This window comes from Urocitellus parryii, chromosome 1, assembly GCF_045843805.1.
Source record: "Urocitellus parryii isolate mUroPar1 chromosome 1, mUroPar1.hap1, whole genome shotgun sequence".
NCBI lineage: Eukaryota > Metazoa > Chordata > Mammalia > Rodentia > Sciuridae > Urocitellus > Urocitellus parryii.
In genome coordinates this window covers 146415613-146559791 of record NC_135531.1, presented here as the reverse complement: position 1 = coordinate 146559791, position 144179 = coordinate 146415613, and the positions used below count along the sequence as shown (strand labels likewise).

At 39.5% G+C, this 144179-nt stretch overlaps 2 protein-coding genes across 2 annotated transcripts; one reads left to right on the top strand and one right to left on the bottom strand.

Moving 5' to 3' along the window:
• Positions 1-51143: 51143 nt before the first annotated feature.
• Positions 51144-89974, top strand: Rnf145 (ring finger protein 145). The gene is made up of 11 exons (XM_026395377.2): positions 51144-51336; positions 57648-57865; positions 62064-62172; positions 69460-69551; positions 74348-74583; positions 77039-77214; positions 80453-80593; positions 82976-83158; positions 84760-84907; positions 85848-86204; positions 88387-89974. Exons 2-11 carry the CDS (start codon positions 57682-57684, stop codon positions 88750-88752), a joined length of 1992 nt encoding a protein of 663 aa, XP_026251162.1. The 5' UTR covers positions 51144-51336; positions 57648-57681; the 3' UTR covers positions 88753-89974.
• Positions 89975-98895: 8921 nt separating this feature from the next.
• On the bottom strand, positions 98896-113107 carry LOC144255349 (proton-coupled amino acid transporter 3-like). Its single transcript, XM_077799851.1, has 8 exons — positions 113024-113107; positions 111002-111083; positions 108842-108937; positions 106216-106300; positions 104962-105180; positions 102566-102664; positions 101822-101988; positions 98896-99073 (listed from the first exon to the last, which is right to left on the bottom strand). The coding sequence occupies exons 1-8, from the start codon at positions 113082-113084 to the stop codon at positions 98896-98898; spliced, it is 987 nt and encodes a 328-aa protein (XP_077655977.1). The 5' UTR covers positions 113085-113107.
• Between the last annotated feature and the right edge of the window lie 31072 nt (positions 113108-144179).

The following is a 144179-nucleotide window of genomic DNA, read 5'->3' as shown; positions in this document are numbered from 1 at the left end:
ACCTCACCCAAGCCCAAAATGGGCTGGAGGATAGACTGATCCATGCCTCAACCTCCCCCTAGGCACATGAACTAAGACACTTGAAGCAAGGGGTGTAACACAACTCAGGTGGGTTTATAGGCAAAGTGGAGAGAGACCTGATTAGCCCCCCTTGAGTTCCTTTCACTCCAACCCCCAGACATAGGAACAAAGCCAGGTAGAATGTAAAGTCTGCTTTGAAGTAGACAATGCTCACCCCTCAGATGACCAGGTGAGGCGGGGATGGAGCTCAGCTTACAAACTACCCTAATATGTTGAGTCAGTTTGGGTCAGAGGTGAGAATACATAAGTAGCTTGTTATCTGTGTCTCACAACATTTGTCATAGACAGGAGAATGTAATTTGATACCATTGAAAGTAAAGCCTCTATTTAAAAATCCGCAGCAAGAAGAACACTGAATCTACATGTGATAGATGCTGCATTAATTGCTAGATATTAACAAATTGATAGTGTTTCTTGCATTTTGCGTTTTGTCAGAGTTCTATCTAATTTTTTGTATTTGGTCAATTAATAGGATCCTCTTTCAATACCTCTTTTCTCCTCTTCCATCTCCATTCCCTTTCTATCCTTCATCCCTTTTTTAAAATCCTCATTTTAACTTCCGTGTCTCTTCCTTTTTCTGCCTATTTTTCTTTCTATTTTCTTTATGTTTTATCCCTTCCTCTAATTTAATTGAGTATACTATCATTCACATATAAACCTCCCAGCCTACTCTTATATTACATCTCATCCATGGATCTCTTTGTTAGTAGAGTGCAGAGGTTATTGCCAATAACTATTACGGCTTATATTGATATATAATTTGCCCTTAAATTACCACTATTACTGGCAGTTACTCTCTCCTTTCAAAGTGGTACCAGTGGTTGAAATTAACTTCTGGATTTGCTGATTGGAGGTGTTGAAGCTAAGATATACTCCCAGCTTGGGATTTATTATAAAGAGAGGAGTGCTCACTAAAGGACCTCCTCACAAAAGAAGAAGATGAACCCATGTGAACAGATGCATAAATCTAGAACCTTTGAAGACATGAGAAAATTGGCCAACAGGATACCTCCAAAAATTTAGGCAAACATTTTAAAAGTTGGTAGTTGAAATGATCAGTGAATTATCAAAGCTAAAGAATGGACAAAGACAGAAAATTCAGGAAGTGAAAGCACACTTCAATAAAGAGATTCTGAAAAAAAAAAAAAGAACCAAACAGAAATCCTGGAAATGAATGATTCAATAGATCAAATTTAAAATTAGCTTAAATTAGATCATATAAGAGATAGAATTTCAGGTTTTGAAGACAAGATATATGAATTTTAACTCTTAGCAATAACTACAATAAAATAAGGAACCATGTAATAAAATACAAGAACTCTGGAACAATAGTAAGAAATCAAACATTAAGAATTATTGGTATTGAAGAGAAATCTGAGATATGACTAATGGCATGTATAAACGTTTCAGGGAAAAAAATACAAACTTTGGGAATGAGCTATACATACAGGAAGTATTCAGAATTCCAAATAGATAAGATGAAAAAAGAACTGCTGCATGACACATTATAATTAAGATTCCTAACATACAGAACAAGGATAGAATTTTTAAAGCCTTATGAGAAAATGTCAGTTCACATTTAGAGGTAAGCCAATCAGAATTACTTCAGCAGAAATTCTCAACAGAATTTATCAGCAAGATGGGGGTGGGGTTATGGCTCAGTGGTAGAGTGCTCCCTTAGCATACACAAGGCACTGGGTTCGATCCTCAGCACCACGTAAAAATAAAATAAAGATATTGTGTCCACCTAAAACTAAAAAAATAAATATTAAAAAAAGAATTTATCAGCAAGAATTCTAAAGATCACAAGGGCTTGGAAAGGGCTCTAAATCCTGAAAGAAAATACCAGGCAAAATTACTATATCCAACAAAGTTATCCTCCACAATTGAAGGAGATAGTAAAACCTTCCAGGGCTGAAGTAGTGGCTCAGTGATAAAGCACATGCCTGGAATGTGAGAATCCCTGGTTTCACTCCTCAGCACCACATATTAATTAATTAATTAATTAATTAATTAATAAAAGATCCATTGACAACTAAAATATTTTTTAAAATGTTAAAAAAAATCCTTCCGAGATAAGCTTTAAGTGAAAGAATTAATGACTACTAAATCGGCATTACAGAAAATACCCAAAGAAATATTACATAGAGAAGAAATTAAAAGTGACCCTCCAGAGCATGAGTGAATGAATCTCATTAGAAGAATAGCTGAGTAAATGAGAAATAGGGCCACATTAAAAATAAAACAAAATGGCAGGAATTAATAAGCATCTTTCTATATTAACACTGAATGTAAATGGCTTCATCTCTCCAATTAAAATATATAGTCTGGAAGAATGAAAAAAAACAACAACATAAAGACCTAACTACATGTTGTTTGCAAGAGTCTCATCTTACAGGCCAAGATAGCCATGGGCACAAATTGAAAGGTTGGAAAATAATATTCCATGCAAGTGAAGCCCCAAAACAAGCAAAAGTAGTGACTTTCATATCTAAAACAATACAAAACCAGACTTCAATCCAAAATTAATCAGAGGAGACTAGGGTCTTATACTAGTAAAGGGACTAATACAACAAGAAGATATGAGAGTAAATATTTATACTCCAAATGTCAGTGCAACTAATTACATTTTAAAAACTATTCAACATAAAGAGTCAAATGGACCCGAAATAATAATACGAGGTGATTTTAACACATTCCCTCATCAATAGATAGGTCACCTAGATAAAATAAGTAAAGACTCGTCAGACCTAAAAAAATATTGTAAATCAAATGAACCTAAAATATATCTATAGAATACTTCATCCAACAACAACCAAATTTATTTCTCAGATGCTCTTTGAAGATTTTCCAAAATGTCCCACATTTTAGGTCACAAAGCAAGTCTTAGCAAATATGAAAAATCAATACAATCCCATGTATCTTATCAGATCATAATGGAATAAATTAGAAATCAACAGCAAGAAAAACTATAGAAACTTCATAAACACATGGAGAATGAACAATGTATTTTTGATAAATGAATGGTTTGTAGATTAAATGATGGTAGAAATTTAAAAGCTCCTGGAAACAAAGAAGAATTGAGATACAATCTACCAGAATCTCTGGGACACTAGAAAGGTAGTTATAATAGAAAATTTTACAGCTTTGAAGGCCTACATTAAAAAATTAGAAAGATCCCAAGTAAGCAACCTAATGATACATCCAGAAGTCCTAGAAGAATGATAACAAACCAATTCTAAACCTGCAGAAGGAAGGAAATAATTAACATTAGAGCTAAAATCAAAGAGATGAAGAATAAAAAATTACAGAAAATCAATAAAAAAAGACTGGATTCTTTGAAAGGTAAATAAGATTGATAAATCCTTAGTCAAATTTAAGGAGAGAGAGAGAGACAAAGAGAAAGAAGACCCAAATTAGTGAAAAAAGTGATATCATCACAGATATTTCTGAAAACAATGTGATTCTTAGGGACAACTTTGAAACTTTTATGTAAGAGGGAAAATACAAAAAAAATGGGCAAATTTCTAGATACAAAATGACCTACCAACTTTGATCTCAGAGAATATAGAAAATCTAAACAGACTAATACTAAGAAATGATATTGAAGCAATAGTAAAAAGCCTTCCAAAAACAACAAAAAATCCTAGAACTCAATGGGTTCCCAGCTGAATTCTACCAGACTTTCAAAGAAGAACTAATGCTAATACTCTTCAAGTTACTCAATGGAACAGAAAGATAGGAGACACCTCCAAATTCATTCTATGAATTCATACTGCTACCAAAACTCCAAGAAAGAAATACCAATATTCATCAAGTACCAATATCCATGATGAATAAAGATACTCAAAATCCTAAATAAATAATTGTTGAATAAAATTTTAGCAATTCATATTAAAAACACATTAAGAAGCTGTACATCATGACCAAGTTGATTTCATTCCACAGATGCAAGGATAGTTTAATATATGCAAATCAATAAAAGTAATTCATCACATAAATAGAATAAAGGACAAAAAATCACATGATCATCTCATTAGATGCAGAAAATCTGGCTAAATCCAGCACCAATTCTTATTTAAAATTATAGAAGAAATTAGAATAAATGTACATCAATATCATAAGTATTGTATATGTCAGAAACAAGACAAGGATGCCCACTCTCACCACATCTGTTCATTATAGTACTTGATATTTTAGCCAAAGAAATTAAGTAAGAGAAGGAAATGAAAAGGAGTCAAATGTGAAAGGAAGAAGTCAAATTGTCACTGTTTATATGATTTGATTCTATACTTAAAGACACCCTCCCCCCAAAAAAATCACCAGAAAACTCTGTAACTAATAAATTCATCAAAGTAGCAATATACAAAATCAATACACAAAATGAATTACTTTTCTATATACCAATAATGAACCTGCTGAAAAGGAAATTAGGAAAACATTTTATTCTCAGTATTTGAAAAAAAAAAAAACCTAAAACCTGGAAATAAATCTCACCATAGAGGTGAATGACTTTTGCAATGAAAATTATAGAACACTGTAGAAAGAAATTGAAGAAGACTTTAGAAGATGGAAAGACCCACCATGTTCTTAAATAGGCAGAGTAAATACCAATGATTCTCTTCACAGAACTAGAAAAAAAAATCTTAAAATTCATATGACTTTTTAAAAAAGACTATCCAAAGCAACTCTAAGCAAGAAGAACAATGCTGGACTTCAAATCACAATATCTGATTTCAAACAATACTATAGAGTTATAGTAACTAATATGGTGCCAGCATAAAAACAGATAGGTGGACTAGTGGGACGGAATAGAAGACACAGAAACAATCCCACCCAGATTTTATCCCTGACAAAGTCACCAAAAACATACATTGGAGAAAAGACAGGATTTTTAACAGAAGGTGCTGGGAAAACTGAATTCTCACATGTAGAAGAATGAGACTAGATTACTATCTCTCAACCTACACAAAAGTCAATTCAAAATGACTCAAATACCTAGAAATTACATCAGGAACTTGGCAACTGTGAGAGGAAAATGTGCTCCAACGTGTAGGTTCAGGAAATGATCTCCTTAATAAGATTCCTAAAGCTCAGGAAATAATACTAAGAATTAATAAATGGAATGACAACAAATTTAAAAGCTTCTGCGTGTCAAACGAAACAATGAGGAGCATAGAGAGCCTGCAGCATGGGAGAAAAATCTTTTCCAGCTACTCTTTTGACAGAAAATGAACATCCAGAATAGATAAAGAACTCAAAAAACTTAACACCAAAATAAATAAATAAATAACCCAATGAATAAATGGACGAATGAGCTCAACAGTTATTTCCCAAAAGACAAAATACAAGTAGCCAATAAATATGTGAAAAAAGTGTTCAACATCTTTAGCAATTGGGAAAGTGTCAATCAGAGCTACACTGAGATTTCTTCTCACTCCAGTTAGAGTGGTAGTCATCAAAAATATACAGAGTTATGAAAAATTGTGCTGTGAATGGATAATTATGATTGTAATGCATTCCACTATTGTCCTGTATGTAAGAAATAAAAATAAATAAAAAATTAAATTTCAAAAAATATAAATAATAAGATATGCTGGTGAGAGTGTGGGGAAAAAGGAACACTCACACATTGTTGGTGGGATAGTGCATTAGGACAACCTCTGTGGAAATCAGTATGGAGTTTCCTCAAAAGACTAGAAGGGAACCACAATATGATCCAGCTGCACCACTCCTCATATTTATCCTGAAGAATTAATAATGTCAGCATACTATAGAATACATGCAAATTCATGTTTACAGCAGCACAATTCACAATAGTCAAACTATGGAACCCACCCTAGGTATTCATCAACAGACTAATAGATAAAGAAAATAGGGAATATATACCCAATGATATTTTATTCAGCCATAAAGAAAAATGAAATTATGATAGCTGTAGGAAAATGGATGGAAACTGAGACTATTATGTTAAGCGAAATAAGCCCAACTCAAAAGGTCAAGGGTCAGAAAAAAGAAAGGAATGGTGGAAATTGATCTCATGAAAAACAAAGGAGATCAGTAGAATAGAGGAATGGGAAGGGATGGAGGGAGGGGAAGTGCTGGGGAGGGTTGGTGGCAAAATCATATTGTTATATATGTGTGTATGTGCTAATACGTAACAACCCATCCCACCATTATGTACAGCTATAACACACCAATTAAAAATGTGGAGGAAAAAAAAGGAAGCATAGAACTTCCATATAATTCAGGAATTGCACTTCAAATATGCAGTTACCCCCAAACAACTGAAAGAAGGAACAAAAACAAGTATTTGTACACCTATGTTCCAGTAGCATTAATCACAGTAGGTGAAAAATAGAAATGATGCAACATCTGTAAAGATGAGTGGATATAGAAATATGGTACATACATATAGTGGAATCCTTAAAATGGATTAAAAATATGATACATGCTCCAAGATGAATTTTGAAAATTATAGTAATTTAAATACACTCAACATAGAAGGGTAAACATTGTATAATTCTACTTGCATGAGTGTACCCAGAAAAGACAGATTCAAAGAGATAGGGAGTAGAATGATGGTTACCAGGAGCTGGAGGAATGGGGAGGTATTGTTTGAGAGGTAGAGAATTCTCATTTGGGGTAACATAAAGTTTCCAGAAATAGACTGTAGTAATGGTTGTAAAACAATAAGAATATACAAAACGTCACTGAGTTGTACACTTAAAAACAGTTAAAATGATACATTTTATGTTACACATATTTCATCACAATAAAATACTATTTTTTAAAAAAAGACAAGATGGGAACCAACATATGACCCAGTTATCCCACTCCTTAGCATTTATCCAAAAATTAGCACACTTATAGTGATATTTACTTTCTATGTTCACAGAAGTGTAATTCACAATAGCTAAGTTATGGAACCAGCCTGGGTGTCTATCAACAGATGAATGAATAAAGAAAATGTGATATATACACACAATGGAGTTTTACTCTGTCATAAATCAGAACAAAATTATGCATTTGCAGGAAAGTGAGTGGAACTAGAGAACATCATGCTGACTGAAATCAACCAGACTCAGGAAGTGTTGAGTTGCATGTTTTCTCTCAAATGTGGAAGCTAGAGAGAAAAGGGGATCTTGTGAAAATAGAGGAGGAAGAGCATTGGGGGAGAGAGAAAGAAAGTGACAGGGGATCTACACAGGAATGAATTAGACCAAATTATGCCATGTTCAGGTCTGAATATATCACAATGAAGCCTACTATTTATAATTCTAATTCATCTATTACAAAATAAACATAACACATCAATATTGCTGTTGCAGTATTTCATTCAATTCCTAAAACAACATTATGGATATCAAATCAAAATTTGGGAATGGGGACTGAGGTTGTATTAGATCTTTTTTAAGTACTGGGAATTGAACCCAGAGGTGGTCTAGCACTGTGCTACATTTATTTTAAAATAAGGTTTTGCTAAGTTTCCCAGGCTGGCCTCGAACATATGATCCTCCTGTCTCAGCCTCCTGAGACACTGGAATTACATGCATGGATCACCTTGCCTGGCTTATTAGTCAGCTTTTCATTACTATGACAAAATACCTGAGACAGGTTAATTTTGAAAGGAAAGGGACTTATTTAGGTCACAGTTTTTGGGTTCAAGGGAAAGGTGCTTTTGTTAGTTTACAGTTCTAGTGAGGACCCTCCAACCTGGATCCCATGGGGGTGGGTGCCAATACTGGGAGCATGTTCAAGAGAAAATGATCACATCATCAGACAGGAAATCAGATAGAGACTTGGTCCCACAGTTCCATTCAATGCCATTCCTACTGAGCTAAGGCTTTTGGGATTGAGGATTTTTACTTGAGGATTTTTACTCAAGCCCCTGCTGGGCTCTGCTTCTTGTTTTGTGGCACTAGGGATTGAAGCCAGGGGCATTGTATCAGTGAGCTACATCTTAACCCTTTTATATTTAATTTTTGAGCAGAGTCTTGCTAATTTGCTGAGACTGATAGTCAACTTGAGATCCTCCTGCCTCAGCCTCCTGAATCTCTGGGATTATAGGCATTTACCATCAAGCCTGTTTAGGATCCATTTCTTAAAGATCCAACACCTCAACACCACACTTGAGGACCAATCCTCTAACACATCAGTTGTTGGGGGACAAACCAAGTCAAAACTATAATAGATGCGTTGGTTTTTCACCTCCAATCAATGATCTGCATATCTGACATCTCATACTCCTCTCTCCAGATTTTCTCTCTTACTAACATCTAGGGACATTGATGTATGAATGACCATGAGAAATGGAACTACAAACATTAAACTGCATTCTTTTTACTGTGTGTGTGTGTGTGTGTGTGTGTGTGTGTGTGTGTGTTAGCAGACAGCTGCAGTGGTCCTTGCATTTTTCAGCCATATCCTATTTCCAATTCTCTTTCTCTGAATGGGCTCCCTCTTTGATATTTCTACCAGTTATCCTGTTATTAAGCTAGTAACCTCTGGCACACAGCAAGATCAATGTGTCTAAGAAATCCTCTTCACCCAGGATAAGTATTATCACTGCACCCACTGTGCAGATAAGGAAACTGAGGTGTGGTGATATTAAGTGTGTAAGGTCATACTCAGGTGAGTGGAGGATTTTTACTCAAGTAGTTTGATTCTAGAGCATAAAGTCATTCTTCTTTATGGCTGAGTAATATTTCATTATATATATCACAATGTCTTTATCCAACTGGGTCATATCCCACTCCCAGGTTTTTGAGGAATCACCATACTGCTTTCCAGAGTGGTTGGACCAATTTGCAGTTCCACCAACTACGTATTATCTTTCCCTTTTCCCCACATCCTTGCCAACATTTGTAGTAACTTGTATTCCTAATAATTGCCATTCTGACTGGAGTGAGATGAAATCTCAGTGTAGTTTTAATTTGCATTTCCCTAATTGCTACAGATGTTGAAACTTTTTTCATATTTGTTGACCATTTATATTTCTTCTGTGAAGTGCCAGTTTAGTTATTTATTGATTGGGTTATTTGGGTTTTGGGTATTAAGTTTTTTGAGTTCTTGTGTATCCTGAAGTTTAATGCTATATCTGATATGCAGGTGGCAAAGATTTTCTCCCTTCTGTAGGCCATCCCTTCATATTCTTGATTGTTTCCTTTGCTGAGAAGAAGCTTTTTAGTTTTATACCATCCCATTTATTGATTCTTGATTTTACTTCTTGCACTTTAGAGGTCTTGTTGAGGAAGTTGGTTCCTAAGTTGACAGGATGAAGATTTGAGCCCACATGTTCTTGTAGTAAGCACACAGTCTCTGGTCTAATGCCTAGGTCTTTGACTCACTTTGAGCTGAGTTTTGTGGAGGGTGAGAGATAGGGGTTAAATTTTATTCTCCTACATATGGATTTCCAGTTTTCCCAGCACCATTTGTTAAAGAGGCCATCTTTTCTCCAATATGTTTATGGTGTGTTGTAGTCAGCTTTTTTGCTGCTGTGACTAAAGGACCCAACCAGAACAATTATAGAGGAGGAAGAGTTTATTTGAGGGCTCATGATTTCGGAGGTCTTAGTCCATAGAGGGCTGGCTCTATTCTTCAGGGCTTGAGGTGAAGCTGAACACCTGGTGAGGGAGAGTGGTGAAGTCAAAATTAGACAGTCAGAACAGATAAATAAATCGGGTCACTCTCCTCAGACTATACCCAAAGGATTTAAAAACAGCATACTACAGGGACACAGCCACATCAATGTTTATAGCAGTACAATTCACAATAGCTAAACTGTGGAACCAACCTAGATGCCCTTCAGTGGATGAATGGATAAAGAAATGTGGTGTATATACATAATGGAATTTTACTCAGATAAAAGAGAACAAAATCATGGCATTTGCAGGAAAATGGATGGTGTTGGAGAAGATAATGCTAAGTGAAGTTAGCCAATCCCAAAAAAACAAATGCCGAATGTTTTCTCTGATATAAGGAGTCTGACTCAGAGTGGGGAAGGGAAGGGGAACATGGGAGGAAGAGTTGAACTCTAATTAGGAAAGAGGGGAGGGAAGAAAGGGAGGAGGCTTGGGATTAGCAAGAATGGTAGAATGTGATGGACATCATTATCCAATGTACATGTATGAAGACATAAATTGAGTGTCAACCTTCCTTGTATACAAACAGATATAAAAAACTGTGGTATATATGTGTAATAAGAATTGTAATGCATTCCACTGTCATATAATTAAAAAAAATAAAATCAATTAAAAAATAAAATAACATAATAAATAATAAATAATTAAATAAATCGGGTCAGATCAAAGAAATGGAGGCCAAATTGGGTCCAAAAAGTTGGAGACTCCCTCCTGAGGGATTGAAATGTTAATGCCTTCAGAGCCCTTCCTCCACTCTTATCAAGATAACTTGCCCCTGTTCTAAATTGTTGCTAAGGTAAATTTTCCCAGGGATTGTCTCTCCCTACAAAGAGTTCTAAACGTTGTTAATGCTCTCTGGGTCCTCTTCCTGCCCAGATAACTCTGAGCTTTAGCCCTTGGTTTAATCCCCAGAACCACCAAACAAACAAACAAACAAACAAACAACAACAACAAAACAGTCTTCTTCTCAGTCCCTGACCTCGGACACCACCACTTCTCACCTGGAGCGTCTTCTGGGACTACTCAAGTATTCAGGAAGGAGAGAGAGAGGGAAGAGACAAGGAGATCAAAGAAAATCTGGGATGTATAAAAGAGGCAGAACACCCTCACTTCTTGGGATACCAGGATTCCAGCTGTGGCCCCCTTCTCCCTCCCAGGAGATATTTGTATTATCTCTTTTTAAATACCTCCCCCTTTTTTAAAAAAAGAGAGAGAGAGAATTTTTTAATATTTATTTTTCAGTTTTCGGTGAACATAACATCTTTATTTTATTTTTATGTGGTGCTGAGGATCAAACCAAGCGCCCCGAACATGCCAGGCCAGTGCATTACTGCTTGAGCCACATCCCCAGCCCAAAAATAGACCCTTTTTGATATGCTTGCCTCTGCGTGTTTCTCTAATGTTGTACTTCCACATGTAAGGAAGCAGGACTCATCACTGATAACCTGCAGTATCCATGGCAGAGGAGGCGGCTCACATCATAGTGATCAGGAAGCAAAGAGAGACTCCACTCTTCAGATACAAATATTTATGCCAAAGCCACGCCCTAATTCCACCTCCTCCAGCCACATCTTCACTTCAGTTTACCACTCGGTTAATCCCTATCAGGGGATTAATTCACTGATTGGGTTAGGACTTGCAAAACTCATCATTTTCCCTCTGAACCATCTGGTATTGTCTCACACGTGAGCTTTGTGGGGACACCTCACATCCAAACCATAACACAGTGCTTTTATCTGTTATGAAATATCTGTATTTGTGTGAGTTTGTCTCTGTGTCTTCCATTCTGTGCCATTAGTCTTCATGTCTGTTTGGGGGCCAATACCATGCCATTTTTGTTACTGTAGCTCTATGGTATCATTTAAGGTCGGTATTGTGATGCCTTTGGCTTCATATTTATCACTAAGGATTGCTTTAGCTATTCTTAGCCTCTTATTTTTCCAAATGAATTTCATGATAGGTTTTTCTATTTCTACAAAGAACATAATTGGAATGGGAATTGCATTGAGTCAATATAGCACTTCTGGTAGTATGGCCATTTGACAGTATTGATTCTGCCTATCCGAAAACATGGGAGTTTTTTCCATCTTCAAAGGTCTTCCTCAATTTATTTTTTTAGTGTTCTGTAATTTTCATTGTAGAGATCATTCACCTCTTTTGTTAGACTGATTCCTAAGTACTTTATTTTTTTTAGGGTATTGTGTGTGAATGGAATAGTTTTCCTAATTTCTCTTTCAGCTGACTCATCACTGGAGTATAGGAATGCAATTGATTTATGGGTGTTAATTTTGTATCCTGATACTTTGCTGAATTCACTTAAGTTTACTGGTTGATTTTGGGGAGTTCTTTAAATATAGAATGATGTCATCAGCAACAGAGATAGTTTGAGCTCTTCTTTGCCTATTTGTATCCCTTTAATATTTTTCTTTTGCCTAATTGCGATGTCTAGAGTTTCAAGGACTATGTTGAATAGAAGTGGTGAAAGTGGGTTACCCTTGTCTTGTTCCTGTTTTTAGGGGAAATGCTTTCAGCTTTTCTCAATTTAGAATGACGTTGGCCTTGGGTTTTTCATATATAGCTTTTGCAATGCTGAGGTATGTTCCTTCTACCCCTAGTTTTTCCAGTGTTCTAAACATGAATGGATGTTGTATTTTGTTAAATGCTTTTCCTGCATCTATTGAGATAATCATGTGGTTCTTGAATTTATATTTTATTCAACCCAATATATCTCAAATATAATTTCAATATCTGATTAATATAAAAAGTTATGAAATTCTTACAAAGATAAACATTCTTACCAAATGACCTAGCAATCACACTGGCATTTACCCAAAGAAGTTGAAAATGTATGTGCACTCAAGAACCTGCATATATTTATAGTAGTTTCATCATAAGTGCTAAAGCTTGGAAGCAACCAAGATATCCTCTAGCAGGCAAATGGATAAACAAACTAGCGCATACAATGAAAAACTATTTAATGCTAAAAAATTAAGCTATTAACTCTGAAGAGACATGAAAAAACTTAAATGCATATTACTTTTTTATATTTTGCTTTTTAGTTGTAGTTGGACACAATACCTTTATTTTATTTTTATGTGGTACTGAGGATGGAACCCAGGGCCTCGAACATACTAGGCAAGCACTCTACCACTGAGCCACACAACTCCAGCCCCTTAAATGCATATTACTAAATGAAAAAAGTCAATCCAAAAGGACTACCTACTATATGATCCCAATATGTAATATTCTGGAAACGGCAAAACTAATGAGATAGTTAAAAAAAAAAATCAGTGGATGCTAGGTTAGTGGGAAGAGGAGAATAAATAGAGGATTTCTTTTTTGGCCAGTGAAAATACTCCATGTGGTGTAATGGTGAATATATATATATATATATATATATATATATATATATATATATATATATCATTATACATTTATCCAAACCCAAAGAATGTACAACATCCAGAGTGAACCCTATGTAAACTATTGTCCAGGTTGTTTAGACAATAATGACGGGCCACATGGGTTCATCAATTGTGCCATGCTGGTAGAGAATGTGGGTAATGGTGGGGGGGTGGGCTATTCACAGAGTGAAGGGGGATGGCATCATATGGGATATCTGTGCCTTCTTTTCAATTTTGCTGTGAACCTAAAACTGAAATCGTTCATCAAAATGCTCTCTCAATCTTTGTTTCTAAAATTCCTAGGACTAGACAATGCTTGAGAACATCCCTTCATTATACTCTCGGTGTTTTTTCTTACCTGAGGCTAACAGTTGACCAGATGATCTGTTTTAACAGCCAATTCCTTCCCTACTTTGCCCATCCCACCACACTTCATCTGCAGTTTCCTGTATCTGCCATTGCTCTTTTGCCCTGATGATATGTATACAGAGAGTGTGATGGGGAGAATGAGAAGAGAACCCTCACAACCACTCTGTGGGAATTATTTTTGGTGGTGTGCAGGCTATATAAGCATTCTGAATCATCAGAGTCTTTTTCAGATATCAAAAACTTAACCATTGATTCTGTTTTCCAATTATTGACTGGATTGAACATGTTGGGTTGGGGGTACAAAAGGGCTCTCCAATTGATGTAGTTTGGCCAATGGGTCCTGTTTAGTTTTCGCATGATAGATAAAGAATAAAGTCAGGACATAGGTATGTATTGGAAATTATCTTTCAAAGGCTAAAGAATGGAGAAGGAATTAAGTAAGAATCATTAGTGGGTAGGAGGTCACAGCTCCTCTACTTTGTAGGTGTACTTTGGACAATTATTATCGAACCTCTTTCGGCTTCAGTTGTCACATCAGTAAAATTGATATTCATGGTATTTGTCACCCAAAGTCATTGCCTGGCATGTGGTAAGTGCTTGGAAAAGGTTGTCTTTTAAAAGGTTCTATTTTACATTAGTGGTTTACAGAAGAGCCCCATGGGCCTACTCCAAATTGAATAAAATACCATAGATTATTATTTTTTGAAAAACTAATGCTCTCCAAGGGAAGGAATTAAGTTTGATCAAATGTAACAATCCATCTGGTTTTTGTGGTGTACACCTGTAATCCCAGTGGGAGGCTGGGGTGGGAAGAATGCAAGTTCAAATCCCGCCTCAGCAGTTTAATGAGGGGCTAAGCAACCCAGTGAGACCCTATCTCTAAATAAAATACAAAATAGGGCTGGGGGTGTGGCTCAGTGATCGAGTGCCCCTGAGTTCAATCCCTAGTACAAAAAAAAAAAAAGTTCAATTTTTTAAAAATCTTTTTTTTTAAAGGAAATAATTTCCAATGATCATATGACATTATACTGATCCAGCATAACCTCACAGTCATGGAAAAGTCATAAAATCTGGAGATACTCAAGATGCAGTCTTCAATTCATTGTACCGGGATACTTTCTCTTTCTTCCTACTTCCTACTTCCTACTTCTCCTGCAAAACAAAAGGCTAATGTTCTTGTCAATCATTTTGACTCTTAGCTCTGGTTAATGTCCTCCTGTAATGTTTGTGTTAGGTTCTTACCTCTGAGACAGCTGTCAGGGTGCGGATGCTCAAAACATGACACGTGCTCTACAAATTAGACCAGCATTCTCATGAATAGAGAAAGATTCCAAATGCTTTTCTTTACACTAAGCCATAACAAGCCCATTGGGCACTTCTCACTCAAAGCACATCTCAGTGCACTCGGGGTCATCTTTCAAATGCTCAGAAACCACAGTGGCTGATGGCTGCTGTGCTGGACACCATAGCTCTAGGGTTTGTGCTGTAGCACTTTCTTCTTGTGCTGCATTCTTCTACTGCATTCCTTCATTATGATTTTTAAAATGTCTTCCATTTCTCCAAATTGTGTCATTTTGGAGACAATGCATATTTTTTGCATATTTTGAAATAATATATAACATGGCCACAAGAATTTCAAAAAAAAAAATTAAGCCGCTCCAAAGGATAGTTTTTAAGCATCCACTTTCAGAAAATCATTATTGAATTCATACTTTATTTGCAGAGGAACATGTAGTTGTTTGCACTGCTGAGTCCTTAAAACAGCCTTTAACAATGAGTTTAATTAGTGTCTATGGGTTTATACTTAATTTTAATTCACTCAACATTTTTTTTGATCACCTACATGACACAAACTGTACTAATTTCCAGAACCGTTTCCCAGAAGGAGAGCCTGTACAGACAATCCTCAACTTAATGATTCTTTGAAATAATTCTTCAGCCTTATAATGATGCTAAGGTAATCTGCCTTCAGTAGAAACCATACATCAAATTTGAATTTTGATCTTTTCTCAGACCAGTGATGTGTGACACAGTATTCTCTCAGGATTCAGGAAAGCAATAGCAAGACAGCTCCTGGTGAGCCATAGGATCCCAGGAGCAGACAGTTGGCATATTGCCCTGTGCTGGTTGCTAAGCTCTGGTGGTCTGCAGTATATTAAATGCATTTCTTCCAATGGATATATTGATATGCAACCTCATCATCAATCAAGGACCATCTGTGTATGTGAGATGAGACCTCAGTGTGAGCAAATTTGTGAACTTTCCCCAGTTGCCTTCTACAGTGATACCCCCGTTGTATCTGTCAGTGTGCCTCTTTACCCCACAGAAGACGTAACATAGATTACAGACAGGTTCCTTCATCCTTCTATTTGAAAGGTGTATTTTGCCTTTAATAGGCATAAGATTGTGCTATCTAAAAGAAAGTCCAGATTCCAGAGGATCTATAGCATGTTTAATAGGAGAAACCAATGTCTTTTATAAGCCATTCAGAAGAGAAAATTATTTTAAGGTAACTTTTTTTAAAAAATTAGAATTTGTTTACATGAATTCATTCTTAGGATTGAACGCAGCAGTGCTTTACCACTGAGCCACACCCCCAGACTTATTTTATGTTTTATTTAGAGACAGGGTTTCACTGAGTTGCCTAGCATCTCACTTTTGCTGAGGCTGGCTTTGAACTACCCCAGCCTCCTGCTAGGATTTGTGTGCCACCGTGCCAGGCCTCTACAGCTCTTTTTATGGTTTTGTTTTGTTTTCATTTTGAGACAGGGTCTTGCTAAATTACTCAGGGCCTCACTAAGTTGCGGAGGCAGGCTTTCAACTTGCAATCCTCCTGCCTCAGCCTCTGAAGCCCTGGGATTACAGGAATGCGTCACCATGTCTGGCTAATACATTAGTGTTTAACTCAATTACTTTCACTCCTAGTATACAGAAATGGACTTTGAGTTTCAAATTGCTCCATATTATATCTGCTCACATGATACCCTACTACAACCACAGTTCATGTTATGTCAGTTCACCTTGTTAAATACCAACAACTGGACTCCTATCTTCCTGCTATCCAGAGATCAAAGAAAATGAAATTCACTTTCAAATAAGTTTACAAACACTATCCTATCAGTGCTAGTTCTATTGAACTTCCACTTGAGCAATCATGTGATCAAATAAATAATGTGGAAAGACTAAAGATGAGAAATCGAAAAACACTTTAGGAGACAAAATTGTTGCTATTTTTCTGGATCAATATAAGAGATTTGTTAAATAGCAGCATCAAAAATAATATACTTTAGGTAAAAATGGAATCAATATACTAATAAAACTCCCCCTTATAAAATGTATGTTTGTAAAACACTATCCTGAGGTTTATAATTACAATTCTATCACTTCTATTTGAGTGCTTATATAATCACTTAGCTGGCTAGCAATAAAATGAAAAGAAAATATTCAAAATTATTTTAGAAAGCCAAATCCTTTCCTTATTTCTGGATCATATCAGTGGATTTTTTTCAAGCTGTTTTGTTGTCATTGACCACAATAAAAACACTGCAATTATCTTACCTACAAATGGAATAAAATGGAAAAGATTTACCTTAAAAATCCACATTTAGATAATCTACAATTTAAATATCTTAAGAACTTTAATTCCCTCTAGCTTTCATTTGAGGCATGGAATGGTCACTTAATAGCAATGAAACTAAAAGGAAAATATCAGAATTGCTTTGGAAGATAACAAAAATGCGTTTTCTTATTTTGACCTTCAGAAACAAGCTCCTTGGAAGGCTGGATCAACTGGGAAAGTGCATCACTTCTGTTTTGAGTAGTGTGAACAAAAGGCAAGATCCGGCACTAGGGAAGAGAGATATGGGGCCGTGGACATGCCTCTGTGAAAGCATTCTTGGGGGGTCCCAGAGCATGACAAGAGGCCCGCTTCTCAGGAACTTGGCCCTGAAGACCAATCTGTGGCATCTGACTCTAGCAGGAGGATAAAACAGAAGAACTGCCTCCTGTCCAGACAGCAGGATTGAATCTTTCCTAACTCAATGACCAAGATCACCCAACACATCATTCCTGTTGACCTCCAGTCTGAAGATGTGTGTCTTGTCATCAAAAGAAGGTCCTGATCATTTGCCAGCCCAGGGAGCCCAAGAGAAGCTCTGTCTTGCTGTCCTGGAGGAACTGCTGTGTCAGGAAGGACATGGCCTGATGGAGGAATCTGCTTTATTACCAGGCATAGATCCAAAAATCCCTGGGCCGTCCCAATCTCATGCTCCTCTGGGTTCCTAGAAATTCTGGTGCCTTTCCAGCCTTTGCTAACTGCCTCTTTTGGAATATCAAGAACATGAATATATCTTTTGAAAAGTTGAATTTTTTCTCCCTAAATCATCGTTTCTCTGAATTGTGAACTTTATTTCTTTAAGTAAGCAAAGATTTTCTCAGCCAGTAAAGCTCTCAACCAAATATCAACTTTTTTTCCCCTCTCATGCCAATGGATAAGACCCAAAGTTTCTTTTGTTTTGTTTAGAATTTTGGCTTGCATTCTGAAGATGTCTAGCTCTTCATATGTATGAATGATCTCTTCATCTACTTTGGAGAGATTCTTTATTAACTTTCCATTGTAAATTGAGTATTGTGTAATGATTTTATTTTACTGATGAAGCTTACTAACAATTTGAAGTTTTTTTTGGGGGGGCTGGGGTGTATCAGGGATTGAACACAGGGGCACTCAACCACTGACCCACATCTCCAGCCCTATTTTGTATTTTTCTTTAGAGACAGGGTCTCACTGAATTGCTTAGTGCCTCACTTTTGCTGAGGCTGTCTCTGAACTCACGATCCTCCTGCTTCAGACTTCAGTGCTGCTAGGAATACAGGCATGTGCCATTGCACCCAACTGATTTTAAGTTTCTTTTGAAGCTCTGAGATCTCACAAATTGGATTTTTCTGATTGCAATGAAGCCGATACATTTTGGAGAACTTTAATGTTATTCATAAATTCATTTGTTATAATTTAGCGTACACCTGATTGCTTTTTCCTTTGAGAATATATTACAGACACATTTGCCTTAGCCACATTGATCCAATTTCTTTAATACATTTTAATAACAAAGATGTAAACCTTCATGACCTCAGATTAGGCAATGGTTTCTTAAATATGAGCCAGAGAACTTAAGTAACAAAAGAAAACTTTCTATGTTGAATTTCATCACAGTAAGACCATTTGTTCATTGAAGAACACAATCAAAAAAGTGAAAAGACAACCAAAAAATGGAAGAAAATATTTACAAATCATAGATTTACTAATGGTCAAGAATCCAAAATACACAAATAACTCTTACATACCAACGACATAATGACAATCCAAATAAAAAATGGGCAAAGGAGATGAAAGGACACTTCTACAAAGAAGATATACAAATGACCAATAAGCACATGAAAAAGATGATCAACATCGATAGTTATTAGGAAAACCATAGTGAGACACGACCTCAAACAGAAATTTACTCGAAGTGGAAAATAACGAGTTTGGGGAAGGATGTGGAAAAATTGAACCTTCATAGTCCACTGGTAGGAATATAAAATAGCACAGTCACTGTGGAAAACAGTTTCCTCAAAATGTGAAAGAGTTACCACGGGATTCAGCAATTACACTCCCAGGAATGTACCTAAGAGTATTAAAAACATCTGTTCCAACAAAAGTTCCCAATGAATGTTTCATACTAGTCTTATTTATGATAGGCAAAAAGTGGAAGCAAGCCAAATATCTGAGTGGACGAATGGGAGTGAACAAAACGTGGTAGAACTGTACGATGTGACATTATTTGACCATAAAAAGGAAAGAAGTGCTGAAACGAGCTTTAATGCAGCTGAACTTTGAAAACATTATGCTAAGTGAAAGAAGCCGCAGGAAAAGCCACATGATGTATGATTCCAATCTAGGAAATGCCTAGAATAGACAAGTCCATGGAGACAAAACAAAGCTAGTTGTTAGGTGCTGGGGGGAGGTAGGAGTGGGGAATGGCTGCTTAATGGGTTTGGAGTGTCTTCTGGGATGGCAAAAATAATCGGAAATCAGATAATGGTGATACAATTGTTCTACAACCTTGAGAATGCACTAAAAGCCACGGACGTGTATGTTTTAAAAATGATTAAAATGACAAGTTGGTGTTATTTTAATTTTGCCTCCATAAGAAAAACACCATTTTATTAACCATAGACACAATTGCTCTTGTCTGCTGTATTAATCACATCCAACTCCCAGATTCTCTTTGTGTTCTCTTAGCCAAGAACAGCAGCCTAATTTCTCCTTTCCTGCAAGATTTTTGGGTTTATTCATTTTACTCACTCTTTTTATCCTTTAGCTTCCTCATGAAAGCAGATTTGTGCTTTTATGAAAGTTTGCTTTCATTCAAACCATCTTTTATTACCACCTTGAGTTTTTCTTCACATTTTTTATTGGTGCATTATAGTTGTACATAATAATGGGATTTGCTATTAATCTAATAATATAATTTGGCCCATATTTTTTTTCTTTTAATGATTTTTTTAGTTGTCAATGGACCTTTATTTTATTTATTTATATGTGGTGCTGAGAATCAAACCTAGGGCCTCAACATGTGTAGGCAAGTGCTCTACCACTGAGCTACAACCCCAGCCATCCATATATATATATATATATATATATATATATATATATATATATATATATATATATATTTTAAGACTGTTTTAGTTCAACTACTTGTATTGGAATGTCTGGCACATTTTCTAAAGGCCAAATCTCTCTTATACTAGCAGACGTCAGCTTAACTTTTTCCAAATGCTTGTATTTCTATTCAAAATCTTTTTTAAACCTCAAGCGAAATTGTATATTTCTGGGGTTTTGTGAATGGTCACTAGTTTTCATGTTTATGATCATTTGTTCTCAAGTTTAGCTTACAACAAAGAAATCTTCCAAATTCTCTTTAGATGAGGCTGAGCTTGTAAAACTATTGTTGTTTTTCCTTCAGGAAAGCAGAAGATCCAAGGTCCTTTGTGTACATTTGCAGAAAGTTTGATTTTAGTAATCAAACACTTTACAATGACTGAAAATCCCCCAGAGAGCTGCAGGGCGATCCACACTGAGGTTTGAGAAGCACGGCCCTCATGATCTCCTTCTTATGCTTCAGATATCGACTGAAGCATTTTCTCTTAAGGAGACAGTGGTCTCTCCTCATTCCAGGTCAGGCCCTTAATTATGAGCTCATTTCTACCAACAGGTAGCCATTACCTCGAATTTGGGGTGAAGGCTATCCTTGTTCTCTTTGGAGCTCACCACAGATGCAGGTAGACAGCTCTAAACATTTTTATTCAGTTTTGTCTCTTTTTAAAATTATATCAATCAAATCATATCATACGTGGTTTTCACTCCATGTTTTAGAATTTATTCATTTGTTGTGGGTACTTGTAGTGTATTCATTTTCCTTCCTGAGTAAAATTATATTCTTTTTAAATGTCAATAGAAATTTCAATTGTGTCAATTCTTTTTTTAAATTTTTTTATTGCTGAAAACATTACAATGATCTTGACATATCGTAATTTGATTCAAAGATTCAAATGGGGTACGTAGTCTTAATCTTATTTTTCCATGTGTACAGATTGCAGGATCACATTGGTTATACAGCCACTTTTATACATAGGGCCATACTAGTGTCTATTGTATTGTGCTGCCCTTCCTATCCCCCCTCCCCTCCCCTCCTCTCTTTCTACCCAATCTACTGTGACACGTTTTTCTTTCTCTCTTTTTTCTTCCCCCTCACAACATCTTATATGTAATTTTGCATAATAATGAGGGTCTCCTACCATCTTCCATGCAATACCCCTTCTCTCTTCCATTCCCACACACCTCTCATCCCTATTTAATGGTAATCTTCTTCTCATGCTCTTCCTCCCTGCTCTGTTTTGAGTCGCCCCCCTTATATCAAAGAAGACATTCTGCATTTGTTTTTTAGGGATTGGCTAGCTTCACTTAGCATAATCTGCTCTAATGCCATCCATTTCCCTGCAAATGCCATGATTATGTTGTTTTTTTAGTGCTGAGTAATATTCCATTGTGTATAAATGCCATATTTTTTTTATCCATTCATCTATTGAAGGGCATCTGGGTTGGTTCCACAGTTTAGCTATTGTGAATTGTGCTGCTAAGAACATTGATGTAGCTGTGTCCCTGTTGTATGCTCTTTTTAGGTCTTTTGGGTATAGTCCGAGAAGGGGAATAGCTGGGTCAAATGGTGGTTCCATTCCCAGCTTTCCAAGGAATCTCCATACTGCTTTCCAAATTGGCTGAACCAATTTGCAGTCCCACCAGCAATGTACAAGTGTACCCTTTTCCCCACATCCTCGCCAGCACTTGTTGTTGTTTGACTTCATAATGGCTGCCAATCTTACTGGAGTGAGATGGTATCTTTGAGTGGTTTTAATATGCATTTCTCTGACTGCTAGAGATGGTGAGCATTTTTTCGTGTATTTGTTGATTTAGAACTATCATGGGCCTTTTCCTACTAAGAACTGTTAGGAAGTTTCTTGTAGGTATCTTGGGCATTACATGAACAAATAACTTTCACTTTAATTTCCCTCAGAAGTAGAAGTACTGTGTGTGTTTATTTGGCTTCACTGGATGTCATAGTATATTACCTGCTGCTACAACAAAATGCCACAGACATGTCTCACAGTTCTGGAGGCTGGGAAGTCCAAGAGCATGGTGGCAGGGCGGGGGGACCTGGCAAAGACCTTTGAGCTTCATCATAACATGGCAGAGGCAAACAAGCACGGTGAGACAGGAGGAAGGGGAACAAATCTGTTCTTTTGTCAGGAGCCCATTCTCAAGATGACCCATGTACCTCGGTGATAGCAACCTTACCTGGTTCACAAGGGCAGAGGTCCTCATGACCTAGTCACCTCTTCAAGTCCCACCACTTCATATCATCATGATGGAAATTAAATTTGGAGCTTCACATAGCACTGGATGATGTGAAAATGCTTTCCAAAATCATCCCAAGTTACACCCCCACCAGGAATATGAGTTTACGAGGCTCTGTGTTCTTGTGGAAACCGTGGTCTTATCTTTCTGTTCTGCCTGGCCGGTGAGTTTGAAACAGCCTCTCCTGGTAGTTTTTAATTTGCTCTTGCCTGATTACTGAGGAGATTAAATCTTTCTTCCTGTGTTTTCTAGGGACTTGAATTTCCTCTTCTGTGAGGTATCCTCTTGCCCATTTTCTGCTGAGACGTTTATCTTTATCCTTCCTGGTGTATAGGAGTTACTTATTGACCACAAGTGTGGAAAATTTTGTGTATTATATATGCTGTGACTATCTTCTCCCAGTTACAGTTTTATTTTCACTCTTTCTATCATATCTTTCGAATAGAAGTTCTGAAGTCTAACAATGTTTAATTTATCACTTTTTCTTTAGGGTATGTGTGCATGTGTGTGTGCATGCACACACTAATAAAAAAAAAATCTTTCCCTAACTTAAGGTCTTAAAGATAGTCCGTATTTGCTCCTAAAATTCCTAAGGTTTATCATTCGCACTTTAGTGTTTGACCCATATGAAATTGAAGTTTGAATTTGGTGTGAGGTAGGAACTCATTTTCATATGAGCTTATTTTTCTTTCACATAAAACAAGACTGAAAGTAGGAAATCCAGTGATTCTGCTCTGTTGTATATGTTCTAGAAAGATAGTCCTGAACAGATGAACTGGAAGAAATGTCTGAATAAGTTCATAGGAACATCATTCATAAGAGCAAAAACACTGAAAATGCCCTCAAAATGTCCAAGAGTAATATAGTGGACAAATACATTGGTATATGTGCCTATGATAGAATACTACTCAGCACTAAAAATGAAAGATCTATAGACACATATATTAAAACGAACAAACCCTTTTAAACATCTTACTTTGAGCAAAAAAAAATTGTAGAACTCATAAAGTATGGTGCCATTTACTTAACATTCAAAAATAGATAAAATTGAACAGTCTATTATTTAGATAGGCATGTACATGTGATTAAATTATAAAGATAAGCAAGAGTATGGTTAATAAGAAATTCAGAGTAACAATTTCCATAGGGAGGGAGGGAGGTGCATGAGGTCAGGAAATGACACATAGGGTGCTTGGAGCACTGATAACCTTCTCATTCCTCAGCTGGGTTGTAGAACATGTATCCCCTTCCTTTCCAATTCCAGCTAATCCATAGTATGCTTCCAGGGCTATCTTCCTCAATCCCGGTATTAAATATGTTACATTTGCTTGCTTTTCGCGCTCCAACTAGGTTGCAAGCATTGGAGGTCCTGGGATTCCATCCTTGGCCCTCTTCACATCTCCTGTCATCAGGTGATCTTGATGGGTGATGTCATCCCTCCTCATGACTTCCAACTTCCACTTAATGGGGATGACTCACCAATTTGTGTCTTTCCTAAACTCCAGACCCACATAAATAGCCACTGATTACATATTTCCATTTGCATGTTCCACAGTGCCTCAGACTCGACATGTCTAAATTTTTCTCCTTTAATTTTTTTTTTGTAGTTGTAGATGGACAGAATGCCTTTATTTTATTTGTTTATTTTTATTCAGTGCTAAGGATTAAACCCAGTGCCTCATACATGCTAGGCAAGCCACCGAGCTCCAGCTCCAGCCCAACATGTCTAAATGTTGTTTTTTTTTTTAAATAATTTTTTAGTTGTAGATGGACACAATACCTTTATTTATTTATCTATTTTTATGTGGTGCTGAGGATCGGACTCAGTGACTCACATGTGCTAGGCAAGTGCTCTACCATTGAGCTACAGCCCTGGCAGGTCTAAATCTTAATTCATCTCCTACCCTCCTCCTCCTCCTAGCAGCTTCTCCCATATTCTACTTAGCTTCCCTGGGCCAGCATTTTTTAAATCACCCCCTGCTGTTCCTTTTCTCCAATTCCTTCCCACTTAAAATCAGTCACAGCAAGTCCTGTCAATGCTACTTCACTTAAAGATATATTCTGAACATTTGGGAACACATATTAAAAGTCTTAAAGATATGTATTATCAGCTCAATTGTGTCTCCCCAAAATTCACACGTTGAGCTGGGAGATCCTCAGAATGTGATCTGGTTTGGATACAGGGTCACAGTAGATGTAATTAACTAGGTTAAGATAAGAAATACTGCAGTATGGTGGGCTGTTAATCCAGTATCACTGGCGTCCTTATATAAAGGGGCAATTTGTACACAGGACACATCGTAAAGATGAAGGCAAAGATTGGGACGATGCAGTAGAGGCCAAGGAACACCTTGATGGCTGGCCAACCACCAGGAGCTGGGGAGGGGCATGGAACCACACCTTCCTTCTTCAGAGCCCTGATCCCCAACGCCCAGTGCCAGACCTGTGAGACTGTACATTTCTGCTGTTGAGCCACTCGGTTTGTGGTATTTTGTCCCAGCAGCCCTGAGAAATTATTAAAACCTGCATACTTTGATCAGGATTTCCATGCCTAGCCAGAATTCCTATGAAAATAATCACACAAGTGAACAAAGGAGTCTCTATCAGAGTGTTGCCAACAGTAGGGTTAATAATTGTACAACAGGGAAAACAGCCTCCATGTCTGACAGGAGGAGACGAAGTTCATATATTACGACACAGTCACATCACGAAAAGTCACAGCGCTTTTCCAAAGGAGGACGTCTGCCTAAGACTTGAGAGAAAGACATTCACAATATAGTTCAGTTGCCGGAAAGGAAACACAAAGGAATGTAGAGATGGAATTTCATTCCATTTATACTTACTTTCTCCTTTTTTGCTTATCCATATTTTCTCAAGAGATGTGGTTTCAAAATGATCCTGCTCCCTCCCCAACTCATAAACATTGCCTAATTAAATTCATGATCCCTCCCCATCTTGGGAAGGAGGAAGAAAGAAAGAATACCAAGAGAGAGCATAAGAGGAGGAAAGGAATCTGTGTCAAGGAACTAGAAAAAGATTAAGGAATTTAGAAAGTAAAATACCAGCAGGAGCTCTAAATGAAAAGGTTTGGAGAGGGAGAGTTTTGAATGAGAGTCTCCAAATCAACGAGGGGTGTGGGGTAAATGTGAAAGAGAGAAAAGGGCTTAGGAAGGGTGTTCCTGGGGGTTATACACTTTTAAAACCATTTTTCGAGCAGTGTAACTTGAAGCTTAGAATTTCATTTTTCATTATTTTCAGCTGTTTGGATTATGCTTCTTTGAATGCAAGGTCACATGAAGAAAGACGCAATGAGTCTAGGATTTATAAGGTTTATGTTATTTTTTTTCTACAACAAACATAGATTCCATTTCATACTGAAGTGTGCAAGAAATAGTACTTTCTTATATCTGAATTAAATTTATTTTTTTTAACCCAGTGGTAAAAACAGAGGCAATGAGAGTTTTCTACTTGAGATAATATTTCAAGGATGAATGGAGGCATAGGTCATGCTGAGCACATGTGGGACACATCTGGGCCTCAGGTCTTTGGACAATGGCATCTTTTGAGATGGGCCTCATTCCATCTGGTCTTTGATCATCTGTCCACCCAGATCCTGTGTTACTGGTTTGGTGAGTCTGGGCCTGTGACATCTTTGAAAAGACAGAAACACTGATTGGGCTATTCAATGGATCACGCCCACTTACTCGCCACCACACAGGGCTGTCAGTAAACTCTGGAAATTTGTCAACTCCAGGGCTCAAATATGGACTGGGGTACAAGCCCATAGATCCATCTAAGCCTTCCACTGAGATTCTATCATTCCCATTTTTTTTTTTTTCCAGGATTTCTGCTGTGGTCGCTCTACGCTCCCCAGCTAAATCTCAACACACGTGCCACAGGTTTGACCTCTTGCTCATGGACACTTAGGGCATTTAACTCTTCTGTATTATATCTCCTTGTCCAGGGGAATCTTGCCCCAGCTATGTTTGATTCAGATTCTTAGGCCTCTTAGTTTTCCTTCATTGTCTTTCTTTTGGACATTTTTTCTGTCATCTGTCCACGCAATATTCAACTTTCCATCATTCCATCTTTGGCTCACTGTGTCTCTCAGGATTTCTCCTACTTCAGAGCATTTAACCACCTCTTCTGCGAGAATGACTCCTGAATCTCCAGCTCCAATCCAAAGCCAATGCCTATTTGCCGTGTATCTCTTCTTAATCTCCCACAAACCAGTAAAAACTCAACTTGCCCCAGATTCTACATATCTTCTAAAAACCTGTTCTTTCTCCTTCCTTCTTTTGCTTTCCACAGGGCAGATGATTACAAACTGCTCAGATCATAGAAGTGCTAGGTGCTGAGGATGTTCAGTGGAGTCCCCCTCCACCTCTTTGGTATGGGGGGTGAGGATGCAAGGAAAGATTTCCTCCTGTAAACGTCACTGTAGCAGACATCTGATGAGCATGACCCAGGAGATTGACTGCATCATTTCCTTACTGTATTTTTATCATTCTTTAGAATATCTAGGCATTTTTATTATTTTAAAATATTTCACAGAGAGTGCACTCCTTTTCAGCCTGTTCCTTGGGTGATATACCCTCCTGTTGCCTACTTTCTTGGTACACCACTGAAAACCTGGAGAACACCACTCTCCTGTCTTTATCCATGGCTACTTCTCAGGCTAGAGTCTAAAGCCAAATTACTGCTGTTTCATTTTGGGGTATTTTTAAATGCTATTCTCTCTGCTTAGAGTTCCTCCTACTCCAAACACATACTTTATCTGGTTTACCTCTTTAAGACACAGCTGAAGCATAGCTTTCCCCAGGAAGTTGCCTCTGCTTACCCAAGACTGAGTCATATGCTATACCAACCTTGAGCTTCCACATTGTTTTCTAAATACTGAATTTCTGCTTTGGTCACATGTACTCTAATCTGTTCATGACTGTCTCTCTTTCTCTCTCTCTCTCTCTCTCACTTGCTATGTGCAAAGCAGTCTTATTCATTTCCATGTCTCCAGGTCCTAGGGAAATACAGGTGCTATACAATATGCAATGGGGCCATACCCTCATCAACCCATCATAACTTGAAAATATCATAAGTCAAAATGCATTTAGGGCTGGGTGCAGTGGCGCATGCCTGTAATCCCAGTGGTCCTGGAGGCTGAGGCAGGAGGATTGTAGTTCAAAGCCAGCCTCAGCAAAAGAGAGGCACTAAGCAACTCAGTGAGATCCTGTCTCTAAATAAAATACAAGATAGGGCTGGGGATGTGGCTCAGTGGTTGAATAACCAGAGTTCAATCCCCATAACTCCCCCCAAAATGCATTTAGGGCTGGGGGTATAGCATAGTGGCAGAATGTTTGCCCTGTGTGTGCAAAGCTTTATGTTCAATCCCCAGCACCACACACACACACACACACACACACACACAGCTTTTAGTATATCTAACCTATGGGACACAACAGCTTAGCAACATGGTACACTATAAAGCACCAGGTGTTTCCTCTTCTGATGGAGTGGCTGACTGGGAGCAGCAGTTCGTTGCTGGTGTTGAACATCATGAAAGAGTGTCTTACCACAGATCCCTTGCCCCGGGAAAGATCAAAATTCAAAATATGGAGTATGGTTGCTAATGAATATGTATTACTCCTGCACCATTATCAAATTCAATCTTTGTAAGTCAGAGACCATCTGTACTTGTCACAATAATATAGGCTGGTGACAAAGGTGTTTACACAGTGTTGGGACACATGCTTTAAATTCTAGAGAACACTTATTTTCATGGGAAAAAATGCAGAGAATGCTCTCGGTGTCTCGTTTCTTTTCCTGGTGCCCTTGACAATCCCTCCTGTGAACTTGCCACATATCCTGCAATGCCTGGGTTCAAGATTCCCAAAGTGGAAGACATGTTTGAGTTTTGAATAATGGCTTTCCACAAATCTCTGCAGAGCTTTTGTTTCAGTCTAGTATTGGATTAGTATTCCATTCATTTAACTCCACCAGTAAATAGTGACAGAATTCAGAAATCCGAGCTTTAATAATGTGAAATTTAAAAAAGGCATTTGAGATTCTTGACAGCTGAAGCTAGGACATTTAAAATACATGTGACAGGGAACCAAATTGTGACATGTTCTCTCTCGAATCATCAAAGAGGTGTGCTCTAAAATAATTCCTAGTCCAGGGGAGTGAATACAATCTGCTCCTCTTTTCCTATTGCCGCCATTTACAAACTGTCACCAGTTCTTACAGAGACTTTCTCTGTAAGAGTGTTTCTCATCAACCATATCTTTCTTTTCATTTTAATTTTAACAGTCTTATGAGCGTTCTCCCACACCATACCATGTCTTCTGTAGTGTTTCTTTAAATAGTATTATAGGTATCCAGGAGCAGTGGCCCACACCTGTAATCCCAGCTACTCTGGAGGCTGAGACAGGAGGATTACAAGTTTGAGGGCAGCCTGGGCAACTTAGCAAGACCCTGTTTCAGAATAGAAAATGCTGGGGATGTAGCTTACTGGTAGAGCGCACGCCTAGCATATACTGTGAGGCTCTGGGTTTAATTCTCAGCCCATCAACAAATAACTAAGTAAATAATATTCTAATGTTGAAATTTCTCAAAGAGCTAGAAGTACTGGTGTGCTGGTAAATGTTTCACCAACTCTCTGGGGGAATCCTATATTTGTAGCGCTTGCCAATTTCCATGGTGCTAATACTAGCACATGATGACATTGAGCTAGGGGCTGGAGAAAGGTCAACCCTGTTGGTTCTAGGCAGTGCAAACTGGTTTGTATCACCTTCAACACATCATCACTGCACTTTTCTCAATTGCCACCTAAATCAAGCTACCTTCAGATTCAGAAATCTGCCTGCCTTGGAAATAGGAAAAATAAATAATCAATCTGTCCACTTTTCTCCATCTCCACAGTACTTCATTAGGTCACTTGATTGGAGACTGTGTTGGCCATTTAAATGATCTCTCTGATTCCACTCTTGCCCCCTAGAAATATTCACACAACACCCCAGGTGATTCTTTTTTGTTTGTTATTAGCTTTAGTGATGAGCTATATCCTCACCCCTTTTTATTTTTAATATTTTTACAAAAGGTCTCCCTGAGTTGCCCAGGCTGCCCTCTAACTTGAAATCTTTCCTGCCTCCGTCTCCTGATTAGCTGGGTTTACAGGAGTGCATCACTGTGCCTGGCACAGAATGATTGTTATTATTTTTAAATCCTAATTGATGGTGTCACTTGTAAGGATGCAATGTTGGACCACACCAGTGGCCATGCCAAAGGCGCCCCATGGAGTCATGCAGGGCTGCTCTGAACAACCCATATTCTGCAACACCAGCCTCTGCCTAAAGTCCCCAGGAGTCTTCCATTAGTCTTGAGGATTTGTGTAACAGTTTGCATCTGTATCACACATGGCCTAACAGGTTTTCCAAGCATCTCATTACCTGACCCAGCTCCCTTTTCTGCCCCATCCGTGGGCTCCCTCTGACTTGCTTGGCTCCAGTTCCTCCATCCCTTGTTTGTCATACCAAGCTCTTTTCAAAATCCTGCCTGGAACTTTCTCCTTGCTCTTTCCTCAGGCTAATCCCTTTTTCCAAAGTCTCTGCTCACCAAATACTTTTAGAGAGGTCTCCCTTGTACTGCTAATCTAAATTAAGTCTCTTCAATCACTCTCTTCCAGTTCTTTTTCTGCAAAACATTACAGCATGCACTATCAGTGTGCACCAACGGCAGTTCCTATGCCCCCAAAAGATAACTTATGGTTATATTTTGATTTATTTTAATCCTAATTTGATTGTACCACCTACAGGGATTCAGGTCAAAAAATCTATTAGTCCTTAAAATTTTAAATTCACAATAAATATCATGTTGTTCTATTAAAAAATAGAAAGACTTTTAATAATCACTGTTGGAGAGGCCACTGATTAATGTCTGGGCATATTTAGAAACTTAAGTTCTTAAAGCATTTGAAATTACATTCATAAATTTAGTATAGTTGTTTTTAATTGTCTAACAAAAGAATATAAGTAGCTCTAATGTATTTAACATAAATATGGTGGATATCCGTTTTCTTTAAGTGTTTCAATACTGGCTGTAAATGCAGTAAGATTTTTCTAACACGTTGAACTTAAAGTCAGAAGTTAATATATTACTCAATTTCATAAATTGAAATCATAAGGCAATTCTGCTTGGTTTGCTATCATACTAAATTCCCCCAACAATTATAAGCATTCTAAATAGCAAACATAGATCTATTATTTCTGTACTTACCACAGCTATGAGTACAGTAAGTTTGAATGAATTTCTCATTATTATTTACTCCATTACCTTTATTCTCAATTCCAGATTTTCCTGGAATTAAAAAGAACAGATGAAGTAAACCATTATACCATGGCAAACAATTGTTCTTTTCTTCAGAGGAAGGCACTGAGGAAAAAACTGAACCATGATTTGACCAGGACTTGAAATTTTGTTTTTGCATCATACTGAGGCCTATTTGTGGTCATTTTTACAGGGATTTCATAGTTAAAAAAGAGTCTTGTGTTCACTTCTCTAATTCTAGCCAAATTTGGGTCTGCAATGCCTCTAAGTTTCAAGTTGAGGTTGGAATCCTTTACTCCCTTAATGGCTTTATTCTATTTTTTTTTTTTTTTGGAGGGGAACTGGGGATTGAACTCAGGGGTGCTCAATCACTAATACACATCCCCAGCCCTATTTCATATTCTATTTAGAGACAGGGTCTCACTGAGCTGCTTAGTGCCTTGCCCAGGCTGAAGCTGGCTTTGAACTTGCAATCCGCCCATCTCAGCCTTCAGTGCCGCTGGGATTACAGGCCTGCGACCTGGTTATGGCTTTACTCTATTTTAAATTTACAATTTATTCTTCCTGGCAGGCAGGGCTAAGCCACTATTGATATTTAAATAAATACATTTGGATTCCCCAAAGCCCTTTGTAGTTTTTACACAGCTCTGTTTATATCAATAAGATGAGTCTTAATGATAGAAATGAAATCTCCACTTATACTCAGGTCTGTAAAAACACTTTAAAAATGTTATCTTATCTTAATTTATAATTAGAGCCCCCCAATCAATCAGGAGTTAAAAATAATATTACAGTCAATACCCACATCCCTCCTTTTCTTTCCTTTAGGTTCCAGGGAACTTACTGAGTGCCTTGACATGCAGGGTAAGAGGGACTGGTCCTTCACTGTCCTCCATTCAAGCTGGCCTTGGCCCTGAAGTCTCTTGTCTGGTGATTTCACATGTTAGCCTGAACTGGCCATATGTAGCTTCCTCATTCCATATGTAGGGCCCTCTAGAAAATGATCTGCCTTGCTTCCTTTATATATCCCTTAGCCCAGGGTAATCCATTCTGCTGCTTCCTTGCTATGATGGGCTATAGAAAATGCTTGGAGGCCTTCTGACATCCTATGAGTAGTAATATATATAATAATATATATAATATATTATATATAACAATAATAATCTATATACCAATCATATAGCCTATGAGTAGTATTTATATGTGTACATTTTATATACATACATACATACATATATATGAAAAATATATAGCAGGTTCTAAATCCCTGAGAAAGCAAGACAAGCAGAGACTCAGATTGATTTCTCTTTGAGGATCTGATATTCGGTAGGAGCAGGAAACCTCTCTTGGTGAACAAGAAAGAAGGCCTAGAATATCACTGCAAGGACTGGCCGTTTCATGGTGGAAAGGTGAGGAATTTGATGGGTCACTCCTGTTTCCTAAGCTGGGCACTCAGCTGGAAGTGAATGGAGGAGAGAGAGTCTGTGTGATGTGGAAGGTTTGAGAAAAAAAGCAGCGTGTGTCCGTCACTGATGGGGGGCAACTTATGAACCTGACAATGAAGTGGAGGGTGCTGAGGGCCAAGAATCGCAGGTTGTGGTTGGGGCAGGGGCAGGGGCAGGGGAGATGAAAGGGAAGAGCGTTAGGAAAGTTCACAGAACCCCAGCACCGTAAAAAAGTGTTTACGAGCAACATGTTTAAATAAGAGAAAAGACCCGATGGTGGGTAAAGGGAGACAGAAGGACAGGGCGGAGTATGTCGTTCGGTAGGGCCAGTGGGCTGGAAGCTTGATGCTGAGAGGGACATGTGAGGACAGGGGACCTATCCAGAGCTTTGTAGGAGTGCTCAGAGAGAAAGGTACCTGAAAACGAGGTGCTAGAAAGTTAACCATGACAGTTGGAGAGCCGACTCTGGAAGTAGGTCAGATGGAAGGAAAGATCTTTTAAGAAGGGAGTGAGGAATAGGGAGCAATGTCTTCACAGGCACAGGAATTGTTTGGGGATAATGAGAATGTTCTGGAATGAAGTAGCAGCAGTGGTTGCACAATATTGTGGAAGTACCAAATACCACTCAATCATCCACTTTAAATCATTAAATTTATGTTTTGTAGATGTTTCCATGTTATTTTGTGGGGAGGGTGCACGGATTGAACTCATGGGCACTCAATCACTGAGCCAGCCCTTTTTATTCTTTTCTTTTTTTTTTTTGTATTTTATTTAGAGACAGGGTCTTACTGAGTTGCTGAGGCTGGCTTTGAACTCATGATCCTCCTACCTCAGCCTCCTGAGCCACTGGGATTACAGGTACATGCCACCACACCTGGCTAATGTTTGTTTTTTAAATGAAAGGATGGGGATGTCAGCATGAGGGCAGGGGGTATCAGCAGGCCAGGTGGGACCTAGCACTAGTGTATGGTCCTGTGCATGTGCTCCATGAACATTCAACCCAATTTACTGGAGACTTACTATATATAGTCTATTGAATGCAAGGGAGATGGGGTGAGGGGTTCAAAGAAGAATAAACAGTGGCTCATACCATAAAGAATAATTACTTAAGGGGCTGGGGTTGTGGCTCAGTGGTAGAGCGCTCACCTAGCACGTGCAAGGCCCTGGGTTCGATCCTCAGCACCCCATAAAAATAAATAAGATAGAGGTATTGTGTTCTACTACAACTAAAAAAAAAATTTTTTTAAAGAACAATTAGTTAAAGGAGAAAATACTTGCACAGTAGCTGTAAACAAGGTGTATAAGTAGGTCCATCTGAGTCATGAGAGTCTTGAAGACAGACATTATACTTTGTTGCATTCACATCACAGGAAGTATTTGCAGGAACTATGAGTCCTAATTTACTTATATCACACCTATTTATGTACTCAATAAATATTGTCTGACCCTTAGGACCTTTAGTATCTTTGGATAGTGCCAGTATAAGTATGAGAATCAAAATAACAAAAATAATAAGAGTAACAGTGAATGCTTATCTTAGCTGGTTTGGACTGCTCTGAAAAAATACCTTAGACTGGGTAATTTATAAACAATAGAACCTTGGTGCTCATTATTCAGGAAGCTGGGGAGTCCAAATCTGCACTAGCAGATTTGGTGAGGATCCCTTCATTGTAGAGAGCACCTTTCTATGTGTCCTCTCTTGGCAGGAGGAGTGAGCCAACTCCCTCAACCCTATTTAAAAGAGCACTAATCCCATTCATGAAAACAGAGCCCTTGGGAACTGATCACCTCCCAGAGGCCCTGCCTTTTGCAATGCTATTGCATGGAAGATTCCATTTGAACATGTGAATTTGGAGGTCACAATCATTCAGACCACAGCAATGCTGCTTTCCCTGTGCCAGGGATCTTATGTGTATATTAACTCATCTAATCTTTATAAAATTCCATGAGGCAGGTGTCACTCAGTCAGAAATTAGATAGAGAAAGACTGAGTCACTGGTCAGAGACATAAAAGCAAAAAAGGCAGAACCAGGCTTTGAACCTGGCTAGCATCAGATAACAGATAACGCACCATACATTTCAAAGGCAAGAAGAAAGGATTCTGAGAGTTTTCAACATAAATGATAAATAGGAGATAGAACTATTTACCTTGGTTTAAACATTACATCAAACATATAAAATGTATTAAAACATCACCTGGTACCCCCTTAATATGTACAATTTTTATGTTTTTAAATAAAAAGACATTTTGCTCCACTATACTCTGAAGTTTGTGAATCAGACGAGCAATCTTATTTTGTAGAACCACACAGAGGCATCAAAGAGCGCCAACAGGGAAGATTCCCAAAGTGTTACTGCCCTTTCTGCTTCAACAGTTCTTTCAAGTAAAAATAGTATTTACGCATCACCAGGGAAAGACCAGTGGGGTGTGAGTTCTAGACTCAGACATTTGGTTCTGTGAACTCACAACACTTCTGACGTGGTCACTGTGGCAGGAAGCAGGGTGTTGTGCAATGCTCCTAACTACCTTTGTGACTCATGGTGAGTTACTTGACCCCTCTGTGCCTCAATTCCCTCATGTTTACAATGGAAATCATAATGCTGCCTATTTCATAGATTTTCTTGCTGTGGATTAAAGGTAGTAAATATCAATTCTTGCTGTGGATTAAAGGTAGTAAATATCCACCTCATAGTACAAGACCCAGAGCATGGTAAATGTGTATGAAGTTTCTGCATATACCTATCAGTGCTTCTCCATTTCCCTATTAACGTCCAAACCACTGAAGGAAAGCAAAGGTAAAAGGAACAGGGACAGACCTTGGTGGATCAGTGATGCTTTATTAAGCAGTAGAAGGGCCCATTTTTAGGAGAAAGATGGCAACTGGTTACAACAGGGGTCTAAGTTTGATAGGGTTTAGTTAGACTTAATCACAGCAGACGGTGTCGGTGTCGGTGTCGGTTGGGCAGTCAGGGAAACAGTTGTAGAACAGGAAACTGTGAAAGTCCAGAGCACAGTTGTCTTCCTTCTTTCCCTTGAACCCATTGTTTTCTTTTCTCCCTGGGGGTTGTAGTTTTCCATATCCTCCTTTCCAGACTCTGAACAGAGATAATGAATAAGGGCATCTATATCACATCCGGCTGCATCCTGCTGAGAAGGAGTAGTGTCAGGGACTCTCCGCTTTCAGAGTTTTGGGAGAGAAGACAAGAGACCCCAGTGGTAGAGGCTGAAGAGAGATGTATATGGAAGAAGCCTCAGGTCATCTTAGACAAAGTTCCCCCTTTTTGTGGTTTCAGGGAATCAGATTGTGAGCACAGGAGAACGGCTTTGACGCATTCCTGGGAGGCGGTTTGAGCTAAACAGGTCACCTTACATTGAAACTGTTTCTGTATAAAATCAAGAATACAGAGAAGAAAGCTTATTATGAGAAAGATGAATATTAAGGGGGAATAACCAGGAGGTCCATCATTTTAGATTCCCCCAATAAGGACGACCAAAATCAACTGGATCTCGTCTTTGCTGTTCCAGATGGTCCTGGAGCTGTCTCTTACCACTTCTGATTGGTTTTCATAGAAACTGCATTCTTCCTGAACCGGTTTTGCAGGACGACAGATGGCAGGGAGTTCAGTTGATTTTGTGAAATCAGTACAAAGTCGGCAACCTGTTGGATGTCTTCGATAACCTGTTCTGATGACTTTACATAGTAATGAGTTGAGGCTCCCTATCCCGCTGCTCCGGTGCCTATCCCAGCAGATATCCCTAGGAGTAAGGGAGGAAACGGAAGGGCTCACTTATGTTCACTGTAATTGGGACACTGTAATTGGTTGTTAGGTAAAATGTCAATTTGAGGATTGAGGAAGACCAAGGTACAGAGGCCAGTCCAATTTTTGGTAGGCAGGGGTGAAAGGAAAGTGACCACAACACTAGGAGCAACCAAAAGATCTTCATTGCAGCAGTGCAACAAAGAGAAAAGAAAGAAGGAAAGAGAGAGAGAGAGAGAAAGAAGAGAAGAGATGAACAGGGAGAGAGCAAGAGCAAGAGAGAGACAGAGAGTGCACACAAGAAAGATAAAGAGAGCAAGAGAGAGAGAGAGAGAGAGAGAGAGCAAGAGAGAGGGGGGCCTGGCAGGAGGGAGTTTTTATAGCCCAAATCTAATGGGGCCTCTGGGTCTGCAAGCTGCCTTGTTGGCCCAAGGGGGGTTGAGTGCTCAGCCTTGAGCGGGACTTGACACAAACAGGTGATAAAGGACCAGATAGAGGGGGGTTTGAGTGCGTGGGCTATCTAGCAGCCAACATCTATTCAGCCTGCCCTGCAGACAACACAGTTCAGCCTGCTCTGCACCCAACATTCCTCCGTTTTTGTTTTTCTAAGTGACAAGGGGGACAGCGTGTAAAGTCCTCTGGCTACTTCGTGCTTAATGGTGGACGACGTTAGACCTAGAAGGGGAAGTGGAGGAATATTCAGGGGACAGGTCTGAGAACACCAGGGCAGTCAGAAATAACACTCCGTGGCTACAGACAACTACTGTGGTAGGGGTAAAGTCCATAAAAGTTCCTTGAAGCCACAAGTCCTCGATGGCATCAAACCAGTCCTGGATGGAGGAGATTCTTGGTATCAGCCACTGGTCCTGTAGCAGGGACTCTAGGAAGTATTGGAGGTGGCTTGGTTGAATCCAGTAATGTTAAGGGTGACAGCCTGATTGTAGCCAGTGGAAGGGCAATCGCCTTGACCCATAAACTGAGAGTGGGTGGTGTCATCCTGGTGCCATGTCGCTTGGATGTAGAAGCGGCATCTGTGGTTTGAGATAAAAACTTGAGAAAGAATAATGATTAGTAAAAGAAGAAGAGGGTTGGTGAGAAATTTTGAGTTTGGTGGGCGTGGTGGAAGTCCAGGACTGGACATTTGGAACAAGTGCCTTTTTAAGGTGGGAGACATGGTATCAGGGGGAGTTTAGGTTTGATGCTTCCTTGTGGGGATACTGTAGAGCAGACAGAATAAGCAGAGTGGACGTGCTGGAGAGTAGTTCTCATTCCTAGGAAGTGAAAGAGGGGTTGTGAAAATTGGAAAAAGGGGTTAGAGAGGGTTTTAGATGGGCACAGTGTCTCTGGAGCCAGAGGAGTTGGTCATGAGTCGTAGATCTCCATCTTGGGCACCAGGGCTGGTAGTCTTAAAGAAGTAGTTGATTGACTGACTTGTTGGTGAATTTGTGTATCTGATCTTGCAGGAACTTCTGTAGGCAATTTAATAGACATGGTCCTATTAGGAGAAACATAGAGAGGACTAATAGGGGTCCTGTGAGGGGGAGGAGCCAAGGCCATACTTGACTGGACATTCCCCATGGAGCCTATTGGCCTAGTTTCTGTCTCCTCTTTTCTAGCTGTTCTTGTCCTTCATTAGTCCCAGGAATGACTGTGTTTTGGCTTAACTGGTTTTGGTAGGTGTTTAAGATCAAGTTGGTCAAAATTGACTTTGTTTCTATCTATTGTTAAGAGTCAGCCGAGTTCCCATAGGGGTCACCTGTGGGGGGACTTGAGAGCAGCTTCTTAGTTCTGCTAGTGCCATTTGCGCTAGGATGGGTCCAGGTCTTGCTTGACCATGTGGCTTCCCTTTGGAAGCATCAGAGATGTCTCCTATCTCCAATGACCCTCCTATTCACAGCAAATGCACTGATTGGCTTTCCATTCTCCAGTGGTCTCATTAATCTCCCTGATCAGGAGGTTATGTGGCCCAGAGTTGAAAAGCTCTTTAGAGAAGTTCCCTGTTCCCTGGATTCAGACTGACTCAGAGGGCCAGAGCCAAATATTGGTTTTCTTGGCCATTTTAATTTAACTTTAAATCTTGATCATAAACATCCAGCAAAGTCAGTTTCACCCTAAATTAAGAGTATTGGGCTTTAGCTGAAGTCTGGCCTACTTTGGAGTCATTCTGACATGTAGTAAGATGGGAGGCATAGCCTTATCTCAGGTAAGCCAGGGCTCTTTATAAATCTTAGGTAAAGTGTTCTAGTATTGAAGCTGATCTTTTTTTTACATTATTTTATAAAGTTTACATATGTTGTTGCTTGATGTCACATGAATACTAGGTGATACAGTATATTACATTTAAATTGTACCCAGTGTATAGAACTTTATATTAATCTTATTGATAACAGGTCCAGTTATAGAACATTAAATGATATAAATAAATCTCCGATATGCTATTTTTATAAGCCTAAAATAACCATGCAACCTTTTGGAGAACACTAGCTTGATATAATTTTTTAAAGCTTCTATCTTAATGACTTATATATCTGGAAAATATGAACACATTTAATATACAAAGAAGAGTAATAGTACCACAATTACTATTGATGTTTTTATATTAATCAAGTTTAGCTTTTAAAGAAATAACATATTACAATATTGCAAAATAACAGTTTTTGTTTAACCATAGTTGTATACACAGACCTTCTTTAGTACTTACTTAAACCTATATAGCCAGCGTACACAGACCTTCTTCATCACTTGCTTAAACCCTCTTATTTACTTAATAGACTCTCTTATCCAGAAACACATTTTCCTTCTATTAAATCCATACTTAGAACCTTCTAATTTCTCTTTCCTATCTGTTAACTCTTTTTTTACATCTTTAAATAATCCTTGTAAATTTCTGAATTTAGGCAAGTTATTCCATTTTAATAAGAGATATTTTGTTATTTGCAGCACACAATTAATCACATCTGTTGACTATTTCATGAAAACATGAACAATGTTTAAGTATATAGAATTATACTATTGTAGGGACGGACAAGGCAAGGCACCTAAGATAGCACTGAAGATAGGGAAACAGTTTTATTTGGTTGCAACCAGATTCAGAGGGCATTGCTTCTGTTGTAATCAATTAATCTCCTGAACCCCAAGTTTAGGTTCTTTCAGAATTTTGTACCCAACATGTAAGGGAAGGGGCTCAGAAGTTCACAGTCTGCAGAAGTTCACAAAAAGCAGTTTTTTTTCCCTCTGTTCTGGGCAAGTTAACCCTTCAAGGACACTTGGGAGGGGGAGAGCTTTTTCTTCCCTTTCTCTCCTCTTCCCCTCACCCTCCCCACCTCCTGCCAGCTGTTATCATGGAGCCCAGTTGGTAACTTCCTTATCTTAGACATGTAGCCTTCTCTGTGAAGCACCAGCTCAAAGCCAGATGCCTTGTTTTACATATTTTGTGAAAAACTAGTAATGGGGTGTCCAGTGCCTGGAGTGCTGATTTTTTTTTTTTTCAGCCAGTGGCCAAGTAAAACAGGGCAACAGGAAAATAGGAAGTTTATCTACATTGAACTTTTCGTAGAGATTCTTTTGCTGAAAGTCCTAAAATCAGCCATGGTGAAGATTTCTGGAGAAGGTCAGTTAAGACTTTTCTGTGGGCCTGGGTAAGGAGGGGAAGACAGGAAGGCAGGGCTGAGAGCAGCTCGGTGGATCTGAGAATGAGGAAGGAGTGATGTAAAAGAATAGGATTTTCCCTAGCAAGGAAAACTTGAGCAGTAGAACAGGTAGAGCAGAGGGGAGGATGGGAGTGAATATCCCCAAAAGCCTGTAAGGGACAATTCTTAGTAACCTGTTTTCAGTGTTGACAAAGCAACTTTAAAGGCCATTTTTACCAGATCTCTGATAGGGGTCCAAGGGCTCTCCTCAGCTTGTTTGAGCTTTGGGTTAGCTGGTAAGAGGACCTGGTGGCACCTGGTGTGGGCGCTGACAGGAGAAGAGAGGAGTGAGTGGGTGAAGGGATTCCTTCAGGACCTGCTACCTCAGGAAAGAGGCATGGTTTGAGGAAAGGCGGTTGTTTAGTTTTTGATCTAGTGAGTGGAGAGGAGAAGTCAGGTTGTTCAGGTGGGGGAGACAGTGGAGGGGCTGGGGCAGAAGGTTGAGGGTGAGGACCTATTTGAGCTGGGTGATAGGGTGGAAATTCATCAGTAGGGTCAAAAGTAGTGGATGAGTCTGGAGGAGGAGAAGATTGGGGATCAGTGGTTGTGGGTGTTGGTTTGCAAGCTAGAAAAATTTGCAGAGGTCTGCAAGAGGTGCAGAGAGCACAAGCAAGAAGAAAGCTTTGATGTAGCAGCTTTTTACCCATTTTTTCGAATGCTCACAGTAATTGGAGAGATCCCTTAGAATGGAGGGATCCAGGGACCCAAAAGGAGGGCCATCTGCTTTGGTTGTCTAAGGGATAAGTGGGCCAAGCCTGGGTGCTGTATTTGATCAATTTTGGTTTGATGTCTGGTGTCAAGGAGAGGGTTTTGAAGTTATCCAAGAAGCATTGTAGGGGAGAGTCGACCAGCAGAGAGGACACATTACCCATGTCGCAAACGTAGTATAAGGAGGAGGGAAGGGGACGCAAACTCGGTATAGAGGAGAAGGAAGGAGACTCAACCGTAGTATAAGAGAGAAGGAGGAAACTGATTTATTGGCAAAAGGGGCATCCCCGCTAGAGCCAAAAATCAGGAGTGCCTTAGTGGCAGGTTCGAGCTGCAGAGATTGGTCGTCACCGAATCCTGACAGTCGAAGAGCTCGTCCTGGACGGAGCCGGAGCCGTGGGAGACCTTGGCCAAGGCTTTTCTTTTCGGGACCCCTCCTGGAGAAGCTGGAGACTCCCAGGGCCAGAAAGAGGGGAAAGAGAGAGACAGGAGAAGACAGAGAGAGAGACAGGAGAAGAGAGAGGAAGGGGAGGTTAACGATCTCTCTGGCGGCCGAGCCTTGAAGGTGTGAGGACTAGGATTTTAGGAGAGCCACCAAGACCGTGAAGGTCTGGGTGGGGTGTGATGTTCAGTTCTCTGTTATGTGTTCCTGGAGGTTACACAGTCCTTTGAGGGAGACATACAAAGCCTATGCTGGTAACTACCAGCTGGGAAGGGAAGGGAATAATTTTGAACCCAGGAGTCTATTCTGCCCTAGGAAGGAGTCCCTGAGGGCCACCGTGACCTTGAAGGCTGTGTTGGGGTGTTTTCCTCCCTGCAGGTGGGCAAAGAGGTTTGCCAGACAATCAACGGTCAAATCCTCCTGACACCACCATTGGGTTTAGGACTCCAGGAAGGGGAAACTCACCAATCGAAGGCCGGTGGTGGATGGCGTTCTGGCAGTCGAGAAAATGGGTTCAGGCCTGGGTTCAGGCCATCCGGTGAGTGGCACTCCCGAAGGAAGAGGGACCCAAAAGTGGTTTTTAACCCTCTCCCGGGTTTCGGCACCAATGAAAGGAAAGTGACCACAACACTAGGAGCAACCAAAAGATCTTTGTTGCAGCAGTGCAACAAAGAGAAAAGAAAAAAGGAAAGAGAGAGAGAGAAAGAAGAGAAGAGATGAACAGGGAGAGAGCAAGAGCAAGAGCAAGAGAGAGACAGAGAGCGCGTGCAAGAAAGATAAAGAGAGCAAGAGAGAGAGAGAGAGAAAGAGAGAGAGAGCAAGAGAGAGGGGGGCCTGGCAGGAGGGAGTTTTTATAGCCCAAATCTAATGGGGCCTCTGGGTCTGCAAGCTGCCTTGTTGGCCCAAGGGGGGTTGAGTGCTCAGCCTTGAGCGGGACTTGACACAAACAGGTGATAAAGGACCAGATAGAGGGGGGTTTGAGTGCGTGGGCTATCTAGCAGCCAACATCTGTTCAGCCTGCCCTGGAGACAACACAGTTCAGCCTGCTCTGCACCCAACAAGGGGTAAATATGAGCCTCACAAAGGAAAAATGCCTCAGAATTTGGGGGGTACCAGGGCTATGGGGCTGACACAGTGTATGTATTAAGTTCCATTCAAAGAACTATTGTCTTTTAAATGCCTGGGTCTGGCTGTACTTTGGTCATAACTGTTCTTGCTAGGTGTTCAATGTCAACTTGACCTGCCTTGGTCAAGTTGACCTTGTTCCTATATATTCTTAGATAGTTCCCTCAGGGGGTCACACTTGGGAACTTGTGAGCAGCCGCTTAGCTCCTTTGGTGCCATCCGCCAGGAAGGACAAGGGTCCCCTTGACCATGTAGCTTCCCTCAGAAGCATCAGGGATGTCTCCTTCTGCAATGACCCTCCTCTTTGCAGCATGTACACCGGTGGCTTTCTGTTCTTTTGAGTATCATTCATCTTCTCTGAACAGGAGGTCACATGGCCCAGAGTCACAAACCTATCAGAGAAGTTCCCTTGTTCCCTGGGTTTGAGTTAACTCAGAGGGCAAGAGCCAAATATTGGCCATTTTCTTTCTTGGCTCTTTTATTTCTTTACTTTTTACTCTCCAAGTTTTGATCTTAAATATCCAGCAAGCCAGTTTCACCAGTCTTAAAGTAAGAGTACTGGGTTTTACCTTTAATATCTATTACTTTATAGTTATTTACCCCTTTTATTTAACTGAGGTCAGTAGTAATGCTGGAAGTTAGTCTTACATTTTGGCTGTCCTATAGATCTAAACTTGGCTAAACTTGATTCTTTCTTGGTACACTTTTTTTTTTTTTCTGTTTAATAGCAGTAGATTGGAAAGACTATATGGATATAGAGCAGAAAGCAACAAAGTTGGTGAAAAAGAGCCTACGATGTCACTGATTCTCTTATTGTCCCATGAAACTGCTCCAGTTGTTTCTACATTATAGAATATATAACATATAATAGTTATTTTACAACAATCAATAAAAAAAATTTAAAAAATTAAAAAATAGTTATTTTACAGAATCTGAACAATCTGTACCCACTGCTACTGGTATCTCAGTGGGGGGGGGCTTTTTATAACTCATTGGCTATGGCAAGAAGCTGTGGTCCTCTGTATGTTGTCTAATCATTCTTAATTCTGTTAATCTACAGCATGGGGGGGTGAATCCCTCTTTCTTTTTGTACGTTTTGCCTATAGCAGAACTTGGTTTACTGACCATCTTTTTTTAATTCCTTACTCACTTAGCTCACTTTCATATATTTTTCAACAGTGAGGATGCTCTCCCTTTCCAGCATCCCGAGGACCCCAGAGAATGGGCTATTCCCCTTTCCCTCACACCGCGTATATCCTCATGGTAACTATACTCACCTCAACTGTAACCCACCCATACCACTTTGCACATCTATCACCATCAAATCAAATCATTTATGTGTCTGCCTTTGCACTTCAAGAGACAGGAGTTCTTGGAGTCCAGGGACTCTTGAAAGTTGCTGTTATATATTCTGATAGCCTCACATAAGATAAAAATTTCATCTGGGCATAGCTCTGGAGGCTGAGGCAGGAGGACTGTGAATTCAAAACCAGCCTCAGCAACGTCGAGGTGCTAAGCAACTCAGTGAGACCCTGTCCCTAAATAAAATACAAAATAGGGCTGGGGGTGTGGCTCAGTGGTCGAGAGTGTCCCTGAGTTCAATCCCTGGAACACCTCCCCCCACCACCAAAAAATAAAAATAAAAAAGTTCAGCATTAGCAATAGCATAAAGAAACATCAAGTATCCAGGAATTCATGTAATGATAGATGAATAAGGATCCTCAACAGGATCTTGGGAAACTGGACAAGCTGATTCCAAAATTGATTCAGAAATGTGAACAGCGAGATTCTCTTGAAAATGAAGAAAAAACAAAGTGGGACAGTGTATTCTAACCTAGATCAAGACTTCCTGGGACTGGTGGTGTAACTCAGTGGTAGAGTGTTTTCCTAAAATGCCCAAGGCTCTGGATTCCATACCCAGCATCACATAAAATAGACCCCTTTTTAAGCTAGTGTCATTGAAAGTTTTGTATCAACCTAGGCTAAACACAAACCTGTGGGCTGGAATAAAAAGCTCAAAAGCAGGTCCAGATAGAGAGGCATACTCAACTTTTGACAGAAATGGCATTGAGGAACAAGGGGAAGAGAGGTATAAAACAAGGCTTACACATAAAAAATATTAAATTCATACCAAGAATTTATATTCATCAAAAGATACCATTTTGGGAATGAAAAAGGCAGTTACAGTAAAGAGTTTGCAGTGTCTTTAACTGACCAGAGACTTGCATTCAGAATACACACAAAGAGTTACAAAACATTCAAGAAGCAAAAGACAAATAATCCAAGAGAAAATTGGGTAAGAGCCTTGAGCAACTCACAAAAGAGGATATTTAAAAGGCTGGTAAACATGAAAAAAACTCAACCTTTTTAGCAATTAGTGAAATGCAAGTTAAAAACCCACTAGAATGGCTAACACTAAAAGGATTGTCAATACCAATTACAGGTTACAGAGCAACAAAAACTGCCAAAGATCGCTGTTGGGAGTGTACATTGGTGCAAACACCTTGGAAATCAGCAGAAGACAAGCAGCCCTGTGTACACATAGGCACACAGCAGGAAGACAAGCCTCAAACGTCAGAAGCAATGTAAATTATAATAACTCCAAACTGGAACTTTACTGTTCATGAACCTAGTGTTCATAAATAGTAGAAAGAATAAATAAATAGTGTTGTATTCCTATGAAGGAAATCTATACTGCAACAAACAAGAACATAATTAAATCTCATGATGTTAAGCAGAAAAAGCTCACCACAAAACAGCACATGACACCTAATTCGGTTTTTATAACATCCAAGAACAGGTGAAACTAAATCATGGGGTTCAGGGATTCATATTTAGATGGTCAAAGGAAAGGAAGTAACTGCATCAAAGTCGGGAAAAGAGTTGCCTTAGGGATTAGTGAAATAGTTGTGAATGAGAATGGTGGGTGAGATGTTTCCAAGGTATCCCCAAGCTTCCCTTTTTGGATAGTGGTTAAATGGTTGGGTTTTATAACAGCATTTTAAGCTGTACAATAATGTTTTATGAACTTAGCATTATTATTACTATTAGTTACTATTTTATCTTCAGAGTATATGACATTCGAGGGTAAGTGATGAGCAAATTAAGAGAACCGAATTGCTTGGGACTCTTTAAGCAGCAAACAACAAAGTATAGCCTAAACTGAAATAAGCAAAAAAAAAAAAAAAAAAAAAAAAAAAAAAGTAATGTATTGGCTAATATAATTAAAGGGGGGTGGGTAAACATCTTGGCTTCAGATGAAGATGAGATCAATACTCACACGCTGTGACCAGGTTCTGGTTTCTTTTTATGTCTCCAGATTACAAACAATCCCTATGTTACAAGGATTTTGATGTATGGATTTTTAAAAATGATAGCACGAAAGCAATATGTGTTACATAGGAGCTGTATTTTGAAGTTTGAATTTGAGCTAGTGCTAGGTGGTATGGTCCCGAGCAGCTGCACTGAGCCAAAGCTCCAGCCAGCCATGAGATCATGAGGGTGAACACTCCACAGTGTTCTGTGTAGCTAAGCGAGGATGTTTGGTAGGTAAAGTGCATTCAATGCACTTTTGATTTACAATATTTTTTTACTCAAAAAGGGTTTATCGGGATGTAACCATATTGTAAGATGAGGGGCATCTGTATTGCCCTCCTCTTTCAGGTCTAACAGAAAAGAGAGAATTTGTTCTCCCAACAGTTCAATCTAAAGCTCTGGTGTTTAGTCCCACTCTGATTGTCCTGACATGGGTCACCAGTCCTTCCTTGGACTAATCATTAAGGGAGATAAGATAATCTGGTTGATCTATCCATGGGCAATGGGCAATGGACCACATGACTATCATAATTCAAGGTAGCATTAGAAAAGGGAAAGAAAAATCAAAACAGCAGGGAGAAAGCCAACATGTCTTTGACAGTCAACATCATTCTGTTTAGTTGAATATCATCATGCATGAAAAACAACACAATTTTTTTTAACTACTCTTATCTCAGTCTTCATCAGAACTAAGACAAAGAAAGTAAGAAAGTGGCTGGGTAGGACAGAAATACACCAGCTAAGATTAAATCTGAAAACAACAACAAACATACTTTTTTTTTTTTCCTGCTGATATCAGAGATTCAAGTCACAAGTACTCAGATTGATTAAGAGCAAAGCTGGGGAATAGGGATGTGGCCCAGCTGAACTGAGGCAACAAGTAAAACTTCATTAGACTCTCAGTGGGAGAAAAAGTTGTAAGCAATATGTAGAGGACAACTCAGAAAACTTGAGTATTGGCTGAACAGTAGAAGATTTAGGGAATTACCCTTTATTTCCTTAGGTAATTGATCATTTGGGAGAAAGCTCTTACTTTTAGAAGAGGCAAGCTAGAATACTTAGGGATGGAGTGTGTTGATACCTACAGCTACTCTCAAATAGCTTAGCAACACACACACACACACACACACACACACACGCACACAGAGCAAATATGCAAAATTTAATAATAGTTGTATCCAGATGATGTGTATATGGATGGTCATTATAGATTTTTCTGTATGTAAATGTTGGGGAAATAAAAAATTATTTTCAGGAAAATCTGAAAAATTCAGCCTTCGTCCTCCAAAAAGGAAAAAAAATGCTGATTTATTTCTTTACTGTCTCCTCCTAAGATCTCAGATATTAGTTCTGTACTAGGTGGAAAGAGATAAAATTATTGGGTATTAAAATAATATAAAAGGGGCTCTGGTTGTAGCTCAGCGGTAGCATGCTTGCTCAGCACATGTGAGGTACTGGATTCAATCCTCAGCACTACATAAAAATAAATAAATAAAGGTATTGTGTCCATCTACAACTAAATTTTTTAAAAAAATACTATAAGCTCTATTGCTTTTCCAATTATCCATGAAAAATATTTATTCATCACCAACTATGTGCATGTATCTCTTATTGTTAATAGGGTATTACAGTTTCATTTCTGGCATTATTACAGAATAAAAGTTGTCAACCAAATATAAAAGAAGGAGAACTAATACATTTAGGGAGGGCTTACTTTGTATGAGGAATATTAGCACATCTCATTGCATTTATTTTTCATAAAAACCAAGTGAAGTAGATACTACTATCCTTCTTGTTTTACAGGTGACAAATGGAGGTGTTTGTAAGTTGGCCCACGGTCCCACAGCTAACAGGTAGGAGGTAACTGAATCTAGGAGTGAATGAATCTCTTCTCTTACCGTGCTGGTGGGAATGTAAAATGGAGGAGTTGATTTGGAAAACAGTCTGGCAGTTTTTTAAAAAGTTAAACATAGCTGGGCACAGTGGCACACGCCTGTAATCCCAGCTGCTGAGGATGCTGAGACAGGAGGATTGCAAGTTCAAGATCAGCCTTAGGAATTTAGCAAGGCTCTAAGCAACTTAGTGAGAGCCTCTCTCAGAATAAAAATTAAAAGGACTGAGATGTGGTTCAGTGGTTAAACCTCTGGGTTCAATCCCCAGTGTCAAAGAAAGAAAAAAAAAAGTTAAAAATAAAGTCACCATATGACCCAGTAATTCTGTTAAGTATAGGCTTAAGATACTCAAAAATTTATGCACTAATGTTCATAGCAGCATTATTTGTTAAAGCTCCAGAGATAAAAAAAAAAACTAAATGTTCATCACCTGATGAATGGATAAATACAATGTGGTACATCCATACAATAAAATTGTATTTGGCAAGCAAAAAAAAAAAAAAATCAAGTATTAAGTATTCATAAGACTACACATAGATGGATCTCAAAAATATTACACTAAGTGAAATAAACTGAATACAAGTGAGTACATAGTATATGATTCTACTTAGATGAAAAGTCCAGAACTGGCAAATTTATGAAGACAGAAAGATTAGTGATTGCTTAGAGCCTAAGGGGAAGGGAGAGATAGTGCTGTTAATGGATACATTACCCTCTGAGGGGGAAGTTAGGATGGAATGTTCTAAAAATTTATTATGGTAATGGTTGTACAACTCTGAACATATTAAAAATCACTGAATTGTATACACTTTAGAATAGGTGGATTCTATATTATGTGAGTTAAGCTGTTTTCATATATATATCCATATATTTTCATATATACAATATATATGAAAGAGTAAATTTTCCTTTATCACACTGTGTTGTCTAACAGAACTACAATTTTCTTTATAAACTTGGTTTTTAAAATCAGATCATGAGGGTAGCCAGGTTGAATGGGTCCTTTCAGACTGTTCTAGACAGTTGATTACTGAAATGAATCTTTTTGAATGTCCAGTTATCTGAATTGGAGAAAAACCTCAAAATGCTCAGAAAATATTAGGGATGAAGAAAGCAGGGAATGAATTGATACATGGAAATTCTTTTTGCCCCAATATTCTCAATGAAGGCTATCCACATTTTTTGGATTTTGGTTTCATCCTGTGATTCTGTTTTAGGAGATCTTGTCTCTGGGTCCAGAAGCCAGTGCATACAGAGCTGACCACCAATTACCTGCAGATTTGCATAAAAAAAAAGAGGAGAGAGAGAGAGAGAGAGAGAGAGAGAGAGAGAGAGAGAGACTATTGATTATCTGTAATAGTTGGTTCTGTAAGTATTTCAGGAACTAGTTCTTTGGACTGACTGGAATTGTGGCAAATTCACACTGTGTTAAACTTCCTTTTTTTTTTTTTTTTTTCTTTTTCTTTTTCCTTTTTTTTTGGCTGGGGATTGAATTCAGGGGCACTTTCTCACTGAGCCACATCCCCAGTCGTTTTTTTTTTTTTTTTGAGAGATAGGGTCTTGCTAAGTTGTTTAAGGCCTAATTTGCTGAGGCTGGTCTTGAACTTTTGATCCATCCTGCCTCAGCTTCCCGATTGCTGGGATTACAGTCATGTGCCACCACACCAGGTCTGACTTTTGACTTAATGTTGGACGCATTTATGGAGTCAGACACTAAGCTTGTGTGCCATGAGATCACATGTCACATGCATTTATGAGAAAGGAAGATAACCTTGGGAATCCTGAATGCATAAACTTGGTTTTTAAAATCAGACCTTTTAAAATCACTGCCATTTCCCAGTCTTAACACTTCTTTCCTTCTAGAAACCTGGGCTAGTTCCTTTTATGACCAAGCTGTGGCATTTGGGCAATTCCTTAAGTTTGTTTTAAGTATTTGCAGTAAGTTTAGCTCCTGTGTTTTCCTGACTGGGGTGGGTTTGGGTATCTCCAGGAAGTAGTTCTACTTCTCTCTCTCGGCTTGCTCTCTTCTGTTTGAGTGGCCCACTCTCCACACCCCTGCCCCCCTTCTTCTTTCCTTGTCTTTTCTTTTTCAGTTTGATTTGGTTAATTGCTTCTGCACTGTGGTGCTTTCCCAAAACTGGATTAGCAGCAACATAATAGCAGTAACCCTTTAATTACCAGAGTAATTTTCTTTACACATTGTTTTGAACTTCAGCATTTATAGATAGCTGCTGTAAAATTCAAAGGTAAAATGATAGGTGACTGTTTCCTGCTTTTACAAGGACCTACAGAGAGTGTTTTTAAAGCGGTGAGAACTGAGACAGGCCTCTCCTCCATTTAAATAAATTACAAATCCAATGACAATACTAAAGTAATATTTTCAAGATTCTTCAATCTAACTAAGAATGATAAATAAATCAAATGATGATTTAGTGTTATATATGATTTCTTTGTAATCTGTTTCTGACCTTCTGTCTTCTTGAACTGCAATAGTAAAATTGTTAAAACAGAAGGAATGAAGGTGAAGGCCTTGCTATCTTGGGCAGTTTCCTATTCCAATCATTAGTCATGTAGCCTCTGTAATTTCTTACTAGGCTATATAAAGACTCATAAAACTGCCTCTTTGTGATATGACAGGCTTAATGATTATCTTAAAGTGGTCTAAGGCATCTGGATAAAAAGGTGGTTATAAAGAGTGATGAACACAGTTCTCAAAATATTTAAAACTTGATTTCTAAGAGCTGTCCAGCTGGTAGAAGGCAAGTTACTCTGAATCTGGTTGACTGATTCCTATAGGATCACATTTTCTATTTATGTAGAGCTTGCTTATACAACTTTGGCAAGACATAGGATGTTCAGAATTGAGGGGAAGTGCCATTTATAGTGCAGAGGACAGGTCACACTAGTTTCTAGTGGAAACCTGCTCTCCAAGGACTATCCAAAAAATAGCAACAACAGTGGAGGGATTGTGGAAGATCCTGGTGAGGCTAGGCAATAGATCTAGAAGTCTTGCTAAAGCCCAGCAACTAGTGACATCCTTGATGTGTTCCGTAACACAACACGCTTCAGGCTAGCATTGTGGGCAAGGTTCAGGCCCTAATAGCACTGACATTTATGGTAGGAATGCTCATTATTGTTTGAGCAGAACAAATGGATTTCCTCTATGTTGAGGAGAGTATGTGTACACCAATCAGTTTTTAGACTTGTACCAACAGACAAGACAAACCCACAAACATGATTTCATACTATAGTGAAATTATTTGAACCAAACACAGGAATCAGAGTGTTCAAACAAAAGATACTCAGTGAACAATTGCAACTCATTTATTCAGCTCCATCATTCAAGCTCTTATTTCACAGAGGTTTATTGAGTGCCCCTTCGGTAGTGGGCCCTGCTGAGTGATCACGGACATGGTCCCAAGGGCGTTGATAGTCTAGTCTTATGAGAGAGGGAGTCTAAAAAAAAAAAAAAAAATTCTTGCATGCATCTTTGTTACCGAGATTGCACCGGGAATGGACCAGCCCTTCACATTCTCTCCCACGTGGTCCCGGCAGGTGAGCGTGGGTGTGAGCGCGTGCGGCTCTTGGTGTTTGGGCAGTGTGCGAGAGCACGTGTGTCAGAATGGCGCGTGTCACAGTGCGGTACCGGTGTCGCCGTGGTACGCGTCTCCATAGCTGCCCCAGCCGGCTGTGTAGGTCGGGAGAAGCTTGTGTCTCCCGCCCGGGTACCGCAGGCGGCACGGGAACCACCCAGCGCGCGATTGTGAGTGAGCGTGGGCGCGCGGGGGGCGGGGCGCGGGGCGCGCCGCGCTGGCGGTGCCGCGCGCAGGCGCAGAGCGCGGGAGCCGGGCCAGCCACCGCAGAGCGCCGGGGGCGGGAGGAGCGAGCGCAGGAGGCCATGGCTGCCGCTGCCGCCGCCGGCTGCTAAGGGGCTCAGCCGGTGAGCGCCTGCCGCTACGGACGATGGTGACCGCACGGGCTGGGCCGCTGCCGCCGCCGCTGCCTCCGCCTCCCAAGAAGCCGCAACCAAGGCCCGGCGCCGAAGAGCCGCCGCTGTGAGCCGCGGCGTCCCGGCCCCCTCCGCCACCGCCTGGAGAGGACAGGAGGGCAGGCAAGAGAGCCGGGGAGTTGCGGAGACTGTCAGCCAGCAGCGCCATCCCGCTGGGAGGGAGGCTGCAGCCAGAGGTGACTGTGCCGCCCAGCCCCATCGCATCCCAGCGCCCCCGCCCGCTTCCCTGGTCTCCCCTCCCCTCCCCCATCCGGTCGCCCGCTCCTTCCTCTTCTCCCCCTTCGCTCCTTCCCGGCTCACCTCCCTCCTCCTCTTCCTGGCCTCTGCGGGGTCCACCTCTCCTCTAAACCCGCGCCCCATGCCTCTCATCCTTCAGCCCCTCCCGCGGTCCCAGGGCCCCGACCGGCCCCTTCCGACTCTGCTTCCCTCCCGGAGCCCAGCGCGGGGCCCCCTCCTCCCTCTCCGAGGCCGCGGCCGCAGCCTCCCCACCCTCGCATCTCTTCGCCTCTCCAGCGCCTGGAGATGCCCCTCACATTCCTGAGATGCCCTCACTCTGGGTTCTCTCCGTTAGCCTCTCCAGCAGTCCATTTCAAGGCCTTTTCCAACTCCTTTCCTGAACTACCCGTTCCCAGCTCCTTTTCTGCAGATTCTGTTTCCAACTTTACCTCTCAGCATCTTTGTCCACTTTGCCTCCAGGCTTCCCTCCCTCTCTACCTTCGCCTTTGCCCTTCATTCGTGTACCCAGCCCCAGACTGCACGCGTCCAGGCAGCTTAAGAATTAGGGGTGCAGACAGGCCTGCCAAGAGTGGGGACCCGTCGCTTTGCATCCCGTCTGTCAGTACCCCCCCCCCACCCCTTTTTAACAGTAAGAGAGCTGCTGCTCATGCCTTTCTTTTTGTACCCTCGGTTTCCTCTCGTGCTGGCTGTTCCTCGGGCCTCCCTCTCCATTTCTGCTTTGCACACCCAAGAACCCCGAGATTTAAGCCCTCCCTTGTGGCATGAGTACCCAGTCTGTACGGAAATTATGAACTTTGCTCGCATCTTAGTCGCAGGCCTTTTGTTGTGTGGCGCGGCAGAGCCTGCACCCTTGGCTAGACAGGAGGGGGGCTCCCGGGCCTCTTTCCTGGCAGAGTTTTTGCTGAACGTAATCCCCTAGCCCCGGGGCGGCCGCAGCCGCGTTGTTGCTGCTGCTGCTGCTGCTGCTGCTGCGCTGCCTGCTTGCCGCGAGCTGGCTTGGGGTTACTATAGTTCAAGCGCATCTGAGATCAGCAGGCGTGGGGGGAGGAGGTGCGGGGAGAGGAAGGGGCCTTCGCAATGAGAAAGCATCAAAGATTAATGGATGGCTTTGCATCAGAGTCTGCAGTAAACAGGAAACTAGTCTGAAAGGAAAGGAGGACTGTGTCTTTTTTATTTTTTAAAATACGGAGTGTGCAGTTCTGTTGAATCTTGAATCATGCCCAAAAGGATGAGCTGTCGGTGCTGCAGTCGTGACCCAAGCTGAGCGCCCGATGGCAGAGGTAGCACTTTTTATTTTCTGTCTGATCCTTAAATTAAAAAATGGCCCTTGTATTTCAGGGCGGACTCTTTGACGTACTGGGAGATGATAAGAAATCACAGAATTGCTAGTAGTTTATATGGAATTCAGGTATATATAAAGTTAGCTAGCAACGAGTGGGAGTGGGGAGGACCAGCTATATTTAAAACATGTGCCAATGCTTATGTAAGAAGTGCGTTCTCTTTCTTGATATCTCAGTTCTGGGCTGAGTTTAGGCTTTATCTTTACTCTTACATTTTCAGGTCTTATCATCCTAACAGATGGACAGTCAGAAAAATCTGTTTCTTAAGATCAGTTTGGGGGCCTGGGTTGTGGCTCAATGGCAGAGCGCTTGCCTAGCATGTGTGAGGCAATGGGTTCCATACCTGGCACCACATTAAAATAATAATAATAATAATAAAATAAAATACAGGTATTGTCTATCTATAACTAAAAAAATATTTTAAAAAAAGATCAGTTTGGTTGATGGTAGAATTTTCTTTTTTTAACAGGTTGGGACAAAGCAAGGAGATTAATGATAAATGACTTTTTTTTTTTTTTCCTTTTGGTGTGGGAAAAGGGTGTAGAAACTTCCAGTCTAATTTGCCTATATTATCAATTATCTAATTATCTAAATTGTTAGTAGCCTTACATTGAATCTTGTGTCGGTCTTATTTCTGCTTTGTCTTTTTAAAAGGGAGTTTAGGAGATGTGGGATACTGTTAATTTTTTTGGTAAGATCATATTTTCCATTTCTGTTTCTTATTTAACATGTGTTTTCAGCGGAGACCAACTGTGACTTTAAAAATCTACCTTTTTTAAATTGTTTAGGATGGTTTGTTTGATTTCTTCACATTCAGAAACCAAAATGTGATACTCAGGAAATTATAGAAAGAGGGTCCTTGTGTTTCCTAACCCACAAATCTGAATGGTAAACTGGACATTATACTTATACAAGACATTACTGTGTTTGTAAGTACCATTGCTGTTACCAAGTCTGGGAAAGTAATCTCTTGAAATTGTTAAGGTCTTGTCTGTCTGGGCAGCATTTATTGAACCTTTCCTATGGTTTCTGGAAAGAAATGTTTTTGTTATTTGTTTTGAGCTGTTTTACTGTGTAAAGCATATTTAAGTCACATTTAGTTTATATTACTTGCAGAGACATCATGTTGGAGTATTATTTTATTTTCCCAGTTTTGACAGTTCAAGGAGAAAATTTTAAGATCTTGTGGGGATGGTAAAGCAGTGTAGAAAGTTTATAATTTGGTTTTGGCTGTATCAAACCTTTAAAATTGCTGTAAGCTCTGCTGTTTGTTTTCTAGGGTTATTTGGTATTGTTTTGGTTTTAAGAGAATTTTTGAATTCCCTCCAACTTTAGAAAATGCTCATTAGCCCTGTTTGACACTAAATTTGGTAAAAAACTAAATAAATTAGATTTGAATCAAACATTATAGAGGTATAATCTCTTCAGGAAACAAGATTCCATTTTTACTTCATGTTAATATAATAATAGTGATTTGGCAGGAATGAATGAATTTGTCTCAGGAAACAAGATAACTATTTCAGAGATTTGTGTAGATATCAGTTTGGTGTGTGGTACTAGACTGTAGTGTGCAGTGTTTGTGATGGTCTCCTGTCATGTGTACTTGTACTTAGGTTCAAAATGATGAGGTTTGGAAATGTGTTTTTTTTTACTAAATTATTTGCATTTTCTTACTTAAATACCACTCAGAAATAAATGAAACATTTAGTAATAAATTCATTATTAAATGAGCATACTTATTGCTATACAAGGTCTTTTTGTATATGTGTGAGATTGAACCTCTGGGGTACTCTATCACTAGGCCAACCCCTTCCCTCCCATCCTGCACCCCAAGTCCTTTTTGTTTTTGAGAGGGACTTGCTAAGTTGCCAAGGCTACTCTTGTAGTGCTCCTGCCTCAGCCTTCTAAATTTTGGGGAGTACAGATGTGTGTCACTGCACCCATCTCTAAGGTCCTTAAAGATTTGAGTCTTGTGTAGACTGGGCCATTATGGCATTTGAGGATCTGTCCTCTTGGATATTTTTGTACTGACAGCTTTAGAGATCCAGAGTTTTGTTTTATTTTCTCTTTTTGTTATATTTGTGAGGTAGGAGTTTAGGTAGAAATTAGGAGGGAACATGTACCATTCTGCTAATGGCCTTCTTTCATAAAGATGATCCCCTGTGAGGATTAGGGAAATGCTGTCATCCCCTGCTTGCTTAACTCCAGATTTCTAAAACAGGACTGATTATTTGTTTAGTTTTTTTTTTTCTTGACCCCTTTCAAAGCTCTGTAAATGGAGAAAGCAAGTACATTTTAAAATTATAAAACATTAAAAACAAGAAGACTCCAAATCAGATGAGATAAATATGTACTGCAAGTTATTAACTCATAACAGATTCCCCTTTTTTTGCAAAAATAAAAATAGAGGTTTACATTGGATTCTAGAATATGGAAAAACACATTTCCATTATAGTGTAAAGCCTGTCAGTGATGTTATTTTCTCAATACATGGTGATTTTTCACAAGTGGCTGGTTGATTGTGAAAAAAATCTATTATTCATATACTTTGAAATAAATTCCCAAGAGGGCATTGTGTTATCAGTTTGACCACCAAAGTAAATAGTTGTTTACTGTATATTTTCTGAAGTCATCCAAATGGCTTAAGTGCATTATACTTTCACCATCAATTTCTTTTTTTAATCCTACTCCCATGATAAAACAAAGATACTCTAGAAAACCTAGCAAACCAACAAATAAATAACAACAAAAAAATCACCCAGATCCACTTTTGAAAGGGACATTACAAAGAATATTTTAATATATTTTCCCTAGGATTTTTAAATTTTTATTTTTAATGCGGTGGTCCCTCAGTATTTTCAGAGGATTGGCTTTAGGACCATCATCAAATACCAGAATCTGTGGAAGCTTAAATCTGTCTTCCTTTTTCTTTTCTTTTTCTTTTTTTCTTTTTTTTTGCAGTACTTGGGATTGAACTTTGGGCACTTTACCGCTGAACTATATAGCCCTTCTTAATTTTTCATTTTCACTAGGTTGCCAAGGCTGGCCTCCAATTTGCAGTCCTCCTGCCTTAACCTCCCAAGTGTCTGTACTCCTGGCCTAAAATTCTTATATAAATTACATGCAACCTATGTACCTCTTCCTGTATACTTTAAATCATCTGTAGATTACTTTTAGCACCTAGTACAACATGAGTGCTATGTAAGTAGTTGCTGTGTTGTACCATTTAGGGAATAATGACAAGAAGGAGTCTGTGTGTATTCAATACAGGTATAATTTTTTCCCCCAGTAGTTTTGAGTTAAAATTAGTTGAATCCATGGATGTAGAATGTGGACATGGAGGGTCAACTTTAAGACTGAGCTTTCAGAAATGTAGTTTAGGTTTCTAAATGGTATAGTTTACAGTGAATGTTGGTTAGAGATTTAATTTTTCAGTGTTTTATATCCTCCTTGGGACACAATTGTTTGGTTTTGATTTTCACATTATTCTTTCTTGTGTAGGAAAAAATTTTAAAGTAAGCAAAATTACTGTATTTATCCATAAAAATGTTACTTACAAATTATTGGTACTATATACCTATGTAAAACACTTGGGTTAAGGGAATGATTGATATATGAACTTTAAAAAACTAAGTTCAGATGCTTTTGAGTTTCAACAAAATCTGAGCTAGGAAGTTATGAAAATTGGAGGGTAAGATGGAAATACTGACAAATATTTCACCATAGCATAGCAATCTGTCACTATAATTTTCTTCAGAAATAAATGTTTTCATTTATCCTGTAATGTCTGAAATTACTGCCAAAGCTAGAAATGTGTTTAGCTTTCTTAGCAGAATTCTTAAAAGGATATTGTCAGAGCCAACAATCCAGAAATTATCTTTACTTTTTAAATTGTCCTTTACCCACTTTTATTTGTTCTCTTATAATTCTTGGATTAATTTGTAGTTCTACTACATGAAATAGGATTATACTGAATTGTCCTTTTAAGATCCTAATAACTGCTTTTCATTTTCTCCCCACCCTTTTGCTTTTTTCCTTCTTTCCATTCTCTGAATACTTATCAACCTCTAAGCAGAGAGACCTTGCAGACCCAGTGCCTAGCTTCTTCTATGTGCCTGCATGTCTGTGTATCAAGGGAAGAATTTGATAAGCATTCTTTTCCCATCTTTGAAAAGAGATTATGGGAATCTTGGACTAAAATTTTCCTTTAATGATTTAAGGAAACATTATTGCAAATAATGTTTCTTTTACCTGTATCTTCATATTGAATTTGCTGGAGTTTAAATTTAGTACTTCAGTTTTGATTTTAAGTAAGGAAAAGGATAGACTGTAAGATGAATAGCTTAGGCAAGCTTTCTAATGTTCAAAAGTTTCTCTCTTTTTTAAAAAAAAAATTCAATAATTGCATAGGAGTGATTTTTTTCCCCCCAAATTCATTGGAAAAAAGGTAGAGTATCCTTACAGGGAGTTTTGTTACTAAGTGCCTATATTTGAAGTTAGTGACTTTTTAAAAAAATAGGTTTTGAGGTCTGAACATTTTAATCAGAATTTTAAGTTTGGGCATATCTCAAAATATCACTGTGAAAACACAATACAAGTTTATTTCATGCATAGCTAGGCATGGAGATAGGACTAAGGAGGTGGGGGTGGGCTTTTTGTTTTTTTATTTTTGTGGTGGTATAGGGGATTGAACCCAGGGGTACTTTGCTATAAAACTACATGCCTAGTCTCATTTATTTATTTATTTTTAGTTTTGAGTCAGGAGTCACCCAAATAACTGGGATTACAGGCATGTGCCATGGTGCCTGGCTTAGTTTTTATATAGTATGTGACAGTCCTTAATATTCATAAGAACATGTCTTAAAATTATTTGTGCCAATTTATTTTTATATATGTCTTCTTTATTTTAGTTCTGCTCCAAGAAAAAAACAAAAACAAAAAACCATGGCTGCAAAGGAGAAACTGGAGGCAGTGTTGAATGTAGCCCTGAGGGTACCCAGCATCATGCTGTTGGATGTCCTCTACAGATGGGATGTCAGCTCCTTTTTCCAGCAGATCCAAAGAAGTAGCCTCAATAACAACCCTCTTTTCCAGTATAAGTATTTGGCTCTTAATATGCATTATGTAGGTAAGTGTCTGCATCACATTTTCTGTGACCTCATTGTAAACATTCTGATGTATGTCTTTCTGCGTTGTGAATTTAAGTAAAATGAGGTTCAGTTACATAAAGATGACTGTGATATAGTCATTAAAGAATGTTTATGAATCTTGTTTATAGTTCTTGTCTTACCATTGCATATGAATTACTAGGACTAGAAGAAAGCAAGCAGTGTTGGATTTATTTTATTAGATAAAACCAAAGGCAGAAGAAAAGATTTTAGGTTTTAGTATGATTAAATGTAAAGAATGAAAAAATAGTTTTTCAGGCATTTGGTCCCTTCAAATTTGTCCTTATTTTCGCATTTGGTAGTAATTCAGAAAGTTGTTTAAAATGCAGTATTTCTTATTGTTCCTTGAGACAAATGAAACATTGCATTTAAAGAAAGAGCATTAATTTCAATTAAACGAAACATAGGAAGTTGTGCTATGATAAGATGTGAGGCTAGCCTGGGCAGCATAGCCAGAGCCTGTATCAAAAAGACAAAGCAAAACAAAAAAAAAAACAACAACTTTCTGGAGTTATAATTTATATGCTTTGAGGTTAGTGGTAAGGACAATGATGAGAGATTAAAGGAATTAAAGTAAAGAAACACAGGCATGAAAGTTAAATTGATCTAGAATAAGTCAGTACCCTTAGGTTTTAGTCAATTTTTAGTTTACATGTAATGAGCATTACATTCTTATTAACATTTCTGTTACATAACTCTGTATGTTTTGAATATTATAGCAGTTTGATGTTAATATTTTTATAATTGGAATTACTCATCATGCTACTGCAAGTATACCTTTTATCTGTAGAGGATTTTTTGAGATGAACCTTAGCCCTGAAAATGCCTTACAGAGGGTACCAGCTAAGCTATTGTAGGAAGAAGTATGGTGTTAGTAGAAAAGAGGTTACACTAGAAGTAGAACATTAGGGTTCAGTAAACTCATCCCTTGCAGGTGCACTACCTTGGAAGAATCTGAGAAATGAGAAGGTTCTTTTACTATAATTCTGAGCCCTTTATTAAAGGCTTTTATGTTAGCCAATTTATGGAAAGTAATTCCAGTCAGTAGTAGGAGAACAATTGGATACTTAGATATTTAGCTTACTCAGCAAAGTAATTCACACTTTAGTTTTAAAAATGTGCTTATCATATATGATTTCTGAAAAGATTGAAATATTTATTATAAAAATATCTGACTAAGAACTAGATACACTAATTTTAGAAATTAAATGGGTTGAATGGTAGAGTTGAAATTCATACTTTAGCTTATAACTTTGGGAACTCAACTGAACCTTATTAAGAGACACTTATTACATGTCATGGTAGAGTAAACCCAATCTCTTATCATTACTTTTACCACTAACCTCAGATATGAACAGATATTTTCAGCTTGAACAATTTTTTGGAGTAACCTTTGTTAAAGTATTATCTAATATTTATAAAATGCTTTTGTTAAAGTTCTTAATTTTTAAAATAGTAATGTTTTTGTTTTCAAAAACCAAAACATAAGAAAGTATTTCTTTCCTATCTCTGTTCCTCATCCACTAAGTTCTCAGTATGAGCCCCAACAAGTAGCTATTATTATTTCTTTGTGTATAACTCGAGATATTTTTATGTGTATATAAGTAAATATAAATATGTATTTTCCGTTTTTTGTAACAGATGTTACCTCTATACCTTGATTTTGTTTATGTATCTTGGAGCCAAAACTACTGCTTTTAAATAATCATGAAATAAAGTTTTGTACTGTTTTTGTTTTTGTTTGTTGATACTTTCCATTTTGGCAAATCTGAAGATTCTGAGTGAATGTTTTTTTTCTTTAAGTTTTAGAATTTAATCAATTAGAAAAGCCTTCCTCCTTCTTCAGTTAATAAAGAATTCTCTTATATTTTATCTTATTACTTTTATTGTTTTAATTTTTATGTTTAAATCTCTTGTCCACTTGAAATTTATCTGCATATACCATTGTTTTATAGATATTTTAATTTTTAGAAATAAATTTTAATTTAAATAACTGTTCTGAAGTTCCACCTATTTATTAATTTAGCCCATCTTTTCCCCAATGATTATAATATACTAAATTCTCACATATGTTTTGTTTCATTCCAAACCTTTCCCCTTTTCCTGTAGTATATGTGCCTATTTGTGGACTATTAGCATACTCTTATTTATTAAGGATTTAGATTATATTTTACTGATAGGATTAGTCCCTTTGTTTTTCTTTATTTCCTCTTCAGTGCTTTTATATCTCTACATGAACTTATCAGTCCTGTTACCCTAACAAAAAGTCCTATTGACAATTTTATTGAAATGGCACTATTATTTATAATTTTAAGTTCTGGTGAAGTGATAGTATAGGGGTGTTGTTCTCTGTGCAAGAAAACATAAAGCCTTCCTGTGGTCAAGATCTACTTTGAGTCCTTGAGTGCCTTACAGTTTTTTTCATATAGGTGTTGGACATTTTTGTTGGTGCCTCGGCATTTTGTCTTTTTTATTGCTATTGAATATGAACATTCTCTTGAAAGTGCCATCACTGAAATCATTAGTAACATAAAATGTAAAATTCAGACTTCATTGGCATCCTCATCCTGCGGACTTTTCTTATGTTTTTGAAGCCATTGACCACATTTTTTTTTCTGGAAAGGCCCCCCCCCCCAATCCTCCTCCACCCCCAGATTTTTTTCCTCTTTGGTCTCTTTTGATTCTTTTTTCTTTTTTTTTTTTTTCTCTTTAAACTTCTTTAAGTGTTGAAATTCCCCAGAATTTGTGTTCAGTTTTCATTTTTGGTTGCCAGGGTAATCTCAGTTTCCACTACAGGTCTCTGTCTTCACTTTGCACTGCCTTTTGATCATCCTGGTCTGGTGTTTGTGTTCCTCCATGACCCAAGGCACTCACTTTACACCACTATGGTGCTTATTGTGCTGCATTCTGAGGTCCTTCTGCTTATTTCTAGTCCCAGCTAGATATGAGTTCCTCAGTTGGAAAAGTGTTGTCTTCGTGGGTTCTTTGGCTAATCCTAGAGTGAATAGTGGTGCACATGCTCAGAAGTCAGGTTTTGAGTAGGAGTGAGAGGGATTTTGGGGAGTAAAAAAGATTGAGCTACCTTGTTGAGGGAGAAGAAATGGAGCTTAGTTTGTGCTTGTTGAATATGAGGACATTTAAGTGGGCTATATAAGATGTCCACTTAGAATAAGAAATAAGCATATGATTTTGCATATGCAGTAGGTTTTGGTAGCTATTTATTGGTAATATGTATCTGGAAAGGGATGTCAATACTCAAAGCAACAAAATAAATTCTTTGTGTCAGATCCTTTATAGAGAGAAAAGCAATTATTTGGGGATCAGATTTCCAGTGTTCATTGGAAAGTGTGAAAAGAAAGTGAAGGGGAGGAAAGTTAGAGAATAAAAGGAAATGCATTTCACAGAGCCAGAGAATAATAGAGTATTAAGGGTGTTGCTTTAGATGTGTGACCAACAATAAGCAGGCTATATTAATTTGACAAGAAGACAGTAGTGACTTCAAGTGTGAGAGTAAAGGGAATTTATAGATCGTAGAGGGAGAAATATATGGTCAGAAACTAGAAACCTTGGATACAGCTGGTTTGAAACATCTTTCAGTGGAACGAGAAAGATAGCTAATAGGAAAAGGAGAGAAATCACTGTGAAGGAGAAGTTGTTTCCAAGATGGGGGAGAGCTCTGCACATCCTTTGAAAGAAAGGCGAGGACTGGTGTCAAGCAGAGTAATTTGAAGGAGATGTAGAAGAGCAAGGATCTGGAGTCAGAGTAACGAATGGGATAGCCTTAGAAAAAGACATTGAGACTCCCATTTCTTCCTTGGCGACTAGAGAGATGAGAGAATTGATGTAAAACAAATAAGTAGATATTGAGGAAAGATAGATGATGACAGGAATCAAGTTGCACCTTGGTGTGCAGTATTTGATCATAAAGTAGAAAAATCTACACAGAAAATTACAAATGATGTATATTTTCAACAAGAACAAATCCATTATGATATTAAGGGTACTGAGTGAACTTTGGTAGTAAAATAAAAAAATGTCAGAAGTTCTTGAAACCTAACTGGGAAATACTTTATTTTAAGCTCTTTTCTAGTGTAATTAATTGGGGGATTAAATTAGAATTGTATTTTATTTAAATCTCTCTCTTAATTTCTGCTGCAGGTTATATCTTAAGTGTTGTGTTACTTACCTTACCCAGGCAGCATCTGGTCCAGCTTTATTTATATTTTTTGACTGCCCTGCTCCTCTATGCTGGACATCAAATCTCCAGGTAACAATGTGACACCTTTTTTGAAATGTCTGACTGAATTTATAACTTAATTTAAAGTTTTCTTTTGCCAATAAAATTGCTGATGAAAATGAATACTGTTAAGAAGCTAAGACTTTGGTAAGTATCTAAAAAACAGATCTTTTTGATACTTGTTTTCTAAATATGTATTTTCTAAATAAATATTCAGAATTAATAGCTGGGATTATGTTCAAATTTTATTTCCATTTAAAACCTTGAGTTTATAGGTAAGGATATTCTTGAACTTTTTTGTATTGTCTGAGAAAAACATTTTCTGTGACAGGCTATTGGAGCATGGAGCATCTTAACTCTGTATTTCTGAGCATTTTAGGAAGTCAACTTATTAATGTGTGGAATCCCTCTAAGCTGCAATTATATAGAGTGGGTGATTGATAGAAATAATTTGATAAGACTAATCATTTATCTTAGAATTTCTGCCTCTTCAACAATATTGTCACTTTACCTAGGTCTGCTAGACCTTAATTTTAAGACTCAGGTCAGCCAATGCATATGAGCTTCCTACCTTTGAAACATTGTCAAAATGTAGGTGAACCAAAAGTGACACCATAAATATAAATAAATCTGGACATATGTCTTTTGAAACTTAGGTTTCATGAACTGCGATTGAATTTTACTTACTGTAATAAAATACTCCCAATTCAGAGATGCGTGGCATTTAACTTTGTGTTACTACCTTTAACAGTCACCTGAAATTTTACCACACAGAGATAGATTTATTAATATTCTAGTGTTCTCTTCTAGTTTTTTCATACCTTCGTTTCTCACCATTTCAGTTGGAACAAAAGAGTAAGAATAATTATAATAATTAGTCAACTGGCTTTTGGCCCCTCTTGTAGATGCAGGCCCTCCTTCTTCCTTAATATTTTATATACTTAGCTCTCAAAGTTCTAGAGTAGCTTCCCTGAAACTCAAATCTTCTGCTTTTGTCTCTTCTTTTCCTACCTGGTTGACTTTCTTTGCTCAGTTTGGTCCCAGGAGGGTGATATTTTACTCTTTAATTTATGCCGCTATCCTTGCCCAGGGTATGCCATCTAATGTCAACATTGCAAATCTGGAGCTGCCAGAGTAGTGTTCAAATCAAGCTGTGTTCCACTTAACAACAGGCAGTGACCTTTGTTTTGTGTTATACATTTATGTCCTCAGAATGAAAACAATTTAAGTCGTTTCCAGTAGCATATTCATAGAACTTAACTAGACCAAGGGCCAGTACTGACTCAGACAAAATTTTGTCTTCATCCAGCACTACCAGCACCAGCCAATACACAGTTTGTATGTGATGCATTACTTGGATACCTCTGAACCTAAGCTCAGGTTCAAGGTGGAGACACTTCTCCATCTTTATTTGTTCATTTTTAAACAAAAATTCTATGTGTAGAGTATATGTAAGAGTTAGCATCTGAGCTCTGGATTTACCATCTTAGTGTGCAAATGAGTGCTTGGGCACATAAGAGCTTTTCACATAGTTTGTGGATGGGTGGATGCGTGGTTGGATAGGCTCAAATCCTAGGTTATTTATTTAGTGTTCTATAACCTTGGATATTACGAGAGAGAGAATCCTTATTTTCCTCACCTATAAAATGACACTCTCTTGAAGGACTGTTTTAAAATTCAATTAAGACATAAGTTTCTTAGCACAATTTCTGACATACAGTAAGTACTTAATGAATTTCATTCATATTATGTCTTGTTTTTAATCACACAACAATGTTTTGTGAGCATTTTAGTGCTTTAAAAAATGATTTCTTTAAATGATACAATTCCATGGTATAGTGATAAGTTGATAACTTTTTAGAATGGGTAAGATATTGATGATCAACAAGAAAATCTCAAAGCTGATGGTAGAGGTATTATAATTGTTGCTTTATTAGTTATAATTCTGGTTGAAAAACTATGAACCTGTCCTTTCCTTCATAATTTTTCCGTTTCCGTGTAGTTTAGTGGTATACTGATGACTAAATCTGTGTAGCTATATTTTTGTCTATAGTATCACCAATTCATGGATTTTTCAGAGAGGTCAAAATTGTTCTGTAAGGACACAAAGCAGCTTCTGAAGTTTAATAAAAACACTTTTTCTGACCATTCTTGGCAATTTCAACTTTTTAATTTATGGGAATTTTTTTTTTAATATTTAAAGTTTATTTTCATTGTTAAAACATTAAAATATAACAAGCAGTAAAAAATTTTTTAATAATGTTTGCGTGGGCAAAAATACTTCCTATTCTTATTTCATTTTCATCTTTATTAAAATCCTTTGCTATTTACAGATGAAAAATGAAGTAGGGACATTCCTAGACTTTAACTTAAATATAGGTTTTCTAATTTTTTCTTCAGTCATCTTCAGGAGACAGCATAATTAGTGGAAAGAAAATTAGTTTTAGGGTTAGTTTTACTACAGTAAATATGTTACCTCAGCAAATGACTTGTTTGACACTATAAACAGTGCTTATCTTAGAGTTTTGGTATTAAGTGAGTGAATTTCAAAGTATGGCACATTTTAGTATTTTTCCTCAGTATAATTTATACTGTATGGTGCTTTCTCACAAAATGTTAGAAAAGACATGCTGTCCTTGAATAATTCAAGACATGACTTTTAATAAATATTGAAGTTTGAACTTGCCATATTTATAAGATACTGAGACTATTTAAATTTAGAAGACTTTAGTTTTAAAAATATAATGGTTCAGATTTCATGGGGCAGCTTAATAACTGACTTTCTTTTTTTAAAAAAAAAAAGCTTTATTAAGATAAAATTTACATACCCCTTTATAGTATGTGGCTCATTGGTTTTTAGTGTTTGCAGAGTTGTGCAAACTATCACCAAAATCCATTTTAGATTTTTACTGCCCCATATGGAACTCTATATCCATTAACATTCACATCCTGTTTCCCACCACTCTCCTGTTCCCAGCTGTAGGCAACCATCAGTCTTATTTTCTGTCTCTTTAGTTAGCTTATTTTGAATATTTTATATACATTGGATTGTACCAATAATGGTCCTTTGTACCTGGTCTTTCATTTAGCAAGGTTCATCCATATTGTAACATGTATCAGTACTTTATTTCCTTTTCTGTCCAAGTCATAATCTGTTGTATGGATATGCTGCATTTGGGTTTCTACTTTTTGGCTGTTACAAATAATGTTATAGACATTTTCTCGTGGACATGTGTTTTTATTTTCCTTGGGCATTTACATTGCAATGGAATTGTGGTATTATAGGGTCTCTATATTTACTTTTTGAGAACTGTCAAGACCTATTATTATTATTATTATTATTATTATTATTATTATTATTATTTTGGTACTGAGGATTGAACTTAGCCACTGAACCAAATCATCCCTTTTTTATATTTTACTTAGAGACAGGGTGTCATTTTTTAGGGCCTCTCTAAGTTGCTGAGACTGGCTTTGAACTCACAAACCTCCTGTCTCAGCCTCCTGGCCTGCCAGATTGTTTTTTAAAATGGGAACACTATTTTGCATTTCTTCCAATAGTATTTGCAAGTTCCAATTTTTCCACATCCTTGTCAACATTCATTGGTGTCTTGTGATTATTAGCAGAGTCATCATAGTGGTATGTTCATTGTTCTGTTGATTTTCATTTTACTTTTGGCTAATGATATCTAGCCTCCTTTCATATTTTCATTCACCATTTGGAAATCTTATTTGGAAAATGTTAGTTCATTTTTCATTCATTTTATTCATTACTCATTGTACATTATTTAATTGGGTTGTTTTTATTGTTGAGTTGATGTATTTTAGAAACAAGTCCCTTCTCCTTATAACTGAATAAAATCTTTTTCCTTCTTAAAGTTCATTTTTCATTTGTGCAGTTTGTGGACTACTGACAATCAGTCCTAAGTATTTATAAACTAAACACTTTGAAACTTCTCTAATCCACTGTGATAGCCTCTTCTCTTTTAACTGAAATTGGGAGCATAAAGACTAAGATGTATGAAAAAGGCCTCAAATATAGCTTGCAATTAGAAAGATTCTTGCTGTAAAAAAGCACATGAGTTATAAAAGTTACACAAACAACAGAACCTAGGAGCTCACTATTCCATTAACTGATTAAAGATCTTTATACATCAGTCTGTTAAGCAGTCTAAGTCCCTGAACAACCTAGGAACAATCTGTACATTCTGGCCACCTATGGGAAGCTTTCAAAAGATCTTAATTAAGAAAGCTAATCTTTCCCACAAAACAAAGTGGTAGCCTTCTGAGTTATCTTTTGCAATATGGACAAACAAAGCACCATTCAGTACAAGAGATCTAAGATGCTAAGATGTTTAAATACCTATATTTAAGTATTATATGTGCACAAACATATGCTTACTATGCAACTGAATTGTTCATTTACACAGTGTTTACTTAAATTGTTTTGGCATCTTCTTTTAAATTGTTTTAATTGTTAATATGACATCTTTATTTAAATTGTTTCTCTAGCTTCTTTCAGGCCTTCCAGATATTTAGTCAGTTTTATTTTATTCCAGTTTTATTTTATTTTATTGTAATGGTTCTCAACTAAGGGCAGTTTTGTCCCCCAGGAAGCAAAGTCTAGGGACATGTTTTGGTTGTTAGAACTGCAGTTTTCACTGTGTGACTTAATAATGGTAAGGATAAAGTGTTGCTACTAGTTAGTAAACCTCACTGCAGCAGGGACTGTGTTTTGTCTACTGTAGTATCCACAGGGCCTAACAGAGTGCTAGCAACATATTATGTACAGCAGTTTCTTTACAAGTTAAAAATTGTGCAGAGCATATTAATTTTTATTAGAAGTTTTGCTATATGTTATTAGAGTTTAAGGGAAGAAACTCTAAAGACAAAGAAGCTTTTAAAAAGAAGCTAAACTAAAGAAGACTTTAAAATAATGCAAAATAGTTGACAAATGTCTCAATAAGAATTTCCAGAATATTTTTGAGTTTGCTGAAGTATATTATAGGACATCTGTAATATGATGACAGAATCAAATGGGAGAGAAAACATGACAGGGAACTCCTCTCTGTGGTCTCCTTTGCCCTCCACCAAGAGAGCTACTGGGAAGAGAACCCTTCTAGGGCACCTTTTGGCTTTCCCCTTGAGGATAGGGCTCTTGTGTTGATGCTCTTTAATTGAGATGAAATTAACATACTATAAAATTAACTATTGAGATGGCATATGATACATTTATATAGCTATCACCTTTACCTAACATTTAAAATAAAGCCTTGTGTTCATTTAACAGATGGTTCTACTTCCCCTTCTTCTAGCCCCTGGCAACCACCAGTCTGCTTTCTGTCCCTGTGGGATTTTCCTGTCCCATGATTGAACTGGATCTATTAGATAGGGATATGGTGTGACCAAAAAGAAATTACTTGACTTTAGAGGCCTAGGAAATACTGGGACTCAGAGTTATATCTCTTTTTAAATATAATTCTACTTCTTAAAGAGCATTTCAAACACTTTGTAAACATGGTATTTAATTTTAAACTTCATAATTCTTAATTCTCCTTTCTCACAACTGCAGAAAACCTAGTAACTATATTGGGGGTTACCTGTAATATTCAGGAATGTGTTCTTTGCATATACGTAGGAATTACTCAGCCACTACATGGTTGACATCTGATGTCAGATAATTCTTTGTTCTGGGGAAATGTCATGTGTATTGTAGAAGGCTTAGCATCATCTTTGGCTTTTTCCTACCAGGTACCAGTAGCAGCCTTTTCTTCTCTCCCCCAGTTGTGATAATCAAAAATGTTTCTAGACAGTACAGATGTCCTTTCCAGGGCAGAATTATTCCTGGTTGACAAGTTATTCTTCTTGAGAATCTGGATTTTTCTTTCAGTAGAAAGAGATTGTGAATATAGTACATACTAGAAATAGTCATTAGAGAGTGAAATGGAGAATTGTTAAATCACCTGTGGAGCTTGTCAATCACTGACTTTTATAATCATCCCCCAAACCCCAAACTGCTCCTGTTTAAAAAAAAAATTAGTTTTAAATTTTGAATTTGTCAGTACTCAGCTGCTTGATTATGTAAGGGTCATTCCTTGTTTGGTTATGCTATGCTAAAGGAATTCAACTTGGTTGCCTAACAGGAAGTAATTTCATAGAAAAAAATAATGAATTTGAGTTTGTTCAGAAATACTGAAAACATTCAAATTATTTTAAAGTACAATGAATAATACATTCAACAGTTGAGGAAAAGAGGGAGGAATTTTTTTACATAAATTTTCCTTCTTTGATGCCAAAAGAACTTAAGACAACTATTTTCTGTAATACTACTCAACTTCCTGATAACAAAATAAATTCTCCTTTTTTATGCTTCCTGCTTATGTTTTCTCAGAGTGTAAAAAGGCTTTTATATTATTGCTTAAAGCTTACTACTTCTCAGTTGTCAAATGTTGAATTTTTTGTGATGTAGTATTTGTTTCAAAATAAATATGTAATCTACATATTATAATTCTCTTTGCAAATTCCCATAGATTTTTTTTTAAAGGTCCTTTTTTTGTGGGGGATTCTAGGGCATGAACCAAGGGTGTTACACATGGGTGGCAAGCACTTTACCACTGAGCCACATTCCCAGCCCCAAAATAACAATTTTTAGGCTGTGCTGCTGTGATATAGTTGTGGTTTTATCTGTAGCTAATGAACTATATTGGGGGACACACTTTGGGAGAAATAAGAGAGGTGATGGTTGAAGCACAAAAGGGGAAATGTAGTATACTGTGATTAGGGATTTTCATACTAGGATAGAAGGATGATGTTTCAACTTTTTTTGGGGGGGGGCACAAAATGTTGAATAAGGCCATGGGAAAAAAGGAAATCAACATATTGTGGAACTTTGGCTACCTTCTTTGCATAGTAAAACTCAGTTTCAGTAAATTGAATCTGTTTCCAGTACTTGGAAGATAGAAGTAAAGGCCATCCCTATATAATTTTTTTTTTTTTTTTTTTTTTTTTTGGTGCCAAGGATTGAACCCAGGGACACTTAGTCACTGAGCCACATCCCAACCATTTTTTCGTATATTATGTAGAGACAGGGTCTCTCTTGGGTTGCTGAAGCTGGGTTTGAATTTGTGATCCTCCTGCCTCAGCCTTCCAAGCTGCTGGGATTACAAGCCTACACCACTGTACCCAGCCATTTCTATATAATTCTTTATATCTAAACTTTTTCTTAACTGTAGAAGTTATTAACATGTGCTTGAAAATGCTGTGATAAAGCTGCTTCTCTCCTCCATCCAATACATTCTTACTGTTTTTCTTCTTTAGAGACTATGTTAGGAGTGAATTGGAGTCTGCATATGAGGGACCAATGTATTTAGAACCTCTCTCCATGAATCGGTTTACCACTGCCTTAATAGGTATGTATCATTAAAGACTTAAAAGTATTGGTAGGAACCAATGAGTCTGAGTCCGTACTTTAGTATCTATGATAAAAATTGGTGTGTACTTTTAAAAAAATGCAAAAGCTCCAAGTTATTAATGATGATTCTCTTTAAGTACAATAGTTGTTTAATGTCATATTTTCTTAATCTTTTCCCCACAAATAGGTGTTTCTGTTTTTTATAATCATATTGTTTATACCTCATAGTTTTTTGTTTTTTTGTGTGTGTTTTGAGTATTTGGGAAAATTAATTTTTAAACAGTGCTATTTGAAAGATTAAAATAAAATTTAAATCTACTCATTGTTTAAAGTCATCACTGTTTTGTCAAAAATAAATTGCCAGAAATGTTAAGAATTTTAGATGTGATTGAATCACTGAAATAGCAGAATATTTAAAGTTGAAATGTTGGATAAGGCCTAAAAAAATATCCATACAGTCCAAAGTGGGCTACCAGACTGCACTATGCCAAAGTTCCGAAAAACTGTATTCCAGAAAACGTATTCTGTGAATCTTAAACTAACCTTTGTAGAAGGTATTAAAAAGCTGAATATTGGAGCTTGAAGAATTTCTTTGAAGAGGACTATTTTCTGATATTAGCCCTTGCATTTGAAGAGGCCCCTGTCTTCTGTGGTGTGGGGGAATACTATGAACTGATTCAGACCTGCAAAATCTAAAGCTGCACTGTCCAGAACTTATCACAGGTGGCCACTTAACACTTGAAATGTAACTCTTCCAGATTCAGATGTGCTGTGTGTGCAAAAACACACATTCAGTTTTTTCTTAGTCCAAAAGGGTGTAAAATATCTTTTAATTTTTAATATGAGTTGAATGTATATATGATATTTTAAATGTATTGGTTAAAGTATATTGTTCTGTTATCTGTTTCTGTTAGCTTTTCAAAATGACTTTTAGAAAATATTAAATTATATATGTGGGTTGTGTTGTAATTCTAATGGGATATAAAAGGCTAACAGTGAGCTGGCTGCTTGTAGAGTATTTTTGACTGGGGAGTGAAAATGCCTTGTAGGGTTGTGTTATGGGAATATTTGTTAGGTTAGAAAGCATGTAAAATTTTGTTATGGATGTACCTTAATATGTGTGTAGACATTATTTCCTTGATCAGTGACTTATGGCCACAACCCAACTAAGATTCAGTGAATAAGGAAATAAAATAATTTCTATAAACTACTAAATGGCATTTTTTTCTGACTTTGATTTTAAAGTAACTTCCTACTCCTTTTCTTCCATTTCAACAATAAACTTTTATTGAAAAACAAAATACTTTGAATATGCTGTGACCTTATAGGGTTGAAAATTTCTTGGAGACATTTCTATTAGTAGAATCTTGGAATCCAGAGATTATGATTTTGATTTATTTAGAATTACCATTTGGCACAGGCACATCAAAAAAGCAGTTTACTCTTGTGGAGCTCCAGGGGAGATTCCACTAATAATATGACTCCTTCCTCCTCTCACCTAAATAGGAGGAGTAGTCTTCTCTCAAAGAGAATATGTTGTATGAGTCATATTCTCTGAAAGAAGTCAAGTGAAGCTTGTAATGCCAGAGCTGAGCATTACATGTGCTGCTGACTTAGACTTTTGGGAATTTCAGAGATTAGGAGAAGTTTACATCATGCTGAACAAGAAAATTTATTGTAGCTCTGAGTACAATAAAGTAAGATGCTGGAATCAAAATTTCTTAGCATTCCTAGTATTAAAGCATTACAAGCCTCTCTTTCAGTTTTAACTATTTATTTATTTACTTTTTAAATATTTTATCTTTTAGTTGTTGGGCACAATGCCTTTTATTTATTTATTTATATGTAGTGCTGAGGATCGAACCCAGGGCTCCGCTTGTGCTGGTAGAGCACTCCACCGCTGGGCCACAACCCCACCCCAAATATATGCTTATTCTTAACCAACAAAATATACTATCATTTTATGATGAAAATCGGCTCTCTCCTGCATCCCTCCCCTCCATTCTCTGGACTCCTTCCCCAGAGGTTTCTTCTTTCAATGCTGATAAATTCTTCCCTGCTGTTCTGTCCTGTCTTCCTTTCTAGAAATCCTGTTAATTGGATTTGGACCTCCTAGGTTGGGCCCTTAATTTTCTTACTGTTGTGTTTTCCTCCACTTAATCTGGTTGGCCTTTTCTCTTTTTGGCTGGGGGCAGGTTTATTTTCTGAGATTTCCCAACGTTTATCTTCTAACCCTTTTATTGTTGTATTTTGATTTTTGTTATATAATTTTCATATCTAAGAAAAATATTTTCCTTGAATTCTTTTATCATGGTAGTCTTTATTTCTTAGGTATATAATTTATATTTTTGAAGGTATTATTACTTTGAAACTTCTTTTTGCTACTTGCAGTCTCTTCATTTCCTCTGAGGTCTTATTTCTGTTTGTTTGTTTTGGTCTTTGTCTTTCATGAGAAACCAGTGTTTCTCAAGCCAGGATTAGAATCACCTGGGAAAAAAACAAAGCAATATAAAATGTCTAGGGATCCTCTACCTATCATTGTATTAAAGGGAGTTGCTAAGTTGTTGGAATTTCTTTAGGGCTTGCCAACTGGTGTGTTCCAGTGTGGGTGATCAAGTGGGAGTGGCTGTTAGAGGCAGGTACCCCAAGGTGTTAGTCTTTGTAATCCTTTTACTTGGGCTGGTAAGCTTTCTCAGAGAGCTTAGAGGAGGCAGCTGGCAGTGATTAGAACTGACTGCTGAGAACTGAGTAATAAACTTAACAGCAGTGCTTTGGGATCTAGAGAGAGATCATCTCTTGAGGTGTAGCCTTTTATTTTCATCTGGGCATCTCCCCTCTGTTATGGATTGTGTATAGTGTCCAGGAGCTTCAGTTTCAGCATATTTCAAAAAGCAAACTTCATTCTTACTCCAGGTTAGGGGGAGGAGGTCTAGCTAAAAACACAATGAGTGGTCTCCTCTTTGTTTTCTATCTTCCAAAATGATGTTGACATAATCTCTTTTGGTGACCTCACCTCTTGTTTCTTCTCTTTTCTAAGCCTTTATGAATATTGTTCACATTTGGATACTAGTTGTTTAGAGGGGAAAAACTAATGGTTTGAAGGAGAAAATAACACATTTTATAACATAGTAGATTGTTAAAGATGTTCAGCCTTGTGTAGAATTTGTTGCCATTTTTGTATTTTTCTATGGGTAAAGTACAAACATAACTGCAAATTTGTTTTGCTTTTCATTGGCAAGAAGGAAGAGAATATGAATAAGTGACTTATAAACTAATCTAGAAGATAATATGCTTAAGAGTCTTAAAGAAATTGTGAAAAGAGCCACGGGGGGACTTGTTCAGTCACAGAAATGAAACAGGGTGGCACTGTTAACAGTGTATCACTGGGAAAGAAAAATGGCAAGTTTGTATACAAACCCAAATATGTAAAAGATTTTAGAGTGTACTGAAGTGGCATTTCAAATTAAAAAGAAAATAATGGGTGATTCTAATAACTAGTTCTTAGACAATGGACTGAACATCTGGAAAGAAGACTTAGATCTTTCTTTTTCCCTTATTCCAAAATAAATTCAAAATGTATTAGTTTTTAAATTAAAAATTACTAAAAGAAAATGTAGGTGAATACTTGTATTATGTTGGGTAGGGAGAGCCATTGCACCAAAAATAGAAACATTTCCTTAGGAAGAAAATGATTAGTTTATTTTCAGTGAAACTTGTTAAGAATGAACTTATTTAAAATATTAAGACATGATACAGTAGAACAATTTAATCAGCTTACAGGATTTATATTTTGATCAAACATTGATACTTATTTCAATAGAAAAATGAGTAAAGAATGAGAACGAAATTTCACCAAATAATTGCAAGTGTTTTTATATACTTATTGGTAATGTTCAATTCTATTGATAACCGAAAAATGAAAATTCAGAAACCTTAGAAAATATTTCTTGTTCTTTCCTTCTCTAAATTATACTCACTGTAGGCAAACCAATAAGAAAATGGGCATCTTGTATACTAGATAACTTGTTTCTGGAGGATAGTCTGACAGTATGTGTCTGAGGCCTTAAAAATGATCAGAAATTCCACTTTTAGGAATTTAGCTTAAGAAAATGTTAGGAAATGTGCCCCAAGTAGTAAACGTATGCTAGGATATCATAAATGTATAATGGTGTTTTAAATGCACTAGCTTATTCAAACAAAGCACTTCATAATTATGAAATATCAGGAAAAGGCCAAATGCTAATATTTTATCACATGCATTATTTAGTATTCCACACAAATTTTAAATATAGCCATATGTATTAGCATGGAGAGATGTACAGTGTGTTAAATGAAAAATGTTGATTGTGAAGTAGTTTGTGTACTATCTTTTTAAAAATCTCAAAAGCAGTGTAATCTTGGATAAGTAAGTGTATTTCTTGGATTTTATGTTTTTACCTATAGTCCTGATCAGTTAAATATTGAGTACCTTTTGGAAAGGGTCTAACGATGAATAGTAGAAATGAATTATTATGTTTTAAAGAACTTTCTCCGTGTTGTAAATGTAGTCAGACATTTGATGAAAACAAGTGGAGATTTATGTTGCTTTTTTCTAATCATGCCAAGTGAATTAGTTTTCAACATTCATAATACAGGTGAATATGTAATTATAGTTGATGAAGTGAAAATTTGATTTAAAATTTTATACAGTAGATCTGGACTTCTTTAAAAGCTGTGTTACCATCATTATCAACAGTAAATTTATTTTTTTGATTACCAAGTGCTCAGAATTAAATGCATTCTATCCTGTTTTAGGTCAGTTGGTGGTGTGTACTTTATGCTCCTGTGTCATGAAAACGAAGCAGATTTGGCTCTTTTCAGCTCATATGCTTCCTCTGCTAGCACGACTCTGCCTTGTTCCTCTGGAGACTATTGTTATTATCAACAAATTTGCTATGATTTTTACTGGATTGGAAGTTCTCTATTTTCTTGGCTCTAATCTTTTAGTACCTTATAACCTTGCTAAGTCTGCATACAGAGAATTGGTTCAGGTAAGATCATCACACACAGGTGAATAAAATTTTACATAAACATTAATAGAGCTTGTTCATTTTTATTTCATAGTCATAGTTACAACATTCCTTTCTACAGCTTCAAAACAGTGACTATTTTCAGCTCACTTAGGAGCATCTGAGATTCTTTCTTGGAAGTTCTCTTGAGAAGGTGGTAAAGGGAAGTGATTGTCTAAGAGCAGACTGTTTGGGTTTATATCCCAGAGCTGCTGTTATCAACTGTATAACTTTGGGATAATCACTTATCTTCACTTTCTGTAAAATGGAACTAATAATAACATTGTACTTTCTTCATGGGGTTGCTATGAGATTTAAAAGTCAGTTTAGTGCCAGGCAGATGTATATGTTAGCTGTTGTAATAGAGATAAAAATAATACAGAATCACATATCTAGAAGTCACATCCTAGGTTTTTTTTTTCTGATTATATTCCTGCTGTGACCATAGTTTCTTCCCTTTTTAAATTTAAACTGAAAAGTTAAATAGTTGTGGGTTATATTATGGATGGATTTCATTTGGATGCAGTGCTGGAGCTAACATTGCCAACATAAAATAGTCTTTTTCTTTCTTTCTTTCTTTTTTTTTTTTTTTTTTTTAAACCTTTGCTCTAAGAAAAATTACTCCCAGACACAAACTAGACTTTTGGGAGATAAATTTTTTTGATTTATTTTTCAGTTTCAGTGTATAAAATAGATCTAAACCTGACTGGTATGAAAAAATGTGTTTGCATGGTTATTCTCTTCTGCCTCTTGACTATGTATATGACCAGAAAGTATAGGAAGCTTTTAGATTGACCACACAAATGACGTGCTCTCTTATGCCTCAGGGGCAGATCTTTAAGGAAAAACTGCCTGAGCTCTGGGTCTAAGCCTGATTCTATCTCCTTTCTTTGTCTTACACAGTGATTACCTGGGTGGTTCCCAGAAGTACATATTTCAAAGAAGAGGATATTATTTCCACATTCAGTGTAGAGATGCTTTCTAAGGAGGGGTTGTAGTTATATTCCGAGTGAGAATAACAAGTTTAACAGATGAACTTTTTTTCTTTTTAATTTTATCTTGTGGCACTATTCTAATTTGATAAACAGGAGATACTTAGTAACCCTCTTTTGACTATTAAATATGTAATACCCATAAGACAGAGTCTCCATTTTTTCAATGTTGTTTCAATGCATAAATCTTATGGCAACTCCCTTGGTTGCCATAAGATTTATGCATCACCAGGTGGAGTAGTTGAAAATAAATTATAGGTTATGAAATTTGTGACTTAGGAAAAATGGGTAAGCAAGAAATGTAGAGTTAGACTTTTTAGTGATATGTTCCTTGAATGGAAAATAGAGAATGTACTCTTTACTTCTTAATAATCTGCTTGCTTCTAATGATACTTTTATATCTAATCAAGCAATTCACTTTAACAATATTTTCTAGCTGAGAAAAGTAGAAATTTGTTGTGGGTAGGCTGTAGAAAAAGAATTGCTTTACTGATGAAAAATATAAAATAATCTGCAAGTCATTCTACTTAAAGCTCTTTACACCTTTTTGAAATATACTGGTGTCACACTGAGAGATGCTGGCAAGATCAGTTGGCTGCTGAGGTAGGGTTTTGTAGGCTGCCTGGCAGAACACTACTGGGTTTCCAGGGACTGGTCCCTGGCTTAGTAACTATATAGAAACTTGGTTACAGCTATGATCTTAGATTCAATCAGATTCTGACATTTGATTCTTGCTAATCAGTTCCATTAGAGATTGTTTTATAACTGGAAAATGAGTTTATTGAGTTATAGCAGATTACTAAGCTTTTTAAAGGTGTGCCCTTTTCCTGGTGTTAATGCACTTGGCAAACAAGATTGAGAACTATGGTTGATGAGTGAATACCCAGTAGGATCAAGGGGAATTTATTCATCTGAGGGAAAGGCTTGTTAGCTACCTCGTGTGCAGTAAAATAGATTTCTCCAGTGAGTAAGTAAGCTTTGTCTTTCACTGAACTACTTCTCATCTATGACATTCCTGAGTAAACCCTGAAAAAATTTTTTTCTGATTCTTTTTCCTAACCCCTCAATCATTATTGTATTATTCGTGTTAGTTCTGATTATTTTGATTAAATATAAGTATTTATCAAGCCTCCTCAAATTGCTTCAGGAGTAGTTCTATTCTGAATGTGATTTTACTTTGACCTTACTCTTGAACTGCTAAGGCATTTTGCTGTTGCCATCAGATGGTGTGTGAAGTGTTAATAATATGAAAATGAATAAATTTGTATAAACATAATAGTATTACTATCTAGAGAGCTAACTTTAAAAAAATTTAGCTGAAACAGTCTTGCAAAAAAAATTTTAATTTTTACTTTAAATACTTCAGATTAAACTCAAAAAAGTGTTTAAAAGTGTCTATGGAGGGTGATGAAAAATGTTTCCCTGTCTTATTTTCTTATTTTCAGGTAGTGGAGGTGTATGGCCTTTTAGCCTTGGGAATGTCCTTATGGAATCAGCTGGTAGTCCCTGTTCTTTTTATGGTTTTCTGGCTCGTCTTATTTGCTCTTCAGATTTACTCCTACTTCAGTACTCGAGATCAGCCTGCATCGCGTGAGAGGCTTCTTTTCCTTTTTCTTACAAGGTAATTAATAAGAGCCAATGATACTATATATAACCTTAGGAAGAGAAAACTTCAATCTAGGAATAACAATTTTTGGAAATTACTTTTTGAAGTCATGTTATATGACTTCATATTTCATTATGGTAGGATTTTCATTCAGTGGGTACCAAGGCCTGGCCAGTACAGGGGTATGCTAATGGGAGTCTGAGAATATATTTGGCTGTACTGGGGACTAAAGTATAGCAAATGATTTGTGGAAAGGTACATAGCAAAGTATAAAAGTATTTTTTCAATTTTAAGTTAAATTACTGGTCAGTAAGAGAAAAATGATATTTAAAAAATCACTTATCATTTATTAATATATCTCACTGCCAAACTTGCCCCTCACATTTAATCTTTCTAACAAATAGGAGACATAATTACTTTTATTGTCATTGCCATTTTGTAGCTGAGGAAACTGTATCAAAAGTAACTTGAATGTGACACTGTTACAAGAAATAGAGCTAATATTCAAACCCCATCTGAGTTCAGAACTTGTGACTTTTCTGTACTCTTACTGTGTGACCTCATATTTTTAATGTTTTGCTTCAGAACTGACATAGTGATAAATAATTGATGAAACGGATAAGTCATAGTACTTTACTCTTTAACCCTACAGAATTCTAAGACTTGGTTTTTAAAATTTACAGGATTCTTATAAGTCTTAGGACAGTTGAGTCCTTTCCCTAGCACACTGTCTTTTCTATGAGCTTACACCAGATTCCTGTTTCTCATTTTTTCCACTCTGGGTATGAATCTTCGTTCCTTGTTTCATTGTTACTTTGAAATACAATAATGAAAATAAATAAAGACAGGTAAAAGTTCTGAGTTCCAGTTATTAGAGCCATTGCTATTCATTCAACTATCCAGTATGATGGAGGACCATGTATTAAGTGTTATAGGTAATGAGAAGTTTTAAGACAAATTCGTAGTCCTAAAGGAACATGTTATTGGTTAAGATGGAAATTATTAACACAAATCTAAATATCTATAAAAATGTGATGGGGCGATATCCATTTTAAAATGTAGGATAAACTTACTGATAGAAGTCAGATTTTGTACTTTATGAAAATGAGTCACATTTTTATTTATAAGTAGCTGTATAAGCATGCAATAAGTTGATGTCAAAGTCAGACAAATTTTAATGACCAATTCTGTATTGAATAGTATTTGTTTTTATATAAATATTATGGAGGTTTTATGCAGAAATCATAAATGATTAAAAAAAAAGAAAAAGGTCTACAACTATGGTTAAGATAGTAACTCCAATGTGAGACTGTAATCCTCATGCTTTAAGTCAAATTATTCATTTTGAATTCATTTTCAAATTATATATAGCATAATTATTTTAATAGTTTTAACTAGTTACTAAACTGTGAATGAATTTGGATTTATTTACAAAGCAGAAAAGTAATACTGAGATTTTGGATACCATACCAAAATAATTTTTCCCTCTATTTTCCTATACATAGGCAAGATGGATTATCCTTTCTCAAGATGAGAATATTTTGATTTGGTTTTAGTTGAGATGCTCCCATATTGATTCTTTTTGTTAATTTTTGTCTCTAAGAGTTGTTTTCTGTCCTTGATGTTTTTATGTGCCAGGTTATATTCATGTGTTTCATTGCCAAAAAACAATTTATTTACAAAAATAAGATTAGAAATTTACTAGAATACCCTACTCAAACAGAAAAGCACAAACAACTAAAAAAAAAAAAAAAGATGTTTTGTTTACCTCCAGAAAATAGAAATTGAAATCAATAAAAATGTCTCTTACTGAAGAGAGAAGGGAAGAAAAGTTTTATAAATTTCCAGAACTCTCTCACTTCCTCAAAGTTCAGTTTTAAACCTTTGGATCCTTCAGTATGCTCTGTTTTGAGAAATAAATGCACACTGTTTTCTGAAGTTAGAGAAGAATGTGCTCCTCTTGCATATGAAATTAGATCATATAGTTTTGGTGTAAAAGATTTCTCTAAATATGAAGACAAGAATAGAAGTAGTGATTCTCATATTTGCTTAAATAGTTTGTTTAAACATTATATAATGATTCCTGGGAAGAAAAATGTCACATTTCGGAAATTTAGATTAGTAGGAATGTCATGAAATTATTTGTTATTTTAGCTAACAACCACTATGACTAGTGGATATTTTGGCTGCTAGCAGAAAACCAGACATACTTTTCTATAATATACATAGGTCTATACAACATTAGTTGCTTTCACATAAAAACCAATTTATAAGCAATTGTTTAGGAAAAAAACTATAAAAGTATGGAGCTACATAATAAATGATAGGTGTTGATTTACCTAAATGAATTTTCATGTATACAAATGAAATTCTCTGAAATCTTAAAGCTTAATGTGTTTGTGTTTGTGTATGCATGTGTATAAAATTATATATAGGTGCTGTGTAAATGCTAAATCTAACTCATTACTACATAATAGTTCATATTATTTATAATATATTTTTATACCTAAATTAATATCTAATATGTTAAATGAAAGTATTTCTAAGATCTAGTGGGTCTTCCAGTTGTCTGTTTAAGTGGTTTCACAGCAAACTTTTATGTTAAAAACTGATATACTAAAATTATTTTTAAATTATCCTGGACTTTACTCTTGGATATGCTTTTAAAATCATCCTTTAAAAAATTCATTTAACTAAACCTGAATTAAAATGTGAGACACTGGTAATATGTTTTATACTGTTGTAGATAGAGGGTTGTGGGTTGCCAGGAGGCCCTTACTCTGTAGCCATTTGGTCAAATAAAGAGTTGTAACAAGTGATCCTATTAGCAGTATAGTCTGAACATTTTGAACAGCCAGTATTTTTCAGAAGGAACAATGGGCAAAGGTACAAGTTTCTTTTGAATACTTACCAGCAGCTAATTATATGTTTCATAAGATTTGAACAGAATTTAAGCTTTCTGAATTTCATTGCATTTGAAGGAGATGATAGCTAATTAAGAAAAAATAAAGATCTTGTTTCAGATAGGGTGCCAAGTACTGAATATTTGCCAAAGAGCCAGAAAAGATGTAATTTTGAATAACAATAATATGATTTAAAGTATTTATAGAGTGATCAGGTGATTTCATCTCAGATTTTGTCTTGAGGTGATTAAATGAGGATCTAATGAAACTTGGTGGTTATTTAAAGGCTGAAAATGTTTTTATTCCAAATAGAAAATTCATATCTGTTAATTTCTCTTGCTCTTTTCCAGCATTGCTGAATGCTGCAGCACTCCTTACTCTCTTTTGGGTTTAGTCTTCACGGTTTCTTTTGTTGCTTTGGGTGTTCTGACACTCTGCAAGTTTTACTTGCAGGGTTATCGAGCTTTCATGAATGACCCTGCCATGAATAGGTAAGTTCTTTTATTGAATGTGTCTAGCAACATAAGCCTGTAGATAGCTTTAAGAAGTAATGACGAATTGCTTTGGTTGATGGATTTTAGAGGAAATGGAATTTTGAGGAGGTTTTCTAGAAGTATGGAAACATTGAGATAAAAATACTATGAAAAAATAATTAAATTCCCATGTTAAAACGTATTTTGATTGTATGTATATTACAATGAATAACAATGACACTGTTCCTTTTCTAGATTGCTTTAAGATTTTTCAAAGCTTTTTTCCCTTTGGAAGTTTCAGTGTAGTCCTATTCAAATCTGATTCTATGTTTGATACATCCTTAAAATTTTTGTTGTTGTTGTTAGAACAAACAAAATTTGAATACTACTTTTTGCTGTTAAAAAAGTAAGATCAGGGGCTGGGGATGTGGCTCAAGCGGTAGCGCGCTCGCCTGGTATGCGTGCAACCCGGGTTCGATCCTCAGCACCACATACCAACAAAGATGTTGTGTCCGCCGAGAACTAAAAAATAAATATTAAAAAAAAAAAAAATTCTTTAAAAAAAAAAAAAAAGTAAGATCAGGTTTTGAGAAATCTGTTTGTAGAACTTCTTATGATTTCTGTTACCTTCATATACGAATGTAATGTTTTTCATTTTTATGAGTTTATAGAAACTCTTCTCAAAAGCCTTCATTTATTTATATAGCCTCTTCTTAAAATCTTTAAATATTTATTATCCATAATCCTCCTGCTTGTCCCAGCCAAGAACTTTTAAGATGGAAAAAAGGGGGTGGTTCCCGTAAAGGGAATAAGAAAAGAGAAATAATTCCTGTAAAAGTTTAGAAGATTTATATAATTTACAAGGTTTAAAATGCAAGGTGACTGCTCCTTTCCCCTGTTTGCTGTTTCCTTTCCACAAAGTTAACAGCTCTAGATGGTTATTTTAAAAATTTTTATATGGAAAAAAGTACATTTATATATATATATATATATATATATATATATATATATATATATATATATATATATATATTGTTTTTGGGGTTCATTGTCAACTCTTTTTTGTTGTTTTGCTGTTAGAAAATAATACTGCTTTAAGTATCTGTACATCTTTTCTCATTTAAAATCTTTAATTAGGAAAAATTTAAACTACTTGATAGTAGTAAAATTAACCCCACATGCTCATTGCCCATTTCTGTTCTCCTGCTCCTATCAGCTCCACCCACCCTGCCCCCAACCCCATGATTGTTTGGAGTAGTATCATTTTGTCCCTAAATATTTCAATATGTAAATCTTTTGAAAAGCATAATTGCAACAGAATAATAGCCCTAATAAAACAAATCCTTGCTATCAAATATCTATAGTTGTTCAAATTTTCCTAATTATTTTTTAACCCATTGTTTTACTCAACTCAGGATCCAAATAAGACTCCATATTGCAGTTTGTTTGATTGTCTATTAGGTCCCTGCTATCTCTCAATTCTCTCCCCACTCCACCTCTCATCATATGTTGAGGATACCAGGTGTTTGTCCTGCTGAGTGTTTCAGAGTCTGAATTTTGTTGAGTGCATCCCATGGTGTCATAGAACAAGTTCCCCTATTTACTGGATTTTCATTTATACATACATCTTAATTTTGTAGTATATCCATAGAGTAAAATTATATCAGTAAAATTATGTGTACATTTAAATTCATATAGCAGCTTTGCTCCAGGAAGATTTGGTGTCTGTCTCAACATTAGTGTGCTGAATTCCTCTCACATTTTTTGTTGATCCTTAGTGTCATCATAGTTTGAAATATTTGCTATGTGTAGTTTTAAAAACTGCACCTGTCCTTTAATCATTTCTCATTTATTTTTGAGAGGTCTTTATATATCAAGTCAATAGAATAAAAATTCTTATGACTTTATGTTATATTTTTCTGTATGAAAATTAAATTTCAAAAAGTATTTGTATTTATCTGGTTCTTATGGTCTTTTTAAAGAGATATTTCCCTCTGGAAGATTATGAAGAAATTTACTGATATTTTTTCTTTTATAATCAGGGTATGGTTCATGACAATTCATAGGTCTAATTGATAGTGGATATCGAGAGACAGAAAGAAATGATTTATTAACAAAGTCTGGATAGAAAAATTATTAGTGTTGCAAATTGTTCTTTTCCTTTCATGGTATGCTAAAATGGCAGGTGATCTGCTTTTGCACATGAAGGGGAGTACACACTAACATTTCACTTTCATGTTGTATGATATGAAGTTACTGTACATACCAGAAAGGGTTTTGGTCTGAATTTTCGGAATTTGATTTACAAACTGTGTAACAACACTTTTGAGTCTTTAGATTATTTTCTTTGGACTTAAATGAGATTCACATTATTTACTTCTCAAATGTCTGCTTTTTTAGGGGCATGACAGAAGGAGTGACACTGTTAATTCTGGCAGTGCAGACGGGGTTGATCGAACTCCAGGTGGTTCACCGGGCATTCCTGCTCAGTATTATCCTCTTCATTGTTGTAGCTTCTATCCTACAGTCTATGTTAGAGATTGCAGATCCTATTGTTTTGGCACTGGGAGCATCTAGAGATAAGTAAGTAATTTCCTAATATTCTTTGATTTAACTTAATTCTTATAGTATTCTTTCCATGAATTTGTTATCTACAGCCTTAGGGAATGTTAATGATGGACAGTAAAGATGGAAAACAAGTATGTAACCGGTATTTTAAAATTTATTTTTTTCCCTCAAGATTTCTGTAGTCAAAAAGTCTTACCAGAGACTATGAAATTACAAAAATTCAATACCTTTTATATTTGTCCAATTTTAAAGTTAAAAATAGAACATATTTAGTCCAGTAAATATAGTGATTATTATGTAATTTTGTTCTGTGAAATGTTATTAAAATAGGAAACAAAGCATTGTTTAAAAAAAAGCTGCAAGTGAAAAAGAGAAAAATAAAGGCTGTCAGATAATTGTAAAGATAGGTATTTATGGGATAAGAGCCTTTTAGAGAGTTGTTACTTACTGAGTTATAATGGAGATTCTTGACACCTATGGGACCAAATGAAATTAGTAGTTGGATTCATGTATATCTTGTATTACAAAAATTTTCATAAGGAATAAAACTCAAAACTATTAGTTCCTTAAAGATATAATTTTTGGTAGTTGTAATTTATGAAAGGAAATTATATAAGGAATTGCTTAAAATTCAGTGTCACTATTTTTTTCCCAGCATTCCAGCCACGTTTTAATAATTAGTTGATTATAGAAATATATCTGAAATTATTGCTTGGAGCAGGCAGTCTTTAGGGAGGTAGAGTTGTGACAATGGATTTCTAAAACATTGCAGTTTAGCATTTTAATTATAGTTCATCAGATTTATCTTTGTAGCCCCATAATGCATATTGCCAAATGTTCTGTAAAATTTTCTCAAATGGTAGAATGGCTGAAACAACCCATTTGAAAGCTCAGAGTTCTTGGATATATTTCAAATAATCTTAATCTTCATACTTAATAATATAGTTACTTGATATTTGTTTTTGAAGCTTAAGGTTTCTCCATAAAGCACTTAAGATGTTGAACTCAAGGATGAGCTCAGTTAAATAATCACTTAATAGCTTAATGAGTAGGGTCAGTTGTCATCTCTGGAAAATGAAGCTGATAGAATATTATAGGAAGCTTGGAAAAGAGAAAGGAAAAAATAACAACCCATAATTCCACTACAGTAAGAACCAGCACATCCATCTCTGGTCTTCCTAGGATGCTGAACTAGCCTCCCTGCTGGTAGCCTCTTCTAAAATAAAATGCAGAGGAATTGGGGGGGAAAGGAGCAAATTAAGAGGCTTATGAGAGCCTGGGGATACAAATTTGAGTTGTTTATGTGTTATTACTCAGGGCTGCCAGCATCCTTGGTCTGAGATGAGAGAGGCAGTCCTCTTGACTATGGGAGGGAAATAGGAATCAACAGCTAGGTTCTGTGCTTCTAACTATTGCCTACAGTCATAAGAGCATACAATCAACATCCACATACTAGTACTTTTTAAAACAAGGGAAAAGTTATGAGAAAAATGTAGCAAATGACTCAAGAATAACTAAAAAATAACATGCATAGTTCTGTGATTGCTGAAGAAGCTAAAGCAGTTGGTAAATGTGACCAGTGGCAGGTTCTAAGGAATAATGTTGTCTTTCTCCAGGAGTTTATGGAAGCACTTCCGTGCTGTAAGCCTTTGTTTATTTTTACTGGTATTCCCTGCATATATGGCTTACATGATTTGCCAGTTTTTCCACATGGATTTTTGGCTTCTTATCATCATTTCCAGTAGTATTCTCACGTCTCTTCAGGTAAGCCTAATATTAATTACTATATAATAATTGATTTTCTTATTTTTCCTCTCTGAAAACGAAGTAAACTTTTTCAAGATTAGTGACTTTAAATGGCTTATTCTGTGGTAACTTCCCACTCTCTTTACTACAGTGCATTACAGGTATTGAGCATGGGAGTTAGAAGGCAGTTTGTAACAATGCTAGATAGACCTGTCTATCTTGCTGTAGTTTTTATTAAGATGATTAATCCTTTCAGTTTCTCATTTTGAAAATGTTATGATACAGAGTTGTTACAGAAATCTGAAATAAATAATTATAAAATATTAAACTATTTTCGAGCTTGTTTGGAGTAGATTTTTTGAATTAGATACTTGAAATACCTGTAGTTTCATGACATATATAAATATACATAACACACGTATATATCACACACACAGATGCAATATATAGTTTATACACAAACACGCAAAACACAAACAGTATTGCTCTAGAAATCATAAGCTACTGTAACTTAAAGGTGGATCTTTGCTGCTAGCTCAGTGAGAAACAAAAGAGAATGTAATACTGGTGGTAAAGATTTATTCATTGTTCCTATAGAAGTTAAGGTTTTTTGAGTTTTTAGTAAGAGGAATGACTATAGAATGAGAAATCACTATAGAGGGGTTTTGAAGAGTTAGAGAAAACTGATTATTCATTGTTTTAGGAAAGATATGTATGAAGGTGTGGTTTTTTGTTATCTCATAGGTGGTTTACTAAGCTCATGCACATTTTAATTACACCAGTGCCTCCTTATATTTTTTTATATTATATTTATTTTAAAATATACATTATATTTATTTTTTCCCTGGATATGCCTCTTTAGATTTTAAGTATGGCATCCTAAAAGAACCAAGAATGTGTTAATATTTAAAGCTTATGAAAAAGCTTTAAAAAATATTCATATACATTTTTTTTCCAGGTTCTGGGAACACTTTTTATTTATGTCTTATTTATGGTTGAAGAATTCAGAAAAGAGCCAGTGGAAAACATGGATGATGTCATCTACTATGTGAATGGCACTTACCGCCTGCTGGAGTTTCTCGTGGCCCTCTGTGTGGTGGCCTATGGTGTCTCAGAGACCATCTTTGGAGAGTGGACTGTGATGGGCTCCATGATCATCTTCATCCATTCCTACTATAACGTGTGGCTTCGGGCCCAGCTAGGGTGGAAGAGCTTTCTTCTCCGCCGGGATGCTGTGAATAAGATTAAATCCTTACCCATTGCTACAAAAGAGCAGCTTGAGAAACACAATGATATTTGTGCCATCTGTTATCAGGTAACTCACTCAATAGACATCCACTCAGGTGGATCAGACAGTATACACCTTGGCACTGCAACCACATTAACCAAGTACAAGTTAAGTTTTCAGGTAGCATTAAATCCTGGGTTTTTAAAAAAATGTGCTTCTAAAATTATTAAAGATCTGATAAAATATTTCCATTTTATTTTAAAAGTAAGCTTTTAATTTAGTCCCTCCAGTTCTAATTATCGTTGTTTTCAACATTATTGCTCACCCATAAATAAAGGAAAAACAGGTCAGGTGTATTTTATATTTACTCCTGAATAAACATACACACACACACACATGCACGCACGTACGCATATGTACTACCAGATGTATACTATCCATCAGGAGTCAGCAGCTTCTGAAAAGTGGTGTGTCAAGATTCTGACTCAGTCCTTTACTATTCCTGATATGGGGGAAGAAGTGTTCATGGACTTACCATAGGTGGAGACTGTGCTCACCTGTGGGATATAGTATCAGGGAGTAGTGTTTGTGGGAGGTGGGGGATACGGTGGAGGTCACCTTGGTGAACCTCTGAAGCTGACCTGCCTGCTGTCTTTGGCACACACACTGTAGAGAGCTGATGATTGCCTTCAGTTACAAATTAAATATTCAAATCACCTTGGAAATTAAAAAAAAAAGGTGGGGGAGGCCTAGATTTAGTCACCAGTCACCAATGCTGGAGTGTGGATAAAAATTATGGTCAACAACAGAAACTACTCCACTTAAAATCACTCTTAACAGTGTGTCTGGTGGAATAAAACTGTAAATAGTGTTAGAATACACAGGAAATGTACTTTCTCCAGGGCTACTTTGATAAAGTAGGGTGGTCTTTGTTTTTGTGTGTTCTTAAAACTATCTAGAATAAGAATATTTTTCTCATAGTAAAATGTACCTATACCACTTTTTAAAAATGTGATTAAAACACTTTAGATACTAGCAAAACATTGTGTGCCAGGTGATGGTTGCATTTGAAGGAACCGAGTAATGTAGCTCCCTTCCCCCAGGTCTCTTTGCCATCGTTCTGTTTGTTGTTAAAGTGGTCTTCAGCTCTTTTGTGCCAGGTAACCTCATGCACTCAGAGCAGAGTACATTAGAAACAGATTCAGGGCACATCAGCTTCAGCAGCCAATGTCTGAATATTCCATCTGGGGATTCGAGAGTCCTCTTTTTGTATTCCTGTTGTCACATCACTTTTTTTGAGGTGCTAGAACTACCTGCTGATATCATGGAAAATAAGAGTAGAATTGCTTAGCTTCCCGGCTGGCTGCTTTTCTTTGGATGGCTTTCTGCTTAAAAGTTGACTCCCAGGTGTTCTTGGCAAGGAATTTCTGGGATGATCATTTCTTGTTTTGGGACTTCAAACAAAATCAATGCTTATTAACCAAGTGTATATCTGTACAATGTACTCAGGCTTCCCTCCCTATATACATCTTATGCAAGGAATATTCATGCAAAGTATGCCACTCCTTACTCCATTGGTTATCAAACGTGGGTACGTAAAAGTCTTGTGGAAGGCTTATTGTAACTATAGCTTTGTGAATCACATCTTCAAATATCCTGATTCAGTGGGTCTGGGACAGCCCTAGAATATGTTGATAGCAAGTGGCTCTAATGCAAGTTGAGGAACACTGGCTTATACAGACCAAACCTTGAAAACTGGGTCAAATAAAATTGCCACTTCCTTGCCAATACTCTGGTGTTATGTGGCTGATTTTTGTCTCTCCTTGCAAATAATCTCATCCTGGAGTAGTCTGTTCAGCTGTGTAGCAGCATAACTGTGGTAAAAGTCCTGTTCTCATCAGATTTTTCTGAGGTTATAATTATACTTGTGTCACACCAATGGCTCAAGTAATCATACTGCTACAGTTGTTTAACTCTTGCATTTCATATTTAGGCACACCTATTTTGAAGGTAGTTTCTTCCTCGTTTTTGTTTTTTCTGTTTTTCTTTTTTTAAAAATTACTTAGCCAGTAGTTCTTATGTTTATAAGGGGGGTCTCTGATAGCAATAGCATTTTTACTAAAATAAAATGAAGCTTTTTTTCTAAGATCTGTATTAGAAATTTTCTATTTGTGTTATGAAGAAATATTGGAGCCAGAACTCTTGTGGGTAGCATCAGAGAGTTTGGATGCTAGACATTTATGAGCTACCTTTTCGGCCCCTCTTTTAGGACATGAAATCTGCTGTGATCACGCCTTGCAGTCATTTCTTCCACGCAGGCTGTCTTAAGAAATGGCTGTATGTCCAGGAGACCTGCCCTCTCTGCCACTGCCACCTCAAAAACTCCCCTCAGCTTCCTGGATCAGGGACAGAGCTGGCTGCACAGCCTCATGCTGGAGCTGAGCAAAATGTCATGCTTCAGGAAGGTACTGAGCCTGCAGACCATGAGCATCCTCCAGGAACCACGATACAGGAAGGTTCTGGGGACAGTAGTGAGTTCATCACCAGAAGATCAGATAGCCAGGAAGGGTCTGTTGACCCCAGAGAGTGTCCTCAGAGTGTGAAAGATGAAGCACATCCCAGCGAGTCAACCTAGAGGAAAGAAAGTGGGTGTTCTGCTTTGGTACTCTGGAGAAGTTGGCTCAAGATGAACTTCGTACTTGGATCTAAGAAGTGAATATATGAAATGATCAGGCAGGAAACTGACATTCCAAGGATCTACACCAGGAAGCACTCTCAGTGGAGACCCCTGCTTTCATCCCCTTGAATGCAATGTATGCTAATCAAAATGTATTTATATGTTCTATATTGATGTTTTGTAGAGGTTTGCCAAGAAAATTCAACCTCAGCATCTTCAGGAATGGCCCCTAATATGAGGGATTAAATGAAATTGATTTGAGTATTTGAAGGGGGCTAAGGAAAAGTGGATAAAGAGCACGAGGTCCGCATGGGAAGAAGCAGGCAGAAGTGGAGTTTCCCAGGGATGGGATCATTCATGTTGCGAAGTATGAGTGGTGACCTTTTCTCCACCCCCTTTTCCCTCAATTGATTGGAACTCAGTCAGGGGATTATTTAGTTTTGTACAGCACTGCAATTAAATCAAAGATGTAGAAGCATTGATTGTATTCAAAGATTGAAGCACGCTCTTATTTCAGTTGTGCTTTAGGGAAGGGGGTGGGTGGGTGTTGGGCCTTGCGGGTGCATTACGTAATCTGAGACTCTTGAACTTCATGATGGAGTCTTCATTATTTTGATGTATATGGAACTTTTGTTAATATATTGTATACTTTGTTGGCTGTGTGAAGTAAACTGAAACTCTAATGAACACTTTGGAGTCCGCTTTAGTGAAGGAAACCAAAGTGGGAGGGGCTTTAGGGCACTGATAAAGGCCCCGAGTGTACTTCTCAATCCTGTGTAATGTTTAATTCTTGCAATTGAATTAAAGCAGTGTTAAAATTATGGCAATATTTGCACTTTGGGAATGAGTACTTAACTGTATGATCACACTCTGCAAATGCCACTTTTAAAGCTGTTAATAGATTTTGCACCTTTTCTTTGACAAGGATGTGTCATATTTAAATTTTTACATTCATCATGGCTACAGGTAGAACTGGGGAGGGGGGAATGTAATTTTTTATGGGAATTTTGATATGAAAAGAAACTAGTCATTTATTTATACAATAGGCTTGGCTCAAAAAGTGTTTTTCAGACTCGGTATTCCTAATGTGGGATGTGACTTTATTTTTTTTTAGTAGCAAATTTGGAAGTAGACTGACAGACATAGCTGAATGTCTTAATAAATTTAAATTTGAAGATAACCATGTTTTGTCCTGGGGATTTATTATTGCTGTAAAGTGTTTTATTGAAATTCTGTTCCCAGGAGGTTCTGATTTTATCTAGCTGGACTGTGTGTGTGTGTGAGAGAGAGAGAGAGAGAGAGAGAGAGAGAGAGAAGGACAAGTTCATTGATACCTTGTATACTAATGGCAGCAAACAGCTCTGCATCAGAAACATCTGGGGAAGATTTTTTTTTAATTATATATTTCTGATCCCTGCTTCAAACCTCTTGAATCAGTCATTTGAGGTGCCTGGAGTTCTTTGCAGGTGCTTCTGTCTGGCCAGCCTAGCACCAGCACGATATTACATTTAGAAAAGCAGTGTCTAGACTGGAATTAATTTCTCCTCAGGTATAGCTGGCAGTTTTTCCATCTTTTTGGAGAACGACGTTAGGCAGAAAATAAAGCAGATGGCTCCCTCTAGTGGTAATGAAGCTAACCGGACACCTAGCACTGTGATTTGAAAACCAATTTTCAATTTTTGTGTGAAAGATGCATGTTCAAATATTAGAAATTTTGGTGCCCTGTTTGATGGAATAAAATGACAGATAAAGTTGAGGTCATTTATGACATACTGAACTTGGGTTGCCATGTAGCATGAACATCTGTGTAAGATTTTGTTTTAAGTCTTTGTGATCAAAAGGGTCTCATTTAGTCATAAGGAAAAGTACTCAAATATTTTAATACAAGAAGAGACTGGCTTGGGATCAGTTTTGCATTATAACAGTTTTTCCTCCTCATAACTAGTAGACCCCTGCTGTGTATACCAGGTCAGATTAGCCTGTCAGCAACCTATTGGATATGTATTTATAACTGTATCCTTTTGCTTCAGTCAGGAGACTTATATGGTGTTAGAGTTAAAAACAAAAACAAAATCAACAAATAAGCCTTGAAAATTACAGTGGCTTTAAAACAACAAAGGTTTGTCTTGGATATGTACACTACTTGTGTCCAGTTGCAAGGATACTCTGGTGCAGATGTTCAGGGATGTAGGCTGGTGGCCTGGCCACTCTTGAACCTTCCTGATGGTATATCAGTAGGAGAGAACCCAAAAGCTGTACAAAGACAGTCTCCTAGGCATGGACACTGTCCCTTCTACTCACCATCCCTTGCCTGGAACTGCTGCTGGCCACAACAGGGTACAGAGTTTGTCTTCCATGCCTGAAAAGAGAACAGTGGAGCAACATTTAATTTTACACATTACTCAAAATTTGGGGATACAGCTGTGGATGGTTCTGCCTATACGAGATGGCAACTTCTGACTTGACTTGTTCCTTGTTCTGGTACACTGGCATGATAGAGTTGTATGATGCCATCCTTATTTCACATTCTCTTCTAGTCATATTTTAATAGTTTCCAACTCATGGCATATATTTTTAGTTAGGAAGAAGGCATGAAAGAAAAAGAACCCAAGAGAAAGAAAATTTCCCTTTAATTATGCTTGATCAAATTGAGAAAATGATCAAATTCCTCCTTTGCAGACCATGTAATGTTTTTTACTGTTTTTTAGATGATGCACACCTTACTTTCACTTGTGCTCAGTATTTTCTTCAGACTTTAATAAAAGGTTTATCATGTTAATGAACTTTTATCTCAGTACTGAGCAATCTAAACCCTCACAATAGTTAATATAGTGCCTCTTTGTGTTGGCTTTCAGTTTATAAAACGTTCTAGCCAGGTGCAATGGCACATACCTATATTCCCAGCTACTCAGGAGGCAGAGGTGGGAGGATCACAAATTTGAGGCCAGCCTGGGCAACTTAATGAGCCCCTATCAAAGTAAAAAGGACTGGAGATGTAGGTCGGTAGAGAGAGTGCTCACTTTGCATGCACAAGGCCTAGATTCAATCCTAGTACAGCAAACAAAAGCGACGACAATTGTTCTAATAATCCCAATCATGCCATCTGCAAAATATGTCTCCAGACGTCTGATTTTCAAACTTACATTGAAAATCCTCCCTGAAGCCCCTCAGTAGGTTTTGGCTGTTTCTTCTTAAATGTCTTATGAGCACTTCCCATCAGAAGTACTCTGCTTTTAATGTCTTGAAGTATATCAAGTTGTGGATTTAATTGGTTAATTAAGAAGGAGAAAATCTTGTCATTTCCAAGTTTAAAAGGAAGGGTTTTGTCTATGGCTATGATAATTAAACAAGCACCTTCAAAGAAATTTAAATATTAATAAGTTATATGTCAAGTTGGGGGGCTTTTAAATACATTTTACACTTCCATGCTGCGTTTTGTTTTTCCAGTTTTGGAACTCTGGCAAGGTAAAGTAGTAATTATAATAAGATTTTGATTATTTAAAAAATTTATGTAGGTTCTGTATGGAGCCATGTTCTGCCTCATTTTAGGCCAGAGCAATGAAGTTGACTGACCACGAACTGAACCTCTGAAGCTGGGAGCCAAAATAAACTATTTCCTCTAAATTATTGTCTTCAGGCATTTTGGTCACAGTAATGGAAAACTGATATCTTTATACTTAATTTTTTTTTTAAATTTTAAAACACTGCTTATTATTTAGAAAATAAAGTATTAGTGAAGAATATAAATCACTCCAATCTCATTTTGGAATTTGTCCAAGTTTGTGTTTATATTTGATGCTAGCAGATGCCCTCCTCCCCCCAGTTACAAGTGCACCTCCCCACCAGCAACACTATCATGTTTCTTTGAAACTCTCCTGCCTAAATTCAAATACATCCAAACAATTTGGTAATTCATCATTACAGCACACCTGTTTCTGTCACCTTTGGAGATAAAGATGGTACAGCTTTAAAACAGAGAGTTACATTTTGTAAGGTACTTGGTTAGAAAGTAATCATAAATACTTGAAGCTTCAAATAAAAAAATTCATAAATACTCAAGAGTATTCAATAAAATGCCTTTTTTTCTTTCCTGCAATGGATTTTGCATTTGGTTGCACTATGTGGACAAGTTTCAGAGTAAAGACAGGCTTTTGCCAGGGAAGACAGCAGATCCTGCTCAGCACCACACACCTAGACTCTTTCCTTGCCCTTACTGACACCGATGTTGGTGATTCTTTTTTTTTTTTCCCCCTAATCTATTTTGTGTCAATCTTGGCTGTTGGGCCCTTTTTCTTTCAATTATCAGTAGATAAAAGCAACTCCCTTCTTTTCTATTGTCTTATATGTTCAGAGGTAAGAAAAGATGGCTCTGACTAGCTGGAAATATTTTCTTGGGAATGCAGAAGAAATTCCAAGCCAGTTCTAGACGAAATATTCGATTACTTTCCAAATGAGAACTTGCCGGCCTGAAGACCTCTCTGGCATAGAGCCTGCAAACTTCCTTTGATTATTCCTTATCAGTCCCTTCATTTTCAGGAAGCAGAGAGAGGGTGAGGAGATGGGGTCAGGGACAAGAAATTGCCTTCAAGATCACAACCCCAGTGACCTACTTCCTCCTATGAGGCCCCACCTCCTGAAGTTTCTATTGTCTCTCAATATCCCATTTTGAATTCATCAGTGGGTTAATCCACTGATGAGGTCAGAGCACTCACGATTCAGTCATCTTCCAGAGGCCTGACCTCTGAATTCTGCTGCTTTGTGGACTAAGCCTTCAACACATGAACCTTTGGGGAACATTTCAGCTCTAACCCGTAACAGGACCTTCAGGTGAAATCTGATGAATTTTGCTGTGCTTTATTGTTTGGGCTGCTCTGTGATGCATTTTCACATGATGTTTTAAAAAATATTTGAATTAGTTGTCCATCATCAGGAAATTGCAAGATCATGTATTGTGCAAACTCAATTTCTATCTTACTGTGAAAGAAGTAAGGGTTGGCTGCACAGGTTACTCATTCCTGCCGGCCACAGCTGGTAGAGGCTGAGGTGGGCTGGGATTCTGATTCACCCACCTCCCCTCCCCACTGCTACTGCAATAGAAAGCTTGATAGTTATCATCAAGCTCTTCTGATTGCACTGAAGATACTATGAATGAGCACAGGGCAGTTTTGCATCTCCTTTAATCACATTCAAATCCCTTAGGAGGAGGTATATAGTACAAATGTTTCATAATGATCAAAGTGAAAAATGTAGGATTTAAAAACCAGAAGTAATATGGAAAAATTTGATGTTCATATATGAAAGTTCAGAATCTGTATATTTTCATTTTTCTTTATTACAGTAATTCAGTTAAAAAGAAAAACAGTAACCAAGCCTTTCATTTTAACAGCCAGTCATTACTCTATACCTGTGAGGGGACTGGTTTCAGGACACTCCGCAGATCCCCAGATCTTCAGAAGCTCATGGTATATAACCCATGCACAACCTCCAATTATCATCTCTAGATTACTTATGCTACTTAATAAAATATAAATAACATACTGTATTGTTTAGGATAGAATGAGAAGAAAAAAGTCCAGGCTCAATATAGATACCATTTTTCTTTTTGAATACTTTCAATTAGTTGGTTGAAACCACAGATGTGGAGCCAACAAACATGGAGGTCTCTCTGTATTTTCAGTTTGGGTCTATGCTTTAACTTTGCAGGATACAATATCACCAAGTTGTTCCATGGCCCTAGACCAGAGTTTCTCAGTCTTTCTTGGGTGTTGGAAGCATGTTGAGATGGATGCTTGGGCTCAACCCCATAATTCTGACTCTCTAGGGTTGGAGCCTGAGCCTCTGTTATCGTTCTACAACATTTTCAGGTGATTCTGATCCTGTGGAGATCTGAGAGCCTTTGATCTACAGCAAATATTCCTGTCGTTTTAGTGAGCTTCAAACAATTTTTTATGTGCTACCAAATATTAAATTTAGCTAAGGTTTGATTCCCCACTGTATTCTCACTGCCCAGCACAGGGCAGGAGCTCTGAAAATGACGACTGTTGGAACTACTGCTTTCATGGAATATTTTTCTTCAAGAAGAAATGCACACAGGTGTCAGGAGCCATTTACAGGCTGCATGTGGGCCACAGGGCATGAGCCTAGTGGATAGGAACATCTGGTGTCTGGGAACTTCCTGTGGACATTTCCTCTGTATAAGATTCCCCCCTACACATTGTGAACCTCTCTTCTGCTCTGCCATGTCCCACACAGCACCTGAAATGGGTGTAACCTGCCAAGATGCCAATCAACCTGCTGACTGTAAGATATCAAAAAGCAAAAATCTACCCTGGAAATGTTATCCCTGCCTTTGATGTACCCCCTTAAACCACTGGAGCCATTTTTCCTTGTCTAGTTCTAGCTCTTGTGTGGACTGGATCTATCAGGGGCTCAACTTTTGTCTTTTGTTCTTCACTAATTATTTTAGACTTAAGTTCTCAGGTGGCTTACACATTCCTCAGCAGGAAGAAGAACCTCCCCCCGCCCCAATGAGAAACTGACCATCTATTCCTATATACAATTATGAATGCCTCTGAGGAACATTTGTGGTTAAGGATTTCTGCAAAAACACGCACTGTCTCTGCGATGAAGCAGCAGTCTGGCCAGCATGCAGTGCAGGTTTGGCTCAGTCTACAAATCATTTGCTTGATTGATCACCCAAAAAGGCCTAAAGCTATTTATATTTAAAGATAAACAGTTGTCAATCCTCCCATCCCCCTAAGCATATAGGAAAAAAAAAGAGCAATACAATTTTGGAAATAGGCCAGCCTTCAGAGATCCAGATCAGTGGTCTATCTGACAAGAGAGCCACATTATCAACTTGTCCAAGGCCACACAATTAAAAGCCAAACAGTGCCCAAACCTCCTGAATTCTAACTCAGGTCTCTTTCTGTTATCACAAGTCCCCTCAGGAAAGGCCCAAGCCTCCATATGTATTATGTTGATATATATATATATATATATATATATATATATATATGTGATATCAATGAGATATCACCTCACATTGGTTAGGGTGGCCATTGTTGAAAAAACAGCAGATAACCAGTGTTGGTGTGGAGGTGGAGAAAAGGGAATTTCTATATACTGTTGCAAATTAGAATAGTCACTAGATAACTCAATACCAAGTTTCTTTAAGAGAATTTAAAGTGTTTTATAATTATACAAATATAAAAGTATAAATTTTTATAAATATAAACATATAATTATATAACCCCACAATGTCAATTCTTGGCATATATATGAGTAATTGAAATCAATATGTCAAAGGAATATCTGAACTATCATGTTCATTGCAATGTTTATCACAATAACCATGCCATGGAATAAAGAAAATATTGCATATATACACAGAAAAATACTATTCAACCTTAAAAATAAAAAAGAAAATCCTGTCATTTGTAACAACATGGATGAACCTGGGAAACAGTATGTGAAATGAAATAAGCCCAGCACAGAAAGACACATCCCTATTCTGATTTATAGATGGAGTCTAGCAAATTAAGCTCGTACAAAGACAGAATAAGGTGACAGAGGGTAGGGGTGTGAGAACTGGAGAGGTGTTGACCTAAAGACACAGGACAAATTGCAGTTAGAAAGGAGGATCAAGTTCAAAAGATCTGTTTATGACGTGGTGACTGTAGCTAATAACAATGTATTGTATACTTGAAAATTGACAAGATAGTACTGTTTAAATATTTTCACTAAAATAATGATAAATATTTGAGCTAGTAGGTATGTTAATTACCTTAGTTCAGTTATACCACAGTGTATGCATCTATCAAAATATGTTGGATACCATAAACACACATAGTTTTTTATCTATCAATTTAAAAAATAAAAATCTACAAACAACAACAACAAAAAAATAAAGTTCTTTCTACTCTACTATGCTGCCTACTTGGCACACAGTAGGTGCTCATAAGGGTTTGACTCTTATATAAACACTGAAACAAATTGTACCATCTACATCATGCAACTTCTGTATAGAACCAAGGATGGATTAAAAAAGAAAGATGGTTCTATTGTATACAAATCTCAACCACTTATTTCCCCATTCATAAAAGGATTCTGGTAATTAAGCAGAATATAAAACATGAAGACAGCATTAGCTGCCCATTCTCCATCCCTCTTCTTCTTTAAACATTAAATCTCCATCTCCTATACATACAATAAATGCATATCATGGATTTGCCAACAGAGTCCAATTTTGATAATATTTGAATGAGGGAATATTCAATTTATATGATTTAATTTCATATGCCCATATAATTTATCTATGAACAAATTAGAGAAAAATTGTTTTGGAAAGCATCTAAGCTTGCTGTATATTTCTTTTTCCTGGTGCTGGAGATGGAACCCAGGGTTTTGCATGTGCTAGGCAAGCACTCTACCATTGATCTGAACTTCTAGACTCAGCTTGCTGGACCTTTAAGAAAACCATCACCTTTTTCTGAAATTGCTCCAACATATTGAGCATAAGAGGGACTCAGGGTCTCATCCTTGGAAGCCCATCACCTCTTTATAGTGTGCTCCCTATCCATAGTTTTCCTTCATCAGATGCATGATAAGCTCATTACCAGTGGAGGTACAGAGAAAAATCAGCATCTTTCCCCAGGAGAGCTCACCCTGAAGGGGACAGAAGAGATGTGTTCAAGGAGAGCTACACTGCAAGGTGAACAGGAGCCATGCTCCAAGAGGCTTAGCTCTGGTCAAAGCAACCCACTCCTCAGAGCCCTCCCAGGGCTCCCTGTTGCCAAAACTCCTCAGCACTGATTTAGCTGTGAGTTCAGGATTTGGGTCCTTCCATATGTTTGGACCTACTCTCTGATTGTGCCCAACAGCTTTTAGTTCTCCAGTGGGCCACAGGCAAATACTGACCTTGGGTTTGTGCACAGCCTACTCCCTATATGTGATCTACCTCCTCTCTCCTAGCATATCTCTTAACCAGTATATCTCCACTGGAGAGGACTGATCCCCTGACATGCCCAGGGTGAGGAACAGGATCCTGTTAAGTATACAGGGTGTCTGTTACTTAGTTTTAACTGTCATGCGGGTGCTTCATCTTGTGCCATCTTAACATTCACCACAAAGTGTTGCCATTATTTCCTTGCAGATAGCTGCAGTTCATCTTGTAAACCCTATGAGAGCTGGAGCTACATCCTCACTATTCTTTATGATGGTGATGATGAATATATGCTAAGCTAAATCCCTAGTCCCATTATTAGTGATTGAGTCCCTAGTGTCCAGCACAATGTCAGGCATATAGGAGGTGCTTAACAAACAATACTTGAGTGAATGAATGACGGATGGATGAATAAAAAAGGAAAAAATGGCCATTTAGTGTATGCTAGAAACAGTACATGTCATCAGAAGACCATGTCTCTACCTGTAATTTCCCTGATCCAGAGTTGCCTGAACTCTATCTTTCTCTTCAACTTATACTCCTGAGATTGGGAACAATGTCAGAACAACACATATCCAGGTTTCTAACTCTGGGTACAGACTGGGAACTCCAAACACCTCAAACCAAGCAGGTCAGTACCAGGCACATAGGAGAGCGGGTGAATGAATGATACTTCTTTCCTCCATAAAATCAGCTTATATTTTCCATAGGTAGTCAGTAGAGATTACGGTAATATTTACTATGTTGTTAGAGACTGTAAACAAGTCTGGATGGCGCCTGGCAAAATGCCAGAGGGAGTGGTTTGTGAAGTAATGTCAGTGAGCCATTAAATGTGAAGATTCCTGATTGGTTGACTGCTGTATCTAGTTTATGTTAATTAGATAAGCTGTGTGGAATGTATAAATACCTCTGTTGTCCTACAATAAATGGCTTCCACTCCTGCTGCATCAAGGTACACAAGTTGTTCGTCACCCCCCAGTTATTTTGCCAGGCTGCGGCACTATGTGATAGTTCTTTTAAGCCCATTTTTTTCAGGTGGAAAAGTTGAGATCCAGGGAGATTAAATATCTTGCCCTAGGTCACAAAGAAAGCAAGTGGCAGAGCCAGTGACGGCGGGGTAGGCACCCGAGTGGCTCCTTGCCCTAGTGCTTTTCATCCTACTCACAGGTGAGACAGACCAAGGCTGTGCGGACAGACAGGTCTACAAACAGTGCCCAGTTCTCTGGCACCTGAGAGACGGCAAATGGGATGATGATCTCAGCTGGGACGTGGAACTGGAGGGCGTAGGTGAAGAAGATGCCCACGGAGTACATCAGCTTGACCGACTGGTACAACCTGCAGACAATCATCAAGAGGATGTGAAGTGCAATTCGGCCCCCAGGAAGGGCTGTTTGGGACTCACTCACTGTTCAGAAACTGGTACCTGTCATTGAGTTACAAAATTGGCTAATATCCAGTGACTTGGGTCAGACTGGCTGTCAGGACCCTCCTGGCAAGCTCATTAAAAGTACACATTCCTGGGCTGGGGTTGTGGCTCAGAGGTAGAGCGCTCACCTAGCATGTGCGAGGCCTTGAGTTCAATCCTCAGCACCGCATAAAATAAATAAAATAAAGATATTGTGTCCAACTACAACTAAAAAAATAAATATTTAAAAAGTGCACATTCCTGGAGATGACGAGGCAACAAGCCCACAACCCAGGAACCCCCTCCTTTTAATTATTTAAAACCTAGTCTGCATAGAGTAAAATTCAAGTACAACAGTCCTACAGTGAAAAGCCTCCCTGCCCTTGATTCCCAGTCTCCAGTGCCCCTTTCCTTAGGCAACCATTCAGAATCGTCTTGTGCTTCCCAGAAATACTCTGCGTATATATAACCTTCCACACCATGTGGGGCCTCACACCCACCCACAGAGGAACATGCTGCACACATTTCTCTACTACAGTGGATCTCCTTACTTTTTCATTACCAAATATTTCTTGGAGATTGCTTCCTGTGGATACACATAGATCTGGCCCTTCCATTTAACAACTATTTGGCATTCTGATTGCCGGATATAATACTTTTTAAAACTAGTCACTAATTAATAAATATTTGAATTATTTTTTGAGAATACTGGTCTTTTTGCCACAATGCTGCAAAAAATATCTTTGTTTGCTTTTCTACATGAACATAATATTTAAATCCACCAATAAGGATGATGGGTCAGAGTGCCCACTTGCCCTACTGTGTTGAAGTCCCAGCTTGTCAAAAGTGTGTATGAGTACATGACAATCTATGCCATTGTGTGTATGTGTGTCTTGTTTAACTGGCATTTCTATAATCTGCTTTGAGCATCATTTCAAATATAAAATGGTCATTCTTTATTTGCTTGTGAACTGTTTGTTCATACCTTCTGCCCATTTTTTTCTTGAGTCGATGGTGTTTCTCCTATTGGAAAGGGAAATGTGTTTAAGGCTCCCTGGGAAAACATGAAAATCAGCCAGGATCACACTACAGGCACTAAGCCTTGGTGGAGGTCAAAGCCCATGTTCAGCTGTGGTCCTCGGAAGGAAAGAGTCTCGCCTACATGGTTATTAGAATTTCTTCTCCCCCTTCCCCCCATTATTGGGGATTGAACCCAGGGCCTCACACATGCTTGATAAAATTTCTATCACTGAGCTACACACCTGATCTTTAAAATTTTTTTTTTAATTTTTAGCCAGGGTTTCACTAAGTTCCAGGCTGTCCCCAAACTTGTGATCCTTCTGTCTCAGTCTCCCAAGTACAGAATATCTTACTTCCATAACATAAAGCACAATGTCAAGTAAATCCCACATTGATTATATCATCTAGTCATTATCACAACACAGGGAGGTCAGTGCAGCTGGTGGCTTTTTCCTCAGTTTACAACCCTGGCTTTATGGGGAATCGATTCCCTATCACCCTACTTATCTCAGGCATACCAAAGCTGTGGGGCACAGCAAGACAAGACTGAACACTCCACAAGGACTTACTATGTGCTAAGCATTTTCTGTATCAAACCAAACCACCCTGTGAGAGTGTCGTGGTCATTTATGGTGCTCACCAAAGACTTTCAGGTACATCCTGCATCCTTAGAGTACCCAGAGTGGGGCGGTGTGAGCAGGAGAGATACCTGCCATTCCAGGTGAAGCTTTGCCAGCCTGGTGCACAGTGTGTGATTCCCTGTGCTCTCTGCCATGGCAACCAGCCACACTTTGTAGAGTGGTTGTTCCAACAGCAAGAGCCTTAGCCATCCCATAATGTACATGCAGCATGAGCATGCAATTAAGCATTGGTGTGTTCAGCCACTGAGATTATTATTGGAGCAAAACTTACTCTATCCTGACTGATATAAAGAGGCATAAGTATGGTCCTCATTTTACTGAGCACAGGAATTGGGAGTCAAAGATCAGGTGTCTTGCCCAAGGTCAATTAGACACCTTTAGAACATGTGCTCTTAAACACTGGCAGTCTTGACTGCTTGGCCACTATGTATCCAATACTGCACTTTAACAGCGAACGTACCATGGCATACCATGTGCCAGCCTCCAGAATATTTTCTGGATGAATGAATGATTGAATACAAGAACTCCAGACCAAGTTCCAACTGGGGCACAGCAATAGTGGTGTGGCCTGTATCTGAAACTTGGGATCTGAGTAGCAATCCATCTGTGGGACTTCAATCTTTACTTTGAGTTATACTTTTTGTTGTTCTGTTTTGGTTTCTTTAACATTCCTAGATCATTTCTGTTCTAGAGTCTTTGCACTTTAGGGTCAGAGAGATTAGATTCAAGCTTCAGCTTCTCACAATGTGAGCTAGGAAAATTACTTAGAGCCTCTCCAAATATCAAATTCCTTATCTATTAAATGGAGTTAATAATAATAATGCTAACTCATGGGGTTTAAGAAATTAAATGAGATGGTGCATGCTGCCTAGATCATCAAACTTACTGATTATTACAATTAATAGTAATATTAACAGTTAATATTTGTTGCTAAAGAAAACCCAAGTGAATGCCCATCTCTTGCTAAGGCGCAGATCCCATGCTTCTCCCTATACCTGAGGCCAGCAGGGGACGTACCAGCAGTTGGGCAAGTTGAGGGTGATGCTGGCCTGGGTGTCTGACCCAAACTTCATGTAGCCCAGGATTCCCAGGCAGGAATAGAGAAAGATGACAAGGGACATCCCCACGTACAGAACAAGGGGGAAATGCTGTGGATTCTTCATCTGGTTTTTGAGAGGCAGAACCTGGAGGTGAAAAGAGTTTGGAAAACAAAGGGTAGAAAGAGATGTGGCACTTGGTGTAGGTTCGGGTCCCTGCTAGCATGGCTGTCCTTCTCTGGGTGGGCCCAGAGTCAGGAAGGGGCCTCTCCACATGGCCACACTGCTTTCATTTTTCTCTCATTTTCTATTGCCATGAATGCTCAATTCTGTCTTTTCTCTTTTGGGGAGATATGAGGAGTACTGGAGATTGAACTAAGGGGGAATTGACCACTGAGCCACATCCCCAGCCCTATTTTGTATTTTATTTAAAGACAGGGTCTCACTGAGTTTCTTAGTGCTTTGCTTTTGCTGAGGCTGGCTTTGAACTTGTGATCTTCCAGCCTCAGCCTCCCAAGCCACTGGGATATCAGGTCAACTCCATCTTTTATGATTAGGAAATTCTCAGTCTTCAAGACATAGTATGGTATATGGAGCAGTAGACACCCTGAATGCATCACTATTCTGCACTTTTTTTTAAATGCTATTCATTTAGATACATGGAATTGCAACTGGCAACCCTAAAGAACATTAGGGACCATTCACTCAAACCCAGCAGTCTTACCATACCAACGCCTTCAAATGTGAAGATGGCAGTACCAAAAAACAGCAAGAAGGTCTTCCAGTTTGCCATCAGGGGCAGGTTGCTTGGATCTGGAATGTCCTGAAAGGAAAAAGAAAGACATTGGCCTTGCCATGGTATCAAAGTCATCCCAAACCATCACTTGGTAGAAGCTGGGTCATGCCTGACCACAACAGAGATAATCAGTGTTAGGAGCACTCATGAGATATCTGGAGTCCGGTCCATCTTCTTATCTTTTAATGCTTGAATCACATACTTAGTGGCCCCCCTTGTAATATTTACAATCACAAAAATGTCTACTCTGATACTTTCTAACTTGAATAAAATATCTTTGTCATAGAGTACCACAGACAAAGCAAAAAAAATGATTCATTCATTCATTCATTCATTCATTCATTTAATTTTTATTGTGGTGAATTCACATAGCAAAATTTACCATTTTAACCATTAAGTGTCTAACTCAGTGGCATTAAGTGCATTTGCGTTGTTATGTATTCCTCACTACTCCCCACCTCATACCTTTTTCGTCAGCCCAAACTGAACACATGAATCTATTAAAATAGCAATTCTCCATTAACCCCTCTCCCTGTAACCCACATTCTACTCTCTGTCTCTATCAATTTGATTATTATGGCTGCTTCATATAAGTGGAATCACATAGTATTTGTCTTTTGGTAGTCTGGCTTATTTCACTTAGCTCAATGTCTTTGAGGTCCATCCATGTTGTAGCATCTTTCAGAATCTCACTCCTTTTTAGGGCTAACTAATATTCTATCATGTATATTTATATAGCACATTTTCTTTGTTCATTCATCATTCAATGAACACTTGAGTTTCCCAACTTTTGGCTGTGAGGAGCCATTTTATCTTTACCTGTGGAAAAGGCAGGACATGGAGAGAAGAAGGGAATTATGCAAATCTTCTCTGCAAGTTACTGACAGCTCAGATAAGGACTCAGTCTCCTATGTCCCAGCCCTCTATCGCCTCTCCTCATCCCTTCTCAGTGCTGTGTGGTCCACAGGCTGGCAGGGCAGATATGGAGGGTCTAGGGGGAATAATTATTTTAATGGACTTCTGTGGTGAGCAGAACAGTCACTCCCCAAAGATATTCAGGAACCTGTGGCTATGTGATGGCACATGGCAAGGGAGAATTAAGTTTTCAGATTGAATGAAGGCTGTTCATTATCTAATCTTTTATTTTAAGTATATATATATATATATATATATATATATATATATATATATATATATGGTGTAGATGGACACAACACAATGCCTTTATTTTTATGTGGTGCTGAGGATAGAACCTGGGTTCCGCCCATGCTAGGCGAGTGCTCTACCACTGAGCCACAATCCCAGCCCTCATCATCTAATCTTAAAATAAGATTACTCTGGACTATCCGGATGGGACAAGGGTCTTAGAAAGTGGAAGAGGGAATCAAAGGAGACAGACTGCAGCATGAGAAAGACTCGGTCTGATTTTCCGGCTTTGATTTTTCTTGCTTGCCAAAGCATGCAGGCAACAAAACCAGAAAAAAGCAAGAAATGGATTCTCCCCTACCCTCCAGCAAAGGTGCAGACTCATGGACATCTTGATTTTAGCCCAGGAGACCTCCAGAGCTGTAAAATAAATCTGTGATGTTTTAAGCCCCTGGACTTGTGGTCATTTGTTCTAGCAGCAATAGGAAAAGGAGACAATGCCAAAGACTCTAGACTCAAAGACAAGAGTGCAATGGTGGAGTTTTAGGACCTGTGATGAGGATAGAGTACAAGAGCTCCAGAGGCAAACTGATTGGAGGTAGTGGAAAAACTGCTTTCTGGATGCCAGTTTCCTCGTCTGGAAATGGAATAAAGACAGTACTTCCAAAACTGTAGTATTGTGAAATCCAGTAAGTTAGATAGGTAAAGTACATGGTACTAAGTAGATCAAATTCCTTTATCACCCATGCATCCTTTGTCACCTACCACGCTTACAGTTTTTGTTGGTCATTAATCAATGTTAATCTCCCTGAATGAATGTGACTTCCATGAGAGGAGACACCCTATCTGCCTATTTTTACTTACCCCTGAGTCCCCAGCTCCTTGCACAATGCCTGGGATCACAGAAGGTAGTAAGGACCTATGAATTGTTGAATGACTCATTGTTATTCAATGTTATCCATGCTGGTGCTGAGGAGGACAGGATGCTGCTAACAGAGATAATCAGCTTTTAGAGTTTGTGGGGCAGAAATTTTCCTGGATATCACTTTGGCAGGGGATGCTCAGAGCAGAGGATGGAACTTTCTCACCTCCACCTGCCCACCATGACAATAACCCATCCCAGGTGTCTCAGAGGCCCTGGACCCTGACACCTTTCTTCCATGATTTCAGGCACAAACCTGGATGATATACTCAAAGATCAGGATCATGCTCCCCAGGGTGGTGATGTTGGCCATTGCTGAGAAGACAGACAGCACCTTGAGGTTCCGGATAAACACCAACATGATCAGGAAGGGCAGGATTGTCAGCATGTAGATACGAATGTCCAGGATGGGGGTCAGCACCAGGAACTTCCTGGGCTGGCAGGTGTTGGAGGTGACATGGACTTCTTCTACTATCTGAAAGAGAACACAGTGGAAGGTATGGCAGTTGAAGACAAAGCTCAGGATGTCCAGCTCCAGTGGAATTTCAGAAAATCACAAATAATGTTTTAGTATACATGAGAAAAATACACGACACTCAGTTAAACTGGAATTTCAGATAAGTAGTGAGATATATATTTATATATATATTATTTATATATTATAATTATTTGCATATATGTTCATATATAAATGTAAATTATATATATATATATTTTATATATATATATATATATATATATATATATATATATATATATATCCCTACTTATCCAAAATTCTAGTTTAACTGGATGTCATGTATTTTTTCGTGTGTGTGTGTGTGTGTGTGTGTGTGTGTGTGTGTAAAATGCATTCTAGTTTTACTGGGTGCCATGTATTTTTATTTACCAAATTCATCAACATGAACCAGGAACCCTTAGAGTCATGAAACCTCAAGGTTGAAGGGTACTTTGTCAGCTAGCCCAACCTCTTCTTCCCCACCAAATGACTTTCTTTCATGCAGCCAGAGAAAGAGCGTTTATCACACAAGCACATCCTCCTCAACCTTAGAGAGCCCTACAAGTCAGGAAGCTCTGGATATTGAGCAAAGCCTATCTGCTTGCAGAGTGCGTCTATAGGCTTGCCACAGTTCTTTCAGGCTGTTAGGTATGCTTCCTCTGTTCCACAAGAGGCTGAGATTGACTTGCAATGTGTCTTAGGCAGGCAATAACAGGAAGCTAGCCACTGGTTTTCCTTATTTTCAGTTAGTCATTTTCTACATGACAACCTGAGATGGTACCTAATGTAAATTTTACCCATACTTTTCAGGCTAAAAATTTTCTCAAGTTGCTTTGGCTTTTTTATGATCCTTTTAGAACATGATTCTCAAGACTGAAAGAATTCCCAGTCGTGATCTAATCCGGGAGTGGAAATGAAGCTGTCTCCTCCCATGACATGCTTTTGCTAATGTAGCCCTAAGCAGCAGAAGGTCTGCTTTTCTCTCCCTTTGCCCAGAAGAGGCTTCTTCACCTGTTGTAAATTGTCTGCCATAAACATAAAATAAACACTGCAGAAGCCCAGCTGGGTGATGATCAATAAGAAGCTGACAGTGTACCTGGGGGAAAAAAAGAGGGAGATAGAGTGAGAAAACAAACATTCAAGTTATTATTTATTTATTTTGGAACTGGTGGTTGAACCCAGGGATGTTCTACCACTGAGCCACATCCCCAGCGCCACCCCCCCCTTTTTTTTGAAACAGTGTTTAGGGCCTCACTAAGTTGCTGAGGCTGGTTTTGAATTTGCAATCCTCTTGCCTCGGCCTTCTGAGCCACTGGGATTACAGGCATGCACAACTGTGCTTGGCCTAAAATTATTTTTAAAGTGTTTATTTGGTGAAACAATTATTTTGGTGGATTTAGATTTTTTTTCCCAATTTTTCTTGTTTTGAAAAATTTCAAGCCCTCAGGAAAAGTTCATATAATTAGCATCCATATATTTGTTAGCTAAACATATCAATTGTTAAGTTTTGGCCCCAAATCTTTGCATATGTGTACATATTCATCTGCACGCAGGTTATGTGCATGCACATGCGCATGTGCGTGCACGCATGCACACACACGCACACACACACACAGATTTTTTTTCAGAATCATTTGAAAGTCATTTGCAGATGTCATAACATTTTTGACCCTACACACCTCAGCATATTTTCTTTAAGACTGATATTCTGAAAATGAATTTTAATATCTTCAAATACATAGTCCCTATTTTAGATATCACAATTCTCTCCAAAATATCTTTTATGGCTGTTTTATTTCTATTTATTTTTTCATAGTGCTGGGGATCAAACCCAGCGTCTCACACATGCTAGGCAATTGCTCTACCACTGAACTACATCCCTGGCCCTATGCATTGCATTTTATTAAAACTATTTTGAAGTTTGTAAAATTGCTCTATTATTCCTATCCTGCTTTTCCTTTCTCCTGCAACTGTTCATTTTTTGGTTGTTTGATATCAGATCACATGTCCTGTAGTTGATCTATCTTCTAGACTCAGCTGAGGACTTCCTCGTGACACTTATGTGGATTCTCTATCCCCTGTGCTTTCTATAAACTGATACTAGATCCAGTGACTCAATCAGATGAAGCTCCTTAATTTATTTTTCTGGCAAGAACATACACAGCAGTGCCCCGTACACCTCACTGTGCCCCATGATGAGACACCCTGTCTGACTGTCCCACATCCACACAGGAGCTGAGTGGATCTATGCTCAGTACTTGGGGTAGGTGGCATCTGTGCCTTCTTCTTGTATAAAATTCCCAGCTGACTTTTTACCTGAATGGCTTGAGCATACATTAATGATTGTCTACACAGTATTTAATCAAGCTCCCTAGGTATCTCCTAGTACACTAAAAATTATGAATCATTGGTTGAACTAATATTTTCCCAAATGTTTCCAACTCCTTCTGGATCACTGGATTTCCAAAGAAATAGTACATGGAAACTAGATGAGTGTGAGCTAGATATTCTGGATTCTAGTCCTTGCTCTGCTACTAATTTTCTGTGTGATCCTGAGCAACTTTATTGTCCCTCTCTGAGCTCCTTTATGCTCTATCTTAACAGGTGTGAATCTAGTGATCTCTAAGGGCCATTCCTGCCCTAACTGTCATTGAGGGTATCATCAGAAACTGTTCATGACCTCACCTTTCTGAAAATCAGAGTGACTATTTGGGGGGAGGTCAGTGACCTCCTGGGATGGTGGCAGCCACAATATTGACCCCACTACCTCCCAAAGGACTTTTCTGGAAAAGGTTGCAGTGTGAGGTTTTCAAGTCCCTACTCCACCATTACTCACGGTTGTGCCTTTGAATATGCTATTTTATCTCTATGAGCCTTGGTCACCTCGTTTTTCCGGGACCCTGTCTACCTCACCAAGGTTGTTGGGATGATCAGAAAACCATTCTAACTTTTTATCAAGCAAGGGGACAACCTAAAAATTCACCATTAGGAGAATGATCAAATGAAACTGTGGTATACATCCACATTTGGGAGCCCTAAAAAATTATGAGGTGGATCTATATGTTCCAATGAGAAATAAATACAGATATACTATTAGATGAAAAAGCAAATTTCCAGAAAAGATTCTAAGTAATGTGCAAATTAATATGTCCATTCACATACATATGTTGATGTAAACCTAGAGAAAGAAAAAGTCAAAGGGAATGTTGACTAACTAGACCTCAGGGCCTACCTCTTGAGTAACGAGTCGGGTAGGGAATGGAGCTATTGAAGATATTTTCTATTGATAGTTTCCCAAAAGAACATGTTCATTTGTTTTATTTCATTTTTGTACCAGGGATTGAACCCAGGGGTGCTTAACCACTGAGTCACATCCCTAGCTCTTTTTATGTTTTAATTTATTGAGGGAGGTCAGTGACTCATCAAGTTGCTTAGGGCCTTGCTTAGTTGCTGAGGCTGGCCTTGAACTTGTGATCTTCCTGTCTCAGCCTCCCAAGCTACTGGTTACCCAGGTGTGTGCTACCATGCCTGGCTAAGGACATATTCACTTAAAACTTTAAAAGAGAAATAAAGAATAAAGAGATGAGGCTGTGATGATTGTCATTGTCACAGTTACTTCTACATCCACGACTACTACCTTCCCCACACAGAAAGGGACCTCAACCAGGGGCTGGGGCAGGTTTCCAGGCTGTACATTGTGGCCTCCCCATAGTTCACAAAAGTCGTCTGCAATCTAGGAGGAAAGGACAATGTGTAACTTAGAATGTTTCTGTTGGAGTTACGATTTGCTCCTCGAGTGCGTAATTATGATCTATTTGTTTTTCAGCATAGAGTGCTCTGTTAATTTTCTGATAATCATATATTTTATACAACTTTCAGAGGTTTGCTTTTTATTCTTTTTTCCTTTTGGCAGTTATCTTTTTTCCTTTTGGCAGTTATCTTTTTAAGAACAAATCCTTAAGTGGATCTTAATGGATTTTTTTTTAATAAAAAGTAGTTGATTTAGGTCTGTCATGCAGGAGAGAGGGGATATGGTCAGGGGAGGAGATGGGGAAGGAGGCAGAGCAGGTGTGGCCAGTCAGGGATGCTGTCCTTTATTGACTATTCTGGCCCTTCTCATTGCCCAGTTATCAGGACATTTGAGACGCCGACACGGACAGAGTCCCACGAATAAACCAAGCTCAGGCTCCTGCCCAGCAGGAGGATGCGATAGCCAGGTTCCACCCTGTCCCTTTTCCCTGTCTCTCTCCTTTTCTCAGGGTGGGACAGGCCCTGCTATAGGACTGTCCTGGTCCTGGAGAGGAGCAGATGGGAGCAGCAGCAGGTTGCTGAGATCCTGGATACACAGCATTCGTTTCAGGACTGCTAGGACAGAGACAGGGCTCTAGGCTTGACAGGAAACAGGGTAAATACCATTCCCTCATGAGCTGGAGACCATGAGCAAGTCTAGTCTCCGCTTTTCCACATGCAGACTAGGCTTTGAGCAGGAGACAGTGAGAGATGGCTATCAGGAAGTGTTGGAAACACACTTTTATTATGTATTGTTATTATCATATATTGATATTTCTGATAATTTAGCGAGATTGGCATTCATGCACAAATGGGGTCAGATTGCAGAGGACTGGTAAATACGAGTCTGAAGGTTGGGGATCAGACCGGGATTAGTGATTTAGTAGGTGGCACAGGACATAAGAACAGGGAGTAGTGAGGTCAGTGGCTACACGGCAAGTGTGTGTCCAGTTCTCAACAGGATCAACAGGACTACTACTCCAGAAGGACAAGGAAGGAATGAAGGCCCAGAAGTACCAGATTATCTGACTAATGAGAAGAAAGCAGATGAGTTTCTTGTTATTTTTTTTTCTTAAATATGAAATTTCTAAATTTTTAAACATTGGCTTAGAAAAGAAAAACTGTGAAAGTCCCCCAAAAACATATCTGAAATTTACAGCCAGCACTTAAGCCACCCTCCTGGGGGCCTCTGCATTAGAGAAAAATGTAAGAGAAATCATCAAGAAAAAGTCAGAAGCCTGGGAACATAATGACCCAGCAAGCTCAAGACCACATGGTTAAGAATGGAGTCCGACAGGCCTTCCAACACTGCCTCTGCTACCCCCTGGTTGTGTGGCCCTGGGCAAGGCCCTGGGCAAGCCTCAATTTACTTATCTATAAAATGGAAATAGAAATAAGACCTACTATAGAGATTTACTGTAAGAAGTAAAGCTTTGGATTTGAACACTCTGCAGATCTCAGCATTATTATTATTTTTTTTTTGTGGCTATTGTCTTTTCTTTCTGAAGTTGTTTTTGCATTCATTTCAAACCCATACACCTTGACACACTATGTGCTTTCAATAACTGAAGTTGTACCCTATGCATTCGGTGGCTAATTACGTCTTTGCGTCTACTGGCTTGTCTTTACAGGGGTTCTCCTGGAACAAATTACTCTGATGAGGGTTTAGTATTGGGGTGGGGAGATTAAAAGGAACAGAAGGACGACTGCGTGTCTTGCCTCACATGGTCGTTGTGGAGTGCTCTACCATCTTTTATCACCTTTGATGTTCCCAGATGAGGGGATTTGGGCTCACAGGGGTGCAGGAAACTGACCAAGCCTTCCAGCTGGTCGGCAGCAGAGTTGGGTCTCTTCTTGGGATTCTTTCCCACCCCTCCACCATTTCTGTTGGATCTAGAGCAGCTTGGTGGCCTAGAGAAGTGGCCTACTTATTGGACAGTGGTCAAAGGAAACTCAACACCCCAGTGGATGGGGCCTGGTGCTGGGGTGAGAGAGGAGCAGCACCCACCTCTGAGAGAGGTGGTGAGCGCAGTTCAGCAAGATGACCATGCAGTGCACTGTGAGTTGGCCAGCAGGCTGATGGGCCCAACCTGAAGGGAGAGGAGAGGCCCTGGGTGGTGATTGATGGGCAAACTGGCCACGCCACCCTGGCCCTCTCTCAGTTTGGGCACTAGGGCTCCTTGCCAGGGTGGGAGACAGTGCATGGATGTCCTTGTCCCCTGGATGCTGTGCTTGAATGCCCCTCCTGGCACCACTATAAAGTGGCTGCTCAATCTCTGCTAGGATTTTACCTGTGACCCAGATCTCACCACTCTCCATACAACCCAGGCCTTTCTCATCTGCCTCCAGTTTCACCCTGCTGTAGTCTCTTACGATGATTTCAACCTTTTACACAGTCTAGTCCTCACAAGTTCCTTTGGTGACTTAATTCTTTTCCTCTAGTAGAGAGGTTATCAACAAAGGCCCTATTGACATCTGGGGGCAAATGACTGTTTTAAGGATCTGTCCAGCGCGTTGTAGGATATTGCCCAGCATCCCAAGCCTCTATCCATTAGGTGTCAGTGAGAGTTACAGGTTGTAACAACCAAAAATGTCTAGGTGACAAATATAAGGGTGGGGTTCACAAAATGTCCCCATTTGAAAATTGTTGCTCTACTGTGTCTACTTTGTCAATATTCCAGATGGAAGATCATAATCTTCCAGATCTGATCAGAAGGGCATAAAGTAATGAAGGACTCTCTCTCACCTCCTTTATTCTGGATACTCCTGCCTTTATTGATGAGATAACATTATCTGTCACAAAGAAACAAGTGAGGGGTAAAGAGCATCACTAGTCTACAGCAGAATGTAGCCTGAATGTGGCAGAAACTTTCTTGTCTTGTTCATTTTTGTATTCCTGGGGCCTAAGAATACACATAGTAGCTCTCAATAAACATTTCTCAACTGGATCCTGGTCAGGAGTTCTGGGCAGGGAGACAGAGAATAAAGAAATTATCTAACTCCTCTTAGTAGGCAAAACTCGACTATATAAAAGAGCCATCTTAAAAAGCATATACCACACTGGCAAGGACAGTTTTGCTGAAGGTTCTGTGGTCCTGCTACTCTTCTGCAGATGACTGAGAAGCCAGAGGATCCCAAGGGGGAGAGTTCCACCTCTGGGTTGGAACCCCTACATATCAGAAGTTATATGAGGAAGTAAGGGTCTCGCTGTGCCTTCTTTAGCCATGAGGCCACTTACCAGGCCTGGAGAGAAGGAAGATCTCCCTGAACTAAATTGATATGACATATTTGGAATCAATTCAATTCAATAGGCATTAATCGGGGCTTCCTGTGTGACAGTCTCTACAGTGGGGACTGAGAGAAGGTCTAAAGGGAAATCAGACAGTTCTTGCCCTCAGAGCCTTCCGTTAGGTGCAGGAGATAGGTCTATTAAAAAATAAATGTCTCACCTTCATAAGTGCTTTAAAAATTCCAGGTGAGGCAGATACAAGTGTAGCAGGAAAGGAGGTAAGGCAGCATTGATATTCAGGAGGACAACATTACCATTCATACTGATATCATTAATATTCATGAGGACAGCATTAATATTCATATAAACAGAACAGTTTTAGAAAGGAGGCAAATTTCCAAAGGCAGAAACAAGAGGTCAAGGAGTGCAAGGCAGTGTGGGCAGTGGGAGACATCCTTGCCCTCATGGCCAAGCCACTTTCTCCTATACCATTCAAATGGTTTGAAACAGAAGTCACACACTCAGATGCCTGCAGGGCCCTGGCTGCTGGTGAGATATACTCCTGGGAACTGGGAAGACAGGGGCAATGTGGGGTCTGAATGAGTGTGGCAGCACCTTATGAGTAGCGTCCCTTCCCCTCCAGGGATGCTCAGTTTGACTCCAGGAGATTGATAGGTGCATTTCCTGTCATAGAGCACACCCCCAGATCACTCACTGATGAATTGTGCAACAGCCTTAGAGGCACATGTCCCCTTTGCCCCCCAAGGACCAACCAGTTCACAACCCAAAGTTGTCTCTTACCAGTAAGCCGGCATTTTTTATGGCCAGGGGAAGCCCCAGGAGCCCAGTGCCAACGTTGCATTTCAACAGGTGGACCAAGGTTTGCAACAGCCTGTGGGGGGAAATAAGGGAGAAAAGAAGAGGATGTCAGGGGAAGGGAAGGGCGGCCCAGCTCAGCCTCTGTCCAGCATTCCCGGGGTGCCAGTTGAGATGAGGACAACCCACAGCTCAGTGATATCTCAGATCCAGAGCTGGTGCTAGCTCAGGTGGCTCAACACACACTAGGCTTTAAAGAAAAAAAATGACCCCAAATTTCTGTCATTCTGAAGAGCATTCTATTATTGAGATCTACTATACATCTAGCACTAGACAGACAAGAATTCCTAAAAACAGCCCCTATTTACAGAATATTTATTGCACCAGGTAATTTTTAACTCACTTACTAGAAAAAAAGCACAATAATTCCCTAGCACATATGGTGTGCTTACTGATTCTAGTTTGTTCATTCCTTGATCCATTGAGTCAACCAATATTCACTGTGAAAATTAATTGAAATTTATATATCCACAGATTGCTACATAATATATCCATGCTACATATTGGATATGGATAATTTTGTTTTTGTGGTGCTAGGAATAAAACCCAGGGCCTTGCATTTGGTAGGCGAGCTCTTAACCACTGAGCTCCCAGTACAGATGTGGATAAACTTTAATATCAATTACTACTGTGCTTACAGAGTATTTACCAGGTGCCAGCAAGGCGCCAAGGTTGTAAATGTTCTTGACATCTGTGCTCAGGGCTCCTGCCCAGACAGCTCCAATCCTAATATGGATCAGGGTAGAGAGGTGGGAAGAGGAACATGAGAACGGAATCAAAACCAAACTTAAGTAGGAAGTGAGTGCCAGGTATGATGGCACATTCTTGTAATCGCAGAGACTGGGGAGGCTGAAGCAGAAGGATCAGAAGTTTGAGACCAGCTTTAGCAACTTAGCAAGGCCCCAAGCAACTCAGGGAAACCCTGTCTCAAAATAAAACATAAAAAGGGCTGTGTATGTGTCTCAATGATTAAGAGCCCCAGAGTTTAATCCTTGATGCCAAAAAAAAAAAAAAAAAAAAAAAAGTGGGAAATGAGTACAAGAGCACTGAATTGAGAGGCAGGAGCCCTGGGCTCTGAGTTCTGCTATGATGTCCACCTACTGTGTTTAGTTACTAGTTTGGAAGCCCCATAGCTGCAGAAATCCCCTGTTTCCTTATCTGCCTATGTGCCAGGAGAGCTGTAAGAACCAGAAGAGTGACCTGATGGATCTTGGAATCCTGAAGCGCTTTACAGGGGTGACTGCCACTACCCTGGGCAGTGCTTACTTGTCAGCTTCCTTCTAGAGGAAGCAGAGCTGGGCTAATAGGAAAAAGAAAACAGGCCTGTTTTAAGCAGACAGAGGCGTCCCTTTGACCTGGTATGAGAGGGCACCTGGAGGAGGCCATCAGAAGAGCAGGGAGAAACCACCCAAGGTCACCCAGTGCTCATGACTCCTGGATTCTGTCCCATCTATTAGGGAGCCCAGGCAAAGGGCTACGAGGTCTCTGTACAGGTATGTGATACCAACCTGGGAGGGCATGGGGTGAGAACAGAGCCGCTCTGACTTCCTGCATTTTCGTTAATCAGTCTGTGTACCTAAGAACATCTCTCGTCCCTTCACTCCAATAGGTAACTTTTATTTCTCCATAACAGCGATTATTGGAAAATATGTCAAAGCTGTATATAGTTTTTTCTCTTTTGTCAATTCCGTTGTAATTTTTCAAAAATATGTGCACTTTCTCCCAGTTCCTGGCCACCTCCCTCCATCTCTTCCCTGTTCCTGTGACAGATGGAATCTTGCCTCACTTAAACCTGGGAAAGGTGAGACATTTTGGAGAAACCGTGGTACCTTAGACAACAGCAGTACACATCAAGACCTTGGAGAGTAAACATGGGTTGGGATGGAAGCTCCCTGGAACATTTTTAAAAAAATACACTTTATATTTTTTCTTGAAAAATAATGTCTTGCCATATAAAAGGAACTTCCAAAATCCCACCAATTGAAAATAACCATACATAATGATGAGCCTTCCTCTAGGCACCCCTACTTGCTTCAAAGTACACAGATTTTTACAAGGAGAACTTACTGAATCCTAAAATACTTTTCTCTGTGAATATTACATGCTACCCATTTTTTCATGTCTGGAGATCTCCTCCATAACTTGTAATGACTGTATTATATTCTATTATATGTTTACACCATACTTTAACCATTTTTTTTATACCGGGGATTTAACTCAGGGGCACTCAAACACTGAGCCCCCATACCCTGTCCTATTTTTGTACTTTTTATTTAGAGACAGGTCTCACTGAGTTGCTTAGTACCTCGCTGTTGCTGAGGCTGGATTTGAACTCATGATTCTCCTGCCCCTGCCTCCCAAGTCGATGGGATTATAGGCATGTACCACCTTGCCTGGCATTTTAACCATTCCTATTGTTTATGGATTTTCAATATTGTAATCATTGCTTCAATAAAAATGGTCATGAATACTGCCTGTGATTTCATTAGAAAAAATTCTAGAAGTAATATTGTGGATTAATTATATTTATGAAAAAGCTAGGTAGTAACCCAAAAAGTAATTCAAAAGTTAAAACAAGATAAATTACAATAAAAACCTGTATAATAAATATGAAGCGCTCTCCTATCTCTGTCTCTCAGTCTCCCGATTCTCTTCCCCAGAGACAGCTACTGCTGCCAGTTATGTGTGTACATGTGTGTAGTCACATGTGTGTACTTTCAAAGATAGGATACACCAAGAAAGTACTTGTGTATTTTATACAAATGGCATTTTAAAATTTAACATAAAACATTGCCATCTAAAAGAAGCACCAATTTAATTCTCCCTAAAAGACATGGTATTTTAATCAATGCTGGTTCTTAGCACTCAATTTAATTCTCCCTAAAAGACATGGTATTCTAATCAATGCTGGTTCTTATCACTTAAAATAACAGTATCATTATAGCTCACGGTTATTATCTGATCAGGTTACAAGATAATAGTCTGATTAGCAATAAAAGTCTTAGAGAAAAATTCCCTGTGTCTGAGTTTCCTCTTTCACCTAGACACCCCTGTTCCAGGAGAATGGGTGTGTAAAGGAGAGAAAAGTAGGAGAATTTGGTCCAGAGCTGCCAAAGCAGCACTTGCCCCAAGGTCTGGAAAGGGGTGTGGCCACTTAGGAGAGAGCGTTGTCTTCCTCAGCAGGAGGGGCATTTTCTGGGGTTGAGCTGCTGCTGTTGCTGCTGCTGCTGCTCTTGGAGGGGGACTTAGACCCATTGTCCAAGTTCAGCTCATTGTTGTAGTCCTTTCCAAGCAGTGACTTCTTCAACACGGTGGCTAGGTGGCAGAGCCTCAGGGGGTCTAGTCCTAGAACAGTCTTGAATAGGCCTCTGATGGGTTTTTCTCAGGAGAAGCCATAGCTACAGACCTGAGATGCTGGCTCCCAATTCCCGAGGGAGCCTGGCCCTGGCTGAAGACTGAGCGTGTGAGTCAGGGAAGCAGTTGGCGGAGAAGCCCCACCTGGCTCTGGGGAGATTTATAAGAGCTCCATCTCGGGATGAGGCTCAGTCCTCTTGCAGTTGCTTGGATACCTGCCAGGAATCTTGCCTGGGCTTTTGGCCTCTCCCAGTTTAGCCCTCACGGCTGTCGGGCAAAGTGAACAAGGTGACAAGGAGGAAAAAGGTACCTGTGTCCTCGTGTTGCTCTCTTCCTGGGCCCTGTCCCTTGCCAGGCCCCCTTTGCCTGTTCAATGGTCCTGGATTCTCATCTGGGCCAGGGACCCTTATGGGAACAGATCCTTGCCCCTCATCTGGGCCCCTTGCTCTCCTTTGACCCTTCGTCCTAAACAAGGAACTTGGACACCTGGCAGTGGCTCTGGGCCTCAAGCCTGCCTGTCGCTTCTCAGATTCCTTGCCTTCACTCCCCGGCCCTGTATACTGTCCTGAGTTCTCTGCCACAGCGTTGGCTCTCCACTCTGAATTCTCTGGCCTGGCTCCTCCCTGGAGGTTCCTGTGCCCCTTCTTGCTCCTATCATCTCTTCCCTGGACTTTAACTTTGTGCCCCTCGCTTGGGCAAATTTTCTGCTGCCCTTGGCTTCCCTTCCTTGCAGAACACTAGTGCTGGCTGCCTGCCCAGTCCTACCCTTCCCTGCTCTGACTTGGCATAGGACCACATCTAGGACCCTAGCCTGGTCTCCTTGCTGGGGTCCTGGCCCCCAACCAACAACACACTTCCTCTGGCCTATTCTGCTGTGCCCTTCATTGGACCTCCTGTTGTCCTTGTCCCTGCTGTGGCCCTTTTCCTGATCCCTTTACTAGGATGCACACCAGGGCCGGGGACTTGACTGACCTTTTGGCCCTTCTCCTTTCCTGGGCTCTTTGGCTTCCATCAGCCTGAGCCCTACTCCCCAATCCTGACACCTAGTAGTGGACCTGGTCTTTGAGCCCTCTTCTCCCTGCACCACTCAATCCCATTTCTATCCTTCCTCCCCTCCCCAGCTCTGTCTGTTTTCATGAGACACCATCCTAGGTCCTGCCACTTGGCTCTCCATTTCTAGACCTTGTCTCTTACTTGAATCCCTGGGTGCCCTTCTTGAGGATCCTGTCCCTGTCCCGTGATTTCAGGCCCATATTTCTGGCCCCCTCCTGGGCATCCCCTCTGTTCCCCTTGTACTGTGGGATACTGACACTTCTTGGACCCTCCTATCCTTCTGTTTCTCCCTAGCCTGGGATCTTCGAAGGGATCCTGGCTCCCCACCAACCCCACCCCCAATCCGGATGCAAGGTATCCCCTCAAAGTGCTCTTGTTTGGCCCTCCTTTGGTCCTGGTCTCTCTGTGAGGTTCTACACACCTGGGGCAGGAGAGTGGAACTGGCTGGCCTCTGGGCCCTGAAGGCTCCCTATGGGAAAACCAGCCCTGCCCCTCGCTGGGCCCCCTTCGTCTTCCAAACCTTGACACCTGGCAGTGGACTTGGGCCATCCACTGACATTGCTCTGCACGATCATCTCCCTTAGCTCCCCTACCATTTAGCCTTGCATGATGCCCCACCCCAACCCATCCCTTCATAACCCTGACATTTCACCCTCCAGTTTCCAGACCTGGCTACTCTCCTGAGCCCTGGACCCTGTTCCTCCTGATGCATGGTATCACAAGTTGTCACTTTGCGTTTGGGATTACCTGGGGTCCCTTGCTTGTGCTGTTAAGTGCATTCCACTGGGTGCCCCTTTGCTCTGCCCTCTGTTTCTACATCCTAGCACCAACCCTTCCTCTCCTTCCATTCATGCTTATCCCTGAAGTGCTGGCCTCCTGCTGCTTGGGTCACTAATGCTCTGTTGGTGGGATCCGTCCCTCACCGAGGATCCTAGCTTTGTTCCTGGCTCTTGCCCCTCTCCACACCCACTGCAACACCCCACCCTGCCCTCCCATCCTCCTCCTTATGGCCCTTATCCCTTGCTAGGCCCCTGTCTGGGCAGGGCACCTCATGGGAAAGAGAGCCCTGTCCCTTGGCCAGGCCTCTTGTTCTCCCTGGGCCCTTGGTCCTACTCATGAAACCTGAGTCCTGGCAATGGCCCTAGGCCTGGAGCCTGCCTCCCCACTGCCTTATGCCCTGCCTTCCCTCCTGTGCCATGTTCACTGTCCTGATCCCCCGGCCCTAGCCCTGGCCCTTGTCTCTCGATTTCCTGGCCTGTCTCCTCACTTGAGCCTCTGGTGGCTCTTCTTGCTCTGTGTTTCCTTGGGCATGTACTAGGGGCCTGTCATTTGGGCTCCTTCCCTGCTCCCCTTGGCTTCCCTGCATGGCAGAACCCTAGTACTGATTTCCTGCCCAGCCCTGCCCTTCCCTGCTCTTTTAGGACGGGGCCCTCCTCTAGGTCACTGCCTGGTATCCTTCTGGGGTACTGAACCACACCCCATCAACAGATGTCCTCTATCACTTCCTGCTGTGCCCTCCTAGGGACCTCCTGTTGTCATTGTCCCTGTGGTACCCCTTTTCCTGATCCCTTTACCAGGATGCTCACAAGGGCCAGGGGACTAGTTCTGGCCTTTCGCCCTATGGGCTCTCTTATGGAAAATGTAGCCCTTCCACTTTTTCTGGACCCTTTGCCCTCCCTCACCCGGGCCCTGCTCCCCAACCCTGAAATCCATCAGACCTGGGCCTTGAGCTCTTCTCTCCCTGTGCTACCCGTGTGCCTTTCTCCCCTCCCTCCCCTCTCTGGCCCTGTTTGCATGGGACCCCTGCCTGGGACAACACACTTGGATCTCCATTCCTGGGCCTGGCTCCTTGCTTAAGGCACCCTTCTCCATGACCCTGTCCCTTTCCCTTGATTTAAAGCCACTTTATCGAGCCCCCTCTTGTGCATCCCCTCTGTTCTTCTTGTATTGATGTGTCACCCCTTCCTCCAAAGAAAAGCCTTAACTGGGTTTTTCCAGAATTCTTCACCATGGCTGTTTATAGGACTGTCAGCAAAAGAGTCTCTGAAAAATAGTTCAATGTTGATTAACTTACTATTTTCCTATTGCCATGTTTTTTTTTTCTTTGGCCACTGGCCGAGAAGATAGCAGCACTCCAGGTGCTGGGCATCCCTTACTAGTTTTTTACAAACATAACCAGTCTAGTAGATTGTTCAAATGTGCAAACAAGGCCACTGGCCTTGAGCTGGGCTTCACAGAGATGTCTACATTTTTAAGATATGTTACCAACTGGGCTCCATGGTAACAACTGGCAGGGAGAGGAAAAATGGGGAAAAGAAGCTCTCCCCATCTCAGGAGTTGTCCTTGAAGAGTTAACTTGCTTAAAACAGTGAAAGAAAAAGCTGCTTTTATGTGAAATTTTTCAGACTGTGAACGTCTGAAACCTCCTATTACATGCTGGGTATAAAACTCTGAAACTGCCTGAAATCGAGGTTCAGGGGATTGATTGATTATAGCAAAAGCTGTGCCCTATGAACCTGGCTTCAGCCAAATAAAACTGTTTCCTGCTATGTTGGGTGCCTTGCCTCATTTGACCCTACAACAATACTGTGCTACACCAGCATTGCTTCTCCCTAGGCTGGGCTCCATGAATGGGTCCTGGCTCCCCACCAACCACCCCAATTCTGGACACAAGGTATCCTCTCACAGTGCCCTCCTTTGGCACTCCTTTGATCCTGGTCCCTCTCTGAGAATATACACATCTGGGGCAGAGGAGTGGAATTGGCTGGCCTCTGCCCCCTCAAGGCCTAGTGCCGACTTTGCATTGCCTGATCCAATCACTTCAATCCCATGCTCTCTGGCCTTGTATGCTGCCCCTACCCCATCCCAGCCTAACCCTGACATTTTGCACTTCAATTCCAGGACCAGGCAGCTCACTTGAGCCCCTGATTGCATTCCTTATGTCACCTGGCTTCCTGTCTCTTGTTGTGAAGACAGACTTGGGCGCTCCTGGCTTGGGGCCCCTAGTGAGCTCCCCTCCTTGCCCTTTGCTCTGCCCTCTGTCTCCTTCCTCTCCATCCCCTAGTGCTTTCCCCTGCAGAGCGGGCCTCCTGCTCCTTGGGTTCCTAATCCTCTTTTGGGAGGGTGGGTCCCTTACATGGAATCCTTGCTTGGGTCCTGGTTCTTGCCCATCTCTGCAACAACCGTGACCCTGTGTCATGCCTTGTGTTTGCTGTCCTCCTGGATTTGTCCCTTGCCAGACCCACTTGGCATGGTCCCTGGACCTTGAATCTCATCTGTGCCAGGGCATCTTGTGGGAAAAAAAGCCCTACCCTCATGTGGGCCCCTTGGTCTCCCTGGGCCCTTGGTCCTACACCTGGAACCATGACACCTGGCAGAGGCTCTGGCACATGAACCTGGCTCCCACTGACTGGATCCCAGCCTTCCCTCCCAAGCCAGGTCCATGTCCTATACCCCTTATGCCAGCCTTGGCCCTTAGCACTCCATTGCCAGGCCTGGCTCCTCACTTGAGCCTCTGGTGGCCATTCTTGCTCAGTGCTTTTCTGGGCATTGTATGATGGACCCTCGCTGGGGACGCTTCTCTGCTCCCCTTGGCTTCCCTGTACTACAGTACGCTAGTGCAAGCCCACCTTCCCGGGCTGGTGTTCCCTACTCTGCCCTGGCCTGGGCCTTCATCTAGGTCCCTCCTTGCTGGGGTCCTGGCCCCCACACCACCCACACCCATCCTGAGGGCGTTTAGGCTGTGTCCTGTTTCAGCCCTCCTGTCCTTTCTGTCTCTGCAACCCACTCTTTCTGATCCCCATCCTAGGATGCTCACCAGTGCCAGGTGACTTAACCTGGCCTCTTGGCCCTGAGGGCTCCCTTTGAAAAACCGTAGCCCTGCCCCTTGCCTGGGCCATTTGGGCTCCCTTAGCCTGGGCCCTGCTCCCAAAACCTGACACACTGCAGTGGACCTGGGTCTTGAGCCCTCCTCCCCCTGTGCCAGCCACTCACTTTCTCCCCTCCCACCCATCCCTATCCATGTTTCTTTTCATTCACCCAGGCCCACGTGCTATCATTTGGCTCTCCATTACTGGGCCCGGCTCCTTACTTGAGCCCCTGGCCACCAGAGATTTGACCATTGGGAAAGTATAGCCCTGCCCCTTGCCTGGGTACTCTTGCCTCCCTCAGCGTAGGCCCTACTACTGAGCCCTGACACTCTGAAGTGGACCTGGGCCTTGAGCCCTCCTCCCCCTATGCCAGCTGCTCCCCTTTCTCCCCTCTTGCCCCTCCCTATCCATGTTTCCTTTCATTCACCCAGGCACAGGTGCTAGCACTTGGCTCTCCATTACTGGGTCTCCTTCCATTTCCATGCAATTCCCCTTCTCTCTCCCATTCCCTCTCACCTCTTGTCCCTGTTTAATGGTAATCTTCTTCTCATGCTCTTCCTCCCTGCTCTGTTTTGAGTTGCCCTCATATCAAAAAAGACATTCGGCATTTGTGTTTTAGGGATTGGCTAGCTTCACTTAGCATAATCTGCTCTAATGCCATCCATTTCCCTGCAAATGCCATGATTTAGTGCTGAGTAATGTTCCATTGTGTACGAATGCCACTTTTTTAAATCCATCTATTGACAGGCATCTAGGTTGGTTCCACATTCTAGCTATTGTGAATTGTGCTGCTATGAACATTGATGTAGCTGTATCCTTATAGTATGCTCTTTTTAGGTCTTTGGGGAATAGTCCAAGAAGGGGAATAGCTGGGTCGAATGGTGGTTCCATTCCCAGCTTTCCAAGGAATCTCCATACTGCTTTCCAGATTGGCTGCACCAATTTGCAGTCCCACCAGCAATGTATAAGTGAACCCTTTCCCCGATATCCTCGCCAGCACTTGTTGTTGTTTGACTTCATAATGGCTGCCATTCTTACTAGAGTGAGATGGTATCTTAGAGTGGTTTTAATTTGCATTTCTATGATTGCTAGAGATGGTGAGCATTTTTTAGTGTATTTGTTGATTAACTGTATATCCTTCTCTGAGAAGTGTCTGTTCAGGTCCTTGGCCCATTTGTTGATTGGGTTATTTGTTCTCTTGTTTAATTTTTTGAGTTCTTAGTATACTATGGATATTAGGGTTCTATCTGAAGTGTGAGGAGTAAAAATTTTTACTCTTATTCTGTTTTTTATTTAGAGATAGGATTTCACTGAGTTGCCTACAACTAGTCCTATGTGCTGCCAGGTTCAAGGGAGCGTTGGAACATGGGTTTCCTCTGGCCTTTCCAACCTGTATGACCCCCTGCAAAATGGTCTCCATGCCAGAAATTCTCTGTGCCAGAAATTCTGCTGATTTGTTAGGCTCAGTTTATAGCTCTTGGTTGGTGTCTGCTGAATTCATGTATTGGACTTAGTGCCAAACTCATGGATCTAAGTTCCCAATCCAGTTTGGTGCTACTGTTGCATGAAGATACCATGCTGGGCTTAGACAGACCCAGCTGACTTTCATGCATTTTAATGAGCCAAATAGCCTCTAGATTAGCTCAGTGCAGGCTTCCCCTCTGATCCTGGAATTTCCCATGTCAAGAATTCCCCAGCACTTTTTAATATTTTTTCTCCATTTTGTCTACTAATTTTCCTCACAATTTCCAGGAGCTCAGCTAAAATTGTCTTCTCATCTTTGTCTGATGTACTGTCAGTTTCCCAGTCTTCAAGCTTATCTGTCCACTATTGAGTATCAGTCAAGTGCTTTTTTTCACTCTCCTCAGAGAGAAATAGTTTTCTCACTGAGTTCAGAGTCATAGAGCTGTGAGAAAAGTCACTTTCCACTAATCCCAAAGGAATATTGCTCAGCCATAAAGAAAAATAAAATTATAGCATTTGCTGGCAAATGGATGGAACTAGAGCATATCATGGTAAGCAAAATAAGCAATCCTCAACACCCCCCCCCCAAGAAAAGGCCCCATATTCTCTCTGTGGATACCACACAATAAGGAGCAGGGGGATGAAAGAATATAAGTTCAATTGATTAGACAAAGGGAAATAAAGTGAAGGGAGAATGGATGGGAATAGGAAAGACAATAGAATGGATCAGACATAACACTCCTATATACATATATGAATATAAGACCAATGAATCTCTGTATCATGTCCAATTGCAAGAATGGGATCCTAATTAGAAAAAGTTATGCTTAATGTATGTACAACTACTGTCATGTATATCTAAAAGGAACAATTTTTTTAAATGAAAATGAATAAATAAATAAATGGAAGGACAGTAGTGCTGGACAAAGGGTCTTGGTTAAAGTCACCTGAGATTCACTCCGACCTTTAGCAGAGAAAAGGAGTCAAGAGTCTGTCTTCAGTTGTGGCAAAGACAGGAAGGAAGGAATCTCTTCCCATCCTGCAATGAAGTTGGGTGGGTGAGGACACATCCCAAAGGATGGAGACAGGAAAGGAGAGTTGGGTGTCAGCCACAGCTTGGGAAGTCCCCAGGGACTTTGTAAGAGAAAGGGCTGAGCAAACCGTGCTCAATTCTGTGTGACGTTTTTCTTGGCCAGATGGAGTGGTGCCCTTGGGAGCTGTTCTGGTTGGAGGACAGGGTGCTGCTGGAGAGGCAATTTGGGGATCTGGTCTCTAGCCCAATCTTTATAGCTCTAGCAAATATTTAATATTTTGACAAATATTTTGAATAAAGGTAATTTCCATACTCTATAGTAATTAAGGTTTTTTGGTTACAAAAAACTCAACTAGTTTAGCCGTAAAGAAGGGATCTGCTAAGGAGACAGGAATGCCATGTAAGAGAAGAGTGACTGTGAATCTGGACCTCTAGGATGGCTGGGGACCACGACTGTACATGTGGGGATTCCATAAGTTCTGTCTTTCCACCTCTCATCTCCACCTCCTGGGCACCTACAGATTGATGCTGTATTGCCTGGTCTTCCATGTGCCAAGCCTCGTCCTGAAGGGAGGTGGGAGCAGTTCTTTTAGTCCCATATTCCCAAGAAAAGTACACTAATGTAAATTCTGGTGGAATGTTCTGTTCCTGGGCCTATCCATTGTGGACAGTTCACAGGATTCAGAAGCTGATGGCATAGATGAGGCTGTGAGTTATTTCAACGCCCCCAGGATCCACGTCAAATGGGTAATCTCCACTAGGAGCCCCCACTGACCTATCAGTGACAGCCTTCCCCTCGCCATTTCCCTTAGGGGAGCCTGTGACTTGTGGGACCCCTGCTGAGATGATTTTCCCCCCATTGCTGTATCTCTTCAAGGATGGCTTTGGTAGTGACCCCGGGCAAGTTTTATGATCACACTCTTGTTGTCCTCCTCTACTGGCCCTGGTCCCTCAAATTCCTACAACTCTTCTGAATCCTGTCCAAAGATTGATGAGAGAAAGACCAGGAGAGACAGAACCAAGGGGTGGGACAGGCAGAAAAAAAAAAAAAAACAAAAACAGGAGGAGGGGGAACATTTGTTTCTTTTTTGCCAAATTAGAACTTCTTTTGTTACTGTCCAACTCCTTGGGAATCCAAAACTAAAGAAGTAACTAGCTCTGGACAGAGGTGTCAAGTAATCATAAATGTGTTTTGGATGTTTTGACTGCATTTTTTGCTTCTTTTGGGTTGCTGCTTCCTTTGTTACTTCTTGGCTTGCATGCTTGGCACCCCCATCAGCTGAGGGTCACCTGTACAGAGCACACACTGTGGACCAGGCCATCTACACACCTGGCCTTGTTTCCAGCCTTCAAGTCAGCCCCACAGGGATGGGATTATGCCAGGATCAAAGGAAGTGTTTTTCCTGTTCCTCGATACACTTGGCCAGGTCTGTGCTCGGCTGTTCCCAAGGGATCATGAGAACCTTGAAGACAGGAATTGCATCTGGTTCATTCTGGAATGTTACAAAGTGTAGTCCGGGTCTGACCCAGAGTGCAGTTTCAGTTAATATTTGTTGAGTGATTACAGTACATTGTGGAAGGAGAAGAGGAAGAGGAGTTATCACTATCTTTCTGTACTCTTCCAATTTCCTGTGATGCATGTGTCATTTAATGGACAATTATACTTAGTTTTGTTGTACTAATGGGGAGAGCTAGTGTTTATTGCAATACTCTTTGTCTCACCCAAATTACTGAACATCTCCCAAGTAGCTAACATCTGTTATAGAAGGTGGGTCTCTCTGAACTCTGGAACACTTGGGCCCCTTCTAGGGGACTGTGTAAGCCCAGTGAGTACAGCCCTTGGGAAGGACTGCTCACCTCACTTTGGTAGAGCAGGACCGGCCAGAAAAGTGGTGGGGTTGAGGCTGAGGCCTGCCCCAGGGCTCCTGGGTGTTATGACCTAGAGGAGAAGCTGAATAAATTGACCCCTGGTTTCAGAGACCAATCCCACATTAGCCCCACGCCTGCTTGCATGGTCAGTGGGCTCCCTGAGGGCAAGGCTCTGTTCTCCTATCCCAGCTCCTGGCACAGGGCCAGTGTGTTGGCAAATAGAAAATCAACAGGAATTAGACATCAAAAATAGTTTCTGTACAAACAACATAGATAAGGAAAATGGTCTGAAAATAAAACATGATGGTAGAATTTCTTTCTGTGTTTAAGTTAATGATGCATGGTTATTCCATGAGGTGATACTTAAGTAGATTGCATGAAATCTGCTCCTTCCTATCAATATCATTGGTTCAGGGAAAACGTGTGCAGATGTGGCTACACACAGAGCCACCACATGGAAGGCACCCAGATCAACCAGAGCGAGAAATGGAATTACAAGAAACACACCAAGGAGTTTCCCACAGATGCCTTTGGGGATATCCAATTTGAGACGCTGGGGAAGAAAGGCAAGGTAAGCGTGGTCTTCTATGTAGCTAGCTAATTAGAATGCTGAGACAACTTGAGCTACCTTGAAGTACTGCTAATTGTCTAATGGTATGGAGGAGGAGTGTCCAGAAATCGCAGCAGAAAAAGATACTTTTTGCAAAAGTCACAAAGTAGTGATCAGATTATGCTCAGCTGGACTAGGTGGTCACCCAGCTGTCCCTGCACACACACTGTGGGTTTTTTTTTATAACACCCATGTTGGATCTCATGCCACAAAAGGTCAGGGAATACTTTTGTAAACTATCCACTTAGCTTGGGTGTGAGAATACATGTGTACTGACAAGATGACATGCCCCTATACCTGCTCCCGTTGTAAGCTCTCAAACAGAGTTTTGCACAGGTGTCCAATGGTTAGATGAGGTTGCTCCCTGTCTCCATGAAGCGCTGTCCTCAGACTGCTCTGGCTGGAAGCCTGGGCCTTGGAACCCTCTCGGTCCCAAGCCCTGTCTTGGTGGCCCTGAAGGCCACGGGCTCCCTCCACTGCTCTCTTCCATGGCCTGCTCCCAGGATGGCCCAGCATGGTCTCCTGCCTGCGCACAGCTCTGTCCACCCCAGCCTGGGCCCCTTGATGTGTACCCCACACTGCAGCAGGACTACGAGCATCCGCCGCGGCTACACTGCTCCGGACACCTCCCGGCGGGGTTGGAGGCCCCGGGGTGCACCGGGTTGGGCCTCAGAGCCCACCTCGTGCCCTCCACCGCACAGCCCCCGGGTCCCGACACCATCCTGACGCTTTCCCTCCCGCACAGTACATCCGTTTGTACTGCGACACGGACCCGGAAACCCTCTACGTGCTGCTGACCCAGCACTGGCACCTGAAAACGCCCAACCTGGTCGTTTCCGTGACGGGAGGCGCCCAAAACTTCGCCCTGAAGCCGCGCATGCGCAAGATCTTCAGCCGGCTCATCTACATCCGCAATCCAAAGGTGCCACCGGCGGGGACCGGTGTGGGTGTGGGTGTCGCGCAGTGTGGTGGGCTCCCAGGATGAATCCTCCGTGCAGCCTCGCGATTAACCACCGCTTTAATACTAACAGCATTCTCAAATGGACAGACAGGGGCTTCACCAGGTAACCCTTTCTATCCCCCTTAAGGGGCTTCCTCAGGATGATTTTGTTTTATTTAAATCTAAAGGTTTCATTTTATTATTTACACATATAATTTTTTACCCAGAATATTCTGGTGCACCCAAAAGAAAATTTGATTGTCCTTTAATTTTTGAGATCAATGATACACTTTTGGAAGAAGAGAGAGTGCAAATTCTAAGTACCATGTAAGCATTTGAGATAAAACCATGGTGACTTTGTTACTTGAAATATTCAACTTAATATTATTGTCCTTCTTTTTAGCCTTATTTTGAAAATTTTCAAATCTACAGAGAATCTGCAAAACTGATCCGATGAACATCCTCACAAGCTTCTCCTAGACCCCCCAGTTGTTAACATTTCCCCACGTGTCTGTTCTTATTTCACAAATATCTACATGTTATGTTTTTTGGGGGGGCAGGATCTGAAGTAAGTTGCAGGCTGGTGGCCTTAGCCCCCAGTTCTTCAGCATGCCTCTCTCAAGAGCAGGCACCTCCCTCACCCCGGTGTGGCCTTCAAGCCCCGGACAGTCAACACTGACTGGTACTCTTATCGGATAACAGCCATCCCTCACACTCCTACAGTGTCCTTTAGAGCAAAAGTTGCCTTTCGTCCATCTGCACTCCAGATCCATGGAGCTTTCAACCAATGTCTTTTCAGTTTTCCTACGTCTTGCACAGGTCCTCAGCCCTTCTCTGACCTCCATTGCATTTTGCAGAGTAAGTGCCAACAGCTCAGAGGATTGACCTTCAGTTCAGGCTTGGACAGTGTTTTCTTATAAGCAGGCTCAGTTTCTCTGAGTTCAACATTTTGCATTTTCTTTTAGGAAGATAATTTGACCGACAGAACTAAGGAGTCTTATTTAGATGTGAATTTTTCTGTAATGTAGAAAAGAAATTGTGATCCCCCCATTTATTCTTCTCAATTTCTTCACCAATTTGAGTGGTCACTGTGTCAGACACTTTGTTAAGGAATTAAGCAGTTTAGCTTCCTTGCTACTAAATCCTGAAAATACACACACACGCACACAACATTCATTCATTCAACAAACATTTATTAAGTGCCAACTCTGTGCCAGAATCATTTTAGGTGCTGAGAATGTAGCAGAAGAAAACAGAAAAAAATCCCTGTGAAGGATGAGGGCCCGTTTCTCTTTAGGTTAGTGAGGTGGCCAAAGTCTTTAGGTTAGTGAGGTGGCCAATAGTCTCCTGGTCCTCCAGGTTGGTCATTTAGGGGGAACGTCAGCCCTATGAGAATTAGCTGAAGGAAGTGGGTAGAAGACTTGTAAGGGCCACAGCAAAGTTATCTTAAAATATCGAAAGGACTCCGAAGGGGAAGGGACTGAGCTTGTCCCTCTTTGCTGATTAGATCCTGGAGGCAAATGATAAACAAAATACCTTCTAACAGCCAGAGGAGAGGCTGCCTTGCAACTTCTGGGGCTTCCATTGCTAGGGCTAACCCCCAGAGGCCGGTCACTACTCTTGGTGGATTCCTGTTCGAGCTGCAGATTAGACCAGTGTCATTTCCATTATGCTAAATAATATTTTGTAGGTATTTTAGGTACTTCAGTTTTGAACACACACACATGCATCCTTTTGCAAATCCCTTGCCATTGTGATTATCAAATACGGACCTGACCCATGTGCAAAATTATAATTATTACATAATTATAAAGCAAAGCAAAATTGCAGACACCAGGGCCATTCCTGGAAGATCCCGCTCCAATCTGACCTGCAGGTTCTGCAAGCAGAGTAAAACTGCTATCCTTGGCAGAACCACCTAGCTCACTGGAAGGCTCAGGCCAGGCTTTTACTGCTGGTAAAGATTCCCCTGGACACTGATTGCAGATGCAGACTTGCTGACCCTACGCACCAGAGAGGCTGATGACACAGATTTAGAGTGGGACCTGAATCTGTTTCCTGAGGAATGCTTCTCAGGAGCCTGGGGGACGTCCCTCACCCATCCCATGGCCTGACTGCCAGGGCTGCATCCTGGTGCTCGCCAGGGTCTGGATGCACAGCCTGGAAACCTCCCCTGGTACCAGCAGAACAGTTGCTTTCCCCTTGTTGACAGGTGCTTGGATTCTCACAGGCGACACCCAATACGGCCTGATGAAGTATATCGGTGAGGTGGTGAGAGACAACACCATCAGCAGGAATTCGGAAGAGAACATTGTGGCCATTGGCATAGCAGCGTGGGGCATGGTCTCCAACCCGGACACCCTCATCCGCAACTGTGATACACAGGTACGGGTGGGATGGGGAGGTGATGTGGGAGAGAGCTAAGGACATGGGGCTGTGGCCTGGATATCAGGGCTCTGGGGTGCCCAGGGCAGCCTTCAGAGGCCTGCCTTACATGGATGGCCTGTGGGTCTCTGGATTGCGCACAAGCATGGCATGCTTCAGGAACTCCCAGAACCGCCTGAAGGTACATGTGCTTTATTGGTTGCAGTTCATTCCCAGCAACCTCATGTTAGGGTTGGCTCCTTCATTCTTCATAACCAGGACCTGAATCCACCCCAAAATACTGCAAATGCTGGTGTCATACCTTCATTGCTCGGCTACACCCACAGGCATGCAGGCCAATTACTGTGCTCCCTACTTAGTTTGGCAGTGAGAAGGCTGTGAGACCCACCTGGCTAATGTTTCCTGTGAATGTATCCGGGAGGAATCAAGGCACCTTTCAGGTTCAAAATACAAGGTGGCCGCATGGGGTCTTTATCAAGTGTGGAATTTTGCAGACAATATTTCTGGTGAGTTGAGGACCTTAAGCAATGGGTGGTCCCTGCCCAGAAGCTGTTTAGAATGTTTAGAAACCTTCGTTTATTCTCCACCTTCTTCCACCTAGGGCTCTGTAAGTTCACACAATAAATATGAGGGAGTTTCAGGATCACTGTGGTGCGCCAAGGAGAGTGGTGCGCCAAGCGTCCCACGAGGCAGCGTGGTAGAGTGGAGGAGGGTGGAGAGGAGTCTGGGTGTCGCTCCTTTCCCAGGACACAGTCTTGAGCCAGGTCCCTCTGTGACTTGTTCAAATCACAGCCTGCATGGTCACAGGGTAAATTTATCTAAATGTCTCAGTGAATGGTGGTTTCTATTATTACTAGATGCTCAATAAGCAATGGCAAAATGGCCTTACAAGTAAATAGCACCCTCAGGGGTGAGGGACCCTGGATCAGGGTTTGAAGGTGGCAGCAGGCTGGGTGGGACTGAGTGCCATCTTCTATCAGCATCGCTTGCCATGCGCAAGGAGCCACCTTAGAGTGGGTAATTATCCCCATGGTGGATACAGTACAGATGTTAATTTGCAACATCGCAAAACATCTCTCAAGTTTGTGGTTTTACCCTTGCACTAGAATGAAAAGACTTCAGGGTTTCCCTGGAGGCCATGTAGGGGGCCCTTCTCCCTGGAGGCCATGTCGGGGGTTCTTCTCAGTCTACAAGTAAAACATGAGATGATGTGTAAGGATTTAATGGAAATGTCCATCACTCAGAAATGAATAGACAAACAAGCAGCCATCTGGAAAATAAATACTGCGTCAATAATTTACTTTCCAGAATATAATTTAAGGAATAAATGGAGCTGAGAAATTAGACATAATATTTAATATTGAGAAAAATTCTGAGAATGCCACATCTAGTTGTATATCAATAAATCTGAAAAATCTCATGAAAATTGATATTTTTTTCTATAAAACTATAGTTTTCCAAAGTTGATTTAAGAAGGATGAGAAAATACAAGTAGAGGAATTATCCCTGAGTGATAGGTAAAGGGCAAGGAAAATTTACCTCTGATATCACGCTGAGTTGGGTGGTTTAAGCCAGTGAATGATGACGATAGTCTAGCCATTGCTAATTTAGAAAATGTTTAGAGCCTTCCATTACATACAGAAGCATGGGATCTTCATAAAATTTTGGATAAAGGGCAAACCTGTGCTATCTGTATCTAGAGCATAAACTCTTCATATAATAGGTCCAGCAATCAGACTTGTGAATGTATCACTAGAGAATATAATACTTGGGCAAAGATGTTCACTGAAACATTTCTTATAAGGCAAGGGTTGGCATAAACCTAAATATCAAGCAATTCTTATTTCTCAATTTCTATTATTATATTTTTATTATCTGATAACATTTATTATTAGATGGGGAAATCTTTAGGTGGGTACTTTGCAAATATGAGGGAAAAATCATGGAACTATTAAAATATATTATTTCCAAAGGTATTCTGATAGTATAGGAAGTATAATTTTTTAGTATGAAATATAATTATACATATAAAACATAAATATACATTGGTTACCTAGAATAATTCCTGTTATAAATATGTGTTATATCTAGAAAGAACTGAACATACTAAGCTATTGATGTGTCTATCACTGGGTCATGGAATTAAGCATAATTATAATTTCCCTCTTCCTTTATTTCATTTCTATGATAAATGTGTTGCTCTTAGAGCCGTGAGGTGCTAGCTCTGTTAATGACACTCTTTGGTGATGTCATGTGGATTCACAGCACGTCGGACGATCCGGGGGCTGGTTTCCTGGTTTCTTTCCTCTTCTCCTGGGTTGCAGTGATTGGTCTTTGGTGTCCTTGGACCACCTGGTTGTAATAGCTTGGTGGCCACTCATCCTCTGGTTTCTACTCAAGGCTCCATGGCAGAACCCATCACCCGACGTCTAGCTGACCTAAACCATGCCACGCCTCACAAACAGGATCTCTTTCAGTACTCGCCCCCTCATCCCCAGCATCTGCTTTTCCTGAGGCAGTGCTGCACTTTAAAAATCATTGAGACACTGTGTGTGTATGCGTGAAAAATATGCACAGGCATCTCCTGATTATTCTTGTTCTGCAAATTTTTCTTTCCTATTCATTACCATGCTTTTTTCCACGTAAGTTTGGGAAGAACTTTGTCAGATACAGTCATAGGACAAAACAAGAATAATAATGCACTCGCTGAGTGTGATCATGTTAAACCTTAAATTGATACTGGAAAAGTTGAAATTATTATAATACCCCTTCTTATTCCAGTAATATATGTCTTTAAGCTTTTGCAAGTCTGAGTCTTGGAAAATACTTCTGCAGATTTCTTTGTCAGGTTCTATGTTATTTCTAGGGATTTTATATTTTTATGGTTATTTAGTGTAATTTTTGAAGTAATTTTTGCAGGTACATATGAAAGTATTGATTTGCTTATTGTTGTTTTGAATCAGAGACTTACTGGACTCTTCCTACTTCTAATAATTTTTCAGCAGATTCTCTGACTGTTCTATGTTTACCACCACATTATTGTAAGTAACTTAAAAATCAAAACAACTCTTTCATTTAATTTTACCCTATGTCTTTTGCTTATCATCTTGCATTGGCTAGAATTTTCAGAGTAGTGGTAGGTATGAAATCAGGGACCACAAGAGGCATCCAGCATGCTGGTCTCATAACGAGGGGCAAGGGTTCTAGTATTTTACTGATCGACATGATTTGGCTAAGGTTCAATATGCACCTACTTAACACAGTCATAAGAATCATCTTTTATTTCTAGTTTATAATTTCTTAAATCAAGAATGAGAGCTGAGTTTGGAAGATCTTTTGTGTTTATGTGTTATGGACTCATAATTGAAGAGGCTGACTGCCTTTAATTAGCCAGTGGTTTTTTTTTTTTGGGGGGGGGGTTGTTTGTATCCTTATACATCAGAGAAATGTATGTATAAGGTCTTTGGCTTTTTTTTCTGATTCTTTTCCAGTCATGGTTTTGGAATCAGGGTGTATTCTGGAAGAGTGTAAAGGAAATGGGAATTATTTGTTCCATGAAAGTTTGTGGGGCTCCTGTTCAAACTCATGGATGTGCCCGTTTTGAAAATATCATCTCACCTGTCACGGTCAGGAGTTTCCTGCTTGGAGTTTCTAACTGAACAAGGGTCACTTAGAGAAGAGATTATGCCATTGGAATTTTACTTTCTTTCTGTTTTAGCTAGGATAGAAATGATAAAAAACTGACCCACTAATTTTGTTCTGATTTCATACACATCATTAGTAGAATCAATAGCTTTGCTTTCCACATTGGGTTTCCAACTCACAGTCCATTCTTGGAGTCAAGGTCGTAACACCTTTTACTGCAGCCCTGACAACTTGAGTGGACTAGAGAGTCAGGAATGCTCTTGGCAAGGATTCTTCTCCTGTTTTTTCCTCTGGTACTATTGGGACAAAGTATCTATTTAGTTACCTTTTAAGGGTCTTGTTACTTAGTGCTTCTCAAATGCAAAGACTTTTATCCATTTCCTAATCCCTTGACCCTGGCCCAGGTACCAGTATATGGTAGATTCCAGACAGACAGGTATGTGCGCTTAACAGTGTCTGCCTCTGCTTGTGTATCCAGACACGTAGACACGTGTTCACGTGTGCATGTGCACATGCTTACACAGTCACACACACATGGGTATGTAATTTTTGAATGCTATGCACTCTAGTGAATTTATACAAAGGAGCCAGGGGCAACGGACCAAGAACTGGATTGGGAATCTGATCTTTATGGTGCCACTGGTCATATATGTGACAGTGGGTAAGTTGGCCCAGCCATTTGGAGCCTTTATTTCCCTCTATTTATAAGGAAGCCTGCACCACCAGATACCCACGACTCTTCTGAACCTAGGGATCTGGGAGGAGGCATCAGTGTAGTTGAGCCAAGAGATTAGCTTTACTGTGACCATAAGATGTCATCATGCGTCTCGGTCAATGAATAAAATCTCAGAGACAAGTCCCCTGCACTTCCCAGGGGTGTTTTTCAGCTCAGTACATCATGGATGACTTCACGAGGGACCCTCTGTATATCCTGGACAACAATCACACCCACCTGCTGCTTGTGGACAATGGATGTCATGGACACCCCACGGTTGAAGCCAAGCTCTGGAATCAGCTGGAGAAGTACATCTCTGAGCGCACGAGTCCAGGTCAGTGCTCAGGAAGTGTGAGTCTCAATGTCCATGGTAATAGGGCGGCACCAACAATCGTGTCTGCCAGCTGTGGAGTGAACCTGAAGAGCCCTCCTGGGGCCTATGAAGACCATGAGGTCTCTCAAGGGGAGGCTCTGCCCGGGTCCCTGTGAATTATGCCCTTTGACATGCTGAAGGCATGACTAGTGCTGTCTCCTCCACTCTTCTTTGTCAATATAGAATGTCTGCCATCTTTTTTTTCCACTGGACAGCACTTAAGAACAAATAAAACCCATGATGGCAAATACAGTTTTAAAAGCAATGCCTTTAGTTAGGATAGAAATGATAAAAAACTGACCCACTTATTTAACAGTTGGATGGTTTGAATCTTGGCTCTTTCTGTGAATGCAACCACTTAAACATCAGTCTTGAGGGGACAATTCAGGGAAAGTTTTTATCTGATGTTATAAGTGACATCCACCTTCTCTTCTTGAGGACAAGGTGTTGAGATGTGTCCTGCCATGGAACCAGATTACTGGTGACTTAGTGACAGACCCTACCACAGGGACATCTTGGAGATGTTCCCACTCGTTTTCCTTTCACAATGGGATATATTTACATGTACATTAAACTCTATTGAGAGAACACCCCACTGGGCAAATGAGAATCATTATTGTAAGATAAACTTGAACCTACTCTAATTATATCAGCCAAAGCAAACAAGTACAGATTTTAGCATTTTAAATATTAGTAACAGATTACAAAATGGCTCCGAGTCATACTATTCCTAGTTTTGTACACCTAAATTCACCCATTGTGGTCAACAAGTAGTGCCAAGGTCAAGTCCACAGGCTGAGCATCTATTGCCCACATCCTTCCCTGGGCTCACAGGGAAGAAGCTCTGAGTGCACCTGGTGCACCTGCTCTTCAGGTAAGGGAGCATTTCTACTGAGTCCAAAATAAAGTTTACTTTTTATGTTTTGCAGATTCCAACTATGGTGGCAAGATCCCCATTGTGTGTTTTGCCCAAGGAGGTGGAAGAGAGACTTTCAAAGTGAGTCTTCATTTAGTTTTCTAGAAGATTGGTTACCAAGCTTACTAAAAATTTGTATTTTGAGGGCTTTTGGGTTTATCCAGTCTCTCCTGACTAGTTTCTTCTGTGACTACAAGAGGGAAGTGTCTTGTACCATATGCTGTCTCCTTGACAGACACAGGTTGTTCCTCAGCAGAGGAGACTTGGGAGGAAGATTTGAAGTGACATGAGTAGGCTCTGTGTTTAGCATCAGCCTTGACAGTCAGCCTGCCAAAGAGGGTGGTGCCACTCACTCAGAAAACTGAAGGATCACAACTAGTGTGTGTTTTGGAAAACTGACTTGCGTGGAGAGGAGCTATCACACCCCCATGGCCACCAAGTCAGATATCCCCAGACCACCTGTGGCCCTTCCCATGAAGGGACAGGGCACCTATAACACTGAGCTCCTGAGCAAATCTCAGCTTCTCCGCCCCCACATAGGCTCTGCACATGGCTGAGCTCCTCTTGCCTGCAGCTAGGCTTCAGTTGGACTTTATAAGAGAGCATTAGGCTGACTGTATTTGAGTCAGTGTTTGAAGAGATCATTTTTCTAGAAATAGGACATTGTGTGAAAGTCCTGTTTAACTCCTCTTATTAAGTAATTTCCATGTTGATTTGCATATGGCCCTTCTCCATCCAATTTGTACCCTGATCTTGGGTTAGATTAAAGAAAACTCTAGTCTTTCACCTGCTCCCCTCCTTTGGCCAGAGAACATCCCTACCATTGCAGGAACTTGCTGGCAGAGTTACAGGAATCCTAGTCCAGCTCCTCTCTCTATGCTTTTCTAGAACAGTGGTCTTTTCACTCCTTCTTCGTTCAACAGGTATTTAACAAGTACCCACTGTGAGGTCTGCTCTTGAGACCATTGTTGAACAAAGGTCCTTCAGGGAAAGACTTCTCAGGAAATAATTAAAATGGACTTTTTTCCCAGTGTGAACTGGTCACCAGTGAATACTGAAGAGCAGGAATACTACAAAGAGGAAGAGGTGGAGAGAGAGTTACTGAAAGGTGGCTGCATGTATTATGATTTTAGATTTGGAATGAAGATTTCTTGGCTTTGGATGGAGGGGAAGATCAGAGAGCCCCTGCAGGTCTAGGGTGGCATTTCTATAGCATCAGGCACAGAGGTCTGCTAAGCTAGCTCACAACCCACAGAAGGGGCACAGGAGACCCGGGGAGGGGAGAGAGCAACTGCCGGCTGTCTCCAGCTCTGCAGCGAGCACATGCCCCGCACCCTCCTCCAGTGCAGGCAGAGGGCTCCCAGCCTGCTTGCTCAGCCGATAGCTGGGCTCCATACCCTCCTCTAGGGGACACATCTTCCCTATGAGAAGCATTTAGTCTTGGAGGAAAGGGTCTCACAGTATCTCTGTGCTTCATTCTGCTGTCACATGATTAGAATTCTCATTCCCCTATGCTGACCTCTGCAATTATTGTAAAGAAAATTAAAGTAGGGTACGTGGTTATTTTTTTTTTTTAATAATAAGGGCAAACTAAATTATTCAAGAAGGGAAATATATAATGAACAGAACACAAAATCTGGGCTACTGCTTTTAAGGTATTTTCAGACCTTCAAAATATAAGTTTTAGTAACTTCTATCAGATAAGATACCAACAGTAATGATAAACAGAATCTTAGTCGTTGTCACTTAAAGCTATATCAACGTTTGGTTTGTATGTAAGGATATTTTGAAGCACCTGTGGTGTCACAGGAGTCTTTGTTTTGGAAGTTGATGTTGACACAGGATGCCATAGGGCTCCTTACCGTTCTTAAAGCAGGTACAGGTATTTCATTGGCTTCTGATTTGAAATAGAAGTCCCCAAGGAATAAGTGCAAGGACGATGGGTTTTGTTCACTGACCTGCCTTAGAACCTCAGTTCCGAGCTGGGCTCTGGATGACCCAGGTCTCTGACGTCTGCACAACTCTCTGCTCTCCCAGGCCATCAATACCTCCATCAAGAGTAAGATCCCTTGTGTGGTGGTGGAGGGCTCGGGGCAGATCGCTGACATGATTGCCAGCCTGGTGGAGGAGGAGGACGCCCTGACGTCTTCCATGGTGAAGGAGAAGCTGGTGCGCTTTTTACCCCGCACCGTGTCCCGGCTGCCCAAGGAGGAGACTGAGAGCTGCATCAAATGGGTGAGCTCAGGGGGAGAGGTGGAGAGCTGAGGGAGAAGAGGCTGAGCTCATGGGAAAGGGGACTCACACGTCCCACTCCACTGGTTGCTGCAGGTGCTTGGTCTGTCCTCTGAGACTTTGAGGCTCTGCTTTGGCCCACACCAAGTGTCCTGCTGGAAATTGAAATGTGGATGAGCTAAGTGACTCTCCAAGCGTCCACTCCTTCTAAAGAGTTTAAATGCAGGGCAGTTTGCAAAGCTTGTAATCGTAATCTGTCTCTTAGGCCATGATGCCACAAATGTGCTTCTGTGTTTTGTATGTAGTGGTGATGGCGAGGGGGGAAATCCCTGGTAATGAAATTTTCAAAATGCAGACTCTAATTGAGCCTACATCTACTGAATAAACTTTCTCCTGACTAGGTGCCATTCTGCACTAACTGCCTGAGTTTCAGCTCAGAATCTCTCACCTTTCTTTCTGGATTATGTGAGAAAGCTGAACTTATTGGAAAACTTACCAGGCTATTAATGGCTGGGCTTATAAAACTATTTGAACATGTTAGGCTATACTTTCTCATTTTTCTTTGATTCAGGATTGTTGTTGATTTGGAACGACTTGCTTTCCTACTGCTCAACTCATTAGAAGGTCCACATAAATGTCAACAGGTGCATTCACATCAACCCATTAAAAAATGGCCTTAGGTATTTGGATATTTTTAGGACCATGAGCTGCCACTTGGGAATTTTCCCATAAAGAAAATAACAGACTCAGACACAGAATTATTTTCATCACAGAGCCCATTTCATCATGAGACTTGAAGGTTAGATTTAGTATGCATCATAATAATGATGATTCTTTCACTAGATTGGTATTTTAACAGTATTTAATTCCAAATATCAAATGCAGCAAATCAGCGTCCTGGAATAGAGGAGACCCTTTCCTCTTGCTCATGGTGGCCTTTGTCATTCTTATGACAATTCAGGGCAAATGAAATCCTAGTAAACAATGAGAAGAGTCAACCCAGCCTTCTTGGGACCAGGAAATGGGACCCTCGTGTTCTTCTGTAATTTGACACAACAGGGATCCTAGCTGGTCACCCTGGTGCAGGGGATATTGAAATGAGCAGGATACGAGTCCTGTCTGGATTAGACCTCACTGTCTAAAACTCAGAATGTAGAAAACACAGATGGACCTTCCTCTCGTGGCTGGAAAGTGACATAGATGCTGATTGGGCCTCTCTAATGTTTGTTTATATGATATTTCTACTTGAGATATCATATTTTCCAGACTTTACTAAAGAAGCTAAAATGGGTAGTTTTATATGGAAGTTTTCACTTAGATTCTCTTGTGTCTGATCCAAGTCTAGTTGAGAGATATACACAAAAATCAGATTGAGATGAAAACTGCAGCTTTATGGGTGGTGAAGGCAAAGTTGAAAGATGAGGTGTACAGTTGCCTCCACCACAGGCCTCCTTATGCCTAGGCCCAGGTAGGAGAGGTGGACCCACCCAGCATGGCAGCACCAGGGACCTGCTGGCCTCCCCACCAGGCAAGGCAGGTTGTAGATGCACACCAGAGCCCTAGCACTCTGCAAGGAGCAGATCCCAACAAGATAAGAAGCCAAGGGCTGGTTGGGCAAGGCCAGTGTCACTCCCCACCCTGAGTAGGTGAAGGATAAGAGTGCCAGGGGACCGGTTCCGATGGTGCTCCCTGTGTGGCAGTCTGCAGAGAGGAAGGGAAGGGTCACCCTCCTCTTGTTGACTGATTCCCTACATTCTCATAACTGAATAGGTTGAGTCAGTTATAAACATATAAATAGACCGATCCCAACGGTCTTGTATCAAAGCAAGATGTTGCATATTGATCTCCAGTTTCAATGTTCTCTGTTGAGTGGGAGAAATTCAGTGGTCAGTGCAAGGGTATTCATGGGGAAGGAATAGGCAACTCTTAGTTTATCTATCAAAGGTGGCTCAGCTCCATTCCAGTGACTTTCCTCTTATTCCTTGTACAAGTTGACATGTGGGGTCTGCACCACGTCATGTTGAAGAACAGAGGCCATCTAATGGGTTCTCCAACACTTTTGAGGGATTCTTATTTCTACTTCAAGAAAGCACAGAAAATTCATCTTAAACTAAATGTTAGGCACATTTTATCCCTGTGATTTTATTATCCTTTCTGGGATTTATATCTAATTCACATTCATATCTAATGAAATACATTTATAATCATGTCAATCAGAAGACATACACCAAAAATGAAAATCATTGCATTTTAATTATACACTCCTAAAGGGTTTCATAGAAACAGATTTCCTAAAAGACCAGGCTCAAAAGTGGTATTATTAATGAATGAATGTCTACATTTCGTGAAGCATAGAAGCAATCTTCCTGGGTAAGATCGATCTTCCTCACTGATCGTGTGGATGACCAACCTCAAAGCCTGAACTCATGGTTTCTTGACCTTTCAAAAAAAATCCCTTATATTTCTTCTACCGGGACAACACTTTCTTCTCCTAATACCTCTCCTACTAATTCTCCTATATCTGCACCTGAAGTTCTCAAGAACTTAATCTTCTGTAGTATCCTAATCCATCAGCCAATCTAGATATTGTTCATTCATTCATTCATTCATTTAAAACTATCTAATTGGTATTTATTGAGCATATACTGTGTGCTATATTTTGGCGTAGACACTACAGAAAAAATTGTGTATACAACAGAACAGTCTGTATTCATAGAGGAAGAAGAAATTGAAAAAAATTTATGTTGAGTAATTACAATAAATACAGCATATAATTTCAAATTGAAATAAGTGTTTTGAAGAAAAATAACATGATAAAAAAGACATGTGCCAAGGGAGGTGGTCCTGATGTGGGGCTTTATGAAAGGCTTGCAGAAGAAGTGATAGAGGAGCCAGTTTGTGAAGGATGAGAGTAGGTGAGAAGATGGTTGAAATTGTGTTGGTGGGAATGGCAAGGCAAAGGTCCTGGGGTGAGAGGCTGGTCTGACATACCCAAGGAGCTGAAAGATGGAAGTGTGAATGGAAGCCGAAGAGTTCAGAGGGACCCGAGTAGCCAGCTCTCTGTATATTGTTTTGAGGTTTTAGTCTTTATTCAGGTATAAAAAGATGCCATTGAAAGCCTGAAATCAGGGAGACAATATGATCAGAACTGTGTTCGTGAAAGTTCAAATTGTCTGTAGTGGGGGCACAGGATTGGAGGAAGCAAAAGTGTATGGGGAGGGAGATACCAGTTAGGAGGTTCCTGCAGTTCTCTCTGGCTCTCACCAATTTGCTCTGTATCCATATTCATTTTCTTTTCTTCCTTTTAATTTCAAAGGAAAAGATATCTCACCCCTTGGTTATTCCCACTCTGAATTGTTCTCTATAATCTTGGAACCTGGATCCCTCTTTTTGCCTGTCATATCTAGCTGGGGCCCTTTCTTTCAGCCTGAACAAAGGCTGCAAAAATGGTGAAGATGGCTTTCTTCTCCATGCTCTCATCTTCCCCCCTCTCAAACTCTTTATGTTTTGTGTCTTCCTGCCATGTTCATTTATTTTTCTCATCACATCTGGATATTGTATCTTCTGACCTCCATCATCACCTTTCCCAGGAAAAAGAGGCCTTAAAAGCTCACCTCCTATTTTCTAAATTCAAGAATCCTTATTTCACATCATGCCATCTTCCAACTTTTCTCTCCCACCCAGCTGAAAATCTGCATTTCCAGGTTCTCATTTCTAAATTCTGCCAGAAGAATCCACCATCTCTTCAAACTCAGTCCAACTGAAGTCAGATTTTCTTTCTCTTCGAGCAGGAAGCACGGAGTCCTTTCTCACTGAGCTCCTACAAAGCTCACCAGTGCTCCCAAACTTTGAAATAGGAGGCTCTTTCATTATAAAACATGACTAAAATTTTAAAATTATAGGAAGATCACAAAGGAGAATAAAGAAACCTATTCATTTCTTTACTTAATCACCAAGTCCCCTTGGTTCTTTTTTGCATTTAAACCTTTTCTGATGCTTACATCTTTATGACCACATTCAGATGGTTTTTATGGTTTTCTTTTGCTCTTTCCTCATTTAGTTACTTATTCAACAATTGAGATCTTTAATGTGCTAGGGTTGGTCACACATACATTCATTCTCTCTCTTTCTTTCTCTTCCCTAGTAAGCTTTTTTAATAGAAATTTCTATGTGTATTCTTATATAACCAGTACTTTATTGTCTTTGAGGTCAAGGACTCATTATTACAATTTAGAAATCAGAAGCTATGGGTTCAGATGTTGGATGTAAGAGAGATACAGAACCCCCTTTAAGTGGGCATTTAAAAAATATGGAATAAAAAGATCTCTTACCAAAAGAGAGTTTATGTTTTTTATGTCTGAAATAAGCTGATTGACAACTTTGTTCTTTAAATGTTGCCAGCTCAAAGAAATTCTTGAAAGTTCTCACCTGTTAACAGTTATTAAAATGGAAGAAGCTGGGAATGAGATTGTGAGCAATGCTATTTCCTATGCCCTGTATAAAGGTAAGTGAAAACAGCTCCATGGGCAGTTTTAGCTTTGTGTTGTTTTCTGTGACTTTTGGTGGCATGTACTTCTTTTTAAAAGAAACTTTATTATTATTATTATAAACTTATTATACACTTTATTATTTAAAAGAAATTTTATTGAGAATCTGTACTCCAAAATTCCAAATGAAAAAAATCTAAAAAAGCTAAAAAATCTGAAACTTTTTAGTGTTGATATGATGCCACAAGTGGAAAATTTCATAATACCATGAAGCTATTTCACATACATATACAAAGCTATTATGAATGCTTCAAATTAAGGCTATGTGTATATCATGCATATAAAACTTAAGTAAATTTTATGTTTACTTTTGGACCCTGGAAAATCTCTTTAAATATATGCAAATATTCCAAAATCTGAAAAAAATGAAATATAAACCATTTTTGGTTCTGAGGAGTTCAGATAAGGGATACTCAACCTGTATTATCTTGCACTTGATTTTTATTATCATAGTTGGAAAAATAGAATACTATTGCTATGGGGAGGGGAATTTCCTTGAATGTATGTATTTGATGGAATAAGAATTTTTGCATCATGAAAATTTTGACAAAATATGATCACAATACTCTTCAAAAAGTTATTTCTAGCAGTGGTTTGAAATATTGTTTTTGAGTTTCAGACTCCTCTGAGAATGTGATGAAAACCATGGACATTTGTTCTAGAGTTACACATAGGTGTGCACAGACTTGAAACACATAAATAACTTTTCATTCAATTCCTGTGTGGCCTTTGCTGTCTTAGAATTCCATCAGAGTAGATGCTACCTCAAGTAAATAGGCCCTAGGCCATCTGGAATGGAGCTGCATGGTTAATAAGAGGAATGCATACACAGTAGGGTCAGGCACACGGGACGTGCAAATCAGACCTTCACTACATTTAGAATCATTCTAGTACTTTCCAGAAATTTGGTTATCATAGTATTTACTAAATTGAAATTATGTCTGTATAGATGCCTAGATGTAGAAAACATTAGATGTGGTAAAGGCATAAAGAGCACTGTTGTGATATGGTTCATTACTTGATAGAGTCAGATTTAATACATATCAGACGTGACCCTTGAGGCAGAGCTCAGGCTGCATCTGAGTCTATGTGGAAATGTCAGTGTGCTATGGCAACATGAGAGAATATGTGGGGAGAGGCTGTGGTCTGAGTTGGTCTTTGATGCATACTTCAGGGCAGAGGCTGTGGGTGAGAGTGAGTGACAATGGAGGGAGGCTCTGATTCCAAGAGCAGACTGAGAATCACCTTTGACAAATGGCTCTGGTGTCAGCCATGTGGAGTCTCTGACCCTCTTATGTGTGGGCCTTTGTTCTGCCTGTTCTTTTGCTGCCTTCTTACAGCCTTCAGCACCAATGAGCAAGAAAAGGACAACTGGAATGGGCAGCTGAAGCTTCTGCTGGAGTGGAACCAGCTGGAGCTGGCCAGCGATGAGATCTTTACCAATGACCGCCAGTGGGAGGTAAATGAGGGGCCACCTGAGGTCTCCAGGGTCAGGGAGGACAGTGGTCTCAGCAGTGAGTTCTTGTAAGGGTTGTTATTTTTCTCTTCTGTGGTGTGGGATGATAACATGACTTATAGGTTTGTTGTGAAGAGACAGTAAAGCTGAAGGCTGTGGCATCAGAATATCCACCCACCTATGCCACCTGAGGTTTCTAGCCCTTTAGCCTCTGTGGGAGAGGTGGCCTTCTGTCTGATGTGGGACTGCAGATCTGCTCTTGGAAGTGGATGGGCAATACAGGTGCAGGATTTTGTACTGTCCAGAAATACTATGATAACCATGGGCAATGCTATGATGGATGGGCAATGCAGGTGCAGAAAGTATGGGAAATACAGGTGCAGGATTTTGGAAAGTAGCTTGACTCAAAATCAAGACAGCAGCACTGTGTTGGCTCACCCCCCCTGCACTTAGTCAAAGTCTGATAAGAGATTTATCAGCAGTGAGCTACAGAAGAGTTGATTGAGAACACCCCATGAATGCCTTACAGCTTCTCAGAATCCCCAGAGCCAAGTGAGCATCTTGGATATAGAATTTGCACATGCAATAAAAACTATCTTGTCCAGCAGACTGCCTTTCTT

What these genes read in the sequence shown, in the direction of transcription:
- Rnf145 (XM_026395377.2), top strand. Translation starts at nt 57,682, where the DNA reads ATGGCTGCAAAGGAGAAACTGGAGGCAGTGTTGAATGTAGCCCTGAGG. An exon ending in TCTTAATATGCATTATGTAG is followed by an intron (nt 57,866 to 62,063) that starts GTAAGTGTCTGC and finishes TTTCTGCTGCAG; the next exon opens with GTTATATCTTAAGTGTTGTG. An exon ending in TTTGTGCCATCTGTTATCAG is followed by an intron (nt 86,205 to 88,386) that starts GTAACTCACTCA and finishes CCCCTCTTTTAG; the next exon opens with GACATGAAATCTGCTGTGAT.
- LOC144255349 (XM_077799851.1), bottom strand. Translation starts at nt 113,084, where the DNA reads ATGCAACGTTGGCACTGGGCTCCTGGGGCTTCCCCTGGCCATAAAAAA. An exon ending in GCTCACCACCTCTCTCAGAG is followed by an intron (nt 108,938 to 111,001) that starts GTGGGTGCTGCT and finishes CTTTCCTCCTAG; the next exon opens with ATTGCAGACGACTTTTGTGA. An exon ending in TGGCAGACAATTTACAACAG is followed by an intron (nt 105,181 to 106,215) that starts GTGAAGAAGCCT and finishes GTTCTCTTTCAG; the next exon opens with ATAGTAGAAGAAGTCCATGT.